General features: G+C 43.4%; 1 protein-coding gene across 1 annotated transcript; it reads right to left on the reverse strand.

Moving 5' to 3' along the window:
- Positions 1–579: 579 nt before the first annotated feature.
- LOC118533894 (amine oxidase [flavin-containing] A) lies at positions 580–70,535 on the reverse strand. The gene is made up of 15 exons (XM_078065072.1): positions 68,770–70,535; positions 50,184–50,278; positions 39,778–39,915; positions 23,517–23,621; positions 22,666–22,757; positions 17,513–17,654; positions 16,482–16,631; positions 16,052–16,211; positions 15,021–15,117; positions 11,696–11,749; positions 8,082–8,139; positions 6,574–6,671; positions 4,042–4,153; positions 3,776–3,838; positions 580–3,605 (listed from the first exon to the last, which is right to left on the reverse strand). Exons 1-15 carry the CDS (start codon positions 70,310–70,312, stop codon positions 3,459–3,461), a joined length of 3,054 nt encoding a protein of 1,017 aa, XP_077921198.1. The 5' UTR covers positions 70,313–70,535; the 3' UTR covers positions 580–3,458.
- Positions 70,536–125,614: the final 55,079 nt, after the last annotated feature.

Below are 125,614 nucleotides of genomic sequence, written 5' to 3' on the forward strand. Positions count from 1 at the left end.
GGGCCTTCCCAGCTACCCCCTTAGGATCTGCTGAGGCCTCAGCTGCATTTGCTTAGTAGGTCAACTCCTGCCCACTCCTGCCTTGCTCAGCCCCCTTAGCTGTATTTCCTGAGAGCTGTCCCCAGTAAAGTTTCTGCCCCAATTCTCCCATCTGTTTGTTTCCAGGGAACCCAACCTAAGAAAAGGAATGAACCAAGCCACAGAGTGACTTTGCCTCTGACATACCAGTAGGCGCCAAAAGAGATCACTGGCAGCAAATGTATAAATCCCATAAAGCTGCCATGGAAAGAATCCTTAGAAGCCATCAAGTACAACCCACCCTCTTCCAGATGGGGAGACTGAAACAGAGAACCACAGTGATCTGCTCAAGGCATCAGAAGCTAGTTAGGTGAGAAAGCGGCCATCGGACTCCCACTGGTTGTGACCCAGGCAGGAACACAATATTCTAGCATTTAATCAGCTCCCAGGAAACCTTGATGGACCGTGAGAGTCAAAGGGAACTGTGAGAATTGGGGAGTCAGTACGAAGTGGCCTTGTAAGCCCATCCCCCACTGACTAAAAAGAGGAGCGAGGTCTGAATCAGGGATGGTAGTGCACTTTATTAACAAACAAAACAGTACCATACGGGCAAAATCGTTACTTCAGTGGCAACACACACACATAGGCGAACTCCCACATGGAGCACTGGAGCACATCTCAGACAGAACAATAGGCACTGAGTTCACAATCAAACTAAACATAGTTCACAGTCCTTCGGTATTTTCTCTTCCGCGCAGTTCAAGTCCTTATTTAACAGTTGTGACCAAAAGGTTACCTTTTTAAGTCTAATTCTTGACCTTCCTGTGGAGTGAGGCCAACACAGCCTTCAGGACTGTGAAGCAGATGCCAGGCTCTATCAGCTGCTGAAACTGCCTTTGGTTTCTTGGGGTGGGAAGAAAGACCTCTAGGATCTCGGTGGTGGACAAATAAAATGGTGGGAGTTCTCAGCTCTGATTTCCTATCTCGGCACACCTGGAATAGCATTCATTTTTAAGTTCAATCTATAGTTTAACAGGGCTGATCTCACTAGGGTAAATTAATTGGTTTTCTAAAAAGTTTGAAAAGAGGGTAAATCACTACTCAGGAGTCCTTCAGCATTAAAGACTTAGATATGTTAACAACCTCCTTACTGTTAAAACTATTGCCTGTTAAGAAGCTGAAGTCAGCATTTCCCAAAAGGTGTGTCAGAACCAAGTTAATCAGTAAGTGAACAGAAACAACTGAAATAGATCAGGGATGTGATTTCTCTGAGCAGTTTGATATAGTTATGTGGCAACTCCTTATGGACTGGAGCATATCCAAGACAGTACCCAAACTCCTACGTTAGCTAAAATGCTTTTCAATTACAAAGTAAAGAGTGGCAGAAAAATCCTGCTCTTTGCTCTTACAATAGGCAAAACTGGAATACCTTAAGCCCTCATTATCAGGGTCCAGTGACTTGTGAATTTATAAGGTTAATTATGTAATAAACTTGAGTTGATTTTCTCTGGCAATCTTTTTTTTTTTTTTAAAGATTTTATTTATTTATTTGACAGAGAGAGACACAGCGAGAGAGGGAACACAAGCAGGGGGAGTGGGAGAGGGAGAAGCAGGCTTCCCGCGGAGCAGGGAGCCCGATGCGGGGCTCGATCCCAAGACCCTGAGATCATGACCTGAGCCGAAGGCAGACGCTTAACGACTGAGCCACCCAGGTGCCCCTTCTCTGGCAATCTTTAATTCCCATTTAGTAGAACATAGGGGATTAGGTTAAGAGGTATTAGGAGATAAGAAGGGTATGAAAATCCTGAATATGGGAGAAGGAGTATGGGAGAAGAAGCAGTAGACTCACCAGCTCTAAGACAATCACGTGACATTCAGTAGAGGGGCAAACACAATGGTATCACTCTCTTATAAAAGTCTAAAATGATTGAGACACATAAGGATTGATCTGATTAATTAAAAAAGGTGAATTTGAATGAAGCTTGTTGAATAATGTGTGGAAGTATGCCCATCACAATTTTTATGTAAAATTTTTGGTACATAAAAGAGTAAACTTCAGCTATCTAGAAACTTCATCTAAAATGAAATGCCTCATTCATCAGTGATGCGGGATAAGGTGTTACTGTGTATCCACCTGGGTACCCAAGTCTACTGAATCTTGTCAACTGCTTTATTTGATCACATTGGTGTTGATTTTTTTCCCCAGATGCTTATATGTAAAACAGTACTCTTTCACGGCTGAAATCTCTGAGAGGGGCTTTAAAAAAAATCTGAGTTTTTAAAATGGGAAAGGCCAGAAAGAGGTGGGCACTGTTCTGGGCCCACATTACTCCTAAAATAGAGAACTCAGTCTTCATATTAAAATCACTCAATTTCATGTCTGTTATAAACTTAATAACTAAAGCCAGTGAGGTTAAAATATAAAGCCCCAATTTCTTTTCTTTATTTGATAGTCTCAGCAAATAGCAATCAGAAATTTACTATGCGTATCTCAGTTCCTATTTGAGAGAGATCAGCATGCTGATATTTACTCAAAGGTAACTCTGTCATTTAGGTTAACAGATCTGCCTAATTCTACTGCGGTCCTAGGAAAAAAGAAAAAAAAAGTGTATGCCACTAAGGCCTTCAGACAGCCAGGGTCTACCCGAGAAAAGGAAAATACTTTCTCGAAATCGGCAGAGAAGGTTATCGTGATGTCTAGCCATCCTCCAGGAGGAAGAGCAAATGCCTATTGCAGTGGGTCTCATGCGGAGCTCATCAGGAGGCCTCCTGGGGGACAGTCCTGCCACTAGTTTACTCTGCTCCCGTGGGGAGCTACACACAAGTCACCTGAAACACCAGACTAGATTTCTAGAAACTTCACAGGAAGCAGAAGTGGCCAGGATGGCCTATAAGATGTCCCTCAGTGGTCTACACCCCCATTGCTTTCATTTACTATCCCTCATCCAAAGGGGGAGCTGCTGACCCCCAGGAAGCTGCCAGCCTCTGGGCTCTGGACCTACACTTCACTATTTCCTAAGAACTGAAAAGGATGGTCACAGGCTGGGCCGTCACCTATTTAACCTCTACAAAGAGAAAGGGAACCGCTTCATTTCTGCAATCATCAGGCATTTCGTGTTAAAGAGGAGCAAAACAGGACATAGAAATTGTTTCTGACCAGCACTTCAATTAGACATCTTGAAATTAAGGAGTTGATCACAAGGTTTTATTCTACCAGTCAGCACAAGTGAGTCTACACAAGGCAAATAATGCAATGGAGCTTGATCTTATTGAAATTAATGAGGTGATTCTTTGGGTTGTTTTTACTCTGACACCAACTGAGACTAAACTTATGGGTGAAAACCAGTGCATTTAAAGATGATCCAATGATACAGCCTTTGCCAACATTTTGCTTTTGAGGGTGCTGGAAAAGAGTAGGCAGAAAGCATGAGGCCGAAACTTCAGGATCGTGTCAGTAGCCTGAATCTGCAAACCACAATCCACAGGGCAGTGACTGATGTGGAGAATCCAATGATCTTCAGCAGGCCTGCCACAGAAGGCAGGTTCCTCTCCCAAAACGTGTGGGTGATCTCCATAGCTGGAACATCCTGGATGGATGAGCAGAGAGCGTTAAGCAGAGCAACTCTCGTTTGCCCTGCTGAGGCGCATGGACATATGCCCGAGAGCGGCATCTACAATGACCTTACAAGCTGGAAGATGAGAGTCAAGAGTTTTACATTCGATTACTGGTCCATGGAGAGGAAGCTGCGAAACTCACCTTTGATTCCGGTTCTTGAACTCTTATGTCTTTCTTGGCCACCTTCCCCAAAGCATTTAAGACCTGCAAGAAAGTGGCCGTGGTGAAGTGAGCTTCTAAGGTCCCGACAGACGCAAGGCCCCGCTCGCCATCAAGGAGCCCCCCAGGAGTGGAAGGAGCGGCAGAGAAGCGGAGGTGCACATTTATCCATGTCAAGAGCCGGAAAGGCCCGATGCCAAAACCACCACCGGCCTCGGGAGAGACAGTGACGCGCCCCCCTCCCTTACCTCTCTAGCTGCCCGTTCTCCGGCCTCTACTGCCCCTTCCATGTAACCGCTCCAGTGTGTGGCTGTCTCCGTGCCAGCAAAGTAAATTCTATCAACAGGCTGGCGAATGACCCTTTGAGAGAACAGAGAGGTCACACAGAGTTACCTGGGAAGGCAAGGAGGGTAAATGGGCCCGTCGCTGCCCTCATTTGCCCAGACAAGAGAGCGCAACTCAGATCGTTTCCAAAACTCCTGTATGGCTCAGCCAAAGGTGGAAGGCCCCTCCCTGTTCCTTCAGCCTGTGCCCAAGGATCTGGACTTTCAAGCCAGAGAGAAGCAGGCTGTCAATCATCAGTCACCAAAGGTGACGCTGGCCTTTGCCTAGCCAGCCAGGATCAGAAGACAAGAATACACAGGAAATCCACAATCAGATTTCTTGGCTGTAGGTTTCCTGTTTGCGGTCCATTCTCCTCCCCACACCATCTTTCCAAGGGGGTGCATTCTTCACGAGAGGGGATTTGGCAGCAGACCCCAGCCAAGCACTCCCAGGGTATCAGGACGAACCACAGTGGTGAGTGGGAAGACAGGGACAGGAACTGATTTGTAGCAGAGGAGGGGCCCGAGGGATTAGAGGTCTGTCTGTCTCAAAATAACCACGTCCGCACAGTTAGCTTTTGTGAATTTATGTGGAGACTGGCTGAGGACAGGGAAATGGGCCTTCTCTTCCAAAGAGGTCCTGCCAAAGAAAGCCCCAGAAGGGCTGGGCTGAATGGGCAAGTGTCCCCTCCTAGCTTGTCAGCTTTGACTCCTACCAGGTGGGCAAGCCATTTTCACACAATCTCCCGAGTGGCACACCCTCCACCCCCCAAGGCCTTCTCGCCTTTCTCTAATTCAGGAATCTTTGGTTTCATCTGTCCTTGATTCCAGTTTCCCACTTCTGGCCTTCTTTTTTTTTTTTTTTTTGTAGTTTTTAATTTTATCATGTTATGTTAGTCACCATACAATACATCATTAGTTTTTGATGTAGTGATCCACAATCCATTGTTTTCGTATAACACCCAGTGCTCCATGCAGTACGTGCCCTCCTTAATACCCATCACTGGGCTAACCAATCCCCCCTCCCCCCTCCCCTCTAAAACCCTGTTTGTTTCTCAGGTCCATAGTCTCTCATGGTTCATCTCTCCCTCCAATTCCCCCCGCCCATTTTTCCCTTCCTTCTCCTAATGTCCTCCATGTTATTCCTTATGTTCCACAGATAAGTGAAACCATATGATAATTGACTTTCTCTGCTTGACTTATTTCACTTAGCATAATCTCCTCCAGTCCCATCCATGTTGATGTAAAAGTTGCGTATTCATCTTTTCTGATGGCTGAGTAATATTCCATTGTATATATGGACCACATCTTCTTTATCCACTTCTGGCCTTCTACTCTGCCTTCGGAACTACTCCAGCTCATCAATCCCATTATCACTCACAAAGACTATTTGATTCAATTAATTAAAAACAACGAACAATCTCATGTAAGGAAAGGGTGAAGAAGCCCCTCTTTCTCTGTGGACACACATGAGCTGGAATTAACTTTCCAGCTCCGTTCCTCTGGGAACCTGATGGAAGGTACCCCGCCAGGGACATCACCACGCGACACTGCTTACGCCCAAACGCCTCTCCCGCCCTCACACCGGTAACCGCGTCGGGGCTGGGAAGACTGTCCTGAGTTGCAAATACCCAGCAGGAGGCTCTCTCTTTGGGCTCTTGCAGCTGAGCACATCCCTGGACAGACAGACCCCTGTGCCTTATGAGGCAGTTACAAGAGACAATGGCTCTTCTGGGGCCTATGGGGCTTCGAAGCCAAGGCGGACTCTCCGAATCCGTGCGGAGATCCCCTCCTCACAGGTTAGCTGTCCTCGGCAGGGACGGTTCCCCCGAAGAAGACGAGCGGCTGCAGCAAGATGCCTGTAGCTAACGTCCTTAGGCGGAGACGGGTACCCAGAAGCCTAGGGCAGTCGTGCGAAACTCAATGTCTAATTGAGCTCAAGAAGGCTGGCTGGAGGACACTGCAGCTTTCAGGGTGCTCACCCGGAGCACTGGCATCTGAAACCCTCCCCCGTGCTCTGCTACTGCTCTGCGTGCTGACAGCTAAGCTTCTACGTACCGGCATCCTTATTTTCCTACGGATGGCCAGAAATCCACACACTAACTACCTGGGGCATTCGAAATCCGAACGCTGACCACTATGTCTCCAAGTCCCTTCGAACTTTGCTTATGAGTTTAAGTTTGGTGCATGTTGGGGCGCCTGGGTGGCTCAGTCGGTGAAGCGCCTGCCTTGGGCTCAGGTCATGATCCCGGGGTCCTGTGATCAAGCCCCACATCGGGCTCACTGCTCAGCGGGGAGCCTGCTTCTCCCTCTCCCTCTGCCTGCCACTCCCCCTGCTTGTGCGCTCTCTCGCTCTCTCTCTCTCTCCCGATGACAAATAAATCAATCAATCAATCTTAAAAAAAAATAAAGTTCGGTTCCTGTCTTGGATTAATCGGGATGGCGTCTGGGCAGTACCTTCCATATTGAGTCATGATCCCAGGGGGGAAGTAGGCGGTGTAGCAGCCCCCGGAGTACTGCTCCTCGCACCAGTTCTTCTCTTCGTAATGCACCGGCTGCATTCGGTGGGGGGAGAATTCCAAAGGGAAGACAAAGCTGAAATGCGACCCATCAACCACGAAGGCTCTTGTGCATTTTACTTTAACAAAAACTTTACGTTAAAGAAAAAGGTGGCCCTGTTTTTCTATTTCATTTAAGGGGAAACATGACAGTACCAAGTAAATGGCCTTCGGGGAGGTACCAAGTGACAAAACATGTATACTTTGACTTTTTCGACCTCTTGATGAGGGGAGGCATGGAGTATTCCAATATCTGGGAGAGAGGGCACTGCCACGCAGATTCTCAAATCTTTAGACTAAGCCCCACCAACAATCACATTCTGGAAAGGTCTGCTCAAATCTCTGGATTCTCTAAATAACAGACTTTACTTCCCTATCTACCACGGCTGGAAAAAAAAAAAAAAGGTGGAAGGGAGGAGACATAAGATAAGCACAATGTAGGGGCGCCTGGGTGGCTCGTCAGTTGGGCATCTGACTCTTGATTTCAACTCAGGTCGTGATCTCAGGGTCCTGGGATCAAGCCCCGCGTCGAACTCTGCATTCAGTTTGGAGTCTGCTTGTCCCTCTCCCTCTGCTCCTCCACCCATTTGCTCTCTCTCTCTCTAAAATAAGTAAATAAAATCTTAAAAAAAAAAAAAGATAAGCACAATGTCTAAGAAAGGCTTTTTTTGGAGCCATTTCTCTGAGCTGGAAAAGTGAATGATGGGAATCCTGCTAAAACGGGGACAATTAAAGATGAGCAATGGTTTCCAAGAGACATGAGAGACTGTTCTCTGAGTTTTTCTCTAACAGAGTCTACAAGTTCATTGTTCGAACAGTTCAGAGATAATCCCCTAAAAGAACCCCCAGCTAGGTAATAGGATCTTCAGATAGAATTTCATTCCCGTCATCACTTTCAGTGGTGGACTGAAAGCACTGAAATTACATGAGCTGTGAATGGAGTCTACGGATGGAAAAATCAATTAGTGTGGCTCTGACATGAGAGAGTCTAGATTCTGCCCACCCTGTCAAGTATTCACTAGCGCGCCCTCACCAACAGATGAGGACGTATTTGGGATTTCGCTTCAGAGCAGTCAGTTGGCTTTGATGGGAGGGCAGGACCTCTGTTCTGGGAACTGATCTCACCCACCCCGAAGATAACACCTGTGACTCCAGGCCCTGATGGCAACTGGCTGCCAGTTATCCAGGGAACACGGAAACAGCCCAAGGAACTGCTGCATTAGAAATTGCATGCCCCTGACGGCAGCTTTCATTGGCCTTTCTGGGACTAAAGTTAATCCTCCAGTAAGCATATCCCTTCATAAGACTCTCTTCCTAAGATGGTCAGGAAACCAGACTCTGCTTTGCTTTACCACTTAGAGCAAACAGAGCAGAACTTTCCAGGGATTAAAGCTGAGGGTTTCTTACTTGTAAAGCTTCTTGGGATCCTAGCACTTTGGCATAGAGCTCACAGATCTTCTTCTTCCTGTAAAGAAGAGTAAAAAACAAAAATGTTAAGGAAGTAATAACTGAGGAGTAGAGAATAAACACAGTGAGTTTATTCATTATCATTGGCTCTCGCCAATGAACCAGATGTATTAAGAAAAACCTAAAATCAATGGTAACTACACAACATGAATAGTTCCATGAATCTCTACACTCGGATCAACCCTCTGTGCCTCAATACGGTCATTTGACTTGAAGACGCAACAGAATTTTCCTTTTATATTTTTGCCTCTTTTACTACCCGATATCCTATCTATTCAAGATTCAAATGGGGAAAATAAGATTTGATTAAGTGCAGTCAGTTTAGGAAATGATGCTAAGTCACTTTTCTGGAACACATAGAATTCTAGAATAATCCCTTTTAGAAGTCCATAGTCCATATGACAGCATCTTTTAACTATCCTCCACTTATGTTTTAAAGATCTATGAACATCTGAAGCTTATTTAATCTTTTAAGTATAATATACGATATGCCACACCACAAGAGGCCTATGGTCATTCTACTCTAGTCATCGGGCATGTAACAGAATGGTCTGTGGACACGGTACTTCCAAGGGATGTGCTACACGATGTTACCCCAGACAGTCTTTGGCTACCCTCATAATTCATTATGTAAATGACTATCACATCACATGACACGTGGTAGGTCTTAAAGAAAATCAGTAGCTTCACTGATCTAGGCGCTTCCTGAAACAGGTATTTGCAAACTCACAACCACTCTTGGGGAAATTAAAAAGTGCTAATTTACTAAAATCACCCCTTTTCAAAATAAATGGTTCAATTTCAGGATTTGTTTGAACAGGTTCATACTGAGCCAGTTATATACTTTGGTATTTAACTTCTTTAGTCTTTATATAGTTTAAACATCGAAACTGCTCCAAAATATTTGTTAGGCGCTAATGAGCAAGTGGAAAAAAAAATTTGCTAAAAAATGGGTGCAGGGTTTACCTCAAATCTGAAACACAAGTACTGAAAGGTGAAGAGACTAATGGCCAAAAATGAGAGAAGGGGGAAAAGGAGGGGTAGGAGGGTTATACTTACTAGTAATAAAAGAAACAGAGGTTTTTAAGAATGATGATTTTACGTTGCCAATTACATTAGAAAACATTTTTAAAACATGTCCTCAATTTCTCTGAATGATGTGAGATAAAATCTAACCTTATAAATTTGTCAAAATGCTCACATTTAGGCCATTTATATAACTCCCAGAACTTCTGTTTCATGGAGATACAGTGTTAAGTCAGGAAGAGGAGGTGAAATCATAAACATGGCGGCTTACTGCCACCATGTTCCCATGGAAGGTTTTCAGAGATAGACAAAGGCTACTGCTGAGGTGATGTTCTAGAACATTTAGGTGGCTCTGTAAGTTCCAGTACAAACAGGAAAAGTTTGGTTTCCATGAAGGAGCTGCTCCTACTGCAGATCAATAACCATAAAGGAAATGCAGAACTGGAAGAAGTTTCCAGACGACTGCCTGCCTCTGTCTCTCTCTGTCCAATCCAAGCCCCTTAACGTGAAAGATGAGGAGGCTGAAGCTCAATAAAAATGTACTGAATCAAAATCCATCCTCAGCATAACATGATAACCTCTTTCCTACTCTATGATGAGATGATGGATTCTTACCTACTTCGCGTGGGTGTTACGAGGAAATTCCAACATTTGAGAGTCAATCAGAAAACAAAAGTATGGATGGATCATCATTCTAAAGTTTAATGATGCTTAGCTTATTTTTGGGACATGTGATAAAATCTTTATTAAAACAGAATGAAATCTAAAATCCAATCAACCTACCTTGCAGTTAATTTTTCATGCATGGACAATAAGCCCTTTATAATAGAAAGGGAAGTCATTATTTACTGTATTTTATAGTTATAAGATGAGTCAAGGATGAGTTCATACAAATCCATCAGGAAATTATCTTCCCCATCCCTTCCTCCCATTAAAATGTAAAAATTTTGGGGAAAGTTATGTAAGTCAAAAATGTTAGAGCAATGCAGTGATTGGTTAGTTGGGCTCTAAAAATAATAGAACATATTTTAAATCATGGCCCAAAGAGGTCACTGTGCAAATCTCTTATAGTTGTGTTTACTCACTGGTTTCTAAATCTGGCTGCCCGTCATAATCATTTGAAAAGCTTGTTAAAAAATACAAAATACTCAGGCTCCACTCCTAATCTACCACATCATAATCTATCGGCCTCAGAAAAAAACCACATTTTCCAAACATTCTCTGGCAGATGCTGATGCAGCCGTTGTGGGAATCTCGCTCCAGTCAAAGACACATTCGGGGTTCTAAGGGTTTTGCCTTATAAAAACTTTTGAGAAGTTCAGCCACCGTGTGGAATCATAACCAAATGTCTACATCCAGGCTGGTATTTATTTTACTATTAATAAAGGGGGAAAGCAGGAAATCCAAAAGAAAATGTCAAGCTTAGTATGGCGTAATGAAAAAAAGTTTGCATTGGATGCTATTCCTGACTTTGTGGAGACCTGCACAGACCATTCCCTGCCACTGGACCCCAAATTCTCCCTCTTCTGAGACCCGGACAGACCATTCCCTGCCACTGGACCCCAAATTCTCTCTCTTCTGAGTGAGGAGACAAAGAGTTCCCTTCCCGAAATCAGACCTCATGGTAGCTCAAAGGAACAAATTCGTGCGCAAATGTGGAAACTTTTGCAGCCTGAATTCCAAAGTCATCAAAGTAACTCTCAAAGCAAGGGCTGCTTGTGGATTTGCTGCTTCATTGTTTAATTAAATGCAGAGAGAAGTGTACATCTGTGTGCGTCCTGGTCCTCTTCAAAAGCCAACAAAGGATTTAGGGCTACCCTCTGGAAGGGAAGCCCAGAAATTCCCAGAGGCACCACCCCCCCCAACAGCCAAATGACTGTTTCCAGGTTAAGAGTTCCTGGTAAGCTTTTATCTGAACAAAGGAAAGGATTCCAAGGCAAAACCAAACAAATACAAGAAGGCAGAAAGGGAAGGGGAGAAAGGAAGGAAAAAAAAAAAAAAGCCACTGTCCTACAATGATTGTTTCATACTAGGAAGCTATCAGAGAAGGGAACGTCAGAGCTGCGTCCTAGATAATCAAAGGGGGATACTTCTATGTACACAAGTGGCAACAGGTTGAAACCCACACGTATGGCTTTGCTCTTCAGAAAAAGTACACGTCAGAGGACCTTGGAAAAGGGATAATGGTCTCGCGAGGCGATTAGGACTCAGCCTCTAAAGCTTTTTTGCACCGCTAACGTTTCCTATAATTTTTCCCCATCTGCCCTACAGGGGGAAACCCTACCTCTCAACCACTGTACAATAAACACAAATATGTAAACCTACATTAATTAACGCATATGGGCAAGCACTGAGTCGAGGGGACTTGTAACACAAAGGTTGCCATGGTGACAAAAAGGCCGATTTATTGGGATTTTAAGACTATTAGTGAATCGTGGTGTTTTTCAAGATGCCATTATACTGTTGTTAGCACAACAAGCACAATATAAAGCTAAGCTTTTATATGTGTTTCAGATGTCACTTCTTACCTTATTTCCTTATGGAGCTTGGCAAGTCGGTCAGCTTTTCGGGCAAGTATGAAGCTGCAGAGAGAGGTGACATTTGAATGATTAGGTGAGCGAGCTGCCTCCTCTTTTCCAAAATGTTCTTGCCTCCGCCACTCAGCATTGATGAACTCTCGCCCAGGCACTCCCATTATTTCCCTCTATTAGAGAAAATGCCAGGCTGCCTTCCATCTGCCTGTGTCCAAAACCCCTCTAGGCTGCGGGCTCCTAAGTAACTGGTCACCTCCTGCTCAATGCTTTACCCCCAAAGTTCAGCACGGCTCTTGGCATATAGTTGGAAATCAAATGTCAGTTGAATTAATATTGCACTAAATGCTATCCTGGTAATTGACTGTTGCCTTCTGCCAAATACTTGATAAAAGCTGGAAAACCAAATCGAAATTAGTAGCTGCAGTGGATGCCATGGTGGGCCCCCCAGATCCCTCTTTGGGACCAAGCACTCATTACCCTGAGAGCTCAGGGCTGGACCCTTCCCCAGCCACTGCCTTCTGTGGCAGAGGGCTGCCTGGCTCAAGGTCCCGCCCCTCCCCAGAATGACCATCTCTGGGGTGCGGTGGGCACCAAAGTCCATTCCCTTACCTCAGGGCATGACACCTCTGAAGGGCCATCCCAGTTCCAGAACTCCTTATGGGATGGCTGAGACCTCCGCCAGGCCAATGTCGGAGCCCAACCTCTTCCTCTGCCCAATCTTGATTCCTTCCCTTCCCCACAGTGACCCCGGCACACACCCCAACGAACCCCTTGCACACAAATCTCCATCTCCAACTTAGCTTCTGGGAACCTGGCCTAGCACCTCCCCCAAATTCAGTAACTCAGTAAAACTCAGTTATAATTAATCTGTAAATACTGATATTACTAATTGCATGTATGTTTTAATGAACTGAACTGTGACAACAAATCCTTAGGCACACTATTATTAGAAAGCATTCACAAATCCAAATGAGCTAAAGGACACTGAAATTATTTCTCCATTTAAAAAAGTTTTACACTTGGGCGCCTGGGTGGCTCAGTTGGTTAAGCGACTACCTTCAGCTCAGGTCATGATCCCAGGGTCCTGGGATCGAGTCCCACATCAGGCTTCCCCTGCTCTGCGGGGAGCCTGCTTCTCCCTCTGCCTCTGCCTGCCATTCCCCCTGCTTGTGCTCTCTCTCTCTGTCAAATAAATAAATAAAATCTTAAAAAAAAAAAAAGTTTTACACTTGTATTTCTTTTGTTCTAGGCCAAAAAGACAGGTCAGGACTGAGAATGCAAGAGTCGAACACAGATACTTCATCCTCTTCCTCACCCCCAAATTAAACTGTTCCTCAGTCTGATTGGCAATTCCTTTAGAGCTGTCTGTTATTCGAGATCATTCTGGGAAGCAAGGATTACAAAACGTATTTGCATTAATCCAGAGAACAGTATTTCGGAGGAATCTGTGGATGACCTAAGATATTTGAAGTAATGAACTTTATGGGATATAGTCATAATTTTGCTTGATTTAACACTGTTACGTTATGGCTTGCTAGTAATGATTCTGGTTAAATTTTAAGTTTATGCAAGAATCAATCATTTGAGGCTTACACAGGACTTCAGTGAAAATCACCAATACCAGATGAAACATTAAATGATTGATCTGAAAACCTTTTTCGATCTTGGGTGCTTCTTCCAGCTCCTTTTCTCAAGGGCAGTTCGTGGGGGCCATTCCTGTCAAATCTCAAATCGAGAATGAAACAACAACCCCTCTGCTCTAACTCTTAACTACGGACAATTTTTTTTAACTTGCTTTGGGGTTTTATTGAGGAAATTAAACATGCTGGCTTTGGGTCGGGGACATTTCACGGCTCTCAAGTACAAGGTCCTTTCTAGTTGCCAAAAGGTACTAGTCATCACAAACGCCCGAGCTGGACAATTACCACCCCTGTCGTAAAGGCTTTCATTGCCCAGAGCAAAGAGCAGGGCGGAGGCAATTGTCCAGATAAGACAGATTAGAGTATCACTTTTTAAAAAGGAACTGCCTGAATAACCCCATTCCCATCTGGAAAACTTCCACCATACGTGTCGTGGCTAATAAAGCCGAAGAAAGCCCAGAAAGGCAGATACCACAGTATCTTACTCCCAGGGCAAGAAGACCATCAGTGTCCTTCCGTCCACAGTCGGACTGGTCCTGACGGTCTCCTGAAAGCTCTAGGTCAACCTTCTGTTTTCCTCTGGCACGCAGAAGGTGGTGGCGAACGGCCCACACAGTCTGTACCCTTTCCTGCCCAGTGGGGTCAGAGATGAAGAGGATGCGCCCTGCCTCTGATCGTTCCGCTGTGAGCACCCGCCCTCCCCAGGGAGGCTGGTGCTACTTCTGCTATTCTGCAGCCAGAGACGTGGTTACAGAATGTCTCGTGCGCAGTCCAATCTAAGTCCCGGGTCACGGGTCTGCCTCTGGTTTTGTAATTTCCCCTCAGTGATGCAATGTGCGTGAGCTCGACTCTCCCGAGGGGGAAGGGCCAAACCGCGGGTGTCTGGCAGTCACTCGGCCAGTATAGAGGCTGTGCTCTTCTGTTGTCATGTGGTAGAATAAACAGCCTTTTGAGTTGTGGAGCTTTGAGGAAGGGTCAAAGGCAGGGCACTCGGGAAGGCGGAGGCACTCCTGAGCAATTCCCTTGTGAAAGCACTGCTTCCTTGTCTGGACCCCCAGCCCCGCAACGGCAGAGCTGTGGAGGGCGGGGGGCTGGGAGGAGAAAGGGAGAGCTCTCCTTTTCCAGACACAGGACCAAACCCTGGAGCATCCCTAGCGAAGGACAGCTGCGGTGGGACCTATCACAATGAGGGACATCCACTCAAGGGCCGGCTCTACCTCACACTGCACTTCCTCACTGGTCATGGGTCTCACATCCCTGGGTAACGATCAGCGTATTCACGTTGGCGGTGTAGTGATGTCTGGAATGGAGAGAAGCCTAACTCTGAAAGGTTTTACAGAACGAAACAGTCAATTCTCACTCTAGATTGAGTGTGGACATTCTGCCCCCGGGCGGGGCTGTCTACCATACTGCCTGTCTAGCTGCTTCCTTCACTCTGTCCTCAAAAGTTTCGTGGGGGAAGAAAGGAAGGGGCACAAGTTCAAAATCGTGTCAGTTTTTGTCAAGTTTCCCAGAGTTCCATGCCACATACAAAACATTAATATTTTAAAACGTGGAAAATGATGTATCTCTGTAGGGTTATTCACGATTGCCTGACCTCGATTCCATATGCTCTGCCAGCGTCCACATGAAGACACCAACACAATTTAGAAAATGCACAGCATTCAGCTCTAAGTTACCCCATGATAGCGGGCAGCGATCCATCTGGCTTGGTGTCGTCCAGGGTTATTGAAATTGGAGCTTCCTCATCTTCAATGATCATACAGCCACAGTAATCTTAATAAAGAGAAAATCAATAGGAGATTGACGCTGACCTCATCAAAAATTTAGGAATTATATATATAGATATATAGAAATACACACACGCACACACACACACATACATACACACACATATAAAACTCTTTTGCTAAGAGGAAGGCAAATCTCAAATAGTCTTTGCCCCAACCCTAGACGATATCTCCTTATTAAGTACACACATTAACTACACAAGGATATCTGCTGACCCAGACACGTGGCAAACGACCCATCTCAATGACCTCTACATAAAGATCACGCAGGACCAGTGCTACGGCTCAAACCGTACCGAGGCCCCGGAGCCCTGGAGTACACGGGCAAAGAGAGGCTTGCGTCAGAGGGAATCACCCCTAGGAACCCACAGAAGAAGCTGGGGGAAGGAATCCTTTGAGGAGGAGCAGGTTTGCCAACAATAGCCACCAAATCCACCCAGGCCCTGCCTCAGCTAATTGCCACACATCCTGACAGCAGGTCTCACTGTCACCATTGTGACACAAGGAGACTGACGCTGAGAGGTGAACTGTCACAGCGAAGGTCACTCAGCTAGTAAGCAAGTGAAGCCCGGGACTGTGGGACTTCAACGCGGCACTCTTCCCACAGCACGCCCTTTGCGTCACTCTCTCATTTAGAGTAAGGGGCAGGACATATGCCAAGGACCAGGGCAATGGTGCCCCCGCCACTTGAGGGGATCTCTTCCTTCCCTTTCATTGACAGCAGGTGCTCTTGGGGTCATTCTATGTTGCACCAGGGGCTGTGAAGTGATAGACAGAATGAGATTTCTGATCCTTTCTCTGCCAATTTAAAAATATTTATCTTTGTCATCTTTTTTCTGTTCAGGGTCTATGAGAAGGTCCCTAAAGAGAGTGTGATCCCTTCACTTAACACAATTTAAATGTGAGTAAGTGCAGCCTACCCTTCTTCTTCCAAAACGCCTCCTTGTAATACATCATGCACTTAATGATAGCCCCCATCGGAAGACGCTGGATTAACTGATTTCTCTCTGACGGCAGCTCTGGTCGGAAATGGATCTTGGCAGTCAAGGTTGGCGGGATGGCACTAATTACGTATCTGCACTAAAAGACACAGACACAAAATACCACCTCAAACGTGTGAGTCTCGGTCTTTACAGAGGGGGAGAAACATCATGTTGATCATTTAGAATGACACGGAGCAGTAACCACATACAACAAAACAAGGCAGGTCAACTAAAAATGGTAATTTGGAAGACAGAGTTGGAGACACACCAGCATTAATTATACGACTGCTTGGATTATATTTGGTTAGAAGCTGCAGAAGACACGAGGCCTATTTAATATATGCTCCTTGGGACGAGGCTGAATTACCTCATAAAGTTCATGATTCAATGTCTCGATGATGATGTTGTCACCCGACTGGTCCACATAGGTGACAGGGCACCTCAGCTTCACTCTGTCCCCAAGGTGGTCCATTATCCGTTCACTCACTTGACCCGATCCACCCACAAATTTTCGTTCCTATAGGAGAAGGCAGGCAACGAGGACTATAAATATCAAACATCGGTCACGATAGCTCAGAAAGTAAAATACAGGTCAAAAGAAGCAATATGGGGGCACCTGGGTGGCTCAGATGGTTAAGCGTCTGCCTTTGGCTCAGGTCATGATCCCAGGGTCCTGGGATCGAGCCCCATATCGGGCTCCTGGCTCAGCAGGGAGTCTGCCTCTCCCTCTCCCTCTGCCTCTCCCCCTGCTCATGCTCTCTCTCTCTCTCTCTATCTCTGTGTCTCAAATGAATAAATAAAACCTTTAAAAAAAAAGAAGCAATGTGGAATTTCTAAGTATAAAGATACTTCAAAGATGCAACTGTCCTGTATTTGCTAAAGCTAAGGGTCAAATGGCCAATACCTCTTGGAGCCACGAGAACAACTTAGGGTGTTCCGGAGATCGCCTGAGGAGAGGAATTATTCACTTAGTGGAGAAAGACGCTACACCTTGCACTATGGGACAGACCCTGTCTGGAACAGAGATGACTTGAAGTACGATCATTTTACCAGTTCTAGAAGTTTTTGAAAATTAGTTGATCCGTAGTACTTCAGCTCCTCCCACAGAGCTGCACTAATTTTACCTACCTCTCCCCCACCCCCAAAAAAAGGAAGGACCCAAATTCCAAAAACCTAATTAGTTCAAAACGAAACATTCTTTAGCTGTGAACGCATCTCTAGGAACGAGAAAAGGAAAGGAGACCTTCTGGTTTCGGGCACGTTGGTTGAAATCATTTCAAAAATTCGTGTCTCAAATCCACTCACGGTTCCAGACATGGAAGCAGCTATTAAGATTGTGCACTGGGTGAGGGCAGAACCACAAACGGAGGTTACAGGCTGAGAAGGGACACTCCGTACCTGGCCCCCGTTGGTGACCGAGAATATCCGAGTGGTGCCTCCGCACTGCTTCACGTACCACAAAAACCACAGCGCAGACACCTCGTGGGGCTCAGAGGTCACGTTGATGTTCACAAAGAGCGATGCAAACTGCCTAGCGGTCCTGGTCACATAACAAAGGCGACAGTCAGGTGTGAATACATACATGCTTCACAGGACAGCACCTTTTTAAAACACAATTCAGTATGGTTCAAAAGCATCTGCACTGCTTTTAGGGGGGGAAAAAAAACAACAATCCTCACAGGCTCAACCTCTGAAGGAATGCACATTTTAACTTCTGGTGAAAAATAACCTTTTCCTTTGTTTTGAGGCAGTTATGGGTTCGCTCCAAATATATTAATTCTGGTACCGTCTAAAAGGGTCAAGATGCTGGTGAGGGATCATTAAGGATGCAGTTCTCGTTTCCTTGAACAATCGTCCTCTCTTCTCCACCTCCGCTGCTCCCACCCTGCTCCAGTCCACCCACATCCCTCACCTGGGTTACAGCGGTGGTGGCTCCTCCCGGTCATCCCTACCTGGCTTATGACTACAGCCCCTTTTGATCCTTTGCCACATTACAGCCAATAAAATCTTTTGACAATGCCAAACAAAACAAAACCAACAAAACCACTCTTCATAAAACCCTTCATGGCATCCACGGCAAAAGGGAAAAATCTGGAATGCAGCCACTCTATCTTCCACCATCAGCCTCTCAACCAGCTCTCCGACCTCTAATTACGTTGCTCTCCCGTGGCATCCTTAGAGTCCAGGCACACTGTCATATCACTGCAAAAACATGTCAATCTCCCTATCTTGGGGCCTTCAAGAGCTGTTTCCTGTTTTCTCTACATGGAAAATAATATCCCCAACACCATCCCCCTTCATATCTCCCAGGATTCACAGTGGCCCATTCCTGGAAGATACCACCCATCACACCATCCGTCCCCTGCGGTCTCCCCCATCCACAGTGGCTCATTCCTGGAAGATACCATTCCCCTAACAACATTCACTCTTTGCATCTCCCCTAAACCTTGCTGATCCCTGCCACGCCATTCCCCAACATCACTCCCCTGTACTGTCTACACTCATCCACTGCACCTCATTAATGGAAGCTACCTGTCATATCATTCACTCTTCCTGTCACTTCCCACAGTCACTGTAGCTCATTCCTGGATGGTACCATCCTCTCACACCATCCATTTTTCCTGTCTCCTCCATCCACTATGGCTCATTCCTGGAAGATACCATGCCTCCATATCATCCCTATTCCTGTCTCCTATCCACCCTCACTGTAGCTCATTGCCAGAAAATACCATCCCCGAGACCATGTATCCTTCCTGTAGTTCCCCCCCCCCTTACCACGTACCTGAGTCACTGTGGTTCCTTCCTGGAAGATACCATCCTGCAACAGGCCACCCACCCCTCCTATTCCCCAACATCTACTATGGATCATTCCTGGAAGATACCATCCCACCAAACCACATATCCTTACTGTCTCCCCACCATGCGCTGTGGTTCATTCCTGGAAGATACTATCCTCCCACACCGTCTACTCTTCCCCATCTATCCCCACCCATATAGCTCATTTGTGGAAGCAACCTTCCCAACACACCAACCACACCTCCTGTCTCCTCCCATTCTACTATGGCTCATTCCTGGAACATACCATCTTCCCACACCTTCCAACTTTCCTGCCTCCCCCATCCACAGTGGCTCATTCCTAGAAGATACCATCTCACCACACCATCCGCTCATCCTCTCCCTGCCACCCATTATTGTTTACTTCTGGAACATATCATCCCCACACACCATCCATCCTTCCTGTGTCTCCTACCCACTGAGGCTCATTTCTGGAAGATACTATGCTCCCACATGATCCACCCTTCCTGTCTCCCCCCACAGTCACTGTAGCTTATTCCTGGGTGATTTCATCTCCTCATCCTCTTCCTCTCTCCTCTCCATCCACCGCGGCTCATTCCTGGTAGATACCATTCTCCCATACCACCCAGTTTTCCCATCTTCCCCATTTACTGTGGCTCATTCCTGGAAGATAGCACTGCCCACCCCCCAAACACACACACACACACTCTTCCTGTCTACTTCCATGGATTATGGCTCATTCCTGGAAGGTAACATTCTCCACCACATCCATCTTTGCTGACTCCCCCCATCCATGTGGTTCATTCCTGGAAGATACCATCCACCCTCACTACCCACTCTTCCTATCTCCCCCCATCTATATGGCTCATTCCTAGAAGATACCAATCCAACCTTCATGTCTCCCCCTATAACCTATGGCTCATTCCTGGAAAATATCATCCCCTCAGCCACCATCAACCGCGTCCTGTCTCCACCCGCCCCCATACACTGTGGCTCATTCCTGGAAGATACCATCCTTTAACCTACTATCATCCTAGATGATAACTGTCACCACATCATCCAGTCTTCCGGTACCCCTCCCCCACCTCCATCACTACTATTCCTTCCTGGAAGATAAATTTCCCCTCCAGCCATCCACCCTTCCTCTCTCCCCCTACAGTGGTTCGTTCCTAGAAGATACCATCCCCTCACCCCTCAACTATTTCTACTCTTCCTATATCCCCCCATCAATTGGTACGTTCTTGGAAGATACTATCCACCACATCAACCGTCCTTTCAGTCTCCCCAGTCAACAGGCTCATTCCTGGAAGATATCATTCCCCCCAACAATATATAGCCTTCCTGTCTCTCCTATCCACTGAGGCTCATTCCTGGAAGATACCTTGCTTCCACATCATCTAGCCTTCCTGACTCCCCCCCCCCCACCCCATAGTCACTGTAGCTCATTCTTTGATGATACCATCTTTTCATACCATCTTCTCTTCCCTATCTCCCCCAATCCACTATGGCTCATTCTTGGAAGATACCACTCCCTCAACACCATCCACTCTTCCTGACTACCTCCATAGACAATGGCTCTTCCTGGAAGATGCCATCCCACCATCCATCCATCTTTACTGCTGTCTTCTTCCCCCTACCCACCATCCACCATGGCCTATTCCTGGAAGATACCACCCTCCCACACCATCCTCTCTTCCTCCCCCATCCACTGTGGCTCATTCCATCTGGTCACACCATCAACTCTTCCAGCCTACCCACTTCCACTAGCTCCTTCCTGGAAGATACCATCACCACACACAATCCTCCTTTCCTGCCCCCCCCACCCCCATCCATGTCACTCATTCCTAGAAGATTAAATCTACCCATACCATCCATCCTTCCTTTCTCCCCCCATCCATGTGGCTCATTCCTGGAAGTTACCATAGCCTCACACCATCCAGCTTTCCTATTTCCCCCATCCACTATGGTTCATTCTTGGGAGATACCATCCTCCCACACCATACTCTCTTTGTTTGTCCCCATCCATTTGGCTCCTTCCTGGAAGATACCATCACCTCACAAGATCCAGCTTTCCTATCTCCCACTCCCCCATCCAAGTGGCTTATTCCTGGAAGATACCATCCTCTCACACATTCCACTCTTCTTGTCTCCCCCATCAAATTGCTCATTCCTGGAAAATACCATTCCTACACACCATCCATTGTGCCTCATTCCTGGAACATACCATCCAGCTTTCCTGTCTCCCCCATCCACAGCGGCTCATTCCTGGAAGATATCATTCTCCCACATCATCAACCTCTCTTGTCTCCCTCCATGGATTAAGCTCACTCATGGAAGATACCATCCCACCAAACATCCATTTTTGTCTCCCCCAGTCCACCGTGTTTCATACCTAGAAGATAGCAACCCCTCACATATTTCATTCTTACTCTCTCCCCCATCAACTGGGTCATTCTTGGAAGATACCTTCCCCCGACACCATCCAGCCTTTTTATCTATCTACTGCATACACTGTGGCTCATTCATGGACGATACCATCTGCATACACCATCCAACTTTCATTTCTCCACCCTTCCACTGTGGCTCATTCCTTGAAGATACCATTCCCCCACACCGTTCACCCTTTCTGTCTCTCCCCATCTGCTATGGCTCACTCCTGGAACATGTCATCTCCATACTATCCATCCATCTGGTCTCCCCCCATCCACTGTGGCACATTCCTTCTAGATTTCATATTCCCACATCATCCTCCCTGTCTATCCCCAAATAATATGGCTCATTTCTGGAAGACACTTCCTTCCACACCATCCATCTTTTCCTCTCTCTCTCCCTCATCCACTTTGTGGCATTCCTGGAAGATACCTTGTCCCCCACACCATCCACCCTTTCCTATCTCCTCCCATCCTCTGTGACTCATTTTTAGTTGGTGCACTAAGTCTTTGGTTTATGTTTAAAGATGGCTGCATCCGGGAATCTCTTCCTTACCCTTAGGTCAAGATCCCTGTTACAGTCACTCTAGTAGCATTATGGAATTATGTGCATAATGTCAGTCTCTCCTGCTAGAAGAATACTAACTCCACGAGTTTAGGGGCCATGCCTAACACATTCACCACAATTCCTCACCGGTGGCTACAGTGCCTTCACATAGCAGCCCCAGAAAGCTGACTAAACAACCTGTAAGTAACTCAACTCATTACACAGGTTCTCATCGAAAATATTATAAAATTTATATTTTTCATTAATATAGACTAGCTTGCTTTTGGTTCCATGTTTTTCTACATCTGTACGGAATTACTTTAATATCTTTCCAAATTGCTTCTGTAGCTGACTGCTATATAATTTGAATACACAATTACTTATTTTATTGCACATCACAGAGCCCTTTCATTAAAAACATTCTACTTCATTCACCTCCTCTTTGTTTTTATGTTTTAGATTCATTTTATGTTCAAACTCACTCTGAAGTGTTTAAAGTTCCTTCAAAGTTGCCACTGACTGAAAGATCATTAGGTTTCCTCTTAACTTTTTTCCTACAACTTATTAAGAAAAGCACTGCAGGGGTGCCTGGCTGGCTCAGTCGGTGGAGTGCGCGACTCTTGATCCTGGGGTTGTGAGTTCAAGCCCATGTTGGGTGTAGAGATTACTTAAAAAATAAAAATCTTAAAAAAAAAAGAAAGAAAAATACTACAGTTCAAGATAGGACAGAAAGGATCCAAAGGAAAGATGAAAAATAAATTTTAAATAGTCAAGATTACTTTGTCCAGCAGATTTTATCGATGAGATCTTTCATGGTCATCTTGTCCCATTCCTCAGCATGTGGGGCCTCCCATGGTGCGTCCGCTGGAATCTGCGGAGGAAGAAGGGCCCACATTCAGGTATGATGGTTACTGCCCACTGCCCTGCCAACAGGCCTTCAGGAGAACCTCTGAATACCAGTCTCTGGGTCTGTGTTGGAATGTGTGATTGGCATAGAATTCTAATATAGATAGTGGTGGGGCTGGGATGCATAGGTCTCTGCATTCTATGCCTTAAAGCTGTTGCCATAATAATGATGATGATGACGATGATGCAAAAAGGGGGGGAATTACATATAAATGTATATATAAATTAATATTAATTATGATGATGATCCTTATTATTGAAAGCCAACGCCCATTTTAAGTCCCCAATTTAAGTGTGAGAGAGTGATCTTATGGAGCCTGGGCCTAGGTAAAAAACCTTGGGGGGGATAAATCCCTCTTTCCTTTACTATCTAAAGTGGCATCACACATGGGTAAGGCAACTATGAGTAGGATACCTGGCGAAAATATGTCACACAAATTCTCAGTGCCATAGAGTTGAAAACCCACAGACATTACAATCAGAGAGATGTGGGTTTGACTCCTGGTTCCCTTGCTGTGTGGTGTTGGGGAAATTACCATAACCCCTCGGGCACTCATTTTCCTTGCAAGTGGAAATACTACCAACTTGGCAGAGTAGTTGGGTGTATTGGAAATGATAGGTATGAATGTCCAGAGCAATGTCCTCTGCACTATTGGAAGGATATTAAACGGTTGCTATTGTTACGTTAGTAACAGGTCATGTGTAAGCTGAACACACACTTTACCTCCTTCCCCATGGTATCCATTGTCCGCCACAAATTGTTGTAATCCAAATAGGCAATGGGATTCCATACCGGCGGAAAGGCCCCCCGAAATGGGTAAGTTCTCCCCTACAACATAAAAGCAAAGGATAATACCTTAAATTAGGATGGCATTCTAAAAAACAAAACCCAGCCAACATAAGAGCCATTTGCAAACTAAGAGTATCCTCTCCTGTTGCAAAAGCATCACCTTTGATGGGAAGTAAATACATTTTACCTATACAGGCCCCAAATTTCAATTAGATTAGCAAAATTCCCCTGGTGTCGTGCTCCCTGTTTTTAATCTACTGGAAATAATAGCTGTGAACTTACTCCTACTTATATAGAGAAGATAAATAAAGGTAGCTCGTCCTAATATCTAATGCTGATGCCACAATATTCTCAACCCTTGAGCTCCTAGCTAATCTCTTTGGAGGGATGCTCCCACTCAGATGAGAGCAGGATGATGACATGGAAGACTGTCCTTGGACCACACAGAAGACTGGAACAACAGAGCAGAATATCTCAGACTGAGTTTTAGGGTTCACACAGGCTAAATAAAGACTGGTTAGACTACCGACCATGCCTGAAGTCAAGAATCAAAATATGAGAAACAGAATAATGGGCCTTTGACATTTTTTTGGTTGCCCAGCATCCATGTTCCTTTCCCAATATTATCCTGGTTCCTTTTTGGGAAACTGCCTCTCCTCCTCTGTGGATAGATGTGTAGGGAGGATGGTCCTGGGTATCATGTCCCATTATAGCAGGCAATGGGCTAGATCCTTTCTCCACCCCCTCTGGCTTCTGGCGCAGCCAGGCTGTGAGGCTGTCAGCTAAGCTTGGCCAATGACACACACTCTCTGACCCTGGAATGAGTCACCCAACAACAGAGGAAAGCTAACTCTGGGTTCTCCTTCCCCATGGCTCCTAACTTGCTAGAGCTCCCCTGATCTCTGCCTATTCTTAAATGTGGCCCTCCAGCCTCCCGTTGATTCTGTGGGCCCTTTGATATCCTTTCACTAAATCCCCTCTTGTTAGCCGGAGTTGGCTTTCTATTGCTTGGTAAAGAGACCTCTAACATAAAGACAGCTAATTATTTGCCACCATTGACTTCATTCCCATTGTGTGACAAGTCCTGCGCTATGAAAACACCGGGGTGAGGTAAGAGTGAATCCTTGGAAAGAGAGACCAGGTCTAGGTATTTTCTAAGGTTTTTAGTTCCCTTAAAAATAAAATATTCATAAGATGAAAATATCGTCTACTAATTCAATTTTGCATGAGATTATTTTTTATCAAATAAAAACATACTCTCAGTATTTGCATTAAGCTTACTGTGTGTACTGCACAGTATTAAGCACTGTGTCGAATTAAAAAAGTGGGGGAGGGGAGCTAAAGCAAAACTCCTGACCATCGGGGCGCCTGGGTGGCTCAGTCGTTAGGCGTCTGCCTTCGGCTCAGGTCATGATCCCAGGGTCCTGGGATCAAGCCCCGCATGGGGCTCCCTGCTCAGTGGGAAGCCTGCTTCTCCCTCTCCCACTCCCCCTGCTTGTGTTCCCTCTCTGGCTGTCTTTCTCTCTGTCAAATAAATAAAATCTTAAAAACAACAACAACAACAAAAAACTCCTGACCATCAAGACAGGGACACAAGACCTAACAGCATTTGCATTCATGTGCACACACCTGCACACGCATGCGTGCACACACGCACTCTTCAACTGAGTAACGATATACAGCAGCCATTAAGTGACAAGTAATTTTGCCTGCCACAGGAGCAAATTCAAATAACCTTGGCAGATTATGTGATCTGATTTCTTATCTGAAAAATGCCATGTTGTAATGCTGCAATACGACTCTCCGAGACGCCAAACCTTTATCATCACCACCACCACTATTACCACCATTATTACTAACATTTATTGAGATCTCTCTCCATGCCTGGCCCTGGCTAAGCTCTTCATATGTATTATCTCGCTCCAACCCTGTGGAGGCAAGCACAATTAATATTTCCATCTTATAAATGAGGAAACTAAAGCCCAGGGATATTAGCTGGAAAATAGTAGGACGGAAATTTCCTGTTCCCAAAGCCTTTGTTCATAAACATTAAGCTTTCTGGCCTTCCTATAGGGTTGATAGAATGTGGAGATAGGTTTGTCCTAGAGACATCTTAACCTTCCCAACTGGATGAAGGAGAGTTTGGAAAGGTGAAACTAGAAATCTTCCACACCATATTTTATGTTTCTAAGGAGTAAAAATGGAGATGAAGAAGCTCTGTTTGAGGAAACAGCATCAACCCTGGGAAATGAGGAAGCACGTCTGGAGAAAAATGGGCAGACATTTTACCCAGAATGCTATGCTAGCTACAGAGAGGAGGCCGACGGGTTAACAGCTCATGGGCAGCCTTCAGAACAGCGGGTTCTCATCACAGTTCTTCCCTTAATTGAAATCAGGGAAAATCTACATTTTCCTCTGTAAGATGTATTTATACTCAAGGAATAGTATCATACAAAACTGACCTTTGCTTTGAAAAGAAATATTTTTTTTTTAATAAAAACAAACATGCTCAATCATCTGGGGACATTAAGAAAAGTATCATAAATATAATTCAACAAAATGTGTCCCACATTCCTAATAAAGTTCTTCTCAGGATGATGCCCACCAGAGTCTCATTTCACACATGGCCTAAAGACCCCATGATCTGAGCCTTGAAAAACAAAGAGGTGGCAAAAGAAGTAAAGAATCCAAGGAGAGAGAAGAGTCCAGCCCGGCAGTCTTTTTAGAAACAGGAGCCATGGGAATTCTAAAAGAAGATCATAAAGGCTGACTATAACATTAATTTTTATACTGTTGACAGAGGCACCAAGTTGATAAAGGGATTTCATTAATCAGTTTCACTCTTCATGTCTGGCTTCTCTGCTTTTATTCCATAGAACCTAAATCTGGGGCCCCTGGGTGGCGCAGTCGGTTAAGCGTCTGACTCTTGGTTTCGGCTCAGGTCGTGATCTCAGTGTTGTGGGATTGAATCCCTGTGTCGTGGGATTGAATCCCTGTGTCGCACTCCGCTCTGCTTGAGATTCTCTCTCTCCCTCTCCCTCTGCCCCTCCCACTCTCCCACTCATGCTCTCTCTCTCTCTCTAAAATGAATAAAATCTTTTTTAAAAAAAGATTTTATTTATTTATTTGACAGAGAAAGACACAGCGAGAGAGGGAATACAAGCAGGGGGAATGGGAGATGGAGAAGAAGGCTTCCCGCTGAGCAGGGAGCCCGATGCGGGGCTCGATACCAGGACCCTGGGATCATGACCTGAGCCGAAGGCAGACGCTTAACAACTGAGCCACCCAGGCACCCCTGAATAAATAAATCTTAAAAAAAAGAAAAGAAAACCTAAGTCTGCTAAAGAAATGCATATATGTGGGAACAGGCACCTACATGTCACCTCTTCCTTTCTCAGAAGCCCCTAGAAGGCTTATTTCCTCCATGGCGTGCTTCTAAACTAGACAACTCAAGACAACTTTTTGCGTGTGTGAATCCCTAAAGCAGTGCGGTGGCAGGGCCTGGAGCTGTCGCCTGATGGAGTGAGAACAGCCTGCCAAATGGACCTTCTTAAGCTTGTAAATGTGATTGTACAGTTTTCTCACAAAGGCGTCAGTACTTTCTCAATCTCTCCAAATGGCTACTGCTCTTGGAAAATAAAAGGAAAAAAATCTTGAGTAAAGGTCAAGTTCATTTTGTACCTATACTCTGGAGCCTTCCAACCCTTCCAAAATGGCCTTTAATCTCTAAAGCACAATGTCTCTGAGTTGAAGTCCAGTAAAACATAATGTCCCTGGAACTGTGCCCCAAATACTTAAATCCCTTTGAGAAACCACATCCTCAATGTACCGATGTTCCTAATAACAAGAGACTATTGCCAGGAGGTGACAGTTTACGGCTCCCACATCATTCTTTATTGTTGGTCCTATAAAATAAACCAAGTTTAGAGTAAGCGAGTAACATTTACTGATTGGCGTGTTGGAGAGTGTTGGCTCTCTGTACTTTTAGTTTTAGTTAAACAAAAGGAAGTGGGTGTTATTAAAGAGCATCACAGGCCCCTGAGGAAAGCTGCCAAATATTTTTTTAATCATCTTGAAAATAAACAGATATGTTCTAGACTGGTTTAGGAACAAGTCTGCCCAACTCATATGAATTCCTTGGCATCCTTCTTGTCCCACTGTTTTGACAAGCCTATAAGAGAAATCTTTTAGTGGTTTCTTTTCTACAGTACTTAATAATGCTTTAACTGCAGAAATCATCTAAAAAGACACCCATTAAATAGGACGGCAGGACTGTGTTGTATTCATAGTTAAAAAAAAATCATTTTCTTCCTCTTTCCAAATGCAGATTAGCCAAGCTCTCTTCAAACCTACAGCATCCTACTCTACCGAAAACAAGCCATCCTAACATGGAAACATCCATGCCATCGTACTGCGTGGCTTATTCCAAGTCTCCAACTAGTATCCATACTTCTTTGCAAAACCCTCCCTCCGTCCATCCACTGCTTCCCCAGGGTCTGATCCTCAGCCTTTCCCCAGCCACCCACCCATTTCCCTGGGGAGCTCAGCCAACATCTGGATTTATTCTCTTTGCCCAGTGTTATGGTTTGCATTTCTCATGCCTCCGCTCCCTCTATATTGAAGAGAACTTCCAAATGGTAATGTACAACTTCTCGTACAACTCTCAAGGGCTGGCAGCACATTCCTGGGTGTTTGCTCATGACCTTCATCTTATTCTCAGTCCCTCTCTCAGGACGTGGACGGCTATGAGCCAATGCAGCGGCACGTGAGCTGTGCAGTCCCATCTCGGGGAACAAGACGACCAATACGCTCAGGTACAAATGACGCATCAAGAATGAAAGGTTTCGGGCGCCTGGGTGGCTCAGTTGGTTAAGCGACTGCCTTCGGCTCAGGTCATGATCCTGGAGTCCCTGGATCGAGTCCCGCATCGGGCTCCCTGCTCGGCAGGGAGTCTGCTTCTCCTTCTGACCCTCCTCCCTCTCATGCTCTCTGTCTCTCATTCTCTCTCTCTCAAATAAATAAATAAAATCTTTAAAAAAAAAAAAAGAATGAAAGGTTTCAAATGAATAGTTATGCCGCCTTTCCCAAGGGACTCTAGTTCTATACAGAAATTACAAACAAAGCAATTAAAATAGCAACAATATGAGCTCTTCTGGAGGCTCTTGGGTAAGTAAAGATAATCGACAGCGCTTTTTCCTCTTTCACAAATGCCATTAACTCTGGAGAAACAGGCAGTTAGAAAAAAAGATGAAAATGTTACACTGTGAGGATGAGTGGCTGCTTTTCCAGAACAGCTTTTTTAAGACATAATTCACATACTCGAGGGGCGCCAGGGTGGCTCGGGTCATGATCCCGGGGTCCTGGGATCGAGTCCCGCGTCAGGCTCCCTGCTCAGCGGGGAGTCTGCTTCTCCCTCCCCCTCTGCCCCCCTCAGCTTGTGCTTGCTCTCTCTATCTCAAATAAATGAATAAAATCTTTAAAAAAAAATTCACATACTCGATAATCCACCCATTTAAAGTGTATCATTCAATGGGTGTTTGTATATTCACAGAGTTGTGCATCCATCACCACATCTAATTTTAGAACATTTTTGTCACCCGAAGAAGGAACCCTTAGTCATTAACAGTCACTCTCCATCCTCCCCCACCCCATTTTGAAGAACAGCCCAACTATTTGGCAAAGCAGCTGCACCCTTTTACGTTCTGACCAGTGACGCTCCATTTCTTCACCAACGCTTGTTACCGACATTTTGATTCTAGCCAGCCTGGGGGGGCAAAGTGGTATCTCACTGTAGTTTTGACTCGCATTTCCCTAATGACTGATGATGGCCAAAATCAGGCTCTGTCACTATCTCTCTCTCTCTCTCTCTCAGATAAATAAATAACTAACCTATTTAAAAAAAAAAACATTTATTTGCTTTATTCTTGTTCCTTACATCTTTGATATTATTATGCCTGGATTTCATGTCTAATTTCTCTTGGTTTTCATTGCTCCTAATTAAAATCTTGTGATCATCATAAGTGAGATGCATCACAGCGTAATAAATTTGGGCAGCTTTTGATGACTTTAGCAGGTTCACTACGTCTTTGAAGATATTCAGAGGTCCACATTATGTATATATTAGGTTTTTAACATATATGTGGGTATATACGTGTGTACATGTATAATTTGTTTAATCCCAGCTGGTGCCTTGGCAGAGACAGAAGTAGAGTTCATGACTCCATGCTCTTGGTTTAGACTCCCCTGTCCCCCGCTCCCCGCGCCTCAGTCTCCATGTCAGGAAGATGGGACCTGCAGTGCCCCTGAGCTGGATCCTCCACTGGGAGCCAATTAGGATGTGCTATGTCTGGAGGTTGTTGGCATGAGTAAATACAGCTCTGCGAGAAACATGGTCCCAAAGATCCTACCTAGCAGCGGAAGCTGGAAATGACTTCTGCTTCCTCTGGCAGACTAAAGCACTTTGTTTGTTGCCCATGGCACCTCACTATTTTCTACGCTATTAAACTGATTTATGTAAGAACTTTCCCGACTAGTTTCAACACACCAGAGAAGGGCTGTGCCTCACACACGTTTATATCTCCTACACTGCCTTGTATAGACCAGGGTTCTGAGAAATGCTCATTACATGGAGGAATAAAAGGGGTAAATACAGGGGCGCCTGGGTGGCTCCGTCGATTGTCTGCCTGTGGCTCAGGTCATGATCTCAGGGTCCTGGGATCAAGCCCCAGGTCGGGCTCCCTGCTCAACAGGGAGTCTGCTTCTCCCTCTCCCCCTGCTTGTGCTCTGTCTCACTCTTTCTCTCTCTCAAATAGATAAATAAAATCTTTAAGAAAGGGGAGGGAATACAATTCTTGCATGTATAGATATCACATCTAGCTCCTCCAGGCTCCAGAAGGAGTCCAGCCTCTTTCTACACAAATGACTCCCTCTTTTCCCACCTCAGACAAGGTCTTCTAATCAATGCCAATTTAGCACTGATTTTTAATGATCAACTCCACATACACACCTTTTCTAAAATAGCCATAATCAATACTACCATCAGATTTACTAGAACTCCCTATTTGTAGGTATTGAAGGGAAGAGAAAAAGATGAAGATCTCTAAAACCATTTCCTATGTGAGCATTTCTCACTCTGCTCCTTATGGATGCTATATAAAAATGGGTTCTGTGGCCATGAATTTGGGAAATCCTGGCTTATAGTTAAACAGCTTTTCTTTTTAATTTTTTTTTAAAAAATTTTCTGCCTATCCTCATAGGACCCCTAATTTGCTAACAGACATCTTGGCACTCAACGATAGGGATAGGACACGGAGCATCTCCACAATGTATCTGACCAAGAAACTCCCTCTTGCAAAGCACTGTTGGGATTAATGTTGCTTAGAAAATATTCCCTTAGGCATTCTCTCTTCCTCTTCTGGCTGGCACTCGCAGGGGCCCGAGGGAGCATGGGAGAACAGGGGCTAGAAAGCAGAGCCCTGATAACCAGAGGATTTATTTTCCAAATGCTCCTAATGGGAATACGGTCTCATGTGGACGTCTCCTGAACAAGAACGTACGTCATCCCACAACACTGAGTCAATAGGAAAAACAAAATGAAATCACTTGTGCGTCTAGCTGAAATTGCAAGTGCTCTGTGCTGAGTCTCGAGCCTGGGACTCTGCCTCTGGGAACCGGGCAGTACAAAGAGAAAGTACGTCAGAGCAGGTAGAGAGGGTCAAGGGCAAAGCAGGGCTTCTTGCCAGACTGGCTGTTAAGTGAGTGCATTCAGCTTGTGTATCCCAGTGACTGGGCAGGGGCAGTCCTGCCGTTCTACTGCGTGGAGTTACTCCAGCGGGGGCTCCCGTGATCATGGTGGTGGAGACATGGGAGGGGGAGGGGGCCAGGAGTCACTAGAGCCTTAGCACCATCTTCCCCACATTTGAACATCAGAGACGGATTTTTTAAAAAAAATCTACCAACTGGGAAAAGTCACAGATACTCGGGACTACTTTGGCCCCAATAATTATGTAGATTAGTGACTGTGCCCGCATCTGTGCCTCCGAGTCAACTTTTATGACCCCTGCTGGGCAGCAAGTGTGGGCCAGCGGTGATTTCTTCCCATCGTCTCGGAAGCCTGAGGTTTTTTTCTGAGACATTTATCTGCTGGATATGGCTCTGGAAACTAGGCCACTGGGTACTTGGGCAAACACACAAAATTAAATCTCAGCCTGAGGTTCCCAGTGTATCATTTGAGTCTGACAAATTACACGAGGGCTGTCACAATAAAAGGAAATGGACTGGTAGTTTAGGAATCGATCCCTCTGTTTGAAAAACCTGACATGAGAAATGGCCTTTAAATGGAAAGGACTCATTTCCACAGCTTTTGGGATCAAAGTAGTCATTACATTTAACTATAATTAACATTCACATTTTCTGCCATTCCACCTAGAATTTTCTTCTTCTGGTTGCATGAGACCCCGAACACAAAGCAAACAACAAAATGAAGTGTTATGAAAACAGTACTGGACTGCTCAAATGGAAGGTATCCACATTATGATCATTATTTGTCTCTTCAGTTTCAAGGTCTGTGTTTGCTAAGGTCAGTTATCAACTAGGCTTTCACATCTGTCTGTCTCTCTTTCTCTCTCACACACACACTTCTGTAGGACCTTGAACCAAATACTTGCATTCTTACAATTTTCTCCCATCTCTAAAGTAAGGAAAACTGCCACTTACTAAAACTCTGCGGTCCACCCGGTTTTCCAAAGGTATTCGTTCAATGAGCTTGACACAGAGGTGAAAAAGCTTAGAGCCCAGGCCTGAAATAGAGGGCTACATATGACAGCATTGATCCCGTTAAATGGCAGCACAGGGCAATGACAGCAAAGACTTTCTGGCTGGGTCAGCATGTGCTCATGGGACACCAGAACTTCCCTTCTTCAGGAAGTGCCCAGAATGCACCAGGTATGGGATTTATAAGGACGTTCAAGGCAACATTTAACCTGAAAGCTCAGAACCTCTAGCAGTTGGGCTATCATGGAGACTAGAGCAGTTTCTCTTGAGGAAGCTTCATTCCACCGACAAGGTTCTTTTTGCCATTAACTGCAACGCCGAGGCCCCACTTGAGGAGGTGACAGCAAAGTTCCACAGCCTAAGAAAAATCCTTCGTGTCTGACCGAATCCCCTTTCTACACTGCCACTGAAAGCCAGTTCACTGAGTCACAGAGGCCGACTCTAGACCACTTCTCAATGAATGCTTACAAAAGGATTGCTGTAATGAACTGGCCTCTATTAAAAATGAGTCCAAGAAGATGAAAAGAGTTCTGTAAACAGATGATGGGTGCACAATCATGCGAATGTACCTAATGTCACTGAATTGTACACCTAATGGTTAAGAAGATAAATTTTTTTTTAAGATTTTATTTATTTATTTGACAGAGAGAGACACAGCGAGAGAGGGAACACAAGCAGGGGGAGCGGGAGAGGGAGAAGCAGGCTCCCCACTGAGCAGGGAGCCCGATCCGGGGCTCGATCCCAGGACCCTGGGATCATGACCTGAGCTGAAGGCAGACGCTTAACGACTGAGCCACCCAGGCGCCCCAAGAAGATAAATTTTTATGTTATGTGTATTTTACCACAGTTTTTTTTTTTTTTTTTTTTTTTGAGCGAGTGCGCGCACACACGTGGGGCCGGGAGGAGCAGAGGGAGAGAGAGAATCTTAAGCAGGTTCCATGCTCAGCATGGAGCCTGATGCGGGGCTCGATCCCATTACCCCGAGATCATGACCTGAGCCAAAATTAAGAGTCAGACACTTAACCGACTGAGCCACCCAGGCGCCCCCCTGCCAATTTTTTTAAAAAGGAAAAAAAAAAAAACAGAAGGAAAAAAAAATCTAACAATTAACCTGACTTTTCTATTTATTGGGCTGTCACTTCAACCAAGTAGAAGCTTTATGATCTACAAACTAAATGGGAGATTTCTCCCTGAAAATTTATAGGAAAAAGAAAGGAGGCTTTGAGAGAAAATGGCTAATGCTGACCTGGCTTTCTAAACAGTACAAGGCTTTAAGAGTAATTTCTGTCATTGCACTTTCCTGTAAACACAAGAAATAAATGAAAAAAAAAAGAAAGAAATGAAGTCTTTTTAAAATGGAGTGGAAAAGAATGGAAGCTACCAAAAACTATTTTTTTACAAGCGACGTCCATGTATCTTTTTACTAAATACTTGATAGATCAAGGTGAGAATATATGAACATGTTTAGTCTCTCTGCTTTTAAAAACCCATGTATAACTGTAATTTAGAGAAGAAAGCAAATAATCCCTCTTGTATTACTTCATTTCTATGATCAAACAGAATTTCTTATCATGAGCACCTGCCCATTTACCACATGCCTGTTCTTACCTAATTGTGTTTTTTTCATCTCTACCCTGACTTATACAAATTATTTTAAATCCTTTCTCTCTTTTTCTTTTTTTTTTTTAAAGCTTCATTTATTTTTAGAGGGTGGGGAAGGGCAGAGGGAGAAGGAAAGAGGATCTTCAAGCAGACGCCCCACAGAGCGCAGAGCCCGATGCAGGGCTCGATCCCACGACCTATGAGATCATGCCCTGAGCCGAAATCAAGAGTCAGACGCTCAACCAACTGAGCCATCCAGGTGCCCCACTTTTTCCTTTTTATTCTTTTTTTTTTTCTTTTTAAACCAGGGAGGATATAAAATAAGATACTCTTATGTCGATCATACTTTGACTAATGAGTTCACATAAATCACTTAACAAAAAGAATATATAGCCAGCAATTCCAAACCATGTCCGAGACCTCTAGACTTAGTAGTTTAACACAGTAATAGAACCCATCTGTGGGTCGCTCTGCTCAGTGGGGAGCCTGCTTCTGCCTCTCAAATAAATAAAATCTTAAACAAAAAGAAGAAAGAAAAAGGAAATCAAGCACTTCTTCCTTCCTCTCCAAGACTTAGCATTGCAAAATTTAACAGAAAGTCTCCACAACTCCATTTAACGTACTCATAAAATAATCGTAATGATGGTGCATCTAATTTACTAATGCAAGTAATGGATCAACCAACCCAAGCCTGCTGTGCCTAACTGGGGTGGCCTGGGGGTTCCTCGGCAGTCAGGCACTCACTGAAGGCCAGAGGGACTCCAGATTCATGGCTCAGGGTGCGAGAGAAGAAGCCACCCTGGTGAATGGCACCACATATGGCTCCCAGTGCCTGTGTCCACAGGAGGCCGCGTCCACAGGAGCCCCTACTGCCTCAGTGGCATGTTAGGAGTCCAGAACCCTTAGGGGTAAGGTGATTTTTGTCATACCTCACAGCAGTTTCCTAAAGGGATTTACAAGTTGACGTTCTCCCTGTGGACTAAGGAACGATGTGACATAACCCACAGAACCCTGGGCTCAAGACCTGGAAAGCCTTACTTTGGCACCTAAGCTTTCTGAGCCTCAGTTTTCTCATCTATAAGATGGGAGGACATGCTTATTACCTCATAGGATCACTCAAATAAGGTGACACAAGTATAAGCACATTACAGATGGAAGACAATACCTATGCATGGAGTGAGGAGGGATGGACATAAGTGATTAAAAGAAAGGAGACAAAGACGCAACAAGCAACATCCCTACAAAAGCCGAACACCTTTGGTTTCTTGCCTTTCCTACTGAGCAGACTTAAAAGTGAAAGCAGAACTTTCTTTGAACACAAAAGATACACCTTCTGTGAGTTGGTATGGAAAGGTGTTGAAAGCAGCTTAAAAATACATGTCCCTAATCCCAAGGAAACACTCTATTACAAAGTAAGGGGTCAAAGACGCAGTTATTTCTGGCAAGCATTAAGACAAACTAAGAAAAAATAAATCCCCTGCTTTCAACACGGCCTGCTGGCTAAAACAGAGTTCACCTCTTAGCAACAACAAAAAAATTTTTACTTAGTATTCCAGAGCACACACATTCTGAAAAGCCTTTTGATTTCAGTCGTTGGCATAGAAACCTCAAGTAAACGGCTGTGGGAAGAACAGAACCCATACTAGGAAAACTTGCTTGGTGAGCTGTTACTATCAGGAAAGCCTATGTTGTTTTAAATAATTTTTCATCACACCATTCTCTAAAAAGAAATGTGTGGTATGTATTTATAGTCTCCCTTTTTATTTAGGGTGTGAAAGCAGGGAGAAAGTGGGAATGCATAAATGTGTCAATTTCTCCCGCAGAGCAGCGCCTGCAAAATGCCTTGCTCCATCTCTGGAGGCAGTGTTCTTCCTCTCTACAGCATTTCTTCATTATTAAGATCTGGAAGAACCCATTAAAAGAAAAAAGGGGGGGCACCTGGGTGGCTCAGTCAGTTGAGCGTCTGCCTTCGGCTTGGGTCATGACCTCGGGATCCTGGGGATCCTGGGATCAAGCTCCGTATTGGTCGCTCTGCTCAGTGGGGAGCCTGCTTCTCCCTCTCAAATAAATAAATAAAATCTTAAAAAAAAAGAAGAAAGAAAAAGGAAATCAAGCACTTCTTCCTTCCTCTCCAAGACTTAGCATTGTAAAATTTAACAAAAAGTCTCCACAACTCCATTTAACGTACTCATAAAATAATTGTAATGATGGTGCATCTAATTTACTAATGCAAGTAACGGATCAACCAACCCAAGAAGCACTCAAGTCCATCTGCTTCCCTTACACCATCCAAAGGAAAAGAAGACATAAAGAGAATGTTTCAAACACACCTAGCTGATGCCACTTCAAATCTACCTTTTAGGGTAAAGACAACATGGTTAATTTAATTTCACAAATCAGATATAATCTCCTAAACAGACCCGTTTCCAATTCACCACATTCATAAAACCCATTCAAAAACCTATTCTATAAGAATCAGGATCTTCTATAGCGCCTGGCCGGCTCAGTGGGTACAGCATGTGATTCTCGATCTCAGGGTTGTGAGTTCGAGCCTCACATCGGATGTAGAGATTACTAAAAAAACAAAACAAAACAAAAAAAAGAACTGAAGAAAAAAGAATCAGAATCTACTAAACCAGAATTAGAACAGGTATTCTATTCGCAAGATCCATGAAGGATGCAGGCAGAAATGTTAGCTAATGGTAAGCTCCGTGCAAGCAGAAACTTCGATCATGTGTCCACCGTTTCCAGCCTAGAACAATTATCTTGTACAGAGAAGACTATACAGTAACTATTTATTGAACTAATGAATGAATTTGGCAATAATGACGTGAACCTTCTGTGAATGAAGTAGATAGACGTGGTCTTCCTGGTAAGGGAGAGGGTGCAAAATACCACTGGTCTAGCCCCATTGCTCAACTCAGAGGCTCAGGCTTGGAACTCCATGCTGTCGCGTCAAAATGTGCACTGTCAACACGATCAACCAAAGGTCGTGAATAATTCTTTGGTGAATACTAAAAATCATCCTAGAACACACTGAAACTGGATGCACTACAGTCTGCTGTCAGAAGAAATAATTGAGGCATTCTTTAAGGCTGCACCCTGGGAACCTTTAAAAGCTGAAGCAACCTGGACCATCACGAATATGGCTTAGTTTTAACTAGACAATGGCAATCTTCTGGTGATGCACCCACCACCATTTTGGTGTTACTTACTGAAAAGAATGCGCTGTGGGAGATTATAGAAGCTGGGGTTGTCACGAGAGCCGATGCAGAGAGTGCCACAAAGATAATTTGCATTATTAACCCAATGTACTATGATGATGGGAAAAAGTCCCTTTATTCCCCCCCCAGAAGTGGACAGAACAGTGAGGGTTGAGATATTTTTAAATAAGTGGAGTTATTTTTTGCTATATGGTTTATTAATAATCTTACATGGAATATAAAATTTCCCTAATCTGTCCTCCTCACTTTACAGCTTCCTGGTCATTATAAAAACATCCACCACACCGAGTATTTCTCATTGCAGAAATGATATGATTTATTAGAAACACTAGCAGAAAGGCACTCATTCAGGTAAAATAAATTAACCTCTAACTGACCCACTACTGTTTTACCTTAACATTGATGTCTAACTTGGGGGGAGAATATGTGTTCTTTGGCAGGTTAAAGTATATGAGAGGATGGTTTAATAGTATTTCTAGAATCCATCTTTTCTTTAGATGAGATTATGTCTTAAATGAAAAGAATGGTGTTTAGTTTAGCCCCTTCAAATATGTGCTTATTTGTAAGTCAGTTCTAAAATTCATGAACAGTAGGAGCTCAGGGGGTAGGCAGACCATTACTAGTTTCATAGCCTTGTCAAGTTGCTTTACTTCTCTGAACCTCAGCTTTCTCCTCTGTAAAATGGGGACAATCGTACCCGCCTAACAAGGTGGATGTAATGAGTTCGTGCATAAAAAAAGGACTTTGTTGTTTACTATGAGCCTCCAGGGAAAATAAAAATCTCTCAGCTCTTGAATGTTAGAGAGGAAGAGATTAGAAGCATGAGTCTGCTCAGATTCCAGGACAATCATCAGACTCATTTGCTTCCTACTTGGACTGGAGAGTGAATTTACATGACCGTTTGTTTAATTAGTAGTTGAGTGCGAATACGTTACATATGCTAATACACGTAAAAGTGCTCAGTAAATGTTAGTTGCTATCATTCTCAGTGTTGTTATTATTAACTAGTCCAGGGAAACACCATGCCGTGCAGAAAAGAGAAAGTGGGGAAGCAAAGGGGTTTTTCCCTTTGTGATCATGAAGCCCATGGAAGTTAGAGTTCATCAACACTTCGTATAATTTTTTTACTTTTATACTTTCTTCATTCCTCCGTGGATTTCTGAACTTAGTTTTGCCAGACTCTTCCCCCAAGCATCCCAAACCATCCCAAACCAGCTATCAGAAATTCCACAAATTTCCCTGATTGTGCATCAGTGTGCATACCCTCACAAGTCCCTTCAACTCCAAACTCCAGAAGTCCCCTGTGGGTCTGGAGCCTGACTGCCTGGGGGAGTGCTGGTGAGAAGTCATGTGGCTACTGGTGTGGGAATCCTGGCATTAGAATGAGTAAATGAGGGGCGCCTGGGTGGCACAGTTGGTTAAGTGTCTGACTCTTGGTTTTGGCTCAGGTGGTGATCTCAGGGTCGTGGGATTGAGCCCCGCATCCGGCTCCCCGCTCAGCGCTGAGTCTGCTTAAGACTCTCTCTCTCCCTCTCCCTGTGCCCTCTCCTCCTGTGCTCTGTCTCTCAAATAAATACATAAATGTTTAAATAAAAGAATGAGTAAATGAGCCCTGCCCGTGTAGTTCCAGGAAGTGGACTGCACTGGCAGATCGGAGAACTTGACCTCTCAAGGCACATCTCCAGACTCCAGCTGCTCCATGTTTGGCTTCAGTAAGAAAGAATAACACTGGCAACAGCTGCTGTTTCTTGCGTGGAAATCAGCAGAGTTTAAACAATCTCGTTTCAACAGTATGAAATGGCACAACCCGGCTAGACTCCCCAAGAGTCAAGGCCCGATACAGAGGAAATTCTCAAAGTGTGCAAAGAAGCGTCAGGTAAGAATGAGAATGAATAACCTGTTCAGTCTTAAGAAGTAGCCTCAGGGGGCACCTGGGTGGTTCAGTCGGTTAAGCGTCTGCCTTCGGCTCGGGTCATGATCCCAGGGTCCTGGGATCGAGCCCCGCATCGGGCTCCCTGCTCAGCAGGAAGCCTGCTTCTCCCTCTCCCACTCCCCCTGCTTGTGTTCCCTCTCTCGCTGTGTCTCTCTCTGTCAAATAAATAAATAAAATCTTAAAAAAAAAAAAAAAGAAGAAGTAGCCTCAGACTCGTGTTCCTTGAGGCCTTAGAATTGCCTCATAGGTGCTTGGGGGGCTGCCTGGGGCTCTGTGTGTGTGTGTGTGTGTGTGTGTATGACTCGTGCTCCCCCCCGCCCACCCCACTCTTCATAAAGGGTGAAGAGGAAAAAAAAAAAGCTGAGAGCCTCCTACCCCTACTCCAGTTGGACTGGGGGTGAGGGTGCAGCCTTCAAGGGCTACAGTGGGTGACGCGGAAGAGGGCCAAGCCGAGGCCTGACCCCTGGCAGAGATTCCCAGAGTCCACAAGGACGTTTTAAAAAGAAAAAGAAAAAAAAAAAAGAAAACATGGAATACTACTGTAAAGCTGAGAGCCTATTGGTACAATTGCTTTGAGAAAAAAAACAACTAAAAACAAAACCAAATGTTTTCCCGAATACAGTGCTCTCTCCCACTGGTCACTTGAGTCAAATGTCAGACTTACCTTGACATATTGAACAAGACGCTCATTTACGTTCACTTTGTAAGTCTCTAGACCCAGCTCCTTAGATAACCGTAAGATTCTGTTCTGGGTTGGCCCCACATAAGCCCCGCCAACATCTACGTAATCGACGTGTTCATTCTGCAGAAAGAGGAAAAGTGGCCAGAAGACTTCAGTTAAAACTCAGGGGAAAAAAAAAAAAAGCTTCTATGTCTCATGTAAAGACAAAAACATTTATTTTTTACAACTTACATGTGCCTTACTTCTCTCTTATAAAGTGCAACTGAAAACAGCAACTTTCTCCTCCACCCAAGGACCGGGCACAACCCTGTATGACACTCATCACAAAGCGATCCCATTTGTATAGTTACTGGTGAGGCCGATTGGACAATAACATGTGTCACGAATAAAGAATGCTGTAGTACATTCTGCCGATCTAGATCCTTTTCAAAGCAATTAGGTTTTTATGTATGCTTTTCTTTGGGGTTGTTGCTGTAGGCCTAATTCTCCGATTTCTAACAGATGAAGTTTTAAATCAGCCCACACTGATGGGCTCTTGATCTTATTTTTTTTTTAAAGATTTTATTTATTTGACAGAGAGAGAGAGACAGCTAGAGAGGGAACACAAGCAGGGGGAGTGGGAGAGGGAGAAGCAGGCTTCCTGCGGAGCAGGGAGCCTGATGCGATGCGGGGCTCGATCCCAGGACCCTGGGACCATGACCTGAGCCGAAGGCAGACGCTTAACGACTGAGCCACCCAGGCGCCCTGCTCTTGATCTTATTTTAAAATAGTAGCTGGGGGGGCACTGGGTGGCTGAGTCAGCTAAGCGTCTGCCTTGGGCTCAGATCATGATCCCGGGGGTCCTGCTCAGCGGGGAGCCTGCCTCTCCCTTACCCTCTGCCTTACCCCCTACTCGTGCTCTCTCTCTCTCTCTGTCGAATAAGTAAATAAAATCCTTAAAAAAATAAAAAATAAAATAAAATACTAGCTGGGAAGAATATATCATAGGAAAAGGTACACAAAGCTATAAAAAGATTCATATACCTAACAAATTATTTTATAAATATACAAACCTTCCATCGTAAACTGAAATTTACTTTCCCCTCTTATGTGCAGTTCTACATTTTCTCCAGCTTTTTTATGAACACATTTCCTGGTAATTTAATCAACAGATTGAATATTGGTGACTTACATCTCCTTCATGTGTTTGTAATAACTTCTTTTGGGTCTGTTTCTATTTTGTTGTTTATACCCATTTTCATCCATGTTGCCTTTCCTCCTTGTTTGCCTGATTATTCTGTACTGAATACCACTCATTGAATTTGAAAAAATACAAAATAATTTGAATCCTAGGAGGATGATATCTTTCTCAGGGAGGATTTCTGTCTGCTTCTGCCAGCACCTGGGGGCCCTCTTATAATACCAGATAACTTTATTGCATTTCCCGTGCCTGGGATGATTTGAAGCTGGGCTGAAATGCACACGTGCTCTGGTCTTCTTGCAGTTCACCCTTGGTCCAAGGACACAGGCCAACCCAAAACATGAGGACTTTACCAATACCTCCCTCCATTTGCACACACTCTGGGGGGCTCTGGACTTGACCCTCAATTGCTCTAGCTCTGGATGACTTTTGAAAGGCCTACTCAGCCTCTCACTTGCTTCTTCGGTGGTCAGTAAACTCCCCCTCCCCATCCCCAACTTCCAGGGGAAAAGTAGGTCAATCCTTTCCTGATGATGGCCCAGTGATTCTTCACTACATTCTTAGTTCTCTGATGCTTTGAAGATTTGTGTGTATGTGTGTGTACGTGCAATTTGTCCAATCTCTCTGCATTTAGTAGGAGGGTTGGGACAATTCACCGCAAGTGTTATTTCTAGAAAACTGATTGTCTAGTATTATTCAACTTGCCTTCCTGGCAAAACAACCTGATATTATCTTTCTATTGCAGGATATGCTTTGCTAACAATTTACTTAGGATTTTTTAGCCAAGTTCATGAGTGAAATTGAGATTCTCCTCTCTTCTACAACCCTTGTCTGTCTTTTGCATTAGAGTATTGCTAATCTCATAAATCAGTGATCATACTTTCTTCTATTCTTTGGAACTGTTTGTATATAAATAGAATGATTTATTCTTTAAACACTGGGTAGAATATAACTCCAGAGCCATCTAGGCTTGCTGTTTTCATTGTGGAAAAATCTTAAACTATGAGATACGATTTACTTCGAGGCTAAAACACGACCCATATTTTCTATTTCTCTTTAAATCAGTGTTAATTTTGATAAACATATTTTTCCTTATACATTTCGTGTATGTTTCAAAACTACTGGTTTAAAGTTCATGACATCCTTTTTTCATTTATTCTTTACTGAATCAGTAGTTATATCTACATTTTCATCCCTTTTATTGTTTATTTGAGATACCTCTTTTTTCTTTTTCTTGAAAAACCTGACCGGACACTTCTCTATTTTTAGTCTCTTCAAAGAATCAACGTTTATCTCATTGATCCTCTTTATTTTGAATATTTATTTCCTGTATCATGGATATATGCTCTTTCACCCTCTCTTTTAGATTTATTATATTCTTAATTTTCTAACTCCTCACATGCTTAGTTCATTCATACTGAGCCTTTTTTTCTTTCCTAATGGAAGAATTTAGGCTATAAATCTTCCTCTAAGTTAATTGCTTTAACTACATACACAACTTTATTTTAATATTTCCATTGTGCAGTTTTAGTATTTTCATGTTTCCATTACAATTTCTCTTTAGACTCGTGTTTCTAAAAACTTTGTTGGATTTTAACTTCTCCAGCTGGGATTTTTTTTTTTAGTTATCTTTTTGTCATAACTGCATTGTGGTCAAAGAATGTGGTTTTTATGACAATTCTTGAGGCTCATGTTATGACCTAGCACATGATCAATTTTCAAAGACTTTCATATTTGCTTGAAAAAAAATGTAGTCTATAAAATGATATGCATGGTTTATACATGTCCATTAGAATGAGCTTAATTGTGCTCAGCCTTTTTTGTTTGCTTAATCTATTATTAACTTAGAAAATTATGTAAAAATCCCCCACTCCATTGGGCATTTATCTTTGATTCCTGTTAATTTTTGCTTTATATTTTGAGGCTATATTATTCACTGTATACAAGTTCAGAATGTATGTACTGACACATTTCAATGACATTTTTTTGTTCAAGGTTTACTTTGATATTAATATAGTTATAACACCTTAGATTAGTATTTGTCTATCTCTTTCTTTCAGTTAGAGTTGTTAGTCTGAAAATTGTTTTCCTTTAATTGACAAATTTAGCATTTATATTTATCATTCCCTTTTAAGTGTTTTACTTCTTATTTTATTATGTCTTTTCAAATAGTTTTTCCCCTGATTTCTTTCCTTCTTTTGGAATGAGAAGTTTCTTCTTTTTTCTTTTTAAATTCTTTCTTGTACTTGTTTGGAAGTTAAACAGTCAGGCCTATTTCAGACGTTTTCCTAGCAATATTAACATGCATATTTAGGGGCGCCTGGGTGGCTCAGTCATTAAGTGTCTGCCTTCGGCTCAGGTCATGATCCCAGGGTCCTGGGATCGAGCCCCGCATCGGGCTCCCTGCTCGGCGGGAAGCCTGCTTCTCCCTCTCCCTCTCCCCCTGCTTGTGTTTCCTCTCTCGCTGTGTCTCTCTCTGTCAAATAAATAAATAAAATCTTAACATGCATATTTAATATAGTCTAAAGTTTATCAGTAGATTATCTTCCTACTGAAAAATACAAAAACCTTCATGCTTCAACTGTGATCACTTTTTTCCAATCTATAATTTATAAAAGCACTTGGTTCAGATTTGTCTCGAAACAAATCTGACATTACTTTGTTTTATTGTTTTGATGTTGCTGAATTGTATTTAAATATTTACCAACATCTTTGCTCACTGTCCCCTCTTGAATCTCAGACCTTTTATTTGTAATCTTTTTCCTTCTGCTTGAAGTACATTTTTCTTTATAATTTCCTCCAGTCTGGGTCCTAAAGTCTCTGTTTTTGTCAGTCTGGCAGAAAGATGGTTCAAGCAGGTAATGAATTCAGTTTAGCTCCTCTTTGTCTCAGAACATTAAAGATATCTTCTGACATCTGTTTTTCTTGTCCAAGGGTCACTCATAAATTTAATTGTTGAAATTTTAAGAGTATGGATGATTTGCCTTTTTTGTTTTCAAAAAAAATAATTGCTTGTGAGATCTCTCTTCTTTGGTATACTGCAGCTTCTCTGTGCCTGGGTGAGAATTTCTTTCCATTTACCATGCATTGGACCTGATAGGTTTCCTCGTGTCTTCCAACAATGCTGGGAATCATCAGCTATTATTTTTTTATACCATCATCACTCTGTACTTCATGTCTTAGCTGCCCGCCACCCCTGAAAACATACTTTCCAATCTGCTTCGGAATTGCATGCTAGACAGTTTTTCCAGATCTAGCAGTTCATTCGCTGTCTTCAGCTGTGTCTAATATACTGTTAAATCGGCCCACTGACGTTTTTCATTTTAATTAGTATATTTTCATTTCTAGAAATTATTTTTTAATTTACTTGATTATTTTTTAGTTTCTTTACCCTGCTCCTAGTTTTAAAAGCACTTCTTTAAAACATGCTGAACAGAAAAACCAAAGATTAAAAAATAAATTTAAAAATTTAAAAATAAAACAAAATCATGTTTAACCATAATTTTTTACTCTTTGCATAATATGACTGTTAAAAATCTTTCTGGATCATATTTTTATGCTTATCCTTTTTTGGTGTCTTGTTTCCTTGTGCGCTTTTTCATTTTTAAGTATGAGTTACTTATTTTCTTTGGAACTTTTCCTGTATAAATGATTTGAGGCCTGGTTGGAAAGGATTTGAGTCTATTTCTGCTTTGGGGAATCACTTGTTTATTCAACAAATAGACTGTGCTCTCCTACAAGATGCCAGGTACTCTTCAAGGAGCTTCTGTTACATCAGTAAACAAAACAAAGATCCCTGCTCTGAAGGAACTTACATTCAATGGGAAGAGACCCATTGGGAATGAACCCCAAACATAATAACTAAGTATCTCAGAAGTTGATAAGAACAATGAAAAACAAAAAATTACAGTAGGGTAAGAGTACTGAAATGGCAGAGGAGAAAAGGAGATTGCAGTTCAAAATACAATGGATATGTTGGCCCCCTTGAAGAGGTAATACTTGCATAAAGACTTGAAGAAAGTGAAGGAATTGTCCATATGTCAGGAGAAGAGCATTCCTGGCAGAAAGTACAGCCTGTGCAGACTCTAAGGCAGAGGGAGACTAGTGTGTTCAAGAAATAGGAGGCCAGTGTGGCTAGAACAGAGTGAGCAAGGAAAATAGAACTGGAGGGGCCCCCGGGTGGCTCAGTTGGTTAAGTGTCCGACTCTTGATTTCCGCTCAGGTCATGATCTCAGGGTTGTCGGAGCAAGCCCCGAGTTGGGCTCCGTGCTGGTGTGGAGCCTTCTTGGGATTCGCTTTCCCTCTCTCTCCCCCTCTGCCCATCCCTCCCCTCAAAAAAAAAAAAAAAAGAAAAAAAAGGAAAAGAGAACTGGAGATGAGGTTAGAGAGGTTATTAGGGGGGCAGGTGACAGAAAGCTTCACAGGGCATTGTAAGGACACCAGCTTGGCCTCTGAGTGAGAAGGAAAGCCTCTGGAAGCTTTTGAGCGGAGACGTGCCAAGATCTGACTTAGGTTTGAAAGGCTCACTCTGGTTGCTGCACCAAGAGTAGATTCTAGGAGGCAAGGGTAAAAGCGGGGAAATCGGTTAGAAGGCCATTGTAGCAACGTGGCCTAGAGATGATGGTGGTTCCTGCCAGGTGGTAGCCATGGAAGCAGTGCAGAGTGTTGAATTCTGGAGATATTTTGATGGCAGAGCGAACAGAATGAATGTGGAGCCCGAGAGTGCTGAGCGTGAATCTTGAGTTTTTTGGAGTTGCCATCTTTGATAGGGGGAAGACTGCTGGAATGGTGGTCTTGATGGAGAAGATCAGAAGTTCAGGTTGGGTGGATGAAATTTGAGATGTCTGTTCAACCTCCAGGAGATCTGCAAATTTCTGATTCCCTTGTCAAGGCAGCAGGGTATATTTTATTCAGCATTTTACTTATTCCCATGGGGAGCGTTAATCAGGGCTTCCATTCTGCCCTAATACCAGAAATGAGGTGTGCCTTTGACTTCTTTCACCTGTCCCTTATATAATCCCTACCTTCTCTTTTACTAACCCTTGCTACTGTTCTCTAAACCTTCTCCAGCACCCTTTTTAAATATAAAACAAAACTGGAGTCAGTACTCCAATAAATTTCTAGACTTTAACAAAGACAGCAAGAAGACTCATGGGAATTTCCACACATGATGTCTCTAGAATACTGACACTATCTTTTAAAGCAAAGAATCCTGTGAAGTAGTAAAAAGTGTGATGCATTTTACAGAGTATTTCCTATTTTTACCACACGAATCATTACAATATTATTGACTATACTCCCTAGGCTGTACTTTTTAACCCTTTCAAGTGACTTACTTATTTTATAACTGGAAATTTGTACCTCTTAATCCCCTTTACCTATTTTGTCTACACCCCCCCCCCCCGGTACCTCCCCTCTGGAAACCACCAGTTTGTTCTCTGTACTTAGTCTGCTTCTGGTTTTGTTTGTTGTCTTTGTGTTCATTTGTTTTCTTTTACAGGATGTTTCTTTACAAAGGTGAAAGATTCTAAAGGAGGTGCCTCAGGCTCAGCATGACAATATCGGAACTGTAATACCATATTCTGCTATATTGTGCCTCCATCTTGAAGGTCTTGATTTTGATCTTATTTCTCAGCCTCTGAAGAGGCCACAAACACGCAACTATGTTAGGAAACCAATACACCATCCCTGTGGTAGCCCCGAAGGCATTTCAACTTCATAAATTTGGTCCTGAAGAATGATAAAGGAACCACACTAAGGAAAAATGGGAAGTTCTCTTTTTTTCTTTTTTAATTTATTTTAGGTAGGCTCCACACCCAACATGGGGCTTGAACTCATGACCCTGAGATCAAGAGTCACATGCTCTATCGACTGAGCCAGCCAGGCATCCCTAAAGATTTTATTTTTAAGCCATCTCTACACCCAATGTGGGGCTCGAACCCACAACCCCGAGATCAGGAGTCACACGCTCCACCAACCCAGCCAGCCAGGTGCCCTGAAAAATTGGGAAGTTCTGAACTCATCGGAGATCTCTCTGAACGGCTGCCAAGTGCAATACCAAACTTAACATTTTGGTACTTAAAGATCCAGAGTAACTCTTAGGGCATCCCCACCCCAAGTTATCCTAAATGACGATGCTCTTAGAAGCAATTCTAACAGGGATGCCTGGATGGCTCAGTCGGTTGAGCGACTGCCTTCAGCTTGGGTCAGGATCCTGGAGTCCTGAGATTGAGCCCCATGTCAGGCTCCCTGTGAGCCTGCTTCTCCCTCTGCCCTTCCCTCTGCTCATTCTCTCTCTCTCAAATAAATAAAATCTTAAAAAATAAATTAAAAAAAAAAAGGATACCCATTTAAAGAAAAAAGAAGCAATTCTAACAATATTCAATTCAGTTTCTTATGAAATACCATTTCTGTCCCTTTTTCGCAAAGCCCTTTTTTTTCCTTCTATTCATTTGAAATCTTATGAATGTTAAGTCCTAGTTTGTAAGCACTGCAAAGTGCATTTCAAAGTTCCTTCCTCATATACCTAAGGAGTTACAGTATCATGCTCAATACACAATAGTTCCTGTATGGGGCTGACATATATAAATGATGCAGCGTGAAAAGTCAGCCTGGGACAATAATGCAGCCGGGGACAGGCATGTTGGAATTCTCATTTCCCTTATATCAAGAAACATGTTCTTAACTGAGAATCTGCAACATGACTGATGCTCCTATTTAATAACCAAAAGGTTTTAGAGATAAGAGATGTGGGGCTAAGGAATAACTTAATAACTATCTCCAAAGTGAAGGAATAGTTTTCAGAAAATGACAGGAGAATTGCATCTAATAAGGTCAGACATGCAGGTTACGCAATCCTTCTTTTGCACTCCAACACACTGTCTTCAACTAGAACTTGAAGCCGCAAGGGAGCTTCGAGTACATTTCGATTGTATCTTCACTGCCCAGGTGGGCACACTGAGATGTAAAGTGCTAACAGGACTTACCCAAGGTAAGATAGTGTGTCAGACAGTACAGGGGCCAGAATCCCAGGGTCCTCGCTTCCAGACCAACAGCCTCCCAGTGGACTACATCTGAGGAAGCACTCAGAAATTCTCCAGATACAATCAATCTGGATTTACATTCATTTCAAGCCAGCAAGCAAGCACACACCACAGGGAAACACTTCCGTACCATCCCCTGGGGGGGATGCTTGCAGAAAGGTAGATTTGGATTCAGTGGGTCTGGACAGGGCCTGAGATTCTGCATTTCTATCAAGCTCCCTGGTGACTCTGAGGCTGCTGGGCCATGGACCACACTTTGAGTAGCAAGGCTGGAGAGCACTCTTAGAGCTGAGCCGAGTGAAAAGGGACCTATGGTACATCCCTGTACATCTAAAAAGGTAGGAAGCGAATGACAGGAGGAGCATGGCGTGGTAATACTGAGAGAGCTGGTACAATATTCTAGTTCAGATGTTGGTTGGCTCTACCATGTCCATTCATATTGCCTTGCTCACGCCCGCTTCTATGATGCAGCCTGGAAATGTTAAATACTTGCTTTCCCAGGCTCCCTAGCAGCTAAGGATAGCTATGTGCGCCAACTCTGGCCAAGGAGACTAGCGAATGTCTGCCGGGGTCTTCTCATAAAGGAAAAGCTTTGTTGCAGCTAAAACTGGGGCCGCCTCACCAAGAGCCAGACTCTTAACTCTAGAGAATAAACAGATGGTTCCCAGAGGGGAAGTGGGGCGGGGGTGAAACAGGGGATGGGGATTAAGGAGCACACCTGTCGGGATGAGCACCGGGCATCGTACGGAAGTGCTGAATCACTCTATTGTACACCGGAAACGAACAGTACACTGCATGTTAACTACCTGGAATTTAAATACAAACTTAAAAGGAAAACTGGGGCTGCCTCTTCATGCTCTTTCCTGTCTTAAATGAGGACTCGATGCCTAGAGTTGCAGTAGCCATCTGGTTACCACTAGGCAATAAGCCAACATGCAAAGAATGGCTAAGCAGGAGAGACAAGAAGAGCCTAAGGCCTTGACAACAAAGCTGAGCGCCCGCACCAGCCTGGACTCCCTGCTAGCAGACTTCTTCTTACGCAAAATAACTGAATGTTTGTATTGCTCAAGCCCTTGTAATGAGCACCGCCTAAGCCATTTTGCTGTAAGTCTGATACATCTTCTAATTAGACAGATGCTTCCTCTCTTGCCAGTCACTGCAACTGTCTGGTTTTGTCCTGTTGGTCTCCAGCCTTTAAAACACTCTATTTTTGTGCTCGAGAAAAGGCTCTCATTCATGACCTAACTGCCAAACACAAGGGCCTCTTTGCAGCCCGCATCCTATGTCACATGCCCTTGGCGTCTGGCTCTGTGCATCCTCCCTTCCTCTTTCATCCATGGATTTGCAGGGCACTGCTCTGCCCCTGCTGCTTCTCTCTGACTCCTCTGCCGCTGCCCCCATTAAAGCTGCGTGCTCCCCAAACTTCCATGTCTGGCCCTCTCCTCCCACCCCTCCCCCATGTCGGCCACCTGTGCACTTTCATCAGCTCCCACCAGCTTGACCACCTGCAACCGTGTCCTTGAATAACAGTAAACCATAGTTAGCGTGCATTTTTTCTAGAAGGGTGACGTTAGCCCAAGTATAAAAAGAACTGGCTTCCTCCTCGTGTCTAGCGGGCCTTACCTGAGCGAAGAGCGTCTCTGGCAGCAGCATTCCTCTTAGGGAACAAGGACCAAGGACAACGTTACACAAAAATATGCTACCTTTGCTGCTGCTTTACTGTAGCCACACGTCTTTGAAGTTGTGCATCCTTGGAAAAATCAACAAGGACCCTATACTCTGTGTGTGAGCGCACGTGTGTGTGCGTGTGCGCATGCACATGCAGGCGCACACGGTGTTGGGGGTGTATAGTCCCTTCAAGTCCAGCCAAACTGTACCCCATCTGAGACACTACATACTCTATTTAGGTCTCCAGTATGGAAATTACGACAGTGCATTGAAGTTATTTGTTCATGTTTGTTTGCATCACTAGAATACAAGCTACTGAAGGTCAGAGGCGGTCACTCTTTGCAAGTGCTTGTTGAAAAGCGTGGACCCTTATTTGTTGGAGCAGTTTAGGGCTCTGGAGGATAAATGGCTTCACTGCATGAACCCCTGAGATGACCTCGAGCTCTGTGACTTCCAGTGTGAGTGAGATATTACATGTAAGTGTTAAAAGCACTTACCCTTACGGTGTATGTTCTTCCTCCAACTCTGTCTCGTGCTTCTAAAACCAAAACATTAACGTCATGTTCCGCTAAGAGTTTGGCAGCAGACAATCCTACAAGGAAAAAAACAAAAACAAAATCAAGAAACATATTAAGACCCAAACATGAAATAGCCAAGATTTAGCCAGATCTACCATAAAATGAATGCAGGGCATCATACGTAATCCATTGATTTTGCTATCTTTCTAATAAAGTCTGACCACACTGTGATCAATTGAGCCACCAATTTGATAATCCATCCTGTATTACATTATCGTAATTTTATCATCTCTCATACGGTTGGTTGACAAAATGTAATTATTTTTAAAATACATGTATTTTTGGTGATAATGAAATCCTATTTAAGAGAATGTGTTGAACCCCTAAACCAACCCTTATTGTGCCCTTCCTCCAGAAAACCTGATTGCATAAACAGAAGAGTATGTTTTCCTGGAAACTTCCCCTGGCTACACCAGCCCTCAGTATATCTGTGCTTTTCTCAACTTAAAAACCCCTTGTAGGGGCACTTGGGTGGCTCAGTTAAGCGTCTTACTCTTGACCTCAGCTCAGGTCTTGACTTCAGGGTTGTGGGCTCAAGCCCCATGTTGGGCTCCACGTCAGTGTGGAGCCTACTTAAAACAAAACAAAACAAAACCCTTGTAATCACATTCTATGATTTATATCTGGATTACATGCTTGCTAGAGCTTGCTTTTACCACTAGATTCAAAGTTACCAAAGGTAGGAACCATGCATCACACTTTATTCATTGGCTCAAAGCTGAGAACAGGTTTTTTACATGTAAAGAAAAACTGTCATAAAAGATAGATTTAAAACCCAGTATAGTAATACCAGAAAAGTAGGGGAAATGCCGTGGATTAACATTATATCAAGGATGCATGTGATCAACATGACTTGTCACTGATGTTAATCTTGATCATCTGGCTGAAGGGGTGTTTGCCAGGTTTCTTCACTATAAAGCTACTACTCTCTCTTCTCCCTTTCCGTCCTGTATGCTTTGGAAGGAAGTCTACACACAGCCCACACTTAAGGAGCACGGAGTTATGTTCCACTTCCTAAAGGATGAAGTATCTACATAAATTATTAGGAATCCTCCCACAAGGAGATTTCTCTCTTCTCTGTTTATTTACTTATTCAATCATTTTATTTATATCAGTATGGATCCATAGATAGTTGTTTTATGCTTGGGGTTATAATCTGATATTACATTATTTTGTTGCTCAAATTGTTCCAGCTTTGGTCACTGGGAGTTCTTTCAGTTGGCTCCTGTGTCCCTCTGACATGTCCCCCATGTCCCCATCGTTTTTTTGGGGGGGTATGCGCACGCACTTGGGTACTTCCTTACTTTCTGGTATTACAAGATGTTCCAGGCTCAGTTTGTCTTTCACTGCCCAACCCCAGAATCAGCCACGTCTCCGATGAGCCTTGGTTCCTCTTATTGGAGAACAGTACTTTTTAAAAGATTTATTTATTTATTTGAGAGACAGAGTCGGGGGTGGGGGGAGAGGGACAAGCAGACCCACACTGAGTGCAGAGCCAGACGCAGGGCTCCATCTCAGGACCCTGAGATCACGACCTGAGAACTGAGCGGAAACACTGAACCAACTGCACATCCAGGCAGCCCTGAGGACGGTATTAGAAACCAAGATCTGGGCTCTAGGTGCACTCCTTGCTACTCGGGTGTCATTGCTTCTGGGATCTCTCAGCTCACAGAGTAAGGAAATATATGTGTGTACACATTTATTTTTAAATCTACATTTATTTGTACTTCCAGTGCTATCTTATACCTAGGCATATAATAATTGGGTATGTATAACAACATTTATATATGCGTGATTAAGTTTATTGTAGGACTGTTCTAATGGCAAAAGTTCGGAAATTGTCAAAATGTTCACTAAGAGGAAACTTGGCAATGAAATAAAAGGTTCTGTACCATGTTACATATTATCTATTTTTAAAGAGGTAATAAAAGATAAATAAATTACTATGTGGCCATGAAAAGGATAACAGAGAGTCTTATATTTTGACATCTCGTGACATTTAAATAAATTCAAACCGTTACAAAAAGTATGAACATCAAGTCGTTCCAGAAAGCAAGGAGGCTATCAGACACTGCCAGGATTGTGACAAAAAGGCTCAGGAAACTAACTATAGAAACTCCCACTGGCCAAAGATGGAACAATTTGAGTATCAAATCAAAGTAACCACTGCAATGGCTTAAATCCATGAATTCATCATAATACTAAACCAATAAAAAACTCTCACTGGTTCTTTGGAGAATGCTAAGGAACCACCTTACCAGTTTGGAAATGCCTATAGGAAAAGAAAAGCATCTGGCATTCATCCTACCTCTCCGACTTGCAGGGAACCGCAAAGCAACCAAAGAGCTAACAAAGGGAGGTTTTGCTGCTCCCTAATCAGTGAAGACAAATAAAATTAGAATATCAGCATGTTGCAATGCCTAATCAATTGATGGATCTAGTGTAATAAGCATCAACATCTGCTAACATCACGCAAAGAAGAGAGAGAACCAGATGTTATCTGCCTCCTGATGGAAGAACACACCAGCACCTATGAAGTCGTTAGGAAGGAAGGAAGGGGAGGGAGACAAGGAGCAAATACTAAATTCTAATGTGATCAAGCCTCTAGATCTTCTACTTAGGGGCCAGAGGAACATGTTTAAATAGTACTACTGGGATGCAATCAACAAAAGCCAGATTGTAGGAAATCATACAGGACTACCCTGGTTTTTGTTTGTTTGTTTGTTTGTTTGTAACGACTTGCCTGCTCCTGTTTTCTTCACCCTTTATCCGTCGCAGGCTTTTCCTACAGTCAAGCTCTTACACGGCTAGTTCTGTCTAGCCCAGACCGACACAGCATTTTGTTCATATACAGAATCAAGGATGAATCTGGGTCTCGAAGATCTAGAATGCGGGGAGGCTAAACCATAATATCCAGCACTGCTATCGCTAATACTTGTACATAGTTTTGACTCCTTCAAGTACAATGTAACCTTACATTGCTGACATTCATCAAAGATTTAGGTATGCAACGAATCTTTGGAATCTGCTCATAAAGAAAGCCTCCATCCCATGACATTTAAATAAATTCAAACCAATGTCTGCAAACCTTGGTGCAATGAGTTCTCTGGGACAGAGCCAAAGGCTTCTTCTGCTGAGGGTCATTAAAAAAGGGACGAAGTTGATATTAAAAGCACACTTATGCATAAATCTTCTAATGTCAAAGTACCACTCTATATTTAAAAGCAAAGAAACTCAGATGCAAAAAGGTTACTTTCCTCCCAGTTCCCCTTAAGCAATCAATCTATAAACCAATTAGAAAAATACAGCCAAGGGTTTACTAGAATTAATTGGTAGCTCCTCTTCTTTTTTTTTAAAGATTTTATTTATTTATTTGACAGAGAGAGACACAGTGAGAGAGGGAACACAAGCAGGCGGAGTGGCAGAGGGAGAAGCAGGCTTCCCGCCAAGCAGGGAGCCCGATGCGGGGCTCGATGTGGGGCTCGATCCCAGGACCTGGAATCATGACCTGAGCCGAAGGCAGATGCTTAACGACTGAGCCACCCAGGCTCCCCATTAGTAGCTCCCCTTCTAAAGGAGAAAGTCACCCTCTGCATGCTGCCTACGGAGAAGCAGAGGTGGCTTTGACCTCCAGCAGCCTTGGGTCCCGCAGCGTCAGGCTCCTGGCTCCCGAGGCAGCCTAGCAGTTGCTTTGGGGCTACAGATACAGATCACGTTCATGTGCCTTTCCTGTTACCATCCCTTGGAGTCGATTTCATTATCCCCATATCCCAGATGAGAAAGCCAGGCACCCAATATGACCACAACAAAGTCTCCAGAAAAGTGAATGATTTTACTTCTCACACCCTCACTTGGAGCTTGAGCAAAATCAAATCTAATGTGTAACTCTAAGCAAGTTTGGTGAGTGGCGTTCAGTGCCAATAATGAATAAGCACTACTTGGGAAGCTAGAGGGGGTGGGGGGAGCAGGTCGAGCTGAGTCAGGACAATGACCACACCAGTGACAAAGGTCATTTTAGGATATAAACAAAATTAAAAAGCTGACCACTGGGTTGTTTCTGCATTCTGCACTGGCCTATCTCAGCAAGGAAAGTTTCAACTCTTAGTTTAAGAAATAAAGAAAATGTTTAAAACATTTTAAAAGGATTTCAGAAAAAAAAAATGCTTTTACAAAGGTCTTGGGGACGCCTGGGTGGCTCAGTCGGTTGGGTATCCGACTCTTGATTTCAGCTCAGGTCATGATCTTGGGGTCGTGAGATCGCACCCACGTGGGGCTCCATGCTCAGCATCTCACGCACGCACGCTCTCTGTGTCTCTCAAATAAATAAGGAAAATCTTTAAAAGGGCCTTGGAATTTGAAGAGGGAAGATGTACGTTATTTAGAAGAAATATTTCTTCTACAACGCTGAATAAATGGGGTTCCGATGTTTCAGTTTGTGTGTTTATTGTGAACAAGACTCTGATAAGGAACTTCCACGATAATTGGAAAATTAGAAAATACCGAATATGGAAATAAAAGGTGCCATTTTTTAAAAAGTTATTGAAAGATTTATTTATTTGAGAGAGAGAGAGCTCACACACAGGGGGTTGGAGCAGAGGGAGAAGGAGCGAGAATCTCTAGTAGACTCCCCGCTGAGCAGGGAGCCCACCAGATCGATGATCCCAAGACCCTGAGATCATGACCTGAGCGGAAATCAAGAGTCGGACGCTTAACCGACTGTTTATTTTTGAATAATAATAACTACTTTTGAATACTCAGTAAGTGGAAAATAAAGCACAGGCAAATACTTCCAGTCCAGGAAAGTTTTCCTACTATAACTGCGGCTGTTGATTTGAATGAAACAAATGAAGCCAACGCCTGCTTAGATTAGAGTCTTAGATTACACTCCTTAACTCTTATTTTGTTCTTATTCTGTGTATCACTATGCATTCTACTCTCCCCTCATCACAACAAAACTCAAGAATCATTCACAGAAAAAAATCATCTCAATTGTCAACTCCACAGATTAGCTTAAGGGCTTCTGCCTTTATCTTTCAAAATATTTATTTGGCTTTTTTTTTTTTGTAAATGGGATAAAATTGTTAGAAAAGAAAAGGCTTTTAAGTCTGAGGCAAGTCACCAAATATAATGTAGCTACTACAGAATGGATTTTATTTTATTATTTTTTTTTAATTGCAGTATAGGGCTCCCCACAAGGGTAGCTACCATCTGTCACCACACAACGATAGTACAATACCATTGACTATATTCCCTATGCTGGACCTTTCGTCTCCATGATTTATTCCTTCCATAAAAAGATTTTATAATCAAATATTTTTTTATTTTCATATTTGTTATGAAAAGAGAAAATCTCATATAGATTTAATGTTCATCTTGTTCCAAAGAAATATAGATTAACCAAAGCTAAGAGCACTGAACACTATAGCTCCCCCTTTCATTCATTTTCCATCATTTCACTGCCACATGGAATCCTGAGTGATAGAAAAGACCTGCCCCCCCCCCAGCCCTCCTGGTATGCACCATCCCCTCCTGCCCCGCTAAAATAAGGAAAGGGTTTGATATAGTGGTATGCTGCTAAATGGTTAACAACCATCTCTGGGCTGTGGGGAGGAAGAGGTCACCTGATTTGTACCATTTGGGTTTCCGTGGTGTATAGACACTCCCATCATGTCTGATTTCAAATTACTTATTTCAAGCTACCAATGTGGTATCACTGAATGTGGAATTGGAAAGAGGGCTTTCCAGCCAGTAGAAGCCGGCTCCCCCACACACTGTTAGAGGTATAAACTCTTGGGCCTCAGATCCGTGAGGAGAGGGATAAAGTCAGGGAGGGGAGAGTGTGTATTAAATCAGCAGGTGTATGAGATTCATTGGCTTGTGAGGGATGAAGGGCCACCCTGGAAAGGTGTCTTAGACGCTCAAGTGTCCTTGCATCTAAAGTCTCTGTTCTCCCATGGGTCCGTTGTAAGGAAGAGGTCTAAGTGGGCACTGGTAAAATCTACCATTCATTGCACCTGCACCAAGAGCCGTTCCTCTCCCAAATCATGGCAAACCAAACTCCTTAGGAGGAAAAGAACGCGGACTCCCAAATGTCTTGTGGTTTTCTATGAGAGTAGAGAGCCCAGAGAAGCCACGTTCACAAAGAGTTCGATAAAAACTTACTGTGTAAATAAGGATCCAATCACTTTCAAAATGCAAAATAAATAAATAAATAAATAAATAAATAAATAAATAACAAAAAAGATCTGAAAAACAGGAAGATCGGAGGAGCAGGGCACGAGCAAATCTTTAATCACTTTGCAATTAAGTATTCTAAACAGGAATGAGGAGTTTAAAACAACATAGCTTCCCTTCCAATTTTTCTTCCATCATTTGGGTTTTGCATAAACCAAAATAAAATAGGTGAAAGGATGTATTAGACAGGCTTTAAAAAAAGAAAAGAAAGCAAGGCTGCTTTTAAAAGCACACGTCGTCTTGAGAGTTCAGGCAATTGTTTTGTTTTATATAACAATACTAAGAAATCGTGTTCGATCTGAGATACTATAGAGCAAATAGAAGCAAAATACTTTATTTATTTATTTATTTATTCATTTATTTTTGTTAGTGCTGCTTATCGGACCAGAAGGGCCCGGATGAGATGAAGTATGCAGGCCACAGCGGCGCCATGGCAACCTCAAACCAAGCTCCAGCTTCTTAAAGCCACTGCCCCTGGAAACCGTGTTCCCACAGATTCTGCCCTGCTTCCAATGTCCTGCGGTGCCCAACCTCCCCAAAGAAACGGTGCAGGGAATGATCTCACCCACAGAGCGCACCTGGCGAAGGAATTAGTAATATCTGCAATGAAGCCTTCGAAGAAATGGTCCTTTGCTTCCTGGGAAACAAATCTGTTACTGTGGAACCCGGCCTCACACTTAGCCCTGCCACCTCCACCTCGCTGAGGGCCCTTCCCCTCACCTGCCTTCTTCAAGTACATTCATATCACTCTGTTTGAGGGGGGAAAAAAAGAATTCGTCCATCTGACTCGCGCTACCCTTTCCAGTTCAATTTCTGGTTTTCCTTCCACAACAAATGACCTGGTGTCTCCACTCCTTCACTAGAACAAACCTTGAAACAGAGCCTATTCCTCATGAAAAATGTCCGGTGATTGCACTTTCAATACAGGCAAGGGTTTTAATCTTCTGTCGCACTCTGTCCCTGTCAGCCTGTTTTATTTTTCTTCTTAGCACCCAGTGCCACCTGGCACCAGACATAAAGCGTTTATGGCACCGGCGCTGGAATGATGCCCCCAAGAAAGTAGGGTCACTGCGGCATCTCAAGCTCAATACATCTAAAGCAGGACATTTGGTATTTCCCCAGAACTCATTCCTCCCCTGGCCCTTTGCAACTTAGTAAATGGCACCACCATTTAGTCAGATGCTCGGGTCAGAACTCTCAAAGCTATTCTTGACTCTTCTCCTTTTGTCATATATCTCATCCATTCGAGGGGCAGGCCCTCCTGGTTGTGGCCTCAGACAATGTTCGGAATCTACCTGCTTCCCACTGCAACCACAGCCACTCTGGTCCAAGCCATGGTGGCCTTTTGCCCTCGTCCAAGGCACCATGACACCTTGCCCAGAGATCTGACTCGTAACTAGTCTGTTAGGACTTTCTTGAGAACAGAAATGTGTTATACATCTTTGCATCCCAGAATAGATCCTGTCGTGTTGCAGGTGCTTAAATGCTTGTTGCAATGAATAGAATAGTTGCATACTGAGAAAACGAAACCATGCTCACCTGGATGAAGGCAACAGGGAAGTTTCTAACGCTTAGATTATATTTATCGTGAGCAACTAAGAAAGACTGACAAGGACAGGGTGCCACATCATTTTAACGTCTATGCCTAAGTAAGCCAGCAGAGTCTATACTACAAGTACATTTTCTGGTCTCTGACCCAGTATTGTACTTTTTAGCAAAAGAGAACAGAGAGTATCAATGCACACACAAACTTGTCCCGGATACATATAACCATTCCGATCCCTATATCCATCTGCATTTTGTGCTTCCTTTCAGAGAAATAATTCTCTGCTTTTGAAAATGCCAAATCTTCTAATCCCTTTGATAAGCTAAAAGACAGTGCTGTCTCAAATGGTAAATAGATGAAAGCTAACAATTAACTTCAATTTGCCCGAAATTCAACAGACTGGTTGTCTAGACAGTCCTAATTAATTTGATTATTGTTCAGCATTCATCTTCACTTTAGATAAATGGATCTCACCCGAGTTGGGGAATGCAATTACCCCTTAATTCATGAACCGCCCCATTCTTTCACTGAAACTTTAAACATATACCAAGGGGGGGGCGCCTGGGTGGCTCAGTTGGTTAAGTGTCTGCCTTCAGCTCAGGTCATGATCCTGGGGTCCTGGGATTGAGCCCCGCATCGGGCTCCCTGCTCAGTGGGGAATCTGCTTCTCCCTCTCCCTTCCCCCCCCACCCCACTCGTGTTCTCTCTCTCAAATAAATAAATTTTTAAAAAATACACCAAGGGCCCTCCACACTGCTGTCCCTAGATTCTGCACACTAAGATGCACTGTGGTTTAAAGCGATAGTTTCCAAAATGTTTTATGGGAACACTAGTGCTCAAGATGCTCAGGGGAAAAGTATCAGTGTTCCTGGACGTTGCGACATATGCCATTTCTCCTTCAGGGAAATGTGTGGCACACACTGGCATATGAAAGGCCCTAATAAGTCCTGCAGTGAAGAGACCTGTTCAACTCAGCATTTCTGCACCATCTGCACTGTTAAAAAAAAAACTACTCCTCAAAACACACTTTGGGAAAGCTGGTTTCATCTCTTATAAGAATGTCCAAATATTGACAGTAATAAACTCCGCTGGACAGGGACCCAGGTGAACAATGCTTAGAGCACAAGCTAAGAGTTTTGAAGCAAAACTTTAGTGCAGCTGCAGCTTATGCTCTGCTGGCTCTCCTAGTTCTTCCTCTTAAATCCTAAAAGTGACATTTTTCTTCAACTTTCACATTCATCACCACCTAGGAATGTGTAGAGTGTGTATCACATATTAAGTTTTTAAAGTTAACTTTCCATTATTCAGCAACGTGATCTCTGGCCAACAGAATTCTTACATAACTGTACATATGGACTCTTGGACTCCAGACTCTGAGGACAATAAAAAGTATAGTCAAACATCAGCTCATACTAAAGGTTTAGAAGCAATGTTCCCAAAGCAGGAAAACATAAATTTTGCTCACAGCACACAGTGAGCGCTCGATCAACAGATATTTATCGAATGAATGGATGAATGAGCGAATCAATGAACAAACACAGGCAGGCATGCAAGAAAAAGGTCTGGAATTTAAGGCACAGCTCAAAGCAAACCCATTTAATCTGGAAACAGTCACCTTAAAGGTCATCATGATGTGTCAACTATACTTCAATTTAAAAAAAAAATGTTTCTGGGGCACCTGGGTGGCTCAGTCGTTAAGCGTCTGCCTTTGGCTCAGGTCATGATCCTGGGGTCCTGGGATCGAGCCCCGCATCGGGCTCCCTGCTCGGTGGGGAACCTTCTTCTCCCTCTGCCTGCCGCTCCCCCTGCCTGTGCTCTCTCTCTCTCTCTCCCTGTCAAATAAATAAATAATCTTAAAAAAAAAAAAAGTTTCTAATTTTAAAAACAAAAGAAAAAAAAAGAAAAAGTCGTTTTTGTTGCATTTCGGAATTTATCCAAAACTCACAACACTTCTGTCAAGTATTACTTCCTCCATGAAATACTTTCCTTGTCTGTCATTTCCTGCTCCCCTTGTCTGTGCCACCAGTGAACCCCCCAAATAACCTCAAACACCAACAGCATTTCAGGTTTCTAGTTGGAACGGCACGGAAGGTTCCTGGGTGTCACATGGTCACTGGAGAGACAAGTGGACTCTCAGATAAACTAGAGAATTTCACTCTTCTACTTGGGTCCGAATTTTGTCAAATGCTTCCAATGACCGAGGAGCATAAGCTATGACAAATGCATGTTAAATAACAAATGTATATTTAATATCAGTGGCTTCATTTCAATACCTAAAATCTGTTAAGTACCAATCTTGGAAAACTATTTTAAAAAATCACATCAACCACCACAGCCTTCCATTTTCTTCACCCGTGTTGTCTCCCCAAATTCTTTTCTTCCAAAGCATGTCAGGTTCACTGCTTGATTTATCATGACTTAATATAGGAGATGCATGTGCCTTATTTTTCAGCCTAGATGTCTTGACTGTTTTTATCATTATCTATTTACATATTCATTACTTGTAAACTGTCTAATGACCTAATGAATCCTTTGAATTATTTTTTGCCACTTCTGTGATGTCTCAGTCTCAGCCCCAAATATTTATACTACAGGGACAGTGACCCTGGCGGCGTTTCCGTAACATCTGATGTTGGCCTGGGGCAGGGAGAAAAATTCTATCAGTAAAAATATGCATTTTTTTGGTGGAAAGTTTCAGTAGCTTTCATCAGATATTCAAAGGGAGATACCATCCAAAAGCTTAAGAACCACTGATGGAAACTAGTCGAACAATTGCTACACAGTATCATAAACACATCCGGTATGGACTTTTCAAAAAAGGAAATAAATTCTTCATATAAAAGTCATTTGACCTTAATAGGGTGTCCCATCTTTTTAAGTATAAATGTTTGTGAAGCAGTAACATGCCATGTAACATATTCTAAAATATAAATTACTGCGAAACAATAGTCACCAGGTTTTAGAGCATCAGTAAAGTAAAAATAAGTTTACTGCAGTTCTAGGAATGGGCCTATAGGGCAAGTCCTGCGAGGCGGGGTGTAGAAGCAACACTGCCCTGGTGGTCAACATTTTAGGGGTCCAAAGTCAAGTTATGCTGCTAAGAATTTTGTGGCATTTGGTAATTCACTTGATCCCTCCGAGCCTCTGTGTTGGTCCCTGTGAGCCTTTACAGGTTGCAATTCTGTGACCTTTGAACATGGTTAATATGTAATAAACTCAACTCTCAAAGCTCATCATCTGATGTTTATGTTCTTATTGACACTTTTACCTAATCAATTGATTAATTATTGCTATAAAGTGGGGTTTTGTTTACTTTGGCTTAGCAACAACTACAAAAGGGCTTTGAAACTAAAGCTCAGAGAAGTCACGGAGAAGGTGTGAATGAGCATGTGTAAGAGAGCCCCAGACTCGGATTTAAGTTAGTGTAGGACGTCAACATAAGAGATCATGCAAACCGTTTCCAGAATACAACATGGAAGGAAAAACGTGTTGAGGAGGGGATTCAAAAGAGAAAGCTGAAGAGACAGACAGTAGGACGACTACTAATTACTAAAAGAGATCCTGGAAGATATATCACGTATAACATAATCCAACTTAATCCAACCTCTAATTTTACAAATGACAAAACCATAGTTTAAAGATTTTAAACTGCCCTGGGGGCGCCCGGCTGGCTCAGTCGGTAGAGTGTGCAACTCTTGATCATAGGGTCGTAAGTTCGAGCTATACTGGGTATAGAGATGACTTAAAAAATTGTTTTTAAATGTGAAAAAAAAAGATTTTAAGCTGCCCTAATTCATAATGCCAAATGACAACATAATAAGGAGCAGATCATCCAGAAGAAAATACAAATTCCTGGCAAAACTATAAAATATTTTTCACCATAAAGGCAAAAAAACAGTCCTAACAACCAACTTGTCTCAAACCTTACAATAGTGAAAAATGTAACTAAACTACTTTTGGATCATTTTGTGCAGTTCTGATCGCTCAAACCTAACATGAAAAGGAACTGTCATTATGAAACATACCCACCTCGTACACGCAAGCATGATCTTCAAACAAGGGCTGACTGGATGTCTATGCTTTTGCAAACGCTTGTATGTGATATAAAACTACAACAGGGGGCCGCCTGGGTGGCTCAGTCGGGTAAGTGTCTGTCTTCTGCTCGGGTCAGGGTCCCGGGGTCCCGGGATTGAGCCCCATGTCGGGCTCCCTGCTTAGCGGGAAGCCTGCTTCTCCCTCTGCCCCTCCCCACTGCTTGTGTAAATAAATAAAAATCTTTTAAAAAATTTTTTAAAAATTAAAACTACAACAGAACCTCAGTCTTTCTGGGTACACCTGAATCCAAATACTGACATGATCGGTTATATATAAAATATGTGTATGTCACACCTGCACAAAGATTGTATGACCCATATTCGCCAATAACAAGCTTCCACCTTTCTCTGTCTCAATTATGGGTCTCTGTGATGCAATTACATTACAGTTACACTATACTTATATAATTATACTGTACTTAGATCTATTATTAAATATATTTTTTACATTAGCTGAGGATTACGTGTTGGGTCAAGCCAATTAGTATTGGTTAAATGCGAAAACGGTCCATTAAACGTCAGCTAAACCCCAAATCTCATTCAACCACGAAGATTTCAAAAAATCAGAACCCAAATATTCTTGTGTTCTTTGTTCAACATCAACAAATTTCTAAAGTGAAAGGATCCTAGTTTGAGAAAAAAATACAAAACAGAGGCAAAGAAGTGTTCTAAAAGGCAGAACATTAATGCCCCGTCTGCATTGAACCTCAAAGTATCTAAATAACTAAGGCGCCAAAAATAAGCAGAGTTTTTTAAATGTTTTTCTTAATCACTACAAAACCACAAGTGTCTGCTGCCAAGTTATGGGTTAAAATGCCAAAAATGCTCTCAGCAGAAATGATTCTTTCTGATATATTTCAGCAAAAAGGGAAATTGTGGTATGTTGTGGACTCAATTGTCGGAATTCAGAACATTAGTCAACCTTCTTGCAAAATGGCTTTTCTGTCTCAGAGGATGAAAAGGATTCAGTCCCCGCTGATTTTATACAGCCCCAACCTCTGGGTGGCTAGTGTGCTCAATTAAGTAGAGCTCGGCTCATGGATAAAAATATGGGGGAGGTTCCACTACTTAGACACTAGTTGGAAATAATCTCTTTTCACATGACACTTCAAAATTTCCAAAACCATGGAAAAACTCTTTTACTACCCAGGATTATCCAGCGTTATGACTGAAGTGTTTTTGCTTAGAAACTTATCTTTCAAGGTCCCAGCACTTTGTTCATACTCATGACAATAATATTTCTTTCCACTGTATGAATGTCGATTATTCTCTTACTTGACTCCTTCTTGCATGAGGATGGGGCAGCTTATGGGCAGGGAAACTACTTACTCATCATCAGACCTTTTCCCCCGAGATCTAGCCACCGCCTGGCATAGGGTTGAGGCTCCCAAAGGGCTTGAATGAGTCCAGGCAGCAGATCCACCTCTGCTCCTAATGAGTTGCCTTGAAGGGCAGAGCATTCCCCTTCCCTAGATGTGTGTTCCAAGCTACAGCCACATCATCACCAAGGAGAGGCCATGGAGAGGATTAAAATCTTGTGTGATTGGACTGGATTGCCTGGCAAAAACCCCTTTGGCCCAAAGAGTTTGAAGTATACATTGACCCCTGGAGGTGGGCTTTTTTCTTTTCTTTTCCTTTTTTTCTCCCCCTACAGAGAGCCAATTCAGAAATTGTCGGTTCAGGGCAGATTTTAAAATCGTATGCCACTGGGTTTCTGTCATTTGTTATATCTGTGTCAGCTCCTGAGTAAGAACTGGCATCTACGGTCAATGACTGAATTGCTATAGTTAAAATAACATCAAGAAATAGACATCAGAAAGTAAGTGTGGATTGTTAGATACAGACAACAAGCACTAACAGGGAAAAATCAAGGGCAGACAGAGTGATTAAGGAAAGGGTCATTAGGGGCGCCTGGGTGGCTCAGACGCTTAGGCGTCTGCCTTCGGCTCAGGTCATGGTCTCGGGGTTTTGGGATCGAGCCAGGGGTCCTGGGATCGAGCCCCGTGTTGGGCTCAGCGGGGAGTCTGCTTCTCCCTCTCCCTCTGCTTTCCTCCCCCCCACCCCCCTGCTCGTGTGTGCGCTCACTCTCTCCAATGAATAAATAAAATCTTTTTTTAAAAAGGGTCATTAATCAGGTGTTGAAGAATGGATAAGACGTAAACGGCCAGAGAGCAGCACTCCCATGTTAAGAAAGACAAAAACAAGGAAAGGGTGAAGGGACAAAATCAACATGGTGTAGCACTGATGACAAGACAGCAGTGTGACTCCATGTTGGGGACAGTGGGGGATGCTACTGGTCCAACAAAGTGGGGTTAGATAACTGAGGGTATGGAGGGAAGCTTGAGGGGCTGTTAATAGACCAGTGAAGGAAGGTCTTGAGCAGAAGGGCAAGGTGATGAAGGAAGTGTTTAAAAAAATGAAGTCTGGTTATGGAATGAATAAGTCACGGGGATGAAAGGAACAGCATATGGAATATAATCAATAGTACTGTACTAGCAGTGTAAGGGGACACAGGGTAACTACACTTCCGGTAAGCCTAGAATAACATACAGACTTATCCAATCACTATATTGTATATCTGAAACGAATGTAACATTGTGTGTCAACTATGCTCAAATTGAAAAAAAAAAAAAAATCAGCTCTGAGAGAACAGTGCAGGATGGACATGAAGGGAGAGCCCAAAGTAAAGGGTGGCCACTGGAAAGACGGTCATAACCTGGTGAGCCAAAGGGGTCCAGGGTCTATCCTGGGGATGGGGGAGTCACTGGGAATGGAGAGGAGCCCAAACAAGGAATTAGAAGGATCTGTTGACTGGGTGTAAAGGACGGTGGTGCCAAGAACCGAGCCAAGGAAGTGAGGAAGACAAGCTGGGTTGGAGGGCAAGGAGGCTTTTGGACATGATGAATATGAAGTAAGAACAGGACATTAAAGTCTGAAATACCCAGGAGCAGATAAATTATAGAATGGGATCTCGGAGAAAGAAATGGATCCCAACTAGAGACTTAAGAGCCTTCTATAGATAAGGGAAATCTGAAGTCTTAGAATGAGAAAGAGAAAGGAAAAGTGCATAAGAGCACAACAGTGATCAACAGCTGAACCTCGAGGCCATTTCAAAACTGGAAGTTCACAAGAATATGGGCGCAATGAAAGGAACAGAAAAGGAGCGATCAGTGTGGAATAAAAATTTAGGATCCTAGTGTCACAGAATGAAAGGAGTTTCAAGAAGGACTTGGTGATAGATGATGGATGACAGGAAAGGGCCAGAGCATGTTAAAGATACCATTATATTACTTACAAATGAGCAGGGGTTTTCCCCCTCTCCACTACTGACATTGTATATACAATTATGTAATGGATTAGTGGACAGAAAAAGGGGTTTTGTGGCTATAAGACATGCTCTGTTTTGGGCGCCTGGGTGGCTCAGTCGTTAAGCGTCTGCCTTCGGCTCAGGTCATGATCCCAGGGTCCTGGGATCGAGTCCCATGTCGGGCTCCCTGCTCGGCGAGAAGCCTGCTTCTCCCACTCCCACTCTCCCTGCTTGTGTTCCCTCTCTCGCTGTCTCTCTCTCTGTTAAAAAATCAATAAAATTAAAAAAAAAAAAAAAGACATGCTCTGTTTTATGGGTTTTTTTAAAGATGTATTTATTTTGGAGAGAGAGAGCATGCATGCGCGCTCACGACTGGAAGAGGGGCAGACGGAGAGAAACTTCAAGCCGACTCCCCATTGAACATGAAGCCCCACACAGAACTTGATCTCAGGACCCATGAGATCATGACCTGAGCCACCAAGAGTCGGACGCTTAACCCACTGAGCTACCTAGGCACCCCTGTTTTATGGGGGTTTTTTAATGACAAGAGGGAGCTATATTAAGATGCTGCCACTCTTGAGGCGCCTGGATGGCTGGCTCAGTCAGTTAAGCATCTGCCTTCGGCTCGGGTCACGATCCCAGGGTCTCAGGATCTGGGATGGAGCTGGCATGGGGCACCCTGCTCAGTGGGGGGCCTGCTTCTCCCTCTCCCGCTCCCCTTGCTTGTGCTCTCTGTCAAATAAATAAATAAATAATCTTTAAAGTTGATATTAAAAAAAAAGATGCTGTCATTCTCTGTACAGCCAAGATAGTTATCAAAAATGAAAGATAATTCTGTTACTATGGATTGAGTTTGAGGAATGTCATTTGGAATTTGTACTCTTCTGGGAGCTACACTGTTATACAGAAGTAATGACACTGCAGATGCTGAGTACTAGCCATATATTTTAAGTGTGTGGGTAGCATACTAAAGTGTGCAAGTTGTGACAAAAGTTACAAAAATATCCCAAAGCATTTAAAACTGCTAGAGGGATTAAGTTGGCTAAGTACATGCAAGTATGATGTGTTTCTGGCATCTCAAGAGCCCCTTGAGCAGTAAAGCCTCTCAGCTGCTCATGAAATACCCAGTCTGTGTGCAGGGTTTAGCCTGAGCCAGACTTGCATCTACTTTGAATTTTAGTTGTGAACCATCTTGGGAAGGCATCACAGCCAGAATGCAATGTTTCTGGTCAGTTGTGGGTGTTAAAATCACTCCAATTGAGCGACGGAGATGATATTAGAGGAAGCCCCGTGCCTTTTCCACTGTCACTAATGGACTGGAAGCCGGCTGCTGAGATAGGTGTGTGAACTACTGCACAAGAAAGGCCCTCTCCTTTCCCCCAAATGAAACAAACAAATTAATGATTAATAGTGATCACAGACAGATCCAGGTTTTGAGGGGCCTGAAGCTCATGATTTGGGTGTCCTCTTTAAGAAACAAGGATGCAAAATTACCAATACAAGACACAGTATGAAGCTATTTATCCAGAATGAGAAGCAGAAGGCACCTGCAGTTGTAAGGCCATAAAGCATGAGGGTCGCCAGCTACCGGGTAAATCCACCTCTGCTGACGACCAACTACTGGGAAGAAGGTGTGGAAAGGGAGAAACAGTAGGTAATCAGGCAGAGGGAAAATAAAAGACAAAACACTCCTTAAGGAATAGTGGAGCACAGAACAAGAAAAGGACAAAGATAAAATCCCAGAAAGAACCCCAAATTGTGAAAGTGGATGGTATGGAGATGGGGGAAGAGAGAGAACCAATCAATTTATACACCACACAATCAGAACATTGATTTCCCAGTGATCAACAATCACATTGCTTCTAGGAGGCATGCAGAGGAGGAGTAGGTTTTTGGAAAGACCAGTTCTCTACACTGCAGGCACTCGGCAAGTGTTTGTTGAATGAATGAAGGGATGAATGAATAGAAACAAGAGAAATATACTTCTTTTTCTTACTCTCCACCACGGTCTGCTTTCCTCCGATGCTCCAACATACAGGCATGTTTTTGCTAGCACCGACTTCAGTGTCAAAGCAACAGCTCAGGCCAACCTCTCCTCTGGCGATTCAGACTATTGATCCTCAAAAGACCAAGTCAAAAGCTATCTCCACTCAAAATTAATTTTTAAGCATGTTCAGAGTCTCCCCCCCCCCAAAAATTGCACACACAAATAGCTACTATGGGGCCATCCTACTTACTCCCTTCCACCTTCTTTCTCCCTCTTTCTACATTAGATCCTGCAGGTATATTTCAGAAATTAACACCCTCCCAGGTCCTGGGCAGATTCATGTGGGATTCTAGCTAGGGCTGAAACACAATTCCTAAATTTCAAATTTTAGCAATTATGACAGCCTACGTGACAATTGAATATATCAGTCATGATGAGGTTTCCAGGAAGATACAGGCAAGCCTCATGCACTTGGTCAGCTGCAAACCTAAGACAGGACCAGGGGAACCCAGACTCACCAGCTCCACACACGACAGGATTCGGTCACTGGGAGCTCTTATGAAAGGACACAACAGGGCATTCCCTGACCGGCTGTGGGCCTCTGCTTCACAAAGAGATTCCCTTTGGGCAATACATGCCCTACACCTTCCTACAAGTTCTAAAAAAAAAACAGCCGGAGTAGGTTAAAACTAAGAGCCCACCCTCTCTCCTTTAAAAAAAAAAACAACTTTTACTAAACGATTCTTCCTTCCTCTTCACCTACCAAATTTTCTAAGGAAAAGTGCTTGGAGAAGAGCAGAACCAGAATAACACTATTACTACTTCAATACTACAAAAATCCCAACACTGATGTTTTGTTTATGGCAAAGGACCTGAAATCAGTGAGGCGAAGCAGCCACCTCAGGGATTAGAAGTGAAGGTCTTGAATGGAAAAAAATCATTCGGCCACTTTCTGGCTAAGTGGTCTGACCTCTGGAAAGTTACTGAAAGTCTCCAGACCTCAGTTACTTGGTTTTGTAAAATGGGGGCGAGTACCCATCTCACAGGACTGCTGAGGATTGAGGAAATGCAAGTAAAGTACCGAATATAACTGCACAGCGAGAGCTAATTAAATGCTAGTATTTAATAGTAGTAGTAAAATTATTGTTCTGCCTCCTCCAGTTCACACCACCAGCAAAACTGGCCCAACCCCCACTCTCGCCTCGCAGGATCCGGGGCCGGGCACTGTTGCACTCCAGCATGCACGAGAGAGATCCCCAAATGCTGCGGCGCTACCGCAAGCCCCCCACCCCGGGCCGGCCAGGGGCCCTCAGGTTACCGCTACGGTCCATACTGACCTGAGATGCCGCCTCCTATCACGACTACGTCGAACATGTGGCCCGCGGTGCTCGCCGTCTCCCCACTCGCCATGCTCTGGTTGTGACTCTCCCGGGGCGTAGGTAGAGGAGTGGAGCGGGACAAGGGCGGGGCGGACCCTTCTACCCACTCTCGGGGGGAGTCCGGGGGCGGAGCCGATTCTTCCACCGACACCCGGGCAGAGCCCGGCACTGAGGGCGGAGCGGCCCCTTGTACTGCTCCTCCAGGGGAGTCCGGGGGTGGAGCCGATCCTTCCGCGGATGTTCGGGGGGCACCTGGCACTGAGGGCTGGGTGGACCCTTGTGCCGACCCTCGGGAGGAGTTCCTGGGCGTAAGAGGTTCTTGTACCGAATCCCGGGGGGAGCCGGGCACTGAGGGCTGGGTGGACCCTTGTGCCGACCCTCCGGGGTTGTTCCTGGGCGTGAGAGGTCCTTGTACCGAATCCCGGGGGAAGCCGGGCACTGAGGGCTGGGTGGACCCTTGCACCGACGCTGGGGAGGACTCCGAGAACTGCGGCGATCCCTGCTGCGAAACCGGGAGGGAGCTGAGCTCTGAAGGAGGGGCGGACCCTTGCAGCGACACTCGGGAGGAGTCCGAGATCGGGGCAGATCCTGACAGCGAACTCCGGGGGGAGCTGAGCACTGAGGGTGGGGCGGACCCTTGTATCGACACTCGGGAGGAGTCCGAGAGCACAACAGATCCGTCCACTGATAGTCGGGGGGAGCGGGGTCCTGAGAACTGCAAGGACCCTTGCAATGACTCTAGGGGGGAGTTATTGGGTGTGGGAGGTCCTCGCACCGAACTCCAGGAGGAGCTGATCACTGAGGGCGGGGCGATCCCGTCTGCTGACACTTGGGGACTGGTACTGGGTGGACGAGGTGCTGGCATCGATACCTTGAGGAAGCCGGGCGTCAAGGGCGGGCCAGAACCTTGCACTGGCTCTCGGGTAGAGTTGGTGGATGTAGAAGGTCCTGGTACTGATACTCGGGGATGGCCGAGCACTGCGGGCGGGGTGGACTCAGGTATCGACCCTAGAGGGGGGCCTGAGGGCGGGGCAGGTCCTGGTACCGGTACCCGGGGATGGCCTGCGTCCGGGTTGGAGGCTGGGGCGGCCCCATCAGCGGTGCTCAGGCGGGTGGCAGACATGGGGATCTGGTGGTTCAGGCCGTGGGCGCCGAAGCCCCAGAGGCCAATCCTAGAGTCTGTGTTGGTCCTCGGGCCAGGACTGGAGCGGAGTTGGGCGGGCGCGCCGGAGCTCTCGTATCCGGGGTCCGCTCTGGACGCGTTCGACAGGAAGCTGGAAAACGGACTGGAGAAAGTCCGCCACTCAGAACGGATGCTCGACCCGGACGCGGAGGATGTGGCCGCGCCCAAGTTGGAGTCCGGGTCGGAGATCTGGGCAGCTGTGCCCCCGGCTCCGGGCGCGCGCTCCGCCTCGCGGTCCCTCTCGCCGCCACCACCTCCGGAGGCGGCCGAGCCGTTTGCGTTCCCGGTTTTGGAGCGCGCCCGGGCGGGAGCCGACATTCCGATCCCCGCCCCTCTCCAACGGGCGTGCACCGCGCCAGCTCCCCGGAGTCCCGGACCCGCGCGCTCCCGAGGCCGCCCCAGGATCCCAGCCTACTGGGCTGCGGGGGAGCCTGGGGCTACCGCAGCTTGGCTCCGCCTATCTCTCCGGCCCCGAGGGCGCTGCGGCGGCCCCGTGGGGGTTTCAGCCTAGTGCTTTTATTCTCAACGCCATAACGAAAACAGAGCACTGGGCCGGGTGGGCTAAGGGAAGCGGGTATTTGAAGGACGGTGACCTGGACGGCAGGGTCGCAGGGGTGCGGCACACTAGGGTGGGCTCCTTTGTGACGTCACAAGAGGCTAGGTGAGGTGTGCGCAGCCGCGGGCCCCTCCCTAGGGAGGGGGCGGGGTGAAGTGGGCACTGTCACTTGGGGCGGACTGGGCGATTATTGATTCTTTGTGGGGTTGTCCAAGCTGAGGTGCTTGACCCAAATCGAAGCAAGTAGGGGAGAAAATTAAGAACTCAGTTATCAGGGGCGGCTGGATGGCTCAGTCGGTGAAGCCTCTGCCTTCGGTTCAGGTCATGATCCCAGGATCTTGGGACGGAGCCCCCATCAGGCTCTCTGCTCAGCGGGGAATCTGCTTCTCCATCTGCCAACACCCCCCTTATGTGCTCTCTCTCTCTCTCTCTCAAATAAGTAAATAAAGTCTTTAAAAACAAAACAAAACAAAAACCCCTCAGCTGTCAGATTAAGTGGGACCTGCACTTTAAAAGTGAAGATCGGGGCGCCTGGGTGGCTCAGTCGTTAAGCGTCTGCCTTCGGCTCAGGTCATGATCCCAGGGTCCTGGGATCGAGCCCCGCATCGGGCTCCCTGCTCTGCAGGAAGCCTGCTTCTCCCTCTCCCACTCCCCCTGCTTGTGTTCCCTCTCTCGCTGTGTCTCTCTCTGTCAAGTAAATAAATAAAATCTTTAAAATAAAATAAAATAAAATAAAAGTGAAGATCAAGGGCTGAAATAAAGCAAAAAAACAGGTGTTTCCCCATCCTACCAAAAAAGAGAGATATTTAGTGAACATATTTTACTGTACAACCAGCGTCTTGCTAGTTTTATCCCTTCTTTAAATTTCCACTTTATCCTCCTAGAGCTGATTTTGTCATCACTAGAACCCTCAAAACAGATCTAATTATAACATCTAGAGTAAGTGATGAGAACTCCAGGAAGTTAACTAGAATCCGTGCCCACCTCTAAATATTTTTCCTTGCTCCCCCCAATTGTGTATCAAACAATCTTGTTGAAGAAACTGTAAGGGAATATAGATATAGTCTTTTCTTTATCCAGTTTTTTAAAGATTTTTTTAAATGTATTTGAGAGAGAGAGCATAGGGGGGTGCAGAGGGAGAGGGAGAAGCACATCCCTGCTGAGCTGGGGTGTGTTAGATCTTGTTAGACTCTGAAGCGAAGAAAGAGGAAATAATAGATATAAAGAATTCAGACCTTTCTAATATGATTCTTCCAACTTTGTCCTTATCCCTGTTATGTTTATTTCTTTTCATTCAAATATTTGATTTCATACTATGTGCTAGGCACAGGGCAAAGTACTGGGGTTGCACAGGCAACACAAGACAGCCAAAGAACTTCATCCTACAGTCTGCTAGAGGAGCTAGTGAAGGAGACAGGCAACCACATGCTTGATGTGTTCAAGTAAGCTCTGATAAATGTTATGTTGGAAAGGTTCCTAGTGATTAGAAAGTGTTAGGGTGTCTTGACTACTCTGGAGGTTAACTTTGGGGACGTGTGTAAAAATATCCCAGAAAGGGCCTGGGTGGCTCAGGTGGTTGAGCATCTGCCTTCGGCTGGGGTCATGATCTCAGGGTCCTGGGATCGAGCCCCATTGGCCTCCATGCTCAGCAGGGAATCTGTGCTCCCTGTCTCCCTCTGTACCCGCCCCCGCTCGTGTTTGCATGCACTCTCTATCTCAAATAAATAAATAAAATCTTGAAAAAAAAATGTCCCAAAAAGAGGGAACAATGTGGGCAAAGGCCCAGTGGTAGAAAGAAGCATGGTTCCTTGGCGAAGCTGAAAGCCAGACAGTGGAGCTAAGCAAGGGGAGGAAAGGAGCACAGAAGACAAAACTGCTGAGGTTAGCTGGGCCAAAGTAAGACCCTTGGTCTGTATTCTAAAGCAGTGGAAGCCATTGCAAGGTTTTAAGCAAGGGGTGATACGACTAGGTTGCATTTTGAAAAGGTCTATCTGCCTGCTGTGTAAATAATGGGTTGAAGGGGACAAGGGTAGATAGATACAGGGAGACCAAAGCTTGGAATTCTTCAAAGAAAGAGGTGATAGTGTCTTGGACTAAGGTGGGTGATGGCAGCTGGAGAGCTGTGGACATATTAGAGACATTTACATGTAAAATTGATAGGACTTGGTTGTGGCTAGAATCTGGAGGATCATGAGGCTAGTTTTGGACATGTTCAGTTTCAAGTGACTTTGAGACATCCAGATGAAGGTTAGAGAGTAGACAATTAAACATAGAGCCTGAGATGAAAAGCAGGAGTTTGCCTGGAGACAAAAATGTGGGATTCTTATTAAATAAATAATGGATGGGTTAGATGAGTGGGAATATGGGTATTCTCTTCATTTTATTTGTTTGTATTGCATATTTTGCATATCTTTTGTAATAAAAACAATAAAAGTTATTTTAAAATAGATAAATAAAGGAACAATTTCGACATACCCTATAATTATTATTTCTTCCCTTGTGTGACCTTGGGGAAATTACTTAACTTCTCTGTGCCTATCTCCTCAAATATAGGATCTCGTAAGCCGTTGTATCTGTCAGGGTTCCAGGAGGAAACAGCAAACTCTAATTAGATCATTTGAAGAGATTATCAAAAAGGAAATATTTTAGGGGCGCCTGGGTGGCTCAGTTGGTTGAGCGTCTGCCTTCGGCTCAGGTCATGATCCCAGAGTCCTGGGATCGAGCCCCGCATCGGGCTCCCTGCTTGGCGGGGAGCCTGCTTCTCCCTCTTCCCCTGCTCGTGCTCTCTCTCTCTTTCAAATAAATAAATAAAATCTTTAAAAAAAATAAAAAAAGGAAATAGTTTAAAAGAGGTAGGCAAGATGAAGAGAAACCACAGGGAATCACGCCGTATCCCCAGGCAGGTGAGAGCAAGAAGGCATCATTGTGAAGGGGTAAAGGGAGAGAACAGTTATCAGAACCTGGTGACAGTGGTGTTTGGTGGGGGCTGCCTACACAAGCTGTGGCCTTTAGTTCAGGGAGGCTTTCAGCCACAGGAAACTCACAGAGAGGGAGCCAGGACAAATAATACCCAAATTTCCTCTCTTGCCTCCCCCGGTCCTCTCCATTGACCTACTCCAACCAGACGCTAGAAGGCAAGGGATCCTGTTGATGCAACCCATACCAGTTAGAAGAAGCTGGAGAAAAGCAGTGGGTGCACCCGGAAGGGCCAAGGGAAGATATCCAGTATCCTCGTAGTGAGGGTTCAATGAGCAAATACAAAAAACTTAGATAATTATTCAATACATACTCACATTTTAATTTCTAAAAACTGCATTATATTCATGTCATGGACGTACTTTACTGGACTGTTATCCTCTAACATGAAGCATGTAATACTTTCTAATTTTTAAATATAATGCATCGCTTGGAAATGAATATTTCTGTGCATAAAATATTGTACATACTTTTTTAGAATTTCCTTGAGATAGAGTCCTAAAACCCCTAAAATTATGGGGTAAGAGAGTGGGAGCTTTTCTAAAGCTCTTTGATTGAAGTCACCAAATTACTTGCCCAAGAGATCATACAAATTTATACTTCAACAAAGTCTAAGAATGACAGTCTAGGGCCGTAGGATCTGAACAAAGCTCTCATTGCTCCTTCAAAAAAAGAAAAAAAAAATGGCTAATTTCTTACTGCCCCCACTCTCATATTAAGCCATTAAGGAAGCTAACTTTTTAAACTTTCTTAACTTGAAAGGGTAAAAACCAGCATGGCATTGCTATTTGCAACAATGTTTCTTTGATTACTGATCAAGCACTTTTTTTTTTCAGATATTTATTAGCCATTTCAATTTCTTCTTTTGTGAATGATCAGTTCATGCCTTTATGTAGTTGATTCCTGTAAGTGATTTGTACAATAAGATATTAACCCCTTGCTTGGTATTTTCACTGCAGATAGTTTATTCCAATTTATATTTTAGTATTGTTTATGACATTGTACATAAGCAGAAATTTAAAGTTTGTGTGCTTGTATCTATCTTTTAGTAATTTCTTCCATTGCTTTTAAACTTACAGATCTGAAGGATGAATTCTGTTTCCTTTTTTTTTATGATTGGTTATTTTAGAATTTATTTAATCCTAATCTACTGGGATATATTTTGTTATGTAATGGGGTGAGGATCTAAATAGACATTCCATCTCGGGTTTCAGCAGCAAATAAATAAATAGACACCCCACACACCCCCAAACAGTTAACCACTCATAACAAAACTGTCTATTGAAAAATCCTTCCAGGGGCACCTGGGTGGCTCAGTCGGTGGAGCGTCTGCCTTCGGTCATGATCCCGGAGTCCTGGGATCAGCCCTTGTCCGGCTCCCTGCTCGGTGGAGAGTCTGCTTCTCCCTCTCCCTCTGCTCCTCCCCCTGCTTGTGCTCTTTCACTCTCTCATTCTCCCTCTCTCGCTCTCTCAAAATGAATAAGTAAAATCTTTAAAAAAAAAAAAAAAGAAGAAGAAAAGAAAAATCCTTCCATTTTTCATGGATTTGTTTACCTTATATAACATAAATACTAAGATCTGGCTTTGGACCATCTCTTCCGTTATATTTACATGCATATTCTCTCCACATTGCTACCAATGTCACATTGATTTACTTATAGCTGCTTCATAGTAGATTTTACCAGATAGAAGGATTAGTCCCTTCCCAATACTCTTCTTTATAAATTATTTATGATATTCTTACATATTCTTTCTGTTAATATATTCCTATATGTTTAAATGAATTTTAGAATCATTTCATCAATTAATGGGGTGGTGATTATTCCTAAACATTAATCTAGGAAAGTCTCATTTAATATCTTCTTATTTTTATTTTTATTATTATTATTATTTTAAGTAAACGCTATGCCCAAGGTGGGGCTTGAACTCACAACCCCTAGATCAAGAGTCCTATGCTCTACCGACTGAGTCAGCCAGGTACTCCTAACATCTTTTTAAAAAGATGTCTTTATTTCCAGAATATTTATAGGAAATGGTTTTACTTATCCCTGAAATTAAATAATTTTGTGAGAATAATGTGGGTCTGTGTGTGTATGGGTGTATGCGTGTGGTATCATAACTCCTTTCAATCTGTGGATTTTTAATTTGGGGTTTTAATTAATCCCCATGCTAGGACAATTTTCTTCTACTCTAATTTGGATTATTGCATTTGTTCTAAGTGGTTTCTTCCTGAGAAGCACTTAAAATTATGTTATTGGAGCATCTTTCTATGTCCTTTATCATTGTCATGTCTCTGTCCTTTTCCTCTGAATTCTGAGACAGCTAATCACATTTATCCTTCATATTAGTGATGTAATTTTCGGCGGTTCTAATTCTTTTTTAATTGTTTCATTTTATTTTTTCTAAGTAGGCTCCCCTCCCCATGTGGAGTTCGAACTCACAATCCTGAGATCAAGAGTTGGGTGCTCTACTGACTGAGCCCGGCAGGCACCCCTCTGCAGTTCTAATTCTATTTTTTACTGCTTCTACTGCAGAATTGGCAGAATTGGCAATTGACAACGCCATTTCAGTTTAGGGTTTTTCTTGAACTTTAAATTTTTATTTCATCCAGCTCACTTTTCATTGATGCCACATATATCTCGTATCTTCTCCTTATGACTTCCTAATTTTGTTTCACAGATACTTAGTTTTATGCATTTTCTGGGGACAACATCAACTGAGTTTGAAAATGCTCTTCTTTGCAGACAGGTAGTGCACTCTCATTCATTGCTAGCTCAAGGCAAAATGCTACAACCCCTGTGGGGAGGAATTTGGTGATATCTAACAAAATCACGTATGCATTCACCCTTTGATCCCACATTCCTATTTCTAGGAATTCCCCCTAACCATACACCTCAACAAACAGGACAAACATATGCCCAAAGTTATTTACTGTGAACTCATTTTTAATAGCAAAATAATAGAAACAGTTTACATGCCCATCAATGGGAAACTGCTTGCATAAACTTTGATTATGTCTACAGAGTGAAACACTATGCAGCCATTAAAAAAAAAAAAAAAAAAAAAAAAAAAAAAAAGAATGAGAGGGCTCCTGAGTGGCTCAGTTGGTTAAGCATCTACCTTCAGCTCAGGTCACGGCCCCGGGGTCCTGGGATCGAGCCCCGCATCGGGCTCCCTGCTCAGTGGGAAGGCTGCTTCTCTCTCTCCCCCCTGCTTGTGCTCTCTCTCTCTCACTATCTCTCTCTCTCAAATAAATAAAATCTTAAAAATAAAAAAGAATGAGGATGTTCTTTATGAACTGATATGAGTGATTTTCAGGATATATACCTTTATATATATGTGTGTGTGTGTGTTTGTACCTTTGTGTAAGAAAAAAATCTGTACCTTTATTTGCAAAGAGAAACATAGGTAAGATAAATCATAAATGGAGAAAAGTGTGACAATGTAATGGTGGGGGTAGGGATGGGAGTAAGATTTCTGAGTATTCTATTTTAAAAGAGTGCAGTTCCCATTATGGATTTTCACGGGCTCAGCGAAAGCTTCACACTCACAAAACTACTATGGGCCCCCTCTGGTATCAGTGTGCTCGGAGAGATCCAGCTTGCCAGCAGGGCGGAATGCTCTGCCGCAGCATACCCCGCAGTAGCAGACAGATCATAGAGCAGTGCAAATAGCATCAGTCCTGCAAGTGGTTGCTCAGGGCCAAGGGCAGAAGTTTCACATCAGACAGGTATGGAACTTAACCTGGAGTAGCAGCCTCATGCCCACAGGAGCCAATAACTTATTCACAGGCATAATATCCAGGGTCCCTCTTATGGGACATGCCCAACTGCAACAGTCACCACACCTAGGGAAGCCCCAACTTACGGCATTTGCATCAAGTATTTATAGTTCATTTATAGTTTCTACCAGTCCACATGCTATTTTCTGATCAGAAGGCACTTAGGCTTGCCATAAGTCATGTTGCCTCATCAAACCGGAACAGTTAGAACATCAAAAGGATTATGATGATAATTAATAAAAGATTAATAAAAATGCATTAGTCCGTTGTGTTATGACAACATAAATTAATAAAATTTTGGGAGAAAGGAGTTTTAAAAAGGAGAGTTATTCTTTACAGAAACTATCAGGTTGTAAACATAGAAGATTTATTTTTAATAACACCATTTCAACTCTTGTAATAATTGGTTTAAGCAAAGATCTCAGCAGATGCTAAACACCTTGAGTGAAAGATTATTAGGAAACAGTTTATTCACATGGTCTCCCAGTAGGACTCCATAGATTATTTTATTAATTCTAAAGGAAAAACATTTTTTTTTTCTTTTTTGCGGTTAAGAGATCCGGTAGTTATCACTGTAACCAAATGATCAAACTTAAGATCACCAATTATCAATAATTTAATATAGGGGCGCCTGGCTGGCTCATTCAGTAGAGCATGTGACTCTTGATCCCAGGGTCGTGAGTTTGAACCCCCCATTGGGTGTAGAGCTCACTCAAAAAAAGAATCTAATATAAAATGTCCTTTGATGTGATGTAGTAAGTACACAATCTCACGTGTGCTATGTTCTTACCAAAAATGTCTAACCTGAATGCAATCATGAAGAAATAATCACACAAATCCAGACGAAGGATATTTCACAAAACAACTGGCCTGGATCCTTAAAAAAAAAAAAAAAAAAAAAGTCAACATTGAAAAGAAACCAAAAGGCAAGAGTGCTGTTGAAGATGAAGAGAATAAAAAGACATAAAGACCGAACACTGAGAAACCTGATTGGATTCTGGATTGGAAGATAAAAAATCTATAGACATGGTGACAATTGAGAAGATTCAAATATGGGCTATATATTTGGTGATGTTATTCATTAGTGTTCATCATCCTGGATGTGATCATGGTACTGCGGTTTTGTAGGAGAACTTTCTTACTCTTAGGAGATGCAGGCAGAAATTCTTTGAGGTGAATATCATGAGAGTTTCAACTTATTTTCAAATAATTTAGAAAAAACCCAAATACTGAAAATGTGTGAAAATGTGGCAATATGCACAACAATTGGTGAATCTAGTGAAGGGTGTATTAATGTTGATGAAAATATTCTTTTTTTTTTATTAGAGAGAGAGCACACGAGCACGTGCACAGGAGGGCGGAGCGAGAGGGAGCACGAGACTCTTATGCAGGCTCCATGCTGAGTCGCTGGGCTCAATCTTAAGACCTGGAGATCATGACCTGACCCTAAATTGAGTCTGATGCTTAACCGAGTGAGCCACCCAGGTAACCTTTTGATGAAAATATTCTTTTAAATTTTCTGTAGGTTTAAAAAATTTTCAACATTAAGTGTCGGGAAGAAAACAGTTTGGAAGAAAAATTATTTTGAGCCCAAAGTTCTTTACCAAGGGAAGTTATTAATCATTATGAAGGCAAAAGAAATTCATCAAATAAGCAAAGAAAAAAGTTTACCTCTCTTTCTGAAAGTACATTTTTTAGTATGCACTCCAGAAAAATAAGGCTGAAAACTAAGAAAGAGGGCTATCCCATGGCAAGGAACTAACTGGAAATCCAGTAAAATATCAGTGACCACAGGTTGGCAGTCTAGAAAGCAAATAGGCCAAATTAAAATTCAGTGGGCTCTAAGAAGACTATAGTGGATTCCAAAGGAGATATGGAATGAATACATTGGAATACACAGGAATATAGTAATGAAAGCCTATTATTATTATTATTATTATTTTTTAAAGATTTTATTTATTTATTTGACAGAGAGAGACACAGCAAGAGAGGGAACACAAGCAGGGGGAGTGGGAAAGGGAGAAGCAGGCTTCCCGCCGAGCAGGGAGCCCGATGCGGGGCTCGATCCCAGGACCCTGGGATTACGACCTGAGCCGAAGGCAGACGCCTAACCACTGAGCCACCCAGGTGCCCCGAAAGCCTATTATTTTTTTTATCATTGCTTTTTTTTAAACTCCAATTAGCCAACTTATAGTACATCATTAGTTTCAGATGTAGTTTTCAATAATTTATCAGTTGTGTATAACACCCAGTGCTCATCACATAACGTGCCCTCCTCCTTAATGCCCATCACCCATGAAAGACTATTATTATCCTCTCAATTAAAGAAAGACAAACAAATAAACAAAAAAGTGGCATTACTGAGCAATTTGTTGCATTTAAGAAAAGCTAATCCATTTGATCTCGACACTAGGCAAATTCTCCTTTCCTTGACATGAGGATCATGACCATAGAACCAGAGAGAAGAAAACACTATATAATTATGCCACATAACTCAGCTCTACAATTAACTATGCTATTATATAAAAATTTTATTGATTCTTCTACTTTTAAGAATACTTAGTTATGGTTACAGGAAATAATATAAATGTTATCAATCTTGACAATAAAAAATAAAGGAACAGCTGACAGATGATGGAGAGGGAGGAGTAGAGAAAAATGTAGAAGTATCACAATACTTATCAAGTGTCAAAAGATACTGTAGAAAATTGGTAGAAACTGAAATAAGGGTTTAAGTATATTATTCAAAGATATAAAGGAGAAACTAAATTAATGAGTCAACAAGCAAAAATGGGAATGAAGAGAGAATGAGGGAGTGGTGTAACTGAATTAAATCCTCACCTAAAATACAGGGAAGTCAATAGACAGTGTCTAAAGTAGACAAATGAAAAAATAGTGCCATGAGTTGGGATTGTGGAAAAAAAGCACCCCCATATATTGCTGATAGAATTGTGAATGTCGTAGTCTATTTTAGGGTAATATGTATTGAAAACCTTAAAAATATGGGTACTCTTTTACTTAGTAATTCTACTTGAGGGAATTAGCCTAAGAAAATAATTATAAGAGATTTACCAATAAGCATGTTCATTTTTAATAGAAGTGGTACATTGAAAGAAACCCAAATAAAGAGGATTTGGTAAATACATTTTGGATTACCCATGAAATGGACGATTATAACCATTAAAAATAACAATGTAAAAAAAATAATGTATATTTCATTCAGGAGTAATCATGGCTATGTTCTTTCATTGATTCCTTAAGAAATATTTGTTGGGTGGCTCAGTTGGTTAAGTGTCTGACTCTTGATTTTGGCTTTAGGTCATGATCTCAGGGTCCTGGGATTGAGCCCCGAGTCGGGCTCCACACCCAGTGGAGATTCTGCTTGGGATTCTCTCTTTCCCTCTGCCCCTCCCCCAACTCGTGCTCTCTCTTTATCTCTCACTAAAATAAATAAATAAAATCTTCAAAAAAATATTTATCAAGCACTCCTTATGTGCTGGGCACTGGTCTTGATGGTATGGATACATCAGGGGACAGAACAAATAATGTCTCTGCCCTCATAGAGCTTAGGTTCTTTTTTTTTTTAAGATTTTATTTATTTACTTGACAGAGAGAGAGACAGAGCGAGCATGAGCAGGGGAAAAGGCAGAGGGAGAAAGAGAGGGAGAAGCAGACTCCCTGAGGAGCAGGGAGCCTGATGTGGGGCTCCATCCCAGAACCCTGAGATCATGACCGGAGCCAAAGGCAGACGCTTAACCAACTGAGCCGTCCAGGCGCCCCTAGAGCTTAGATTCTAATGGGGTTAGACAGAAAAGGAAAAGAAGAGGAACAACAAATAAATAAATAAGTAGCTATATAAGATGGCAGGTAGTAAAAGTGCTCTGAAGAAAAATCAAGCACAGCAAGGGGAAGGAGAGTAATAGGGTAGGGCTTAATATTTTGTGTAAGGTGAGCAGGGAAGCCTTCTTCCATCTGGTGACATTTGAGTAGCCATGACAACACATTGAGGGCTAGAGCCAAGAAGATAACTGGGGAAGAGCATGCCAGGCAGAAGAAAGGCAAGTACAAATACCAAATCGAGAAATATGATTGACTTGTTTGAGGAACAGCGAGGAGACTGGCAATGTTGGAGTGGAGTGAGCAATGCAGGGAATAGGGGGAGATGAGTGTGGTGCAGGGGCGGACAGATCTTATCGGACCTTGTAGACTATGCTAAGGAGATTTTTTTTTAACATTTTATTTTTAAGTAATCTCTACACCTGACGTGGGGCTCGAATTTATAACCCTGAGATTAAGAGTTGCACGCTCCACTGACGGGGCCAGTCAGGTGCCCCAGTGCTATGGACTTTGGATGACTTTTTTCTGCGTGATGGGAAGCCATTCAAAGTTTTGAGCAGAAGAGTAAAATAATCTGACTTTCATTTTAGAAGGATAATTCTAGCTACTTTGTGATGGATAGACAGTTAGGGCCCTTGTTCTTGAATCTGGGTGATCTTAAGACTGTTTCAAGCAATAGAATTTTGTGGAAGTGTGATATGTGACTTCTAAGGCTAGGTCATAAAAGATCATGAAGTTTCCACTTGATTCTCTTGGGATGCTTACTCTTGTGGGTGTTGGCCCCCACCTAAAAGAGCCCCATGCTGGAGAGGCCATGCATTAGGTGTCCCACTCAACAGCCGAAGATGAGCTCACAGCTGGCAGCCGCCATCAGCTGTTAGGCCCATGAGTGAGCCATCTTGGACAGCCAGCCCTGTTGAGCCTTCAGATGACTACAGCCCCAGCTGACACCTGGCTACAACAGCATAAGGAACTCCAAGCAAGAACCGCCCGGCTGAGTCCTTCCTTGAAGTCCTGTCCCACAAAATCGTGAGCAAAATTAAGTGGTTGTTATTTCATTCTACTACTTTTTGGGGGTAATGTATGATGCATGAATAGTAAGCAGAATACCATGTGAGAGGTGACAGAGGCTTGAGCCTGGTTCGTAGACACGGAGGGGGCCAGATGTAATCAGATTCTGGAAGTATTTGGAAAGAAGAGCCAAGTACAGGCTGTGAGGGGGAAGAGAAGAGTCAAAGCTAACTCCTTGCCGCTGGTCTGGGTGCAAAGTTTTGGGGGCACCAAATACCGAGTAATCAAGATAAATAATATTTTAATGCGGGTTTTTAAAAAAATCAAAATGAATGCCAAAGTTAACCATGAACAAAATATCCAAATTTTAAATAAAGACAGGATTAGTAATTCTGAGTTTTCCTTTTGCTAGTCACAGCACTGTTCCTGGGTGTTCCCAATAGGCCCTTCATTAGTTTTGCTCATCTCAGCAGGTAGGACATGCATATGGGCCACTCTGTCCGGGTCACTGGGGTCCATAGGACATTCCTTTTAGATTTCCCCACTGCCCCTCCCCCTGTTATCTAGAGTGCTTACATGAGACATAAGAACCATTTGGAAGCTGATTGTCTGCCAACTCTCAGTGTCTTTGGGTCATTTCTCTAGAGGTAGCTACCTGCCTAAAACATTGAACACAAGATTGACCGATGCCAAATCAGGCTCAGAGATTTGCTCCTGCCCTCTGTCATCCAGCCAGTCCTTATCCCTCCCAACAGAAGCACAGCACCTATAGTCACAGGGCCCACGACCTCTCTGAAAGTCATAGGGTACCCCCACTCCCTCAGACCATGACAGCTAGTCACTCTTTCGAGGAGGGCCCCACCAGGAAAAAGAAGGCACACACAAATTAGGATAATTTGAAGAAGGGTCAGTAACCAGAATATTTACCGAAGTGTGGGCAGGGTACAGGAAGACTACAAGAAACAGTGAGGTTCCCCTGAGGAAGTAAAGCAGAGCTGTTGTCACCACTGGGAAGGGCCAGAAAAACATGGAATCTGGAAGGAGAAAGTCATACAGAGAGGACTCCCTCCAGAGGAGCAGTGAGCACTGGTTGGGGGACACAAGTAGCCCCTGAAGAGCTCACAGGGAAGGAGTGATGGGATCAGTACCCCACACTTACGCTTTTCCCTGTTATCTCCCCATTGGACCAACTCAACAAGAAGCCAGAGCATATGGGAGCCTGTTACAGACCATAGAAGACAACCTTCCGTGGCAGGGAACCGTGTGGAAGAGAGGAAAGGAGATCTAGAGGGGTAACTGGAAGGTATTCAGCACAGGTAGCCTTCAATGAAAGCAATACTAATGAATCAGTTACCTTGTTTTTCACAACAAAACATCATCTTTGTCGTTTTCAGGCCTAGTAGGCAGAATTAATGGCTCTTTTTTTTAACTGAAGTATAGTGAACGCACAATGTTACATTAGCTTCAGGTGTACAAAGTTTATGGTTCTTTAAATTTTTTTTAATAAAATCATTTTAAGGATTGAATGACACTTAAAATTTTATTTTTGAGTAATCTCTACACCCAGTGCGGGGCTTGAATTTACAACCCTAAGATCAAGAGTCACATGCTCGACCGACTAAGCCAGCCAGGTGCCCCTGATGGCTCTTTTAAGAAATACATTTTAACTTGCGAGCCACCTCAGTCTCTGATTGTTCGCCATTCATCCGCTGTAAACGGTCTTAGTTGGCAAAACCAAAATTTTGCGATGTGACCAAGTGGTATCTTCTAGAACTGAAGGTTAGCAAAGTCTCAGGAATCTGCTGTCTGAAGTGTTTCTTGATGTGTTCTTTCAGAAATGGCAATGGGAGTGTGGAGAAAGTGTAACCAAACTAACATGAGTTCTCTCCTTGGTAAGTCCCAAGATAGAAACTATACCAGGCGGAGTTATTGCACAAAGGAAACGTTATTTGCAGCAAATAAGGAGATCACAGGGAATAACTTCCAAAGCCGGGGCTCCCGGACTCCCGGAGCGAGGGTGGCTGGGTTCCTTTTATTTCAGGTTAGGATGAATATTTAGAAAGGGGAGCTTTGTCATGGTCTGTAGAGGCGGGCAGAAGGCCGCGCATGCGCCTTAAGAAACCATGCCTCTCTATACCTTGTATACGATGTACATGAGGCTTGTGCTCCATCTTGGGCAAGATTTAGTATTATAATGAGTTAAAAGTAACTGTCAGTCATTCCACGGGTCTCTCTGCGCAGGTGTGAGTTGAGGGTTTAGCTCAAACTAGTCAGGGTTGCCTGGGCCTGGAGAGCTCTTCAAAGAGGGAGTTGTTATCACTTCAGAGATAGTATCAATTTTCATCAGGGATGCTATGCCCCTCGGGGTTTTCCCTGAGTTAAGAGATAAGCTGGAAAGAAGGGCTTAAGGAAAAATGTGGGACGAAGGTCTGTGGGGACTAGCAGGTGAGCAGTAAAGGTCAGGTCTTGGGGTCTTTTGGTGACAAAAGTTTCTTTCACACCTAACTCTTGGGAAAGTGGATTGGTGCAAACTTATTAGAAAAACAATTTGGTGATGTGTATCAGGAGCCTTTTTTTTTTTTTTTTTTTAAAGATTTTATTTATTTATTTGACAGAGAGAGACACAGTGAGAGAGGGAACACAAGCAGGGGGAGTGAGAGAGGGAGAAGCAGGCTTCCTGCTGAGCAGGGAGCTCGATGTGGGGCTTGAACCCAGGACCCTGGGATCATGACCTGAGCTGAAGGCAGACGCTTAACCACTGAGCCACCCAGACGCCCCAGGAGCCTTAATAATATTCACTCCTACTGATTAAACTGTTCTATTTCTGTGCATTGTTCATGAAAATGTAAACACAGAAAAAAGATTTATGTATAAAGACTTTATTTCAATCCTTTTTATTATAATAACCCATTTCAAAAAAGAACCCCTACAGCTCAGAACAACTGAACATGCAACAATAAGGAAATGGAGAGAAATATGTTACAAATATGCCATTGGAGATCACGCAGCCTTCAAAAATTATGTTTACAAGGACTTTTATCGTGGCCTGAGAAAATTATTATGATAAAAGATTGAATGAAAAGCATGATAAAAATTTAAGTGGCGTGTGGTCTCAATTATGTAAAGCAAAGAGAATCACTGAAACATTAATCCAAAAATTTAAGTTTTTTTTTTTAAAGATTTTATTTATTTATTTGACAGAGAGAGACACAGCGAGACAGGGAACACAAGCAGGGAGGTTGGGAGGGGGAGAAGCAGGCTTCCCGCGGAGCCGGGAGCCCGACATGGGGCTTGATCCCAGGACTCTGGGATCATGACCTGAGCGGAAGGCAGCCGCTTAACTGACTGAGACACTCAGGCACCCCAAAGTTTAAGCTTTTATTTTGAAACAATTATAGGCTCACAGAAAGTTGCAAAAAGGTCCTATGTACCCTTCACCTAGCTTCCCCCAGTAGTAACAACTTACAAAACCACAGTAAGTTATCAAAACCAGGAAATGTACTTACACATGCTCACCAGCATCACTGAAGTTACTTCTGAATAATAGTCCATATAAGCCACTAGCAATTATACTTCATGTGTATACATATCACTGTTGAAATGCCAACACTTCAATTTATAAAATATTGTTATTCGGTCAAATCCACGTTAAGAGTTGTAATCTAGTTAATTGCCTTGCCATTGTCAATTTCCTGGTTTGGCTCTCCATCAGCACTCCACCTCCCCAGCTCCCCAACACACACTACACACATTCCATGTATGGCAAGAGCCGCACAGTGTTTCCTAATTTTTTATACTGTGCTGCTTCTTGACCTAAATTCTCCCTCTGTATGAATTTTTGCTTGGATGTTCTCGATTCATTTGTTAAAAAGAAAGAACAAGCACAAAAAGGGAGTCATTTGCTCCCTACATAGGCAAAGCAAGATTTAATTACAGTTTCAACTCTCCTAGGAATGTGACCTTGTAACAGTCAGTCTGAAATTCTCTGATTGGCCCTAGTAAGGTAATCTGCATTGGTAAAAACCCTGCGGTCCCTTCCCCCTACAAAGATGTCCTGGCCTGAAATAACCCTTTGTTCTCTTTTGTTAATAACTTTTTTGCCCCACCCTCCCTCCCTCCTATAAGAGGCTTCCATTTTGTATAATTCCTCTACTTGCCAGATGGAGTGCTGCCCATTTCGTGAAACACTTAGTAAAGCCAATGACATCTTCCAGTTTACTTGGTTGAGTTTTGTTTTCTAATGAATTTGGTGTCAACAACGGGATCAGAAGCCAACGTCCCCTGGCATTTGGGGACAACGAGAAACAGGCGTGGGGCCCGGAGAACTCTTGAATTCACCGTGTTTCTGGCCGTTTCCAAGGGCTATGGTAAGTTCCTCTCGGTTGAGCTTAGCTTTTTTTGCTTTCAAGCTCCCGAAATAATTGGCTTTCCTTAACAGGGCAGGTCAGCTTGACCTGGCAGACAGGTTCCGGCCAGAGCCCAACCTAGTTGGCGGACAGGTGCGTCTATGTGGAGTCAAGCCTCTAGCCTTTCAGATTGCAATTCCCCAGGGTGGAAAACCCCATGCCCTAACTCCATCTCTGGATTCCACGTTGGGAATGGCTGATGGTTCAGTCCGCAGTGCCCCATTTGTTTGGAATTGGTCTGCAGTCCCCATTCCCTGGGGTTTGCTGGTCCAATCCTTTCCCCAATCCAATATTCCATGGCGTTGGTGGTGGTGCACAGGGCGTCTTCTTGTGGCCCGGAGGCAGTGACCCCTCTGAGTTATTGCTGATACATTAAGGTGCCTGTGTTTGTCTTGCTTTGTGTAGATAAAGGTTATTGCTACGTGGGTATCTCGGAAGCCAGAAAGAAACCCCGGCCCTTTGGTTGGTCCCCTCAGCACAAAATGCACAAACCTTTTGGAATTTCTAAAAGTGAAGGGAGTTTGATTGGAGTGTTAGTCGAGTCCAGCTGCCTGGGAAACACACTTTTCACAGGGAAGAAGGTGCTGCGGGAGAACGAATAGTTACAGGCTTATACACTTTTTTACATCTTGTAAAAGCTCGGAAGATTATAGATAGGCATATTGGCAGGAACAGGAGTTTTCACATTGAGGAACGCAGGGAGTAGGAGCATTGATAGATCTCAAGGGCAAGATGGTTTTCCTTTAGGCTACTCATTCGCAAAGCAGGTGGACAACCTATGCCTGGCGGGCCGTAAATCAGGCTTTTGGTTTAAACAAAGTTTATGCACAGCCATGCTGACTTAGAAGGAAATCTAATGGCTTCCCTTCGATTTCAGGCCTTTATTTTTTTAAAAGATTTTATCTATCTGACAGAGCACAAGCAGGGGGAAGCAGCAGGCTGGGGGAGAGGGAGAAGCAGGCTCCCCGCTGAGCAAGGAGCCCGATGTGGGGCTTGATCCTAGGACCCCAGGATCATGACCTAAGCCGAAGGCAGACACTTACCCGACTGAGCCACCCAGGCGTCCCTATCTCAGGCCTTTAAAGAGTTGTTTTCCCTCATCAGTTCCCTGATTCCCAGATTCCAGGCTAGGAACCATTGGTGGCAGCTGTGGTCCTCATTCTTTGGGGCCTGCAGGTTCGTTGAGCCCTTTCCCTACTCCTCAGATTATTAGTGTGGCTCTGGGAAACCGAAAGGCCTAGCTAAAAGAAATGGGATCCTTTATATCCAGAGAGGTGAGTGAGTATGCGACCTCCCAGCCTACCTGCTTGTTTTATATATATAAAGTATAGTCCCGGAGGGATGCCTGGGTGGCTCAGCTGGTTGACTTTCCAGCTCTTGATTGGGCTAGGTCGTGGGTTCAAGCCCAGCGTTGGGCTCCATGCTGGGGGTAGAGCCTACCTAAAAAAAAAAGTATAGTCCTGTAAGTTTCGGAGATCTAGCAAGCTGGCAAAATTTTACTAAAAATGACCCGGAATTACAATGGCCATTATGAAGAACATTCCAAATAGGTAAGGTCATTTTATGCTTTATGTATTTATTTTTTAAAGATTTTAAATGATCTCTACACCTAATGTGGGGTTCGAACTCACAACCCCGAGATCAAGAGTTGCATGTTGGAAGCAAATGATTTAGATGTAAGCAGACTACCAGTTTGTAGATAAAATCTTTAGAAATAATTATATTTCGTGGTATGTGTCCTTAAAAAATAGCTTCCTAAATCTCTTTGGTAGCTTGACATTTCAGAGTTTTGCTAAGTCAAATTAAATGATGGAAATTTATTGAATATTTAGATCATTTCCAAATAAGGTATAAAATATGGAAAGATTAATTACCGAACATAGGTTTATCCACTTTTAGCTTATTCCAGAGAAGCTAAAGATTTTTGTATTAGTAAACACGGTTTGTGCCATGCTGAGACATTTACTAGGAGAAAGACTGCTTCTCCCTCTCTTGCTCTCCCTGCTTGTGTTCCCTCTCTTGCTGTGTCTCTCTCTGTCAGATAAATAAAATCTAAAAAAAAAAAGAAATTGTAAAAAGTATTTATAAGTCTGTCAAGCCACAGACTGCTAATACAGTTCATAATTGTTTATTTTTTAGTTTTCACTAGAAATTAAGGTTTGTAAGGGTTAAGAATTCTCATTCATATATGTAATTGAAGCTACTAGAAATAGTAAGGGGAGAATCTTTATATGCAAAGAAAGTAAGATGACTTTTCGGTAAAAGAAGATATAGGGAATGGAGATGCATTTTTTGAGGAAAAAGAAAGTTCAAAACGAGTCTTTGGAAAGGAATTTTATGTGTGTTCAGGACTAAGGTTGAAATGAATATATCTTTATTTATTTGAATATATTTTAATATCAAAAGTGAAAGAAGACCTCAACTACCCCCATTTTGACCTTAAACTTCATAATTAAGTTCTTTCCAGCTTATCTCTTAACTCAGGCAAAAGACCCTATGGGCAAAGTGCCCCCTGATGGGAACTAAAACTACCCAGCACCCCTCCCCATAAGCAATAAGGACTGTCTTGAGCCAGCAAGACACCACCTATGGCAGTAATGAGCTGAACTTTGCTGCCCACCTGCACTTACCCCTGACCTTTGTTACGCTTTTTCTTCTGTAAACTTCGAAGTTTCAGCACTTTGGAGACAGTATTTGAGTCACTAGTCCTCTGTCTGCCTGGTGGTGGCCTCACTGAAATAAATTCCTTTGTTTCACCTCTACTCGTTTCTCTGCCTTTAGGTTTTGTCAGCAGCGAGTGGCTGAACCTGGTCAGTTTGGGACCCCTGGTGCTCTTGTACCCCTGAGCCCAGCTACAAAAGTGAGCTGGTGCAAAATTAGAATTTGATTTTCTCTGCTAAAAGGAAATTTTTTTTTTTGTGGCTTTTGGTCTCCTTTTGATAAGAGATTGTGAAAGTTCCTTTACCCAGAAAACAAAGATTCTTCATTTTATCACAATAATTTCCTATGTTTGCTCCCCTTATCAGGTCTTTGAATAATTAGGAAAACCGAGTCTTGATATTAGGAGAGTGAAGTTTTGTTAATAGGTAATTATTGTTTTATAATAATCTGTGATCCCATTTTGACAAGTGCTTTAAAAGCTTTTTTGATATTTTTGACAAATGTTCCCAAGGCAAATTCCCCCCCGCCCTTTTTTTAAAAGCAAGCTCCATGCCCAAGGTGGGGCTTGAACTCATGACCCTGAGACCAAGTTACATGCTCTACCAACTGAGCCAACCAGGTGCCCCCTTCCCAAGGCAAATTCTAAATGAAGTCTTTTTAACCTGGAAGAAATTTTGGCATTTTTCCAGACAGTACTGGCAACATTTCAATGGATTTGTTAATTAGGCTTATTTGATATGTTACATTACATGGGAAGCATTGTCAAAATAGAAGTAATACTAAGCCTTATGTTGAGTTTGTATGGGTATATAAATGTTCTGGAAATTATTCATATAATTATAATTTATATAATTAATCATATAATTCCTAAAAATCTGATATGTCCTGGTAGAATGTCATCATTGTAATTTGAGTTATTATCCTAAGATGTTGTATGTCCTCTGGGATCCCGATCAAAAACGGGCAACAAGTAACCAATCTTCTTACTACTATTCTCTCACCTTCTAAACTTGCTGTCATCAAAATTGAGGCTCACACTGAAAGGACTAAACCTGAGTATCAGGGAAATGCCCCAGCTGACTTTCATGTGTGTTCAAAACACCAAATTCAGCCGAGTAAATTTGAAAATCTAATTGGCTTTATTAAATGACACATGATTCAGGCAGCAGCCCATCTAGGAAGTAGAGAGGAGCTCTGAGGTGCTTTGCAACACAAAAGACTTTTATAGGCAGAAGGGAGCAGGAAGAAGGAAGTTGTACTAGGCAGAAAAGCTGATTGGTTATTGCAGGATTACTTTCCTTTAGGGGATGGCAGGGGATCTATCAGGCAGATTTCCTTCACTAGTTTTGATCAGGTAGTTCCTGATTGGCATATGATTCCATTTCTGGGAGAGCTGAAACTGTATTTTAAGTTTGGTGATGTGGGGCTTAGCATCTGTCACTCCATTTTGGGTCTGTTGTCTTGTTTCTAATACGATGAAAGAAGATCACTATGATTATCTGTGTGGAAGAGATAGTTACACCACCCCCAAAATCTGTTTTTCCCTTTTTTCCTTAGAAATAGAACCCATAACTAAGCATGGGAAAAAAAAAAAAAAGAACTAGAACCCATAGTTTTTGCTGCTCAGAATAAAGACTGTAATTTCCAAGCCTTTGTTACACTAAGCATGACTAAGTTTTGGCACATAGATGTAATTGGCAATGTCATGTGAAACTCCCGGGAAGTTTCCTTAAAGGGAGGGATTGTCCCCTCTTCTTCTTCCTTCCTGCTACCTGGAATGTAGACATGAAGACTAGAAATCACATTGCCATCTGGGACCATGAGATAGAGGGAGGCTGGCAGAGTAATAAGAGGAAAGGGGTATATACACATTTCTAGACCTCTTCTACATGAGAGATATAGTTCTTTTTGTTTAAACCATTATTATTTGCGGTTTTCAGTCATAAGCAGCTAAACTTAATCCTTCTGATACAGTTCTTTAAGTGAATGTGGAACAGAAAATATGTGCTTACTGTTGCCCTGCTCAAGGAAGATACCACCAACTGTTTCTGTTCTGTTCCGTTCCACCTTACCCAGGGGCTGAGGTTCTCCTTTCATGCATCCCAACTCCACTTTTTGGTCAAGGGTGGAGTGGGGAGGGGGACTTAACAGATGTCCAATGTTGTGGGAAAGCTGGGTTGTCCACAGATTATGAGTAGGTAGGGATAGGGGAAAGGGGATCCCTTTTCCTCAGCTCCCTGGTTATCGTGACAGAAAATCCATTCCTCCCACTCTTCTGTCCTTCCTTTTCCATTTGAGTTTCTCCTGTGAGTCTCTTTCCACTTTGCCCAGGCTCTGCCTCAGCTAATCTCTGGGAGAGGAAAAGTTGGCATCCACATTTCCAAGGGTCTTTATTTGATACACGAGGTAAAAGTTTCTTTGATCGTTCTTTATGTACCTTAAGTTCACCTTCAGTGTAGACTGGAAGAATGGAATCGGCCCTCAGGGCACCAGTGAGAGTAAAGAGGGGGCAGGAAATAACAGAATACCACGAGAATAATACTTTGAAATACAGCCCTGTCGTGGGAAGGAACCACACTGAGGACCCTGTGGATACCGGTGATGGTATCCCTGAGATATGCCATCTGTGAACCAAATTAAAGTCTCCGAAGGGTCTCCCAGGTACAAGAAGAAATATAAAGGCATGTGGATGACAGGTGACTTCAGTTCCAAGTGAGGCACTGGGTGGTAGAACAGTGTGGTGGGAACTCCGACTTCCCAGCCGCTCAGTGGTTGACCTTGAAGTTTCCATACTCAGGGCGAGAGCTGCCGGCTCCTTTAAAGGTCCTTCTGTGCGGTGACGGGGGATGGGGAAAGGTAAGGCTTTCCAAGCACATCAGCATCAGTTCTTTGCCAGGCTTCTGGTCAGGAGAGATATTGAATCAAGCCCTTTGGATAATTTTTTTAATGCTGGCTCTGGCTGTCGGCATCAATTGCCCCTACAGGGGCCATGTCTGACATTTATAAACGTGTTTACTCTTTCTTTCGCCGAAATCAACAAGGCTTGGAAGAACCCTCTGAATCATGTAGCTGTAGGCAATTTAAAGTCCAGGCTCTTCTTTAAATCATCCCTTTAACTTTCAATATTTCGAGACAGAATTTGAAGGGGAATGATTAAAAAACAAAACAGAACAGAACAAAACAAAAAACCAACCACAGGCAGGGCTGTCTTTGGAGCCGATAAACAATTAAGCTCAAATCCGCCTCACGTAAGAAATGCAGCTCCAGGCATTCCCACTGACTGGGACCAAGGAGGCAAAAGAAAATGGCAGGGTAAACAAGCAATTATCTACACAATTTGATCAATATGGAACTGGAACGCCAGGCAAACAAGACCTTCCTTAAAAGCATCATCTTAAGAGGGACTTGAATTATAAACCAGATAACTGCCTTCAATTTCCTCAAATTGTTTTTGTATAAACACTTGAAAAGGGCTGAGGGCATGTGCTGGCTCTTCTGCGTTTCTCCCTCTTCCACACTGATTTTCCACTTTTCTCTGCCCTGCTCTGACCCCCATGGAATGCACAGCCTGAACACCCTGGCCTTTAAGCTTCTGGTTGGGTTGGGCCAGAGGGGTAGGGGTTAGCAAGAGACTGAAGGGCAGGAGAAAAAGGTCAGGGTGTTCATTGCATCGCCATCACCATCTCTCCCCATCTCCCACTTAGATGAGGTTATGGTCATGATCGCCTCTTTCCTTCTGTGCTGCCAGTTTCTCTTATTTATTTGAGAGAGAGAGAATGGGCAGCGGGGAAGAACAGAGGGAGAGGGAGAAGAAGACTCCCCACTGAGCAGGGACCCCAATGCAGGGCTTGATCCCAGGACCCCGGGATCACGACCTGAGCTGAAGGCAGATGCTTAACCAACTGAGCCACCCAGCCCCGCCCCCCACCTCCAGCCGGGATCCCTTAACACTATTTCTTCCCTGTGCCCTGTCAGGCCAAACAATGGCTTCCCACCCTGTTAGTCCCCCTGAGTGCCTCGTCATCCCTTGTAGGTTCCCTTAACCCAGCCCATGCCTTTGTAAATACTCTACTTTGAAAAAGTCCATTCAAAAATCCCAACTGAGCTTGTCCTGTGTCTCTTATCAGGACCCTGATTAATGGTCAACTGCCGAGAGCAAGACCTACTGATAAGAAAGACTTTGGAGCTCTGTTTACTTTCCATGTTCTATTTTTATTTTTGATTCTTAATTTTTTTAAAAGATTTTATTTTTAAAGAATCTCTACACCCAAGGTGGGGCTCAAACTTATAACCCATAACCCCGAGTTCAAGAATCACATGCTCTACAGACTGAGCCAGCCAGGCATCCCTCTATGTTCTATTTTTAAATGAGTCCCTTAAAAATATTTCAAAAATGATGAGGTGCCTGGGTGGCTCAGTCAGTTAAGTGTCTGACTCTTGATCTCAGCTCAGGTCTTGATCTCAGGGTTGTGAATTCAAGCCCCGCATTGGGCTCCATTTTCATAAAAAAAATAAAAAATAAATATTTCAAAAATGAGGTGGTAATCACAGTATATTTGCACAATAAATATACTACTCTAAATCTGCTGAGCTGGAAAGACAATGTTTAAAAAGAGAGGAGGTGACCTGACCTCTGTTATCTGTCACCACGATCCTTTGTGTGAGAGTGAAAGTTCTTTAGAACAGTTTTGATTGGTAGGTGTGAGCATCAGTCAGCCTCATTATTTTCAATTGCTTCATGGGGTTCCCAATAAAAAACTTGTAGTTAATAGCTCTTGCTACAAGTCAGAGCACCTGTGTCCGCCCAAATCCTTCCAGTTTATATCTGTGATATATTAAGATTAGTTAAAGATTTCCCTGGAGGGAACTAAAATCTGAAATCATGATTATTGCAAAAAAAAAAAATCTTTTTTTAAGTAATCTTTATGCCCAACGTGGGGCTTGAACTCACTACCCCAAGATCAAGAGTCCCATCCTTGGGGTGCCTGGCTGGCTCAGTCGGTAGAGCATCCAACTCTTGATCTCTAGGTCATGAATTTGAGCCCCGAATTGGGGGCAGAGATTACTTTAAAAAAAAAGAGAAAGAGAGAGAGAGTCGCATGCTCTACCAACTAAGCCAGTCAGGTGTCCCTGCAATAAAATTTTTTTAAAAAGATGAGAATGAGCTGAGAGCATTGGACACAGGGCAGGCAGAGAGAGTTACAGATAAAAAGACATAAATAGACACCATGCCAGTGGCAGGGTTGCTGGGCATTGCGTGGTCTCTTGAGCACTTCTCCATGATTTGAGGAAGGGAGGGGTCTAGAAAGACTGGCTATTGTCTCTGAGCATGGAGCTTGCTATATGATGGGGACTTTCTCAGGACCCACTAGCAGACCCAGTGTGTGTATGTGTGTGTGTACAATAAGGCCACAGGTTTTTAGACTAGACTTCTTAACTTGGGGTCAACTCGTGCAATTCAGGAGGATCTGTGATCTTGAAAAGGGAAAAAACTTACATTTGCATTTTTCCTAACTTCTAGCTAAGATAAGCATTTCTTTCAATTATGCACGTAGGTGACAAACCACAGTAGTAGGAGCTGTACGTGTGACTTTGTCACCCATAAAAATCATAGGCAGGCATTGTTACATCATACGGTTCTTGAAGCTATCTCGAAAGTTCTTTATACTCCTCACAATAATTCAAAATTAGTCATAAAGCTCACTGCTAGATCTTGCTATTTCATACACTAATAAAGAATCGCAGAAAAAAAGAATCACACATATTATTGTATTATAAAATTTTAATACTTTGGTAACTGTGTTTCAATCTAATTGGTTTCCTTTGTAATCTTAGATCTTTTCCTTTATTAATTTAGAAACATTATGTGGAAGGGTCCATGGCACAAAGATCTGCCTTAGACAACCAGCTCTGACTTGTAAATCATTGAAAGTTTTCTAGTCTATTGATTTTTAGGTCTCAAAGACCACTTCGGTCATTACCTTTTGAAGATTTATTTATTTTAGAGAGGGGTGGAGCAGAGGGAGAAGGAGAGAGAGTCTCAAGCAGACTCCCCGCTGAACACAGAGCCCGACTGGGGCGGGGTGGGGGGGCAGCTCAATCCCACGACCTCCAGAGCATGACCTTAGCCGAAACCAAGAGTCTAGGATGCTCAACCGACCAAGCCACCCGGGTGCTCCACAGTCATTAAGTTTCGAATGATCCGAATAGATATTTGGCTTCTGTTGAGTCCGGGAGAGAGTAACTTCCTTGGAAAGTGTTCCTAGGAACACTGTCCCTTGGGGACAGAGGAGTCCATTCTCTGTTACTTTTCCTGCTCCCACTGAAAGGTAGCAGAATATGCCATATCAAAATACGCCATATTGGTGTAAGATTATTTTGAGCTGGAGGCAAATAAGAATCCACAGATGCAAAATGAAGCCTTTCTGGAGCTTTCCTTATCTGAGTAACAGCAGAAACTTCTGGGAAATGAGGACTGCCACAAATCCCCTCCCCTGGGCAGGATTTATGGCCATGAAGATGGAAAGTCAGCACCACAATGGACCTGCACAGATAACCTTACCTTCCATTAATTTTCACCATCTATTGACCTTCTCACAGTTTGCTGTGCTTGGAAGCCTAAAACCCTTTTCCCTCATCTTTTCACATCTCTATGAATGCATTGCTTTTTTGTTAAGATGCTGTATAAGCCCAAGTTCTAACAACTTTTTTGAGTTACTTGTCACTGAGTTCTCCTGGGTGTATGCATGATGCATATGTTAATATACTTCTGCTTGTGTTTCGCTTGTTGAGAACCCAAGATGGGTAGAGGAAAAAAATCTTTTCCTCTCCTACGCCATTTTGGAAACCTTCCTTGCCCACAATCGAGGAACAAAGAACAAAACTGTTGAGTTTAGTAGTTTATAAGCATGGTTTGCTTATAAATACCTGTTGTCCCAGCAGAAATGGCATAAATAGCCCTTCCAGCACTTAGGTTAAAATTCTCCTGCCCTATTATTTTTGGGTTACACAGAGTTAGCACTGCAGGCAAGTGTCTGGTTCTTCCCACTGTACTGCTTCCACCTTGAACTTGGATTGTGTATTCATCTCTATTTGCATTGTCTAGCTTCCCACCTGGATTGCAAACTTCTATGTGACAGGTGCTGTCTGTGTCTTATACCAGGAAATGTACTTACATTATAGGGTGGTACATACTCACCAGCATCTCTGCATTATTTTTCAATGATGGTCTACAGAAGCTATTAGCAATCCCCCTTGACTTGTATATGTATCACTCTTGAAATGCTAACACTTCAGGGGTGCCTGGGTGGCTCAGTCAGTCGAGCATTGAATTCCTGATTTTGGTGCAAGTTGTCATCTCAGGGTTGTAGGGATTGAGCCCCAAGTTGGGCTCTGCATTCAGCAGGAACTCTGCTTCTCTCTCCCTCCAACCTCTCCCCCTCTCCCCCCACCCTGCTCTCTCTAAAATCAATCAGTCGATCTTTAAAAAAAGAAAAATGCTGGGGCGCCTGGGTGGCTCAGTTGGTTAAACGACTGCCTTCAGCTCAGGTCATGATCCCGGAGTCCCGGGATCGAGTCCCGCATCAGGCTCCTTGCTCGGCAGGGAGTCTGCTTCTTCCTCTGACCCAACCCCCTCTTGTGCTCTCTCTCTCTCTCTCAAATAAATAAAATAAAAATCTAAAAAAAAAAAAAAGAAAAAAAGAAAAATGCTAACACTTCAGTTTTAAAGCATAGCTATTCGGTTAAATGTGAGTAACAGAGCTGTAGTCTAGTTTAATTGTGTAGCCAGTGTCAGTTCCCTGGCTTGGCCCTCTGCGCTAGCTGCACTGCCTACCGCCTGCACACGTTCTACGCACCAGCAGGAGCAACTCACTGGTTCATAACATCACCCCTTTATTTGTGCTGCAGACTGGGCTTCATCCTCTATATGAATTTCTGCCTGGATGGTCTCCATTCATCTAGGCTAAATTAATTATCTTCTCCTTATGAAGCTGTATCTTTCAGTAAATGTGGGGTCTCAGTTGTTTTAAGGGTCTGCCATTCTAGGCAATCCAGTTTCCTTCCCTCCCCCTACCCCCAAATGAAGGTCTTCTCTCATCTCTTCTTCTACTCTTCATCCTTCTCCTCATCTTGCCTGTTTCACACTTGGGTTAACTTCCCACACTTGTCACTGTCCACGTCAGAACTTTTAGATGTGAGCCTATTCTTTTTGTGTATGTGAAGGTCATTTAAAACAAGACCAAAAGCTCATTTTCTTTTTTTTTTTTTTAAGATTTTATTTATTTATTTATTTGACAGAGAGAGACACAGCGAGAGAGGGAACAACAAGCAGAGGGAGAGGGAGAAGCAGGCTTCCCGCTGAGTGGGGAGCCCGATGCTGGGCTCGATCTCAGGACCCTGGGATCGTGACCTGAGTCGAAGGCAGACACTCAACTGACTGAGCCACCCAGGTGCCCCAAGATTTTATTTATTTATTTGAGGGAGAGAACATGAGCTGAGGAGAGGCAGAGGGAAGAGGGAGAAGCAGGTTTCCTGCTGAGCAGGGAGCCCGACGCGGGGCTTGATCCCAGGACACTGGGATCATGACCTGAGCCGAAGGCAGACGCTTAACGACTGAGCCAGCCAGGCGCCCCAAAGCTCATTTTCATCATGTCTTCTCCAAGCCATTTGCCAAGAGGATCCAGAGAAGATGTGAAACAGCAGTTTTTCAGGGGAAAGATACATTGAGTAGGATTAATCCTTCGCTTTGAGGAAGGAGGCAGATCCAATATTCCTAACTAGTTTAGGATATCTGCTTCCGTGGCTGGTACATATTAAATCAGGGACAGCACACCCCCAGGCTCCTGGCATTTCTTTGCTATCTCTCTTTCTCTCTCTCTCTTTCTTTCTCGCTCACTCTCCTTGGCTTGTACCGAAGTGAAATGTTAAAACCTTTCAATTGGGTTTAAGTTTTAAATATTAAAGGATGCTTGGGGAAATTGTCCATGGGTACAGTTTTATTAAAAGAAGAGATTCTGCAGGGTGTTATGGGTCCTCACATGTACTCCCTGGCCATCTTTCCTTGCCTAGGTAATAGGCTATAATTTGTCACGTGACTGCCCACTGTGTATTCTAGGAGTCTTAATTATTTTATATCCCTCTCTCTTGGATGGATGAACTTTAGATTATATTTGAAGCAGGATTACATTTGCTCAGTATTCTACTTTGCTCTTCCCAAATCTTTGACTATTGTGTCCTTTGAATATTGTGTTGTTGTTGACCTTTCAATAGACTCTGTCTCTCCCTGGGGTATTACATAGCTGATGACCTAGTGAATAGAAAGTCACTTAGTGACTGTCCCTTCCACAGGATTCTTCCAACTCTACTGCAAGTTGTTATGTAGCCCCCATGCAGTTCTTGAACAATCAGGATGTAGAAATCCCTTTTTATATCCCCTTTTTAAGAAACTCGGTCATCACATCTTATTTTTTTTTAAGTTTTTTTTTAAAGATTTTATTTTTTATTTATTTGATAGAGAGAGAGAGACAGACATGGAGAGAGCACAAGCAGGGGGAGAGGCAGTGGGAGAGGGAGAAGCAGGCTCCCCGCTGAGCAAGGAGCACAATGCAGGGCTCGATCCCAGGACCCTGGGATCATGACCTGAGCCGAAGGCTGATGTTCAACCGACTGAGCCACCCCAGTGCCCCTATTTTTTTTTAAGTTTTTATTTAAATTCCAGTTAGTTAATGTACAGTGTGATACTAGTTTCAAGTGTACAATAGAGTGATTCAGCATTTTCATACAACACCCAGTGCTCATCACAAGTGTACTCCTTAATTCCCATCACCTATTTCAGGCATCTCCCACCCACCTCTTTTATTTTTTAAAGATTTTTATTTTTAAGTAATCTCTACACCCAACGTGGGGCTTGAACTTACAACCCCAAGATCAAGAGTCCCATGCTCTACCAACAGAGCCAGCCAGGTGCCCCAACCTCTTATTTTTTATAACCATGTTCTATTGAATATGATTCTATCTTATTTATATTTATTAATTTTAAGGGCTTTATTGAGGTATAATTGACATACAACAAACTGCACACGTATGAAGAGTATAATTTGATATATTTTAGCATATGTATGCACACTGAAACCATCACCATGGTTAAGAAAAGGAACATATCCAACAGCCCCAAAAGTTTCTTTGAGGGCCTTCATCATCTCCTCCGCCCTACACCTAACTCCCAGGCAGCCACTGATAATGCATTCTGTCACTCTAGATTGGTTTGCATTTTCTAGAATGTCGTTATATGCTGACTCAAACAGATATTCTTTTTTTTTTTAATCTGGCTCCTTTCCTCAGTATATTATTTTGAAATTCATAAATGTTGTCATATGTATCTCAGCTTATTCTGTTTTATTTTTTAAAAGATTTTATTTATTTATTTTGAGAGAGAGAGAGAGAGAGCACAAGCGAGGGGGAGGGGCAGAGGGAGAGGGAGAAGCAAACTCCCTGCGGAGCAGGGAGCCCCATGTGTATCCTGGCTTTTTAAAACATATTTTTAAAAAAATTTTAGGGCGCCTGGGTGGCTCAGTTGGTTAAGCGACTGCCTTCGGCTCAGGTCGTGATCCCGGGGTCCTGGGAACGAGTCCCACATCGGGCTCCCCCTGCTCTGCAGGGAGCCTGCTTCTCCCTCTGCCTCTGCCTGCCACTCCCCCTGCTTGTGCTCTCTCTCTCTCTGTCTGAAATAAATAAATAAAATCTAAGACAGAGAGAGAGAGCCCACAAGCAGGGAGGAGAGGGAGAAGCAGACTCCTCACTGAGCAAGGAGCCCCATGCGGGGCTCGATCCCAGGACCCTGGGATCACAACCTGAGCTGAAGGCAGACACTTAACTGACTGAGCCACCCAAGCGCCCCTCATTCTGTTTTATTGCTGATGTTGGGTGTTCATGGATACTGGGCAATTGTAGATCTACTACATTTTGTTCATCCATTCGCCTCTTGAACATTGGGTTGATTCTAGTTTTGGTTATGACAAATAGAGCTGCTGCGACTCGTGCTTTCATTTCTCTTGGATAATGCCTGCAAGTGAAATGCTTGGATCATACAGTTGTTATATGTTTCACTCTAAGAAACTGCCAAATTGTTTTCCAAGTGTTTGTGCTATTTTACATCCTAGTGGCAATGTACAAGGATTCCAGTGCCTCCATATTTTTGCAATATTCTGGAATATTAAGAGTGTCACCTTGGAAAAATGGACTTGATGTGATTTCTATAATAAAAAGAAAGCTTTTTTTTTTTTTTTTTTTTTGTATAGGAGTCCATTTCCATGTGTGGTTGAGACAAATAATAGTATTGTTCTAGGGGCGCCTGGGTGGCTCAGTTGGTTAAGCGACTGCCTTCGGCTCAGGTCATGATCCTGGAGTCCCAGGATCGAGTCCCGCATCGGGCTCCCTGCTCGGCAGGGAGTCTGCTTCTCCCTCTGACCCTCCTCCCTCTCATGCTCTCTCTCTCTCATTGTCTCTCTCACAAATAAATAAAAAAAAAAAATCTTAAAAAAAAAAAAAAAATAGTATTGTTCTAACAAATGTTACCTGTTCTTAAAATCCAAATTCTTATTACCCTCTTAAAGAAAATCCTATCCCACTGAAAACAAATAAGACAATAAAGTTCAAGTATGGAAAATGAAACCATCAGGGCACCTGGCTGGCTCACTTAATAGAGCATGCAACTCTTGATTTGGGAATGTGGGTTCGAGCCCCATGTTGGGGGACAGAGATTACTTAAAAAAATAAGAAAATGAAACCATTGATTTATATTTAAATAGCTAAGGTATTTTAACACGTATTAGGAATAATTTTTGAAAACTTGTATGACAAGAGGACAGATGATAAATTTATCACCACATTTTTTGGTTTGAAAAGTAAACATAAACAAACATTCAAAGTGTTCAATGAACACATTTCTTGGTGATCTGTAAGTGATCACCAGTCCTGCTCCAGTAAAGAAATAGACTTTTCTATATGTCAAACTCATCTGGGGCAGCAGGGCTAAGGAAATAAGTCACAGACCAAGCCATTTCATGAGCTTTTCTTTGCTCAAGGATTATTGTTCAGAAAATGCAGAGAAATATAGTAGAATCATTTCTGTGTCTCTAGTACCTCACTGTGGATTTTACTTTGGAACATTTTTACAAAACATAAAGCTAGCACCTTCACATCTGGTCGTATACTGCTCAAATAACACGGGGTCTAACTGGTGACTGATGCAATGTACCTAACACCAGTCTCCCTTCCAGAACGTCCTTGGGTCCTTGGGCTTTACTGTTGATGGCTTTCTGGGTCGAGTAACCTTGAGGCAAAATCCCTTTGGTAGGTCAGTAAATAAAGTGTTTTTATTGCATTTGCTGGCGCAAATAGAGCTAGGGCAATGATCCAGGGCTTTGGGCTGTTTAAAAGCCCTAAAAGTCTTGGAAGCCATTCCACAGTGGGACAATGTCTTACCCTGCTACTGTATTGTATTCCATCAGTTCCAATGAACCCTTTAGTCCGGTTCCTAGAGAACGCTGATGTGAATGGATCATGCCCAAGATGATATGGAACATCTTAAAATTATGAAAAACTGATACAGATAAAATCTTTTCAGTATTTTAAATTGTTGTGAGAAAAAAATATTTTTTAAGACTTTATTTATTTATTTGAGAGAGCGAGAGAGAGAGAAGGTGAATGGGGGGAGGAGCAGATGGAGAGGGACAAGCAGACTCCCTGCTGAGCATGGAGCCCAACGCAGGGCTCGATCTCATGACCCCGAAATCTTGACCTGAACCAAAATCAAGAGTTGGACTCTTAACCAACTGAGCCACCCAGGTGTCCCAGAAAAAATATTTTTTTAAAGATTTTGTTTTGTTTTGTTTTTAAGTCCTCTCTATACCCACAACCCTGAGATCAAGAGTCACACGTTCCACCAACTGAGCCAGCCAGGTGCCCCTGTGAGGAAAAAATACTGTAAATGCAAGATATAGTTGTTTAAAAGTGATACTAGGTGGAAGAGATCTTTTTTACTCAACAGCAGAGAGGAAATACAGATTGTAAGTATTTTTGTTCTCTTGCTTAGCATGAAGTTAGAGGAGCATTTCCATATTTTATGAATTCTTTGTAATCACTTTGCGATTGTACAACAGCCCATCAGACGCATATATTGACTTATTTTACACGTTTCACATTTATTTGTTCTCATGTCTTTGCAACTTGAATTAATGCTGTGATGAAAAAATGTGTAGACCAAAGCTTTTCTAGTATTTGGAATTGTTTCTTTAGGAGCGATTCCAAGAAATGGAATTACCTTAACGTAAAGAATATTAATCTCTCAGTTTTAATATCAAATGTTACAGTACTTCCCCAAAAAACTGTGCCAATTTGTACCACACCGATACCTCACCAGGGGTAGGCATTTTATAATTTTTTTCGTGTATGCTAATTTAATAGAAAAAAACATTGTTTTGCTTTAATTGCATTTTATATTACTGGAGGTGATTTATTCTTAATATTTGCTTGCTTTTGAGTTATCTACTCATGCCATTAAACATTTATATCTTTTGAAGTATCCATGCTTTTATTTATTGATGTATATGAGCTTCTTAGACATTAAAAATATCAACCCTTAGTCTAGCCATGAAAAATTAACCACAAATGAAAACTCAGCATGTCTGCCTGGGACTCTAGTTCTAAAATAATCCTAGGCTGAAACCTCCCTAAAACTAAAACTAAGTTGAAGCTAAATTATTTTGTAAATTGCAGTGTCCTATCGACCTCTTTTCAAAATTTCACACATTACCACTCCTAAAACAATATTCTAAGGAAGATACTTTCTGCTGCATTCATATTTTAGCTATTTGCACCCATGGCCTTTCTGTTTCCCCAACTTAGAATACTTTTTATATTTTATAAGGGATCGTTTGAGGTCAGAGTCCCTATTCCCACAAAGTTGGCCCTGAGCCAGAGCTTAGTGTAAGGCTTAGTGTATAGGAAGTGTAATCAGGATCATTCTCAGGATCCACATCTGGGGAGGTGAAGGAGCAGGGCCTGGTGGAGGTGAACTGTGCTCGAGACAGAGCAAAGTGCTCTCAGCTCATCTCCCAGGGAGCTCTGAAGCTGGGATGACCCTTTGGAGTTGCTATTGACCCTGAGCTAAGGGGACCAGGCTTTCCACTCTGACCTTGATCAGTCAGTGGATGAGATTTACTCGAGAAAAGGAGCATGACCTTGAGGCAGTTGATTCTTTTTGGCTTTTGGTGACTCCTGAAAAGGCCTCAACTGAGAGATACCAGCCACCAACATTCCCAGCAGTTGGGATAATGAATGTCTCAGTCCTCAAGGTGGACTCTGGGATGATGGATCACAATGGGGTTGAAAACACTGCCAAGACTTAGAATTCTTTGGGGGTGAGGAACTTCTTCTCTGCCATATCTCGTCTTCCACAGGCCTGAGAGGATGAGTGTGGCTTTGTTAAACCTAATCTGGTCTTAGGTCTTCTTTGCATTCTGGGTCCTATCTAAGTGCTTTACCTTAGAACTTTGGATGGAGTTCAGGTTCTTCCTGGGACTTAGGATCGCCATTTCGGAGGCTCACGTGGGGGTTCCGTGACTATGTAGGCTTTATGTGAATTACACATACTCATCTTATTGCCTCAAGGAGAGGCCTGCACGAGGCCCTCCAGATCTGATAGGATCCTGGGAAAACTGGTTTTCCCAGGACTACTATATATCAAAGTGGGCCTCACATCTTCCATTTCCTCTGACATCTCACATCTTCACTCATTCTGGACCTGATAGTCCTTGATCGTATCCTAAATCGATCAGTCTAGAACTTGGATGTTGAAGGAGTTGCTACCCAAGCATTGGTTTAAATGTTTTTATCAGCTTTGAGGTGAGATTTGTAGGCCCTAACAGAAGGTGGTCATTTTGCAAGGTCCTTTCTGTTGGTATTTATTACTATCTACAACCAGGGAACAGAGGATGTACCAGAGCTCTCTAGAAATAAAAGATGGTTCTTCTGAGAGCCTAGCTGTATCTATGGTAAGACTCAGTGAATACCTGTTGAAGAATCGTATTCATGGTTAAAAAGAATGCCAAGTGCCACTCAAAGGAAGTAAGGGGGAGTCATGGGAGATGTTAAGGCAAGTGCTGAAGATGGGGACCACCTACAGAGCATCTTAACAGACCTTTCTCCTTGAGAGGGCCCAACCCTACTGCCTCTTCTCTTCCAGATTTCCATGTACTCACACCAAGAGTAGTAAGAAGCATACTGCACTGCTCCTGGTGTCAGAGGAACTGGACTGAACTTTCTCCATGTGCAACTATAAAGAAATCTGGTAACTTCCCTGAACCTCAGTGTTCTCTTCTGTAAAAATGGGAGCAGTATCCTAGCTTGGTTCTTGTGGTTGTTCTAATGGCATTACTGTATTGCTACCTTAGCTCTTGAGCATCATTGAAGCACAAGGTATTCTGCTTGATTCAGTTTTTCAGATAACAGATCCATCTAGTAGGTGGCATAATGTTACCTGTTTTGAGTGGAAATCTTTTAGAAACTACATTATAGGGGCGCCTGGGTGGCACAGTCAGTTAAGCATCTGCCTTCGGCTCAGGTCATGACCCAGCGTCCTGGGATCGACCCCACGTCGGGCTCCTTGTTCCACGGGGAGCCTGCTTCTCCCTCTGCCTGCCGCTCTCCTCCTGCTTGTTCTCTCTCTCTCTCTCTGACAAATAAATAAAATCTTAAAAAAAACTACATTATACATTATATACGTTATACATTACAAATCTTTTAGAAACTACACTATACATAATACATTGAAGTTTTTGAAAGTAGTTCACAATAAACATAATCTTTTTGATGACTTAGACCACCATTATGAATAGCAGCCATTGTACTTTGATATCATGCGCTCCACATACACTGTGTTTTTTTCTCAATTTTAACTTTCTATTGAAATACACTGTACATCCAGAAAATTGCACAAGCTGAACACAGCCAGGTAGTTAGCACCCAAATAAAGAAACAGAATATTACCAGCACCCCAGAAGCCTGACTCATACTCCCTTGTAGTCACTTCGTGCACCCCTCCCAAGAGAGACCATCCTCCTGACTTCTAGGAGCACAGATTAGTTTTGCCGTAGATGTTATCTCATTGTAATTGTTTATTTAACAAGGAGAATTTATCATCTTTTCTTAGGCTCTCACAACTTTCATGTAATTCAGTACATGATTCTGCTTTATTGGTTAGTTGTTTTCATCAGTTCATTTATTCAAGCTACATTTTTTTAATATCTGCTGTATGCCAGGCACTGTTCTAAGAACTGAGGACAAGACATACATAGTCCTTGCCCTCACTGAATTCACGTAGGGAAGACAGACAACAAAAGTAAACACATAAAAGTACTACAGACTGTCCTAAGTGTTATGATGGGAATCATTAATGTGCTGAGATCGGGAGTAAAGTGAGACACCTTTTAAAAATTTATTCTTATTTATTTTTAAAGATTTTTCTTATTTATTTCAGAGAGAGAGAGAGATTGAGAGCACATGAGCAGAGGGGAGGAGCAGAGGGAGAGGGACAAGCAGACTCTCTGCTGAGCAGGGAGCTGGATGCGGGGCTTGATCCCAGGACCCTGAGAACATGACCAGCTGAGCCACCCAGGTACCCCATCATTTTTATTTTTTAAAAACTTATTTATTTAAGTAATCTCTGCACCCCAGGTGGGGCTCAAACTCCCAACCCTGAGATCAAGAGTCTCATGCTCTACCAACTGAGCCAGCCACCCCTAGGGAGTAAAGTGAAACACTTTTCATGGAATTGCCTGACATGTGTTTTTAAAGAGTGAGACTGAAGTTGAGTAAGAGCCAGCGGTGCAAAAAGCCAGGGGAAACATGCCCTATGCAGAGGAACAGGAAGCTCAAAGGCTCCTATCAACTCCTGAGTTGATAATAGAGTTTAGCATATTCTAGGAACTGAGATGGGGCCCATGTGGGGGAGGTGTTTTGAACAAGGGAAAGGTAGTAAGGATGAATTTGGAAAGGTGAGCAGGAGAACATTCATGAAGAGTCTTTCAGGGCATGGTGAGGATTTTGGATTTTATTTTCTGAGCAGTTGGAAGCAATTGGAAGATTATAGATAGGGACATATAACGATGTGATCTATGTTCTAGCCCCTGTGTAGAGAGTGGGTGGAAAGAGAGGAATGGATATGAAAGAAGACAAGTTAGGGGGTGTTAAAGACTACACAACGGGAACGGAGTTGCTCATTGCTAAGCCCCAGGTCACCAAACTGAGAGAGTTTTGGCTGTCCTAAACCAGTCAATCAGGAATTGCCTGACCAAGGTGAGTTAGGTAATCGGCTTGATAAATCCCTACTATCCCCTGTAAGGAAAGTAGTCTTGCAATAACCAATCCAACTTTTGTCTTAGTATAACTTCCTTGTTCCTGCTCTCTTCTGCTTATAAAATCTCTTGCCTGTATAGTTCTTTAGAACTTCTTTCTGCTATCTAGCCTGGATGCCTCCTGATTCACGAACAGCTGAATAAAGCCAAATAATCCTTTAACATTTACTCAGTTGATTTTTTTTATTATTATTCTTTAACAGAGGCTACTGCCGTGGTGCATGTGAAAAGTGCTAGAGGCTTGGACCAAGGTTGAGGTAATGGAGATGGAAATAACAGTCACATGCCAGACCTATTTTGGAATTAGAATTGACAGGGCTTCCCAGTGAGTTCGATGTGGTGCGTGCGCATATTATGTGTGCGTGTGCTTACCTGTGCATGCGTTTGTGTGCGCACTTGCATACGTGCGCGTGCGCACTTGCATACGTGCGCATGCGCTTTACGTGCGCTGTACGTCCTTGCGTACGTGCGTACGTGCGTACGTGCACACGTGCACGGAGAGGGGAGGCAGGTGGTGGAGAATAGCTGAGGGAAAGGCGGGAGTTCAGGTTGACTCCTGGGTTTCTCCTCGGAGCAATTAGATCAGTGGTGGAATGGTGAAGCTGCCATTTACCGAGGGGGGAAGCTCCTTTTTTTTTCCCGTTCATAAAATTATGGCTTTATGTTTTTCATTGAAATATCCTCATAAAACCTACTCTAGGACTAGCTGAATGTTTGTTAAATAAATGAATTGAATATCCTTTAAGATCAACTGTTACTTTTTTTAAAAGGTTGGTTTATTTATTTATTTATAAGTAATCTCTGCACCCAAGGTGGGGCTCGACCTCACCACCCAAAGATCAACAATCGCACACTCCTCCGACTGAGCCAGGCAGGTGTCCCCTAAGATTAACTATTACTTTTATTACTGTCACTGTCCTTGCTCTTAAGTCCACACCTTCAAATTTCTTGTTTTTAATCTTATGAGGCCTGGAAAGCCAGGTAATAAAGCCTGTCAACTCCCTGCAATTAAATCTGCAAACCTTTATCAGCATTCCTCCAGTCTTTTTCTCATTCCTTCCAGTTCTTTTTTTTTAAGATTTTATTTTTAAGTAATCTCTCTGCCCAGCGTGGGGCTAGAACTCACAACCTCAAGATCAGGAGTTGCATAGGAGCCAGCCAGGTGCCCCTCATTCCTTCCAGTTCTGGTAGAACCTGTGCTCTGGATCCTATCTCCTTGAGTATTGTGAAACAACAAAACTCAACGAGTAAGTTTGAGATCTAATTGGCTTTATTAATCAATTCAGGAATCGGGCAGCATCTCATCTAGCAAGCGGAGAGATACTCTGAGGAGTTGTACAAAATGGAAGGTGTTTATAGGCAGGAGGGCAGAGCAAGGAAGTTACTAGCAAAAGAAAAGAAAAAGGATTGTTTCAGGCCAGGCCAGGTTGGCTGCTTTTGGGGGTGGGGGTAGAATGGGGAAGGAAACAACAGGGTTTTTAACCAGCAGATTATACCTCCTGAGTGCTGATCAGGGAATTTCAGATCGACTGTCACAAGGTGACATTCCTGGGAGAGGTTGAGGCTGAAATAAAATTTGGTTTGCTTCAAATGACTTCTTTTTTTTTTTTTTTTTTTAAATCACTCCACCTTGGGCTTGTTTCTTTTTTAATTCATATCATTTCTGGCTATTTTTATTCCTTTCCTCTCCATCTCTGAGCCCCCCCCCATTTTTAACCCCTTCTTTTTTATGCTCTCCTTCCATCAAAATGTAAATGTGCTCAAGTTTCTCCCATTAAAGAGTGATGCAAGAAAAAACTCCCAACAGCCTGAGATCGAAGGGAAGCCATTTTAGATTTCCTTCTGAGTCAGCATGGCTGTGCATAAACTTTGTTTAAACCAAAAGCCTGATTTACGGCCTGCCAGGCATAGGTTGTCCACCTGCTTTGTGAATGAGTAGCCTAAAGGAAAACCATCTTGCCCTTGAGATCCATCAATGCTCCTACTCCCTGCGTTCCTTGGTGTTAAAAACTCCTGATTCCTGCCAATATGCCTATCTATAATCTTCCGAGCTTTTACAAGATGTAAAAGCCTGTAACTATTCGTTCTCTGCAGCACCTTCTTCCCTGTGAAAAGTGTGTTTCCCAGGCAGCTGTCCTCACTTGGGCTTGAATAAAAAAAGTCTCTTTTTGTCCCATCCTGCTTCACCTCTTGCTTCTTCAATTCCTTCTCATTTCCTTGTTCTCTCATTCTCTAGCTCTCTCGACCCCCTTTCACAGCCAAACTTCTAGAACAAGTTGCTTGTACTTGATGTATTTCCAAGTGCAGCTCCCACTCCTTAGCGATCTGTATTCTGGCTCTACCACTTGGTTCAGTCTGGTTTTGCCAAGTTTATCAATCAGCTACTAATTGCTAATCGAATGCATATTTCTTAGTTGTCATTTTCTTTGGCTTTCAATAGCGCTCATTGTTCCCTTCCTCCATGAAGCACTCTTTTTTCCTTTTGCTTCTAGAAGGAGCACCACACTCTTGGATTTCTACCTGTTTTTCTGGCAGCTCTCTCTCTCTGAGTCCTTTTCTTCTACCTGTTTCTGGATTTTTTTTTTTTTTTTTTGTCTCTCATGACGTTAATCTTGACATTTTCTCTTCTTACTATGTGTCCTCTGAGTGGGTGAACTCATTTTCTCCTCTGGCTTCCTTTACCAAACACAGGGTGAAGACTCCCGAGTCAGATCTTTCATGTGAGCTCCAGACAAGGTCCTTCTGACTACCACCAAAATGTCAGCACTCGTGTGTAGGCACTAGAAATTCACTCAACAGATCTAGAATAAAATTGTTCACTTTCCCTGTGAGGCCTGCTCCTTCTTCTCTATTATCTCAATGATCTACAGCATCTTCTACCTGACTGAAAAATCACTTCCTACAAGAAGCCTTCCCTGATTGCCTTCTCTAGTTTAGGTCTCCCTACCATGTATTCCTTTAATTCTCCTCCAGTAATGGCATGCACACGATTTTATTACAGCCATTTATTTAATTACCTATATCCTTCTATTCAGTGTGCGGTTCATGAGTGCACGAACTTGTCAATCTAAAGTTGTCAGGAGGCAATAATTCAGCAAGAACATTTATTTGGGATCAAAGAATTATAAATCGAGGTACACAGATTTGGGTAGCAACCCATATAGTGTTCCACTAAGGGAGCAAAAGTCAGGATTTTTTATTATTTGTTTATTTAAAAAAGTTTTTTTAAAAAAGATTTTATTTATTTATTTGGGAGAGAGTGAAAGCGAGAGAGATCACAGAGGGAAAGGGAGAAGCAGACTTGCAGCTGAGCAGAGAGCCCGATGTGGGGCTCGATCCCAGGACCCTAGGATCATGACCTGAGCCGAAGGCAGTCACTTAGCCAACTGAGCCACCCAGGTGCCCCCAAAGTCAGGATTTTTTAAAGCAAAAAGGGGAAACTTGTATATGTTAAACAGAATTTTTGATTGCTTTGGTGGCAGAAAACTAATCTTGGCTGAATATAATTGGTTGCTAAGGCTACCACTAAGCAAAGTCTCTTACTATAGCAAGTTGCAGGTGTTCAGGCTGAGTCCCTCGAATATTTGCAGAGTGAAAGTAAATCATCTACTTGTTTCAGTGAGGAAACCTGCTGGTACCTGTCTATCATGGTTTTATTTATTTATATTTTGGGTTAAAATTTTTTTTTACTTGCGGGGCACCTGGGTGGCTCAGTCGGTTGAGCATCCAACTCTTGGTTGGATCTCATGGGTTGTGGGGTTGAGCCCTGAGTCGGGCTCCATGCTTAGCACACAGCCTGCTTGAGATTCTCTCTCTCCCTCTGCTCCTTCCCCCCTCGTGCTCGAGCATGTGCTCTCTCGGTCTGAGACAAAATAAATAAATAAAATCTTTAAAAAAATTTTTTATTTGAGTATAGTTGACACACAATGTTACATTAATTTCAGGTGTACAGTACAGTGATTCAACTTCTCATCATGGTTTTATTGAACTGAGAAAGAGATGGAATGAATAAAAGATATTCAGATGCTGTATTTACCCATGTGTTCAGATGGCATGAATGTCCTGGAAACATTCTGTTTACTCATAGTTTTAAAAGATAATTCACAGAAACTACCTCAAGGAGGGCGCCTGGGTGGCTCAGTTGGTTAAGCGACTGCCTTCGGCTCAGGTCATGATCCTGGAGTCCCGGGATCGAGTCCCACATCGGGCTCCCTGCTCAGTGGGGGGTCTGCTTCTCCCTCTAATCCTCCCCCTCTCATGCTATCTGTCTCCCATTCTCTCTCTCAGATAAATAAATAAAAAAAATATTAAAAAAAATATTAAAAAAAAAAAAAAAGAAACTACCTCAAGGAGCTACCTTATCTTCTGAGGAAATGATTACCTTGCTCTTTGGTGTTTTGACAGACCACCAGTCCTCTGTTGATTCTGCTTTTCTTGAAATTGTCAAGACTCTTTTTTTTTTTTTAAAGACTTTATTTATTTATTTGACAGAAAGAGACACAGCGAGAGAGGGAACACAAGCAGGGGGAGTGGGAGAAGGAGAAGCAGGCTTCCCGCCGAGCAGGGAGCCCGATGCGGGGCTCGATACCAGGACCCTGGGATCATGACCTGAGCCGAAGGCAGATGCTTAACGACTGAGCCACCCAGGCGCCCCAGAAATTGTCAAGACTCTTTCTAAAATATTACTAGAGCCTGAACATATTAAGAGAGTTTTTTAGTTGTGCTTAGCATTTTAAAAAATATATTTAATTTATTTATTTGTCAGAGAGAGAGAAAAAGAGAGAGAGCACAAGCAGGGGGAGCGGCAGGGAGAGGGAGAAGCAGGCTCCCCACTGGCAAGGAGCCTGATGCAGACTCGATCCCGGGACTCTGGGATCGTGGCCTGAGCAGAAGGTTGTCAGTGTTGTCAGTATGCAGTTCCAAGTCTGAGATTATTTAACCCAGATAAAAGTAAGAGCGTCTGACCAGTGGGTTTGGGGGTTCACCAAGTTCTTTTGCAGAACCCGACAGCCCTCTGTTCTCATTGTGGCAGAGGCCATGCTATGTGCTCACCAAATCCCCTTTTATTTTCTAGTATCTGGATACACAGGAAGGTTCCAACCCCCAAATTCCATTGTGTTTAGGTTTCATATATGACTGGATTCCAGATCATGAGTTGCACGTGGAACTGAGTGGAAGACATGTTTTCCTAATGGTGGAGCTTCAAGATGGTGGAGCTCTTATGCCTTGGGTGACTTACTCGTGTAGCACAGTCTCCTACTGAGTGTTACCGATTGTCTAATTTGAGTAGGAAATAATCTTTTGTTGTGTTCAGCTCCTGAGAATTTAGGGTTTATTCGCTACTGTGTCCTGACTAATCCACCCACCGTGGATAGGAACCTGAGTGAACTGAAAATTTAGCATGTAGGTTAGAATTATATTCTGGTTCCTAGGCAAACATTGAAGAAAAAGCTACTCTACTCCACAATGTAGGAAGTTTGTTAAGTAAACTGGGATTTTGCCGGGATCCCTCCCTTTCTTAAGAAGTATCCTTTGCTTATTTATAAATACAACCAGAAGGGGGCACCTGGGTGGCTCAGACGGTTAAGCATCTGCCTTTGGCTCGGGTCGTGATCCCAGGGTCCTGGGTTTGAGTCCCACATCGGTCTCCCTGCTGAGTGGGGAGCCTGCTTCTTCCTCTCCTTCTGCCTGCCACTACCCTGCTTGTGCTCTCTCTCTCCTGTCAAATAAATTTTAAAAAAATCTTAAAATAAATAAGTAAATAAATACAACCAGAGGAAGGCTTGGTCTTATTTTTTGCATATGTTCTTTCCAAAACACTTTTTTTTTTTTTTAAGAGGCTTAGTGCTTCCTGTGGCATCTGGCTTAACTGTGGGAAGATTTCCAGGGCCCGAAATCACCACTGTTTTTCTCTCTCAGGTATCTGAGGGATATCCTCTGGCTACCCTGTCCCTAAAGGGATGAAGCGTTTTTAGAAAAGAGGAGCAGAGAGCAGAGATAGACATTAAAGTTCTCGCTTCATTTGACTTGCCATTTCCTGAGAGATGTACCCAGAGGCCTTGGTCTTCCCCTGGAAAAGGCCACACTTTGCCAGCTTCCCGTCCCTGCCACTTGGCTTTTCAACCCTCAGGTTTGGCCTCTACTTGGAATTTGGGTCTGAATCCTCTCTCCTCGTCAAGAACACGACATCCCATTTCACAGGGAAAGACTTATGTCTGTGTTCAACACAGAGATGTGCCAGCTGGATCCTTCTTCAGTAAAGATTTACTGCCCAGGGGTGAGGAGAGCAGTCAGCAGGCAGCCTCCAGCTCTCTCAGCACTTCTAGGGCCGGCCTCATCAGCAGACAGCAGCCTTGTGGAGGCCAGGCCCTTCCAGGGCAGCCCACATCCAATGGCTGAGGGAGGCAGTGGTCTAAAGGCCATGCGGACAATTTTTTTTTAAAGATTTTATTTTTAGGTGCTCTCTCTACCCAACATGGGGCTTGAACTCACAACCCCGAGGTCAAGAGTCGCACGCTCTAGCGACGGAGCCAGCCAGGTGCCCCTTGGCGGGCAGTTCCATCTTCAGAGATTCCCTTTGGATTGAATGAGGCTGTATCGGGCTGCTCTGTAGCTCAGCTTCTTCTGCTCCCCCTTTCTTTCAAACCTGTTGATTGCTAATAAGCATCTTGCACCCCAAACTCTGTCACGACATCTGTTTCCAGAGAACTCACCCTGTAATAGGCTCTCTGGATCCTGTCTGGTTCCGGAATTCATCCACTAAGTATCCTGCATTATTCTGGGTAGACCTCGATGTTTTTCACTGGTTGGTTTGCAGGCAGTAGGGGGGCGGGGTAGGGGATGTGAATGAGTAGAGAGACCTACTGTTGTCCAAGAGGGTTGTCAGCCATAACAGCTCCATTGCTCAGCGACCTAAGCACCTCTTCTAAGTGCTCTCATTCATTTATTTTATATTATTTTTTTTTAATTTTTAAAAAGATTTTATTTATTTGACAGAGAGATAAAGAGAGAACACAAGTAGGCAGAGTGGCAGGCAGAGGGAGAGGGAGAAGCAGGCTTCCCGCTGAGCAGGGAGCTGGATGTGGGGCTCGATCCCAGAACCCCAGGATCATGACCTGAGCCGAAGGCAGCCGCTTAACCGACTGAGCCACCCAGGCGCCCCTCATTCATTTCTTTTAGAGGTCATACAATCCAAATCCGTATTTGGAGAAAATGGATTCCCCCAGTTAAGAATGGGCTGTCTGCTTTTAGAGACAGTGGAAAATGTGGGGCTTGGGGTATTATTGGAGAATAAAACAACTGCTATCATTCATATTTCTACTCTAATTCAGTGATTCAATTCTGCTATGGAAAAGAAAGTAATTGGGATGATGAAAGTCATAACAAGTGTTAAGCGTAAATAGCAAGCTAGAAGCTCATAAGACAATAGGCAAATTTCATAGGATGTGTTAAGTATAGATAATGAGTCATCACGTGAAACAGGCAGACAGAATATGTAAGAGGTTTTAAATTTAGGTAGTAAGTTAGTGTCTAAAAGATGTGTTAAGGGACACCTGGGTGACTCAGTCAGTTAAGAGTCTGCCTTCAGCTCAGGGCATGCTCCCAGGGTCCTGGGATCGAGCCCTGTATCAGGCTCCTGCTCAGTGGGGAGCCTGCTTCTCCCTCTGTCTGCTGCCCCCCCAGCTCTCTCTCTCTCTCTCTCTCTCTGACAAATAAATAAAATCTTAAAAAAATAAAAGATGTATTAAAAGAGAGGATAAATGGAATATATAATCGAACAGACAGGACTGTTCTTATGAATAGAGGGTGGTGTTGGAAAGATCAAGACCAAATCATGATCCTACTACCTCTGGTTAACAGTTATGTCACCCCTAAATTGGCCGCTCAGTGGTAACAGACATCCTGTAGAGTACAATTATGGCTTCATGTGTTCCTCCCAAGAAAAACAAATGAATCTCACAACTGTTGAGTAGGCTTATTGACAAACTATACCTATGTCCATGCGTGTTTGTCCCTGCATCTCTCCAGCTGAACAAGTGTATACCATTGGTCTCAGGAATCTTCAGTTTGTGGGCTGAAAGCCCATAATACATAGTTTGTAACTACACCATCAGTGGGGGAAGGCTGATGTGGGAGAGAGAGGGGAGAGAGAGAGAAATATTGAGGGAGAAAGGGAGAGAAGAGAAAAGGGGAACATTCTAAGGATTTAGATGTGTGGTCCTTCCACCCTGCTTGTATCCTATTCTAAGTGTATTAAGCTACCCTGTCTCTTCCCTCTCATTCCTCACTGTATTTTAAACTGATTTAATAAACAATGTATGTATTATTTATATCATAATTTGGTTTGTGAATTTTCCTGTTCTGTAACCTCTGGGATTCTGGGATGATGGGCACGATTGCATCAAAGTGATTTCCCACATGATAGAGTAGGTCACCATTATTTTGCTTTCTTACTAAGCAACTCACCACTCTTAACCGGCAATCACAAGAAAACACCACTAATATTTAATAGGAACTTTCTCTGCTTCGCAGGGAAGGACACTTGTTTTTGCTGCGGGTGGTAATGGTGTTTTTAAAATAGGTCCACACATCGTGGAGGCTCCTCCTTTCAAGATGTGGAGTTGAATTTCCTCCTTGTTGAGTGTCGGCTGGACTTAGATACTTACTTCTAATGAATAGCACGGCAGGAGTGATGCTATCCAACTTCCAAGGCTACGTCATAATGGCATTATGGTTTCCCCTTTGCTTCTCTCTGTCTTGGATCATTGCCTCTTGGGGAAAGCAGCTGCCATGTTGTGAGGACACAAGCAGCCCTATGGTATGACCCATCTGGTAGGAACTGAGGCCTTTGGCCAATGGCCCCATGAGTGAGCTTGGAGTTGGATCCTCCAGCCACAGGCTTTCCTTCTCTTTGAGTATAGGAAGACTTTAGCCCTGGCCAGCACCTTGATTATGACCTCAGGGCAGACCCTGAACCAGAACTACCCATTAGGCCGCTCTCAAATTTTTGACCCACAGGAACTTTTACATATTTGTTGTTTGAGGCCATCAAGTTTTGGGATTAGTTGTTATTCAGTGCTAGGTAACTCATACAATGATCCACTATGATGGAGAGCTGTGGATGAGGGGTTCTTACATATGAATATTCATGAGAAAGGGGTCCTTTGGGTCCTTCCAAAGTCTGGCTTTATCTTGTGAGACACAGAGAGCAAGGAAACCAGCAATTCATAGAGAATAAAGAATCAACATTTCCAGACTTTGTGGAATTGCTAGAAACTCTGCATTTAAAATAGTTTCATTTTCATAAGGCTGTGCCACCTTCATGATATTAAAAAAGCCTGGAATGATTTGCTTTGCCCTTTCTGTGTTTGAATGATAAATGATATCCCCCAAGGAGTCCCTGCCTCACCAGAGGCAAAAAACCTCCCATGGATTTAACACCTTACCACTGCTCCTCAAATTGGTACTTAACCTAAAATTGTATTTAACATAGCAAGACCCAAACCTGCCCATCCTTTTCCATGGAAAAAATACGTTTACTTAATTTAGTATTGGGTTTACGTCACGCTTCAGGGAACCTCAAAGATTCAATACTTGCAGCAAAACTGATTTGTAGTCCCACACAATTGAGTATATGTGCTTCTTGTTACCATGGCCTGTCTATCTTGTGGTAATGCCGAAGTCCTGTTTTTTTCCTGGTGAATGTGACGAAAGGTCCAAGGTGTTGGGGAGGAAGAAAGACTTTGGCTTTCAATGACTCTTTCCTAGTCCTACCTTTCCATCAAAGATTAGCTGAAAATAAATTTTGAGGGATGACCGTAAGCCTTGAATTTTTTTTAAGATTTTATTTATTTATTTGACAGAGAGAGAGAGAGTGAGCGAGCACACAAGCAGGGGGAGAGGTAGAGGGGGAGGGAGAAGCAGACTCTCCGCTGAGCAGGGAGCCCATGCGGGGCTCGATCCCAGGACCCTGAGATCATGACGTGAGCTGAAGGCAGACGCATGACTGACTGAGCCACCCAGGTGCCCCTCAGCCTCCCAGACTTTCTGAGGAAGGCTGCCAAGCTCTGACGAACTCCCGCTGGTTCACATCTTCTGCAGTAACTCCAAGCATCATTCGGCCTCCATGCTGCCAACGAGGGGAACGGGCCATTTTATAGTACTTGTAAACCTTGGTGGCATAAATATCTACTTTTGTGCTAAGATTTGAATACCCTTGCTGGTTTGTAGGTTCCTTGTGGGCTGCGTGGAACAAAGGAGAAAGCACAGACAGGCTTTGTAACCAGATAGATGTGGGCTGACATTCTGGTTCGGCTGCTTTACTAGAAGCATGACTCAGGCACAGGACATAATGTCCTCAAGCTTTGGTATTCATCACTAAAAAGAACATGGTGATTTTCGTTTCACAGTGGACTTGTAAGGGCTCAGTGAAATAACGGATGCTAACGATCTGTGACACGGTAGACACTCTTTTCCTTCTTCTTTTTTTTTTTTTTAAAGATTTTATTTATTTATTTGACAGAGACACAGCGAGAGAGGGAACACAAGCAGGGGGAGTGGGAGAGGGAGAAGCAGGCTTCCCGCTGAGCAGGGAGCCCGATGCGGGACTCGATCCCAGGACCCTGGGACCATGACCTGAGCTGAAGGCAGACGCTTAACGACTGAGCCACCCAGGTGCCCCAACACTCTTTTCCTTCTTTGCACCTTTATCCATCACTGTAAACCATCACCATGCCTCCTACTTACACATATTCCATAACATTTCATGGTGCCTACTATCGTGTTTCACAGTGAATAGTATATTTATTGAATTTATTCTTTTTTTAAAAATTTGTTTGTTTATAGTAATCTCTATACCCAACATGGGGCTTGAACTTAGGACCCTGAGATCAAGAGTCACATGCTCTTCCCACTGAGCCATCCAGGTATGCCTTGAATTTATTCTTTTTTTTTTTTTATAATATCAGTAACACTTTGGAGTTCCACAAGATCTGGTGGCATCAGAAATAGTCACCAAGTAACCAAATTACTGTGTGTGTGTGTGTGTGTGTCTGTGTCTAATTATACTACCTGATACATCCTTACCAGCACAAAACAAATCGGTTCAGACAGAGAATCATGGGAGTGGATAATTGTTTCCTTTAGAAACTGCTACTCGCCTGCCCCTTCCCCATGTCATCCAACTTATCTTTTAGAAACACATTTTGTTTTGTTAGAATATTCGTAAGCTCTTTATCATTGTTATCTGAATATCATTTTTTAAAAAGATTTTATTTATTTATTTGAGAGAGAGAGAGAGGGAGCACATGAGTGGGGTTGGGGGTGGGGGGTGCAGGGGCAGAGGAAAAGAGGGAGAAGCAGACTCCCCGCTGAGCAGGGATTCCCAACTCGGGGCTTGATCCCAGGACCCTGGGATCATGACTTGAGCTGAAGGCAGACGCTTAACCGACTGAGCCACCCACGTGCCCCAAAAGGAACCTTCTTAAAACAGATCATCTCACCCCCTAGCTTAAAGCTCTCCCTTGGCTTCTGTTTGTACCTGGGACAAAAAGCAACCTGCATCCCATGACCTTCAAGGCCCTGCCTCCCTTGGCCCTAGCCCTACCTCTACGCCAGTCGTGGGCCACTTGCCCCTGCTCGGTGTATTGCTGCCCTACTCGTTTTCACTTGCTCCATGTGCCCAGTGTTCCCACCCCAGGGGTTTCCGTGAGCTGTGGCAGAGCTCTGCCCTCCAATCTTGGCAGAGCTGGTTCCTTCTTTCTCGTAGGTCTCAGCTCAAATGCCATCTTCCCAGAGAAGCCTCTCCTGACAGCCCATTCCAAGGGAGATTTTTCCTTTCCACCTTATTCTCTGTGTTGGCCCCTTACTCCTCTAATGTGCAGCATCTATGACCACTTATCATTATTTTGATGTGTGTGTTGAACGGATTTGCCCTCTCTCCCCTACAAGTCTGTAAACTCCATGAGGGCAGGGAGCTTGTCTCATCCCTCATGATTATCCCAGCGTCCCTTGCATCTTATGGTGAATGATATAAAACATTAGCTTACCCTGTTTTTTTCCCCATTCATCGTATCTTTATATGATCTTCCTTCCATTTGTATCTGATGGATAAAGAATGAAGTTTTTGAGAGATTGGGAACAGTTGATTGATTTAGTCTGAGATATTTACCTTTTCAGTAAAAAGCTTTCACTGAGTTACCTAGGCAGCTTAGTGATGGAACTTGCCAATAAATAAGACCTAACCAAGAGGTTTTAAAACTCCTTTAGGGGCCTGAGCCTTGGTGGCTCAGTCAGTTAAGCGTCTGAGTCTTGACTTCGGCTCAGGTCATGATTTCAGGGCCATGGGATCGAGCCTGTCATGGGGCTCCATGCTCACTGTGGAGTCTGCTCCCCCTCCCTCCGCCTTCTCTCTCTCAAATAAATTTAAAAAATAAAAAAAAACTACTTTAAATATTAAGAAAAGCTACAGAATACACTGAGGCTGCGTAGCAGAGAATGTTAGCTTGAATACATCCCAAACTTGAGGCAGGAACCCTAAAACAAAGAGGGGTAAGTAATCTACCTTCTTAAGGAAGTAATTAGCTAAAAGCCGTCTAGCACAAAAATACTTCCACTTAGTAAAATTCCCACTAAGGTCTTTTACGGGGATCCTGTCATTAGATTATCATTATGAATCCTCAGTAGGAGTGCTTCAATACAAGGGTGTTAAAGATACTGCTAAGCACCATGAGGTCTGCTTAAGCAGGAACTCCAGCCCTCAAGAGAGACTGCCAACGAGTGTCAAAGGAGAACTCTGCCTATGAATCAGTCTGGTGGCATTTGTCCCAAATTGGCAGTGGAGTGGCAGATGGGCTTTCTTGAATGGAGCATTTGCAAGAGGAGAGAAAGGGCTAACGGTCTGTCCAGTAGCAAAGGTTTCTCCAGCAGTCGTCACATTCCTCCTGAGGCTCTCTAGATGGACTCTAGAATCCAGTTGATGCTGGAGGGCGTGGGAGTGAGACAGGCAGAGACAAGTCTCTCAGCGCTCTTTGTTCCCTCCCATCGTGCGCCTAGAAGTATTCCTCCTCATCAACGAAGCCATTTTCCAGAGTGTAAGTGTAGTCTGGGTGGGATGCTGCCTTATAGTCCAGAACTGACCATGGAGGCAGTGCAGCCGACCAGGGAAGACACACCCAGCTGTGGGAGGCTAACCATTGCCTTGCGGAGCGCGGTGCTGGCCAATGGTGGGTGTGTTGGGTTCCTTCATTTCTTTTCTTTTTTTTTTTTAAGATTTTATTTATTTGACAGAGAGAAAGACAGCCAGAGAGGGAACACAAGCAGGGGGAGTGGGAGAGGGAGAAGCAGACTCCCCGCTGAGCGGGGAGCCCGATGCGGGGCTCGATCCCAGGACCCTGGGACCATGACCTGAGCCGAAGGCAGACGCTTAAGGACTGAGCCACCCAGGCGCCCCGGGTTCCTTCATTGCTTTATTTTGAAATAAGTTCAGAGGAAAGTTGGGAAGATAATACAGAGTTCCTGTGTACTTTTTACCTCGCTACCTCCCATGTGAACATCTTACATAACCACATACATTTGTCAAAACTAAGAAGTCAACGTTGGTATAATCCTATTAACTAAACTACAGACTTGAGTAGGATTTCACCAGCTTTTCCCACAGTAGGCTATTGATGGCTAGGATTTTTTTTTTTTCTTTTGATGGCTAGGATTTTCTAATAGGAATACCTCTGAGCCAAAAGTCAAAAGGGAAGGGCGCCTGGGTGGCTCAGTTGGTTGAATGTGTAACTCTTGATTCGGCTCGGGTCTTGATCTCACAGTCATGAGTTTGAGCCCCAATTTGGGCTCTGTGCTGGTCATAGAGCCTACTTAAAAAAAAAAATTAAAGGGAGCACCTGTTTAATGAGATCAAAATGAGTCCTAGGTACCTGCAGCTCTGGAAGCCAGTCTATATAAAGAATGTAACCAAGCATCTTTAAAGTTTTCTGAATGTCCTCAAGGTAGGTACTTCTTCATTGTGTTGGTGTTTTGTTTAGGTACGCTGGCTCTTTCTCTACTTCCCTTTCTTCTGCTTGTTCTTTTCTTCTCCTGTCAACCCCTGGTCTTTGGGAACTAGTGGTCCAGTCGAGTAATAAAGTAGTGAACCATGAATTAGAGCAGAGTGTCAATTTTACTTGATCCTAGATTAAGATGAAACAGGAGCGTTTCCAAGTGTAGTCAATGTGTGGAAAGTGTAGCAAATTGCTGGGAGTTAAGTACTAGTAGAATGATTTAACAGACACAACATTGAATCCCGGCACTTTTGATTTTTTTTCCTCTATCTTGTTTTTTTTTTCTCTATCTTATTCTCAAATGAAATTAAATTTTTACATCGAAATCTTATCTCTGCCATTTATTTTTTATTTATTTTTTAAAAGATTTTATTTATTTATTTGACAGAGAGATACACAGCGAGAGAGGGAACACAAGCAGGGGGAGTGGGAGAGGGAGAAGCAGGCTTCTGCTGAGCAGGGAACCTGATGTGGGGCTTGATCCCAGGACCTTGAGATCATGACCTGAGCCGAAGGCAGATGCTTAACGACTGAGCCACCCAGGCACCCCTCTGCCATTTATTTTTTAAAGTTTATTTATTTTAAAGTTTATTTATTACACCCACATGGTTGTAATCTCTACACCCAATGTAGGGCTCAAACTCATGACCCTGAGATCAAGAGTCACATACTCTTGTGACTGAGCCAGCCAGGTGCCCCTGCCATTCAGCTTTAAACTAGAAAGCTCAGGCCTGATACTTAACTGCTTGGGCCAATAATAAAATTGGATCTGAGGAAACTTGTTTTGTAGAGATGCTCACTGCATGGGACAACCATAGATTAGGGATTCGAGATGCTCTTTCTATTATGGTTTCCTTCTCATTGGTTTCTTCACATGTCATTTCTTTTCTGAGTACAATTAATTTTCAGTGCAGGAGCTGTGAGTGTAATCAAGAGGATTTCTCAGGAACCACTCTAACAACTTCTCTTTTTAAAAAATTATTATTGGGGCACCTGGGTGGCTCAGGCATTAAGCATCTGCCTTCGGCTCAGGTCATGATCCCAGGGTCCTGGGATTGAGCCCCACATCCGGCTCCCTGCTCTGTGGGAAGCCTATTTCTCCCTCTCCCACTTCCCCTGCTTGTGTTCCCTCTCTCGCTGTGTCTCTCTCTGTCAAATAAATAAATAAAATCTTTAAAAAAATAAAAATAATAAAAATTATTATTTATTTTGGGGGGGAAGGGGAAAGGGAGAGGGGGTGAGAGTCTTAAGCAGACTCCACCCTGAGCACAGAGCCCAGTGGGGGGCTCGATCCCATGACCCTAAGATCACAACCTGAGCCGAAACCAAGAGTCAGACGCTCAAACTACTGCACCACCCAGGTGCTCCTACTCTAACAACTTCTAAAAGTGATTTATATTATATGTGGATTATCCTTGTCACAGTAGAGCTTATCTTGAAATTGGTGCTCCCTGGCTTTCTTCTTGGCATTAAGACTTGCCTCAAGTGGATCAGGGTCTTGACCCATTGCCAATAATAACTTTACATTGTGTGGTGCTGTACAGCTCACAGAGTGTTCCCACTTTTGTTCTCATTTCGTCTTTAGGCATCTTTTAAGTCTCTCTTTTTTTCAAGATTTATTTATTTATTTTAGAGACAGAGAGAGGGCTCGTGAGCAACATGAGCAGGGGGAGGGGTAGAGGGAGATGGAAAGAAGAGTGAATCTTCAGCGGATTCCCCACTGAGTGTGGAGCCCGACGTGGGGCTCGATCCCAGGACCCTGAGATCATGACCTGAGCTGAAACCAAGAGTTAGACGCTCAACTGAGTGAGCCACCCAGGCGCCCCTCTTCTTGAGGCATCTTGAAGTGGGATCCCTACTTCCTAACTCCAACAACTGAAGCTTTGGAGGTGTAGTTGCCCAAGGAGAGTTAGTGTGTGACCGAGCTGGGGTGAGACTCCAGAATTATTTACTTTTCCTAGCCAAGCGAGTTCTTGGTCTTGACTCAGAATGAGCAGAAGATACAGCAGTACTGCTCCCCACCCTCCCCATGGGTCACGAGTCTTTGTGTGCTTGCTCATCTCTGACAGTAGACATGGCCTCAGATTTCCAATAATGTTCAAATGTCAGTGACTTTCAAATGTAATTTGTCTTTGGCTCTGAAATCAGTTGGCCCAAACTAATCTAATAACTTGGGGCTTTCTTTGTTTAATCAAATTGTCAGACAGGCGATAATAAAAGATTTTCTCCAATTGCCAGCAGGGGTTAACTCTATTACTTCATCTGCTTCTAGTGGAAGTTTTGCTGCTGTAGAAAAACTAGAAAATCGAGTTCTGTTCTAGTCTGATTGACCCTGCCTTTACTCAGCTCTTGTTCAGTCACCTTGATAACTCTCTCCTAGTGTAACTTTTTTTTTTTTTCCACGTAAGAGTTTGCCTTTGTAATATGCTTAGGACTCAAGAGAAAGCATTTGATCTTGGGTTTCTTCATCTGCAAAGCACTGATGACCTCCGTTTTTCCTGCTCTTAGTCCTCTTAGAAATTTTTTGCCCTCATCAGAGTTAGAGGAAGACTTAATTTTCATGAAACACTTGGCAGGCAAATTATGGGCAGTCGAAAGGCCTGGCTTGGATGTGATACGGTAAAAATTCGCCTAGATCGAGGAGGTAAAAATCTGCCTTGTCATCCAGCAACTTGGGATAACAGATACAGATGAAGCCAGCTGCAAATGATCAGGAAACAATATTTTTTCGCCAGGTCATTGCCGCTGCGAGATATAAGAACGTTTTTTTTTTTTTTTTTTTAAAGCAAAAGATGGAAATTTCTTGTTTATTTCATGATGCTACCGTTAATATAAAAGCCTGACAATGATAATATAATACAAAAAGAAGGAAGGAAAGAAGGGAGAGAGGAAGAGAGGAAGGAGGGAGAAATGAAGCTATAGAACAGTATCCCTTAATTGCAAATAGACTCCAGCAATGTATCAAAAGAAAACACAGTACGACTGAAGGACCAGTGTGGTTGAAGATCAGTAAATCTATTAACCTAATCCATTAAAGCTACAGACTAAAGGGGAAAAAAAACCCATATGATTATAACATGTACTGAGAAAGCATTTGATAAAATATAGCCAGAAGTCCTTTGAGTGACTACTTCTTTTCTACTCACTGAGAAACTTTGTTCTCTTTGTTCAGCCCATCATTTACCTAAACTCCACTTCTGCCCCCCAAACTCTATAATAACTACCTTTTCCTTTGGTGGGAAATGCCCCATAATTCCTCCGTTGTTTGTTCTCACTTGCTGCAAGGGTCTACAAACCTGACCCTCAGACAACAGGTTTGCCCCAGGTGCTTTGAAGCTGATTGAACTAAGGTAGGGGAAGAAAAGGTTTTCCTTCTACCCTTCAAGGACTTTCTGCTGGTTTAAGAATTAAATTGACAGGAGACAGTTTAACAGGAGGAAAAAAAAAACCCAAAGTTTTTTTTCGTGTGCATGGAGGCCCAATAATGAAATTGAGACCTAAAGAAATGACCAAAGACCAGGCATTTTTTGCACCTTTTAGGCAGAGATGATAAATCTGGGAGGAATTGACAGGACAAAGAAAACTTTGAGAGTGTGCAAAATCAATAAAAGGAAATTTCACTTAGAATGGACTCGGGAGGCCAGCAGGGGGCGCTCTCATACCCTACGACTCACTGTCAATTGCAGACCCAATGGGAAGAGCGAAACCTAGCACCTGGGTTCTACTTTACTGATATGGAGGAGGATGAAAGGCTCCCCTGTCCCCCTACCGCCCCCAAAGCCCAGGCAGTGAGAGTCACGACTCAGCCAATGAAAAGCGACTATCCTTTCAACTCCCAGTTTACTCCAATGAACTTTTTATTTATAACAACCTTCAAAACTTCCCCCTTTCCTCTATAAAAGAGTATTTCTTTCCTTTGTTCCATGGACTTACCTATGGTTTTACTGTAGCTTGCTTGTCTCAGATTGCAATTCTCTGCTATTCCCGAATAAAGCCATTTTTGCTGGTAAAATAACTGACAGTTTTATTTTTAAGGTTAACAGGAGCTTCAATTAGTAAGGAATTCAAAACAGAATTTGGGCTGGAGTAGTAAATTAGTAAAAAGTAACAAGAGTTGTTTATATAGACTTCTCAGCTCTAGATTTCCTATCTCTGGTGAGACGGATGTCTCTTTACCTCTTGATATAGGGAGGGCACCTTTCATATGGGAGTTTTATTTCTTGCTTTCTGGAGACAGAGGTGGGCAGGGTCAGAGTGTTCTTTTTGCATTGGCTGCTTCTTAAGTAACTTTTATTTAAAACAATATTTCGGGGCCCCTGCCTTCTGCTCAGGTCTTGATCCCAGGGCCCTGGGATGGAGCCCCACGTCGGGCTCCCTGCTCAGTGGGGAGCCTGCTTCCCCCTCTGACCCTTCCCCCTCTGCCTCTGCCCCTGCTCTTGCTCTCTCTCTCACTCACTCTCAATATCAAATAAATAAATAAAATCTTTAAAAAAATAAAACAGTATGTCAAATATAATATGTCAATGTGGCACATTTTGGTGTGGCCTGACCTTGGCCCCTACAATAATGGCCAATGTGTTGGTTGATTTTCTTGGGGGAAAAAAAAATTGTTCTCTCAAAAAGCACCAGTGCAAGACTCTTCTTGAAGGAGAGAGAGAGCGGAGTGTGTCAGATGTTGGCTGTTGTGGGTTGTTTTGTAAGTTGCCTGTGGCCAAAATGTAGCTCAGACTGCTCATTTGAAAGCAGTTCTTCCCCAGGTGTGCTCCCAACCCCTGGCCCCATTGCGGGTTCACCACCAGCTTCGTCTTCCAGTTGAGAATAAGGAGGAAATCAAAGACCTCTCTGTTGGCTTCTAGATGCAGGTTTCTCTTAGAAAATGGCATTCTTCACCAAACTGCTCAGTGTTTGCTAGAACCTAATGAGAATCTTCCAT

Source organism: Halichoerus grypus, chromosome X, assembly GCF_964656455.1.
Source record: "Halichoerus grypus chromosome X, mHalGry1.hap1.1, whole genome shotgun sequence".
Classification (NCBI taxonomy): Eukaryota; Metazoa; Chordata; class Mammalia; order Carnivora; family Phocidae; genus Halichoerus; species Halichoerus grypus.

Coding starts and splice junctions, on each gene's coding strand:
- LOC118533894 (XM_078065072.1), bottom strand. CDS start 70,312: ATGTCGGCTCCCGCCCGGGCGCGCTCCAAAACCGGGAACGCAAACGGC. Junction 16,632..17,512: donor CGGTCACCAACGGGGGCCAG/GTACGGAGTGTC, acceptor CTTCTCCTATAG/GAACGAAAATTTGTGGGTGG. Junction 3,839..4,041: donor GAGAACGGGCAGCTAGAGAG/GTAAGGGAGGGG, acceptor ACTTTCTTGCAG/GTCTTAAATGCTTTGGGGAA.